Here is a 144,179-nt window from a genome sequence, read left to right as displayed (position 1 = left end):
AGCATCAGCCCCCTTTCTTTCCATCCAACCCAATTCCATCCAGTATCCTTCCCCCTTATGTTTCCCCCCTTTCTCTGCACACCAATTCCATCAGCATCAGCCCCCTTTCTTTCCCTCCAACCCAATTCCATCCAGTATCCTTCCCCCTTATGTCTCTTTCCCCTTTCCCTGCAATTCCATCAACATCTGTCCCTTTCTCTCCCTCCACAACGCTTCCATACCACCCTGACCCCATTTCTCACCCTTCACCATGCTTCCATATCACCCTGACCCCATTTCTCACCCTTCACCACGCTTCCATACCACCCTGACCCCCTTTCTCACCCTCCATACCCTTCCATACTACCCTGACCCCTTTTTCTCCTTCCACCACCCTGCTATGCTCCTTTCCACTGGTCTACTGGTCGATCGCGATTGACCTTTTGGGCACCCCTGGCCTAAATAGTCTAGTCAGTTATATTAACTGACAGGGATAGTTCTTGCAAATAGATACACTGATGCAGTAAGCTACTACGCATGCTCAGAAACCTTTGTAAAGGTCAATCTGAGCTATCTGACAAGGGCCACTTGGAATTCTATGAGCAACAGAGATGTTATAACCGTGGCCAGCACTAAAAACAATGCTAAAAGGGAGGGGGGGGGGTAAGTATCCATGATCACACAAAAGAAAAGGACCTTCTTTTCTTTTATGTGAACCAAGGCTTTGCCAAAAAAAGTTTTATTGCTTTTTAATTCCCATATAAATACATGATAAAATATCAAATTGCTCAGCATATAATAGAGCTCTACAAAAACCACTTTCCTGAGAAATATTGAATTTTGGAGGCTACTTCCTTTTTCTTAAGGACACGACCAGAAAAATAGTTAAGCTAAATGTCATGGTCAGTTCTGATTCTCTCCTGCTTTTTGTTGCCTTATTTTAAAAAATATATAGAACTTATAAATGGAACACTGGATCAAACATCTTTTTTTGGTAAGAACATAAGAATAGCTTTATTGGGTCAGACCAATGGTCCACCAAGCCCAGTAGCCCCTTATCATAGTAGCCAATCCAGGTCCCTAGTACCTGGCCAAAACCCAATGAAAGCAACATTCCAAAGCTGAGATAGTGATGTCATAATTTTATTTATTTAGTCATTTATTTAGCCCGTCCTCCCAAAGGAGCCCAGAAGGGGTTACAGGAGTACATTCATAGTATGGGTAGGACAAATTTTAGTGAAACGTAGACTTTGCACATTCACAGCATTTACAGACTTTACAGCATTTGCAGTATAGACATAACATGCAGACTTATATGGTGGTTTGGATTGCAGTATTTTCAGTGTAGATATACTAGGAAGTAGAATAGCTTTTCTTTGCAGGTGGATGCATCTTTGTTGTCAGAGAAAGTGGTAATAATTCAAGTTATATTTGCGGTGGCATACAAGTTTTAGGGAGATTCCGTTTGGTATATTAGGTGTTGTCTTTGGGATTCCATCTGTCCGGGGTGTAGACGTGGGTCTTCACGGAGCTAGGTTTGTAAAGAGGAAGGTTTTCATGGCTTTTCTGAAGTTCCAAAGACTGTTTAGTGATCTAATGGAAAGGGGAATGATGCGCCACATTCTGGGTATGTAATGGGAATATGAGCGTCTTCGGGCTGTCTCAGACGTGAATGAGTGGCCTGATGGCAGGGACCAGCCATTTTTCAGTTTGGGATCTCAGTGATCGGTTGGGGGACATAATTTTGAAGTTTTAATGCTATATAGTTTGGTGTCATTTTGTGGAAAGTCTTGAAAGCTAGCACTAAGGCTTTAAAGGCACATCATTTTTGGACAGGCAGCCAGTGCATAGATGTCAGTGCAGGGATGACATGGTCGCTGAAGCCCAAATTTTTTAGGAGTCGGATTGCGGAATTTTGCACACCTTATAGACAGAAGAGTGTTTCTGCTGGTAAGATCACTAGTAGAGTGTTGCAGTAATCTAAGCGGGATAGTACAAACGCATATAGTAGCTGGGCAAAATTGTTTTCTGAAAAGTAGGCACGGATGCATTTTAGTTGGCGGAGGTAATAGATGGATGAAGATATTAAATTTGATACATGGTCTGAGAGTTACAGGTTTGATTCGAGAGTCACTCCTAGGCTGCGGACTTTGTCTTTGGCTGTAAAGGTGTCGTTTCCCCAGGAAAGAGATAGGCGGGGGTATGCGCAGGAGTCTTTATGCATCCAGAGAAGTTCTGTTTTTGACACGTTGATCTGTAGATTATTTGTAGTCATCCAGTTTTTTATTTCTGTTAGGCAGCAGTGAAGTTTTTCCATTTGTATATCTCGGTGTTGACCTAGGAGAAGGTAGAGCTGTATGTTGTCCGCGAACAAGTGTATTTTGATTTGGTGTTTTTCTGCGATGTCTAGTACTGGTTTGACATATACGTTAAAGAGGAGTGGGGATAGTATTGCACCCTGAGACACTCCGTAATCAAGAGGTTTTGGCTCCGATAAGGAGGGTTCAAATAATACTTTCTGAGTCCTTTCGTTTAAGAAGGAGGAGAACCATGCCAGTGCGACATCATGGATTATGATAGAGTGTAGTCTGGATAGGAGGAGTGAGTGATCGATGGTATCGAAGGCGGTGCTCAAGTCTAATAGGACCAGTGGAGCATCTTTCCCTTCATCAAGGATTTTCCAGCAGTCATCTACGATGTCTAGAAGCACCGTTTCTGTGCTGTGGTGTTTCCTGAATCCTGATTGGAAGTTTGAGAGGGTGGTGTTTGTTTCCATGAAGTCTCGTAGTTGTATGAGTACAATCTTTTCTAGTATTTTTGAGATAAATGGGAGGTTTGAGACTGGCCTAGAACTGCTTGGATTGTCTGGGTCCATGGTGGGTTTTTTTAAGGAGTGGTCTTACTACAGCAGATTTCCAGCTCTGTGGTATTATGCCAGTTTGTAGGGACTCGTTAATTAGAGGTAGGATGGAGTTCAGAAAGGATTCACTGGTAGCTAGAAGTGTGGTGGATGGGCATGGGTCCAGGATTAATGTTGTGGGGTGTAGGGAGACTATTGTACTTTTTAGGTCGTCAATGGAAACTGGTATGAAACTGTCTAGAGAGTCTATCTTGTGTAGGTTGTTATTTTGTATTGTTTTTGGGATGCTTGGCAGAGCTTTGGCCTCTAAGTCTAAGGATTCTTGTATGTTTGATATCTTATCATGGAAGAAATTCATTGTCTAAGTTTGATTGTTGGATGTAGTATGGTCATGGGAGAATGTGAAAAGGTGTTTCAACAGTGAGAAGATGGCCTTTGATCTGTTGGGGATTTGAGATATTAGGTTTATGAAAAATGCCTTTTTGTGTTTCGAGTGTTGCTAGTTTATAATCTTTGTTTTCCAGGTGGATTTGTCCTCGGTGTTGTGTGTTTTGTTCTTTCCGCTTTCCTGACTTTCCTCATTCCCCAATGTCTCAGAGCCAACCTCATTATTAATGTTACAATGGTTTGTTTGTCCTATACTTGGCACAAGTAAGAGCATAAGAACAGCCATACTGGGTCAGAACAATAATAATAATAACTTTATTCTTCTATACCACCATAGTTAGATGACTTCTAGGTGGTTCACATCGAAGAGGGCTGGACAATCAGTGAATTACAGAATGCAAAAAGTGAGGGTACATCATATTACATAAGAAATAGACATAAGGAAAATATGAAACTCAAGTATGCAATATGAATCTCAAGTATGCAACCCAAGGTAGAAAGCTGGACAGTCAGCGAATGACAGAATGCAAAAAGTGAGGGTACAACATATTACACAAGAAATAGACAGACGGAAAATATAAATTTATAAATTTAGTGTGGCTTCTGTTTAGGAGATGAATCTGTCAAACAGTACGGTTTTGATTACTCTCCGAAATGCGCCGTAGGTCAGCCTGGCTCCATTGATGTAGTTAACCAGCCATGACTGCTGTTTGCTTGCTTGAAACATGAAAGATCTGTCCAAAAAGGATTTGTATTTGCAGTCGATGATCTTTGGTTATGCAAATATGTTACACTTTCTGGTTGACCGTGTGGGGTTGTGTAGTATAAAATGTGGTAGATAGGAAGGCGCTAGTCCCCAGGCCTGCTTGAAACAAATACAGGCAAACTTAAACATTATTTGCGCCTCCATTGGCAACCAGTGTAACTTTCTGTAGTAGGAGCTAATGTGGTCGTTTTTCCTCAATCCGAATATCAAGCAAACTGCCGTGTTCTGTACTATTCTTAATTTTTGTACTATTCTTTGGGATAACTAGATAAACAATATTGCAATAGTCCAGTATTGATAGGACTAGAGACTGCACCAGTAATCTAAAGGATGTAAAGTCAAAGTATTTTTTAATGGTCCTTAATTTCCACAATGCACAAAAGCATTTCTTCACCACTCTATTCGTGTGGTCAACCATAGTTAGATGTGTGTCTAGTGTGATTCCCAGTATTTTTATAGTTTTAGAAATTGGGTATTCGTGGCTATTTAGATGTAGTGATATTCTGGTGATTTTGTACTTTGGGCTTGCCAAGAAGACTTTCGTCTTTTCTGTATTTAGTTTCAGTTTGTAGTTGATTGTCCATTGTTCAATTTCAGTCATTATATGAGAGATGTGATCTAGAATTTCATTTGTTATGCTATTTAAGGGGATTAAGATAGAAATATCGTTTGCATATATGTAATAATTTAAATTTAACTTTTGTAATTTATGTCCTAAGGATGAGATGTAAATGTTGAATAGTGTAGGTGATAGAGGGGAGCCTTGGGGTACCCCTGAGGGGCTTTTCCATGGGCTAGAGTAGTTCCCATCGCTGGCCACTTGGTATGATCTTTTTGTTAGGAAGTTCTGGAACCAGTTCTTAACTTTTCCCGAAAGCCCCATTGCATCTAGGCATAGTAGCATTATTTTGTGGTCTACTAGATCAAACGTGCCATCTAAGATCTAGTTGAAGAATCAGAGTACTTGTGCCTCTGCTAAAAAGACCATAAAGGTAATTAAGGATAGAAGCTATAACTGTCTCAGTGCTGTAACCTTTTCTAAATCCTGAGTGATGTTCACTAAGAATGTTAAATTTGTCTAAATAGTTCACTAGTTCTAAGTTTACCAATCCTTCCTGTAGCTTATTGAATAGGGGATGCTTGCTATGGGCCTGTAATTGGATATCAGGGCTATTGAATTTTTCTGATCTTTGGGGATAGGTGTGATCAGTATGTGTCCCATTACCTCATTCAGTATCCCTCTAGTAAAAGTAGTTGTTAACCAAGTAAATAGCTCCTTTTTAAAGTCAGATGGTTCAACTTTCATGATCTTGGAGGGACATTCTTCCAGTAAGCAGTTTGACTTGGTATATTTGTTGAACAATATTAGAAATTGATGCCAGTTTGGAAACTCGAAGTGATCCCAGTGCATGTCTGCTCTGGACTCCTGTTCGTGGGGTCCAAAATGGAATTCTGTGTTGGTTTTAGATGAAAGTATAGTTGCTCTTAGGTCAGTAATTTTATTTTTAAAGAAATTGGCTAGGGTTTGGGCAGATGGAATGCACTTGTCCTTTTTCAGGACCCAAGTAGTATCTGTTACCGTTTTTACTAGTTTAAACAGCTCTTTACTATTTATTTTTGAAATGCCTATTTTCTGCGCGTAGTGTTTTGAGCGTTTTCTTTGATCAAAGTTTTGTATTTTTTCATTTTTAGTTTCGTTTGTCTTGTCTTTTTCTTGTTTGTTTTTTTCCAGATTTTCTACAATTTTCTTAGTTCCTGTTTGAAAACTAGTAGTTCCGAATCAAACCACTCAGTTAGCACTCTTTCTTTTTGTAAGTTTGGTATAGTGCTAATTGGTCCAACACTTCCTTACTGAACTTTCCCTATCTTGTTGGGAAGTCCTGTATTTCCTCAGTTTTGGGATATAATTCGTAATGAGCCGAGAATTCGGTTGGGTTTACAATACCATGGCTGGTAATTGTTTTTGTGTTTTTGCTTCTGTATTTTGGTTGGGATGGCTTCTTTTGCCAGTGTAGGTTGAAATTGCCTATATAATGGTCTGACCACATGCATTTTTCCCAGGCCCCTATACAGTATTTAATCTTTGGGTTGGGGGGTTTCCTTTTGTGAAAAAGTAACTATGTCTAGTTGATGCCCCTTTTCATGTGTTACTTCTGAGTGTCTGGCATTGTGAAACCGAGCGATGTTAAGAAGGTCTCGATTTTCAATCCCTTCTGGTTTTCCCATTTGCTCTAAGTGTATATTTATGTCACCCAATGTATGATCCTTTTAGGGTGTTTGTAGTAAGAAATTCGAAGAATTCTTCTCTGGCGTTTGTCCATTTTTTGGGAGGGATATAAAATAATGTCACAAACAATGACTCTTCTAATTGGGCATTAGTGATCTTACAAGTTAGTATTTCCAGATTTTCCGTAGTTTTAAAATCTATCTTGTTGTAGTCAAAAGATTTTGTTAAAATAATCGCTAGGCCACCCCCTTTTTTCCAGCTTCTTGATAGTGGAAGTATTTTGCATCCCTGTGGTAGGATTTCTTTCATGATAATGTCCGTGTCAGAGACCATTCATTTTTCTGTCAGAAACAGGAAGTCAGGATTTGTTTGCTCTATCCAATCGTATATTTGTGCTTTATTTCTCACGGAACGGGTATTTAGATAGAATCCCTTAAGATTTTCATAATTGGTTGGGGTGGGAAGTTTCAGTAATTTCTAACTTTTTTAGGTTTCTCCTTACCAATAATATAATATTTACTATCCGTAAAAAATGCTTTTAATTTCTCTATATCATTATTCACATAATTATTTAAAGAAAAACACCATCTACTAAATTTTACATTGTTTTTTACCACAATGTTATTTTCCTTTCGGGCCTTCTTTTTCAGGGGAGTGGTGGATACATGTTGTATTTCCCCATCCGAACTGTCTTCAAGTTGTTCCAGGCATTCCAGATCAATAGGAGTTAGATCGGGTGTGGAAATCAACCGGAATTCCTTATCTAACTCAGGATCTTCCATCTAAATTAATAGAGAAACCACAATTTGTGGTTGATCGCGATAGACTTGCGTTGCCTTTGCATTTTTCCTGCTTCCCTAATGCCGCAGGGATAGAGAAAGAAAGAAAGAAAGGTGGGGAGGGAGAGAGGGAGAGAGAAAGAAAGACAGAAAGAAAGGGGGCAGGGAGAGAGAGAGAAAGAAAGAAAGCGGAGGGGCCCCTCCCCCTTAACCTATTTGTGTGTTGGGATGGCATCCACAACATGGGTGGATGCGACGCGATGACAACATGTATGTGCGTATTATGTCATCACATTGCATCTACACATTCGCGGATGCTGTATCAATGTCTGAAGCTGTTTGTTGAAATTTTAAAAAACTTGTTTTGTATATGTTGTAGACCCCTGAGGCAGGCTAAAAGCTGAAACAATGGCAGTATTGGGTCTTTCATTGAATAAAGAAGGGTCGTCTATTGAATAAAGAATTACTGGTCCCAGTTCTGTTAGTCTGTGCACTCCTTGCGCCGAGTGTTATTGACTGTTTACCATATTTTTCACTCCATAAGACGCACCTGACCATAAGACAAACCCTAGATTTAGAGGAAGAAAACAAGAAAAAAAACATTCTGAACCAAATTGTGCATCCAGGCTCTGCACCCAAGCCCACACTCCTTGCTAGGCTCTACACCCTGTCCCACCACCTTTCCCTGTAGAAAAGTTGACTTCTTTGTTTGCAATCACTCCAACTTGGGCTCCACATGGATCACAGATGGACTTAAAAAAACAGATTCTATGTGTCTGTTTCAATTCTCTTTGAACCTTTCAGTTATCTTAGAAAACCTATCTCATCCTCTGACGCATTAAAAGATGCCACAGTGGCTTTAATTTATAAAAAAATAAAAATAAAATAAATAAATTAAAAAGTCAAGCTCTCCCCTTGATATAGCGCACTCAAGCCATCATAAAAGCGAAGTTCAGGGGAGGAGGGCTTGGCTTCCCTCTTTATTGGCTCTTTTATAAAGCTTGCAGCTGTTTTAATTTCTAGTCACCTCATTCTTTAGGTTCATGTGCATTGCCTGTCATTTCGTTTGACTCATGCACCACCAAGGGATTGAGGGGTACAGATAGGAGTAGAGGTAGGTAATAGGGATAGGATTAGAGGATTAGAGGCAGTTACAAATTAGTCAGGGACACTGTTCAGGCAATTAGGCCTGATGGGCCGCCGCGAGAGCGGACCGCTAGGCAGGATGGACCTCTGGTCTGACTCAGCGGAGGCAACTTCTTATGTTCTTATGTTCTTACCAGAAAACTTCCCCTCCAGGTAATCAAAGTTAAACAGAATGACAACAAACAAAAACCGTGGCAGCACTTCCCAAAGATGATAGACGAGCAGGGAAGGCATGAGGGAGAAAAGAGAACAGAATGCACTTTATCCTCATCAGATATCAGAGCTGTGACCCTGCCCGCGGACCAGGGCAGTGGGGGAGGAGAGGGGACGTGCCCAGTTCCGCTGCCCTTGACGGAGAAGAGAGAAAGGGGAACTTCAGCGCAGGGATGCAAGAAGCGGTTTCAGAGCGCCCCTGCTCTCCTCACACACCGCGGATGGGAGAAAGAAAAATGTTGACTCTGCCGGCACCTCGCTTAGGAAGGAAATGAGTCACTCCACTTCCGACTGCCAGTGCTCCACACCTCCACTCTGGCCTGGCAACTCCTGGACCACGACGGGGTGGGTAAATCGTGAAAAAGTGCATCTTATGGAGTGAAAAATACGGTAACTTATTTATAAATGATCTGGAAATTGGGACGAGTGAGGTGTTTAAATTTCCAGACGACACTAAACTGTTCAAAGTTGTTAAAACACGTGCAGACTGTGAATAACTGCAGTAAGATCTTAGGAAATTGGAAGACTGGGCGTCCAAATATCAGATGGAATTTATTGTGGACAAATGCAAAGTGGTGCACTTTGGGAAGAATAATCCAAATCATAGTTAACAGATGCTAGAGTCCACCTTGGGGAGGGTTCAGGGCTCTAGAAGAAGATTTGGGCGTTATCGTAGATAATTCACTGTAACCTTCCGCCCGATGTGTGGTGGCAGCTAAAAAAGTAAACAAGATGCTAAGAATTATCAAAAAAAGGGATGATAAACAAGACTAAGAATGTTATAATGTCTCTGTATCACTCAATGGTGCAACCTCACCTTGAGTATTACGTTCAGTTCTGATCTCCTTATCTCAAACCCAAGGAGTAGCAACATTCCATGCTACCAATCCAGGGCAAGCAGTGGCTTCCTCCATGTCTTTCTCAATAACAGACCATGGACTTTTCTTCCAGGAACTTGTTCAAACCTTTCTTAGAACCAGCTACGCTATCTGCTCTTACCACATCCTCTGGCAACGCGTTCCAGAGCTTAACTATTCTCTGCGTGAAAAAAAATTTTCCTCCAATTGGTTTTAAAAGTATTTCCCTGTAACTTCATCGAGTGTCCCCTAGTCTTTGTAATTTTTGACAGAGTGAAAATTCGATCTACTTATACCCGTTCTACTCCACTCAAGATAGTTAAGGGAGGCTCTTTCTAAGACTCTCAGACAAGGAACGCCTCCAGGTAGGTAGGCAGCAAGGGTTCACAGCAACCCAATGTTTACTTTGTGGGGGCATCTGTATTTTAAGGGTCTGAACTGAACCAAATGACTACAGGCTGTTACAGTACCGGCAGAAAACCCCATGCTGCTTATAAAAAGCACTGTCGCTGGTTAATTTTTTTAACTGTTAAATTTGTAATGATATATCACCACTTTAGTTAACGTTGTGAACCACACTAACAACTTATATAAATACGCTGTCACACAAATATATGCACACTTTCATAGGTATTCTAGAGAAAAACAGGGGTCTCAAGTGCTCACAGCTAGAAGCCTGAGATATACTTCAAAGCTAATGACTGATACAGTGAGCTATCATCGGTCCCGTTTATGTTCTCTTTACCAATGATTAGTGGATATTTGTTCCTATTTTATTATATTTACATTCTTTTTTATTTTTTATCCTTTTCAATATATATTAATCAGTTCTTTTGCCATTCTATTCCAAAATTACTTAGCTTTTCTCTCCCTCTCATAGCTAAGTAATTTTGGAATAGAATGGCAAAAGAACTGATTAATATATATTGAAAAGGATAAAAAATAAAAAAGAATGTAAATATAATAAAATAGGAACAAATATCCACTAATCATTGGTAAAGAGAACATAAACGGGACCGATGATAGCTCACTGTATCAGTCATTAGCTTTGAAGTATATCTCAGGCTTCTAGCTGTGAGCACTTGAGACCCCTGTTTTTCTCTAGAATACCTATGAAAGTGTGCATATATTTGTGTGATAGCGTATTTATATAAGTTGTAAATTTGTAATGATGACATTAATATCCTTATTAATAGTCCACATTCATGCCAGCCAGGGCCAGTCATTTTCTGACTCAGAATCACATTTTCCTTTTGTTGCTATGCATCAGAAGATACACATTTAATCATTCTGATGAATGCAAATCTCTAATCAGAGGCCTACAATTTTGTGCTGCTGTTGTTATTAAGGACACAGCAGCGCATGCTTAGCAAAAATGCTAGCTCTTGAACAGCTTTTTGTTTCTACTAGAATAGAGGGGCATTTTCAATAGGATGTCTAAGTTTGACTTTGGATATTTTGAAAAAAAACGTTCAAAAATTGGGTGTCCATTTTTCAACCCGCAAGATGTCTATTAGAGAATGACACGGGGAAAAAATCTGTCCCCGTCACCGCCCCGTCACCGGCCCACCATCCTCTGCACCGCCCCATCACCGCCGTTTCCTTCATCGCCCCGTCACCGTCACCGCCATCCCTTTCACCGCCCCGTCACCGCCACTGCCATCCCATTCACCGCCCCGTCACCGTCCCCGCTGCATCCATTTTCCGTTTTCATCCCCTTGGCCCAGAATCCTTTTCCCTTTCACTCCCTCCTTACAGTTTGAGCCGGGAACACGGGTGATCGCACGGTCCTCGCAGCCCCCACCCACCTGCCCAATCGATCGTAGTAATTAGCCAGCTCTCTCCCTTCTCCTCACCTTAGTTTGCAGGCTTTCTTTTTCAGCGACCTGCACGCTTTCCCAAAGAGCCGCACACGCGCGGCTGCTCAGTGTTCAATCTTCTGCTCTGCTGCAACTTCCTGTTTCCGGTTGCGTCAGAGCAGAAGATCGAAACTGAGCAGCGGCGGGTGCGCGGCTCTCTGATAGCGTGCGGGTCGCCGAAAAAGAAAATCTACAAACCAAGGTGAGGAGAAGGGAGAGAGCTGGCTAAACAATAGAATCGATTGGGCAGGCGGGTGTGAGCTGCGGGGACCGCGCGATCCTTCATGCCTCACTGCGGGGACAAGACCCATTCACCGCCCCGCGGGCGGTGAATGGCCTTGTCCCCGTCGCCGCAGCGACTGCTAGTTTTCTTCCCCGTTTTCGGCGGGTGACCCGCGGCTAAAATGCGGTGGCCGCGGGTAAACCGCCACCGTGTCATTCTCTAATGTCTATCTTTATTTTGAAAATGGCCCAGCTAGATGTTTTGTCCAGCTAGGCATCTAATTTTTTTGTCATTATAAAAAATAAAAATTAAAATTAAAAATGTCAAAAACAATCATATGCATGTAGAAGGGGGGCCAGCATTTTTAAGGGACTGGCCACATAGACATGCTAACAGAGCAGTAGGGCATCCTAGGAGACACTGCTTTGAAATTCACATTAATGGTTCCAGGTACACATTATTTATTTATTTGGTTAGTTTTATATCCCATCCTCCCTAATGAGCTCAAAAAGGGTTACAAGGTTGACATACATAATGCATAGACAAACAGATTATGAATTTACATGTGTACAGTAACATTTGATATACGACGAGTCAAGTTTAGCATACAATTTGGTCATTTTAAGTTAACATGCAGTTATTTCCATCTTCAGTTAACAAACAGAGTGGATCTAGTTCAGCGTACATTAGAATGCATATGGTTGGAAGGGAGTGACTGGATTTATGGGAAGAGGTAAGTTTTTTTGTTGCTTTCCTGAAGTTCAGAAGCCCTTTGATTCCAATATCTTGGTAGGAAGTGGGAATAAGAATGGTGTCTGGCGCTCTGGAGTTGGAGGGTGTGAGCAGGAGGTTTTGAGAGACTTGTTTCCTCCTGGGAGTTGAGTGGTCTGTTTGGGACATATGGAGGAAGTTTGGTTGAAATGTAGCTGGGTGCCATATTATATGTTGTTACTAGGCCCTTGAAGATATAATGTTTGGTAATGGGTAGCCAATGGGCTGAAGATAGTGCTTCTGAAATAGGGTTGTGGGCATGGAGATTTTTTAGGAGTCTAATTGCTGTGTTTTGTACTTGTTGTAGGCACTGGAGATTGTTTGCTGTCAGTTCGTTGAATAGTATGCTACAGTAGTCCATGCAAGACAGGACATTATATGGTCAGCCCTCCAAAACTCCCCCAAACCTACTGTACCCACCTGTCTACCACTCCAATAGCCCTTATGCCTGTAGGTATCATCTATATCAAGGGTAGGCAATTCTGATCCTCGAGAGCCACAGGCAGGTCAGGTTTTCAGGATATCCACAATGAATATGTATGAGATGGATTTGCATGAACTGCCTCCTTGAGATACAAATCTATCTCATGCATATTTATTGTGGATATCCTGAAAACTTGACCTGCCTGTGGCTCTCGAGGATCGGAATTGCCTACCCCGACCTATATGAAAGTACAGTTGGGTTTTGGTGGGTTCACACTTTTCACCACTAGTTTACTAGTTAAACTGGCATTTGGGCCTGGGTCCTCTTCTATGCAGTCCACTGCACTGCCAACCAAGCTACTCCAGAGACCTGCTTGCAGCTCTACTAGGACTGGCCATAATATTTGCAACTGTCCTAGAGACAGATATGTACTGTTTCATGCAGATATCTGGAGGGTGTGAGGGGGGTCAGTGACCACTGGGATATTTTCATCCCTCCAGTGGTCATCTGGTCAGTTTGGTTCCTTTTTGGCCTTTATTCATTTTAAAAACAGGTCTAGCCCAAAATGTCCAAACTATGTCCGGACGTTTTGTAAAATGTTTCATTATCGCTGTATAACGTTCACGGGCTAAGCCCACTCTCACTCTACCCAAAACAAACCTCTAATGTGCTCCCGTAAGATGTAGATGCATTAGAGACAAAACAACCAGAAATATGTTTAGAAAGTCAGTTTTGAGAATTCCCATTTGGACACTGTGACTAGTAAGACGTCCAAGTGTCAGTGTATGACATCTTTTGGATGTCTGTCTTTTCTTAAAATGAGCCCCATACTGTACAAGGGATGGCAACATAGCTTTCTAGTTTTGCAATACTCCAGAAGGTCATTATTAGTAAATAAGATGTATGTGGTATGCATAAATGCATCTTCTGGTTCTGAACCACAATGATATTTTACTTTATTTGTTTATTCAATTTTCTATCTCCCCTCAGCCGTCTCTTTTCTAAGCTGAAGAGCCTTAACCTTTTTAGTCTTTCCTCATACGAGAGGAGTTCCATCCCCATTATCATCTTGGTCGCTTTTCGTGGAACCTTTTTAAAGCACACTAAATATTAGCTCCTGCTAAACAATCGCTAACAGCTAACGCATACATGTTATTCTATGGATGCATTAGCAGTTATCTTTCTTGAGATAAGGAGACCAGAATTGAACGCAATACTCCAGATGAGGTTGTACCATCGAGTGATACAGAGGTATTATAACATTATTAGCCTTGTTAGCCATCCCTTTTTTTTTAAATAATTCCTAGCATCCTGCTTGCTTTATAGGCCGCCGCCACATATTAAGTGGAAGATTTCATTGTATTGTCTATGATGACACCCAGATCCTTTTCTTGGGCGCTAACCCCCAAGGTGGACCCTAGCATCCGGTAACTGTGATTCGGGTTATTCTTCCCAATGTGCTTCACTTTGCATTTGTCCACATTAAATTTCATCTGCCACTTGGACGCCCGGTCTTCCAATTTCCTAAGGTCCGCCTGCAATTTTTCACAATCCGCATGCGTTTTAACAACTTTGCACAGTTTAGTGTCATCTGAAAATTTAATCACCTCACTCGTCGTTCCAATTTCCAGATCATTTATAAATAAGTTAAATAGCACTGGTCCCAGTACAGACTCCTGCGGCACTACTCTGTTTACTCTCCTCCATTGAGAAAAATGACTATTTAACCCTACCCTGTTTTCTATCCGATAACCAATTCCTAATCCACAACTGAACTTTGCCACCTATCCCATGACTCTTTAATTTTCTCAGGAGCCTCTCGTGAGGAACTTTGTGAACAGCTTTCTGAAAATCTAGATACACTACATCAACCGGCATCTTTATCCACATGTTTATTCACACTTTCAAAGAAGTCAAGCAAATTTGTGAGGCAAGATCTCCCTCGGCTGAACCTATGCAGCCTCCGTCTCATTAAATCATGTTTGTCTACATGTTCCACAATTTTATTTTTTATAATTGTTTCCATCATTTTGCCTGGCACTGAAGTAACTAATATGACATCGATTACTTACCTTGATACTGTGGTCACTAAAACATCTCTGGTAGATTGACAACCACTGTGTTCAGGAAGCTTACTGGCCATAATACATACTTACATTATTCCAGCTGTCATCCATCTCAGCTTAAACAATCTTTGCCAGTAAGCCAATTTTTGAGGATCCGCCGTATATGTTCCACCACGGCAGAATTCAAAGTTCAAGCGAAATTGATGACTCAACGGTTTAAAGCCCGGGGGTACCCTGATTGGACAATAAGACGGGCTTACCTTAGAGCACAGTATGCTAATCCTGAACTTATCCTTAAACCAGTTCAGAGATTTTCCTCTGATCGTCAAGTTTGTGTAATCTCGTATTCTGAACAAGCACAGCAGGTGGCCAAGATCATCAGAAAGCATTGGCATGTATTGGGGTTTCACACTGTTTTTCAGGATCCTCCCTGCATGGCATTTTCCCGCCCCAAGAACTTGAAAAATTTATTAACATCTTAAACTATTTGGAATGAGATCATTTCAGGTAACCATCAGGCATGTGGACACTGTAATATGTGCCGCATCACATTATCCATTTCTTGTTGGCAGCATCCCCAGACCCACCGTGAGTACCAACTTAGAAGTCACACTACGTGTGAATCTTAGTGGGTCATTTATACGTAAGAGCAGGAAAATCAAGATCCGGTTAGCTGAGCACAAGAGCAGAATCAACACGGCTGTGAGGTCTGCCCCTCTTGTCCCCCATTGTTTAGAGAAGGGCCATGATTTTTATGAACTTACTTGGTTTGTTCTGGAACAACTGCCGTGGACCTTTAAGGGTGACAAGATGGCTCACATTCAACTTAGAAAACAATTCTGGATTTTTCATTTGCATGCCGTACATCCCCATGGTCTCAATGGTTGTATTGAGTGGAACACGATTGTTTAGCATGTGGCTCCTCCTTCTCCTGTGCTGTTTGGTTCATCTGATCGTGACGTTGCTTTTGCTTGGCTTTTTAGTGCATCTGCGCAGCCCTCCGCGAGCTCCATCTTCCCCCCAGCCGGCTCGAAGTTATGATATCGCTTTTTCTCATCTATGGGTTCCTGATGAAGGGACATTAATCTCCCGAAACCGGGCTTGGTTGAACCCGGCATTGTGTTCACAGCAAGCATCATCAAGACTGTTTCAAGATAAGTCGGCTGTGGCTTTTTGTTATTCTTTTGGGGTGAGTTGGCTGGGGAGGGTTCTCAGAGTGTTTTTTGCTATTTTTTCACATCTGTGTATTATTAGATATTTACTGTGGTTTATCACTTATTTTGATTTATTCACACGTAAGGCAACCGATGATGGTGTGCAGGCAGAGGTGTTGTACCTTTGCTTTCTAGTGTGAAGCGCTGGAGATATTCTCCTTTCGCTGACCTTTCACACAGAGGTTTCCTTTATCACCAACATTTATTATTGATTATTTTGGTAATGTTATTGAGGTGGTTTATTGCATTCTTCACTCTCAGAATCCTTAGACTGTTTGTTGCCTTATTATTGGGTCTTTTGAAGTATCTGTGGCAATTTTTTGGGGGAGTTTAGTAGTGTTTGACACTGAAGTGAGGCTTACCGGTCTGTAATTTCCCAGATCTCCCCTGGAGCACTTTTTAAAAATCGGCTTAACATTGGCCATCCTCCAATCTTCAGGTACTATAGGCGATTTTATCGACAGGTTACAGATCACTTTACTTTACAGATCATTTTTGAATAAATGGGTGAACAGTTTACTTTGTAGTACCTATTATCCTATCTGAAAATAATCAGTAAAAGAGAGTCACTTTCTGTGAACTAAGCTTTTTTTAAGTGGCTTAAGGATACTTGTATTACAAGCTAATGGGAAATTAAAATCAGGTAAAATAACAGATAATACTGTAGTTCTCCCTAACTAGAATTTCCTATTCTATTGCTTTGATCCCTAAAAAGGGGCACTCCACAGAAATTTTTTTCACTTTTTCTAGCTGGCTCCTTTTTCCAGTCTTGCTCTTTTTTGCGCATCAACTGAAGCATCCCCTCTGACAGTGCCTTTACAGTCTGCTTCACAGCAGATATCGGAGAGGTTTTTCATAAAACTCAATTATCTATGCCTCCACTTAGGGACAGCAATACCAGAACTGCATAGGCTTTGCCCTGGTCATACAGACCTAACTTCCTTCTGTTTCAGTTATAGCTGCCAAGTTCAGCCAGACAAAATACAACTGGTTTTTCTTGTTTTAGGCTGTATCTGTTGGTATCATCTTTAGCAAGTATATCACTATGATATGTCCGCACCTCGAATACTGTGTGCAGTTCTGGTCACTGTATCTCAAAAAAGATATAGCAGAATTAGAAAATGTACAGAGAAGGACAAAGAAAATGATAAAGAGGATGAGACAGTTTCTCTATGAGGAAAGGCTAAAGCTGCTTGGAAGGGGCCTTAGGCGTCTGAGCCAATCAGGGCCTTATGCCCCTTCCCATGCATCCCAAGATGCACTGGGAAGGGGAAAGACCACCATTTTGGAGCGGTGGGCCTACATGTTGGAGGGAATGGGCATCCCTCCTGCTGCCATCTTAATATACAGGTACAGGATAGTTCAGGGGATGGTGGTAGTTCCGGGGGGCATCCGGTGGCAGGAGGGAAAGGGCATACCTCCTGTCAATTTTTTGTAAAGTGGGGGAGGGGAGGGGTCGGTTTAGGGGGTCTTAGCTTGGCTATGTCAATTCAGCAGGGGGGGGGATTGTGGCAGCAGGAGGGAGTGAGCATCCCTCCTGCCGATTTTTATTGAAGTATTGGGGGGGCTGGTAGTGGGGAGTGTGGTTCAGCTTGATGCGGGGTTCATGACAGAAGGAGGGAGTGGGCATCCCTCCTGCCTCTAATTTTGTTCCAGGGGTCATCGAGGAAGCAGGCTCAACTATTTTGTTATGGGCCAGATGTGAGTATGTATGTGTTACATACTCACATCTGTGCCCAGAGGAAAAAGATGAAAAGCAGGCAGACTTGTCAGTAACACAGATCTATCTGTAATTTTTTTCAGTCGGTATTTGCGGTCCGCTTATGACACTGCAAATGTTAGGCCATTGATTGAATGGCTCGTTTTAATACTAATCACCTAATTTTAATAGTCATGAGGTCATTTGCATACTAGAGTCAGATTTTTGTATGACTGCACGGAAAACCACGCGGTGAGCCGTTTTCAACATCGAGTTGGCAAATTCCGACAGTCACTAAACCAGTCAAACTGGTTTAGCGACCATTGGTACCCGATCAGAGCGTTTAGTGCATCTAGCCCTTGGTAAGGTGAACTAACAGATTTAGCATGTGCTAATATATTAGTGTGCATTAAAGGGCTGATTCTATAAACGGTTTCTAGCGGCACCTGACTTGCAAGCACCACTCTGTGTGGTTGTCAATCAACTGCTAGGCATCCTGTATATAGAATCTTGCATTGCAGTGCCTAAGCGGGCTTAGGCATAGCTAGGCATCCTAGAGGTAGGTACCGGTATATTAGACCAGGTTTTTACCTGGCCTAATTTCCCTATCTCAGATGCCTTAAGTCAGGGGTAGGCAATTCTGGTCCTCGAGAGCAGGAGCAGGTAAGGTTTTCAGGATATCCATAATAAATATGCACGAGATAGATTTACATCTCAAGGAGGCAGTACATACAAATCCATCTCATACATATTCATTGTGGATATCCTGAAAACCTGGCCTGGCTTCGGCTCTCGAGGACCGGAATTGCCTACCCCTGCCTTAAGTCAACCACGACTCATCAAGGCTACTTTTCACGTAGGCTTCGTTAAGGTTTCTGTGGGCACCTTGACTTAGGCACCCTGCAGATATCCATGCGCAACCTAAATTGATAATTAAAATAATGATTTTTAATAAGATTTTAATGGCGTGCTAAAAGGGGGGGGTTGCAAAATGGGGGGGGGGGGGGTTGGTTCCATGATTAGAGCACCTAGTGGCCTCACCTAGGTGCCCTTTATACAATAGGACTGTAAGTGCCATGCAGCTATAGGTATAGAATGGGCTATGCGGCATTTAGCATATTCTATTCATACCATGTGCTAAAACTGTTAGCACATCTTAGTAAAAGGATCCTTTAATGATCTCTTTATCACAGCTAATAAAGAATTTACCACTTAGCTCCGTCTTTACAATTTGCTTACTCTGAATTTCCACTGCTGCCTGGCTAGGCTATTTTAACATGATCTGTGTGTTGCACTCACAACTTAATAAAGCCTTTAATAAAGCTTTCCATGGGATTCAATGTTGTCTTGCAAATAAAGATGATTTCTTACCAGTATAAATAAAGACAGGCGCAGCCTGGATCTTCCTCTAAATTGTAAATACAATTCATCCCTGTACTGTATATTATGTCTTTATGAGCTAGAACTCCAACAGATGTATAAGAAATTCAGTTTGTGTATTTGTGTAATTGCATGCTGTCACCAGGCCGGGCCACGCCCAAGCGGGTATGGTCGAGAGAGCCCAGAGCACATGTCAGCTGACCAAGCGGTTAATCAGTTCCCAATTGGAGTGGTGGATCAAGTAATAAAAACACCTGGATTGATTCCAACTTAAAGTACTTTATTCCATTTGGAACTTCAATTTTCAAAAAAAACTCAAAATAACATTCATGGTTCAAAAGAAAACTTGGCTTTCAAAGATAGTCTAAAATGGCTTCCATCGGCCCATATCCCTCCTAGTCCACTCAAACTTTTGACACCAGGGACCCCCCTTACTCTTCCCAGTGCTATATTCAGCTGGTTTAATAAAAAATGCTTTCATACAGTTTCTTATTCAAAACTCATAACAAAATTATTACTGGCAGCGTCAGACTGGATCTTGCCTCTGAGCTCTTCTGACTGTAGAGTTCAGGGCAGAAGGGACCTCCTCCCACAGTGACCGTTGGTTGTGGTCCCTCCCCCCACGATCCACAATCCAGTCTAAAAGAAAACCAAAAAGGAAAAATATCCCTAAAAGACTACTGCCAGGGCTGTGCAGTGCAAACTGCCACAGCCTAGAAAAACTCAGGTTCTTTCAAAAGAAGCTTACAACAACCTTCACAAGGCCTTAAACTTTACAGTAAACTCTCCCCAAACTTGAGTCTATTGGGACAGCCAGCCCCTTTACGTCCCCAACAAATTAGCAAACCATTTTAATTTCTAAGTTTGTTATTTGGCAAAGTCCCAGCATTTCCTCAATTTAAACACACTCAGTTTCCTTGTCCCACAGGTCAGTTTCAGTATTTCCCTCATTAAAGTCCATGACTTCTTCTTCAGGGTCTAAATACTCTTCATTCTCAGATGCTTCACTCACAAAATCTTCTAACATTTCAGAATCAATATGGTTAGATCTGACCTGTTTATTATGTTGAGGTATGCTGCTTCGGGTCTTAGGAACTGGTCTTCTTTCACTACCATGTTTCCTCTCCGGTGTGGGTTGGTTCAGTGGCTGCCTCCTCTCTGAGCACTGCTGCTGGCCCTTATAAGCCTCAGGATAATGAGCTGCAGGTGTTGCTTGTTCCTGGCTAAAGTGGATACTAGAATGTTCTTGGTGTTGCTTTGAATTGGGTCCCCCATGAATGTTGTGAGTTGCCTTGTAAACATTTCCCCCTAGGAACACTATTCTCAGCACTATTAATTCCACCTGCATATTAATTCAGGTGAAAACAAATGGGTATTTTCCTGCTCATGACTAACCCTTCCCTGACTGGTTCTAGTTCTGGGTTGAAGAGTTGGTAGGGTTCTTCCACTTTGGGACCGTACTTTCCTTTGCCTAGCCCAGGCAAAGGCATTTTCTTACCACCCTTCTCCGTCATAGGGCCTACCCTGTGACAGTGCACAGAGAGATCATTTAAAGTGGCCCATCTAAAGTCAACTTCATACTAGGACTAAGATAATTTATCATTGGTATCCACTGTAACCACTTAGCAGTTAGTTTTTCACAAAATCTTTTTCCAAAATTAATCATTATTATTTGATAGTGACTAAAATAGAGGAACAATCTTTGATATATTTGATCTTCCTAGAAGACATTTATCACTTTGGTGTATTTTAGGAACATAAGAATTGCTATACTGGGACAGACCAAAGCCCAGTATCTTGTTTTCAACAGTAGCCAACCCAGGTCCCAAGTGCCAGGCAGAAACCCAAAGAGTAGCAACATTCCAGAGCTGAGATTGTGATGTCATAAAGCCATATTTCACCAATGCCTAAGAGTCAAACTAATCAGTGATGTCACAATGGCTTGATACTTGGCTCACATAAGAATTGCCATATTGGGGTAGACTAAAGGTCCATCAAGCCCAGAATCCTGTTTCCAACAGTAGCCAACCCAGGTCCCAAGTAGTAAAACTGGATCCCAACTGGATCCCAAGTAGTAAAACAGTTGTTTACCAAGTAAATTCAAAGATCAATTCATAAAATTATCTTAGATGAAGTATCAGTTATACTGTTCATTAATTACTTAAGATGAATTAATAGTGTATGATAATTATAAGTTATTGTGATTTTATACTTGATTTTATTAATATTTAACAGAGCATGAAGTGTTAATTTGGGATAAATTAGGGTGCTTGAGGGGAGATGGTGATTTCTTAGTCTAAGGGGTCCTTTTATCAAGCTGCGGTAAGGGTTTAACATGCATAATACCGGATGTTAAACCACCTGCTGCGCTAGCTGCTAATGCCTGTATTGAGCAGGCATTAGATTTATAGCCGGCTACAGGGGTTAGCGTGTGATGAAATGTCCGACGCGCTAACCCCACTAGCGTGGCTTGATAAAAGGAGCCCTAAATGTTTGCATACAGGTTTTTGTGTGATTTACTAGGATGGGGTAGGGGTGGGAATGGGGGGATTTATAATTTAGGGTCCTGGATGTGTGTGGAAAGTCTACTTTTAAATTTGGTCAAACGGATACTAATGATTCATTCTTTTAGATTTTGTAATCAAATAAAATGGCTTTAAAGTTATATTCCTTAAATGTCAATGGACTTACATCTTCCCATCAAAAGGAAAAAGATTCTTAATTTTTTGAAAAAAACAGCAAGCAGACATTTATTTCATTCAAGAGACTCATCTAACAGCAATCAAGGCGGCTAAATTAGAAGGGGGGATGGATAAAGCATTGTTTTATTGCACCAGTAATAAAGAAAAAAGCAGGTTTGGCAATCTTGATTAATAAGAAGATCTCTGCTAAATTTGATAACTTTCGGGCTGATCCAATGGATAGATGGCTCTATGTCAATATGACTTCAGGAAAAGATACCCTGATGCTTCTTAATATTTATGCACCTAACACTAATCAGGCAGATTTCTTAAAAAAAAACCTCCAATAAATAATTCTGTCACTTGCTACGAATAATTTAATTGTAGCTTGAGACTTTGGTGCTGTCATGGATCCCATAATAGATAAACAATTGAGTAGACAATTAAAATAATTAGGTCCGGATAATCTTATACATACATGTGGATTAAAGGATATACAGCAGATTTTTTTATTTTAATGCTCATGTATTTTCATTTTGTTCCCAAGTTCATAAATTATTTTCAAGAACTGATTATTTTTTTGTTTCGGATCATTTAATCCAACAGGTTACAAAGACCAGCATAGATCTGATTCTTTTGTCATATCATGCTGGAATTTGGATAGAATATCAGTTCACTGAAGAAGATTCTAATAGTCCTGTTTCGAGGTTTAATAATGCACTGCTTGCAGATTCGAACTTTCTTGAGGAAATTCAACTAAAAATGAATGAATATTTTCAATTCAACACTTCAGAGGAAATCTCTTTGGAAACTATATGGGATGCTTTCAAAGCTACAGTGCGAGGGCAGATTATTTCATAATCGGCACATATTAGGAAATTACTTAAATTAGAATTTTCCAATTTGGAACAAACTATTTTGACTTTAGAGTCACAATTGGCTTTGAAATGTGAATAAGATACTTTGAATGCCCTGTTGAAAGCTAAACATAAATATAATGAGATTTCCTCACAATTGGCTAGGAAAAATTTGTTTTGTCAGTAAGCTGTGTATTATGGAAATTCAAATAAAGCAGGAAGCTTATTGGCTAATTATCTTAAAGCAAAATAAAGAATAAAAATTGGGGCTATTAAAGATGAAAAAGTTAAAGTTTATACCCATATTGGAGATGTGTTAAAACAATTTTTGGATTATTATAAAGCTTTGTATTCTTCCGAGCTATATTCCAATACAGAAGATGAAGGAATATATTTAAATTTGATTATTGGGCCAAAAATTTCAGAGCATTTTAAATAAAAACTTGAGGCACCTATATCGGTTGTTGAACTTTGGTCAGCATTGAAGTCTCTCAGAACTGGGACCACTCCAGGTAGTGATGGATTCACAGTGGAGTTTTTTAAGTCTTTTCAAACAATACTATTACCTCATCTTTTTAAATTATATCAATCGCAACTGAAGAAGGGTCATATATCAGGTACTATGGCGGAATCTTTAACAATTGTTTTGCCGAAGCCAAACAGAGATCCCATGTTGGTTTCAAATTACAGGCCTATTTCTTTAATTAATGTGGATGGTAAAATTCTGGCTAAACTATTGGCTCTGAGGTTAGCCAAGACTATCACTTATATGATTGGAATGCACTAAATGGGTTTTGTTGCTCAAAGACATTCTGCAAATTACACCAGATTGGCACTTCACTTGCTTAATTTAGCAAAAACAATAGATGATCTGGCTTTCTCTGTTTCCTTAGATGCAGAGAAGGCCTTTAATCATGTAGAATGTACTTATGTACCAAGCAATGGAGTGGTTTGGAATAGGTTCCGGATTTATTAAAATGATTCAAACCTTGTAAAGTTCCCCCTCAGCCAGATTATATATTAATAATACATTTTTGGAGCATTTTTGACTGAATAGAAGAGTTAGACAAGGATATCCCCTATCTCCTTTGCTTTTTCATATTGTTTTGGAACCCTTGTTGTTGGCTATTCGGCAAGCAAAGGAGATACAGGGAATTCCATATGTAGGTTGAGATTATAAAATCTCAGTTTATGCAGATGATATTTTGCTTCATTTGAAAAATCCTGAATCAACCATCCCTCATTTACTGGAATTGATTGATCGATTTGGAAAATTTTCTGGATATAAGATAAATTGGAATAAATCAGAGGCTCTTCCATTGAACGTGCATTGTGTAAAAGGTCTAATTGATCCATTCCCATTCCTTTGGAAGGAAGAGGGAATAAAATATTTAGGTGTAATGATACAAAAAACATTGGAAGACACAATGACAGTAAATGAAAAATCTTTATTGTAGAAGGTTAAAGAAATGTGTGAGCATTGGAATCCATTACTTCTTTCTTGGTGGGGGAGAGTCCAAACCATCAAAATGATGATTTTGCCTGCAGTTTGTTACCAAATGAGTATGTTACCAGTTTATTTTCACAGTTCCTTTTATAAAAAATTAAATGGGATTCTTACAAAATTTCTTTGGCTGGGTAAAACTGCTAGAATAGCCTTAGTATCTTTGCAAAAATCACAATTGGTGGGAGGGGTAAATTTTCCAAATTTTTACAGATATCATCAATCATTTATTTTGCATCAGGGTATGTATTGGATCCTTCCTGAACTCATGGTTGATACTAGAAAGTCATCTTATGACCCCCATTACGTCTGAGCCATATTTTGAGTATCAAGCTTCCTAGAATATACAAGGATAATGTTATTCTTCCTTCCACCTGGAATACATTAAAATATATAAACACCTTAACAACCATTCCAATACAACAATCTATGTGTCAATCCCTATGGTTAAACTCCAAGATACAAATTGGCGAGTCTAAAATCCTCTGGAAACATTGGTTGCAGGCAGGCATATGTACTCTAGATCAGTGGTTCCCAACCCTGTCCTGGTGGACCCCCAGGCCAATTGGGTTTTCAGGCTAGCCCTAATGAATATGCATGAGAGAGATTTGCATATAATGGAAGTGACAGGCATGCAAATCTGCTCCATGCATATTCATTAGGGCTATCCTGAAAACCTGATTGGCCTGGAGGTCCTCTAGGACAGGTTTGGAAACCACTGCTCTAGATGATGTGATATCAAATGGGAAAATAGTAAATTTATTGCAATTGCAACAATCAATTGGCATATCAAAGTCTCAAGGTTATAAATGGTTGCAGTTGAAACAGGCCATTCAGAAAAGGATCCCTGATTGACGTATCTTAAAAAAATCAGTATAGCTTGCTGGGCTTATGTTTCCAGATAGATTTGCAAGGGCATCAGGCAGCCAAGTGGTACAAATTATCTGAATATTTTAATAAAAAACCAAAAACAAGCTTAAAAGATATTTGGAGTATTGAAACAAAGCAGCATATTGCTGCTACACAATGGCCACGGATTTGGACTTAGAGAATGAGATGTACAGCGTCAGCATCTATGAGACAAACTTGGTTCTTTTTGTTATATAGAATTTTTTGGACCCCAGTTCGTTTACAAAAGTTCAAAGTCTAATAGATGCTGGCATTGTCATCTTGAGGTAGGAACACTGGATCATTGTTGTTTTACTGCCCCTTGATACTGTAGAAAGATTTACGGTCCACTAATCAGTTACATAAACAAATACGTGCCTGTTAGTTTCTAGGGAAGACCATAATATCTCATCCAGGTTCAACTTTCTTGCCTATTTACACGACCAGACCAAGGCTAATGAGAAATACTTTTATTATGAAAATAGAAAAATATAATTCACAAGCCAGCAACAATATCTAAATATTGTTCACAAAATATCCGGTTACATATATGAACCTCAGTACATAATTATCACAACACTTGCTAGATAACTAAGTAAAACTAAATCTTACACACACTAAACAATTCCTTATAATAATAATCCCTGATTAGCAGCAATCTATTACAGTTATCATCAAAAGTAGTTTTACAAGCCTTATCCTATATCACAATCGGATGCATTTATCTAACCCCAGCTGATAAGATAATAAGTTCCTTATCTCACCATCCAATTAGGCCTTGGCACAAAATCAGGTGAAATGGAAGACGTCTCTTCTCAGCTTAGCAGATATAGAAATCCTTCTATTACAGGAACAAAAGTTCTTCAGATACTGGTGCAGCTATAATTTAGGTTGTCAGCAAGGTTTCTTTGATGTGATGGAATTCAGATCTGTTTAAGGTCCGATTCACTCTCTCAGACAGAGGTAACTGTTCAGGACTTAATTATTATAAAAGAGGTACGTGGAGAATACCTGTGATGAGATGCGAGTTCACCCACAACTTAACACAGACTAATTATAATTAGCACCTTTTCACTTGGATCTCGTCAGATGACTTCCCCGGACCAATCCAGAAACAGAACTTAGATGAATAGCCTTTCTGTGTAAAGTCTCATATAGGCTAGGAGATACAGGCGCCTTTCGATAGATAGGAGTATAACTTCCCCAAGATTCACACAGTCTGAGCATGAAGGCATAGATGGATGTCCTTGACTAGAATACCATTCTGGTATATACCCAGAATGCATCAGGCAGAAACAGCAAAGATGTGTTTTTCTTTCTCTTCTTGCTAGGTTCATGCTGGAATGATTTCTTGCAGACAATGGTTCAGGCTTGATGATGTCAGAGAGGCCTAACCTTCAGGTGCAAATAAGGAAACACCCCTACAATACTCAATTTCTGGAAATCAATATGGGGCAAAATTAATAGGATATTGGAGGCTTCTGTTCCACTGTCTTATACTATTTTATTTGGGACTTTATTGATACCTAAGAGTCCAATTGATGGGGAAAAAAACAGACTTATTATATGACAAGGGTGGCCATGCAGTTAATAACAAGGAATTGGAAGAACTGGGACAGACTGAACTTTACTTTTTGGTGGGGAAACTCTTTGTCAATATTATAGATATGAAAGAATGAATGCTGAGAAATTGGGACAGAATAAACAATTTAAAGACACATGGGGTCCATTAGAGGGATTTGTTAAAACAGATTAATCGAATAAACTTTTAATTCCTACTTGATTTCTACACACATCCAGAGAGGGGGGGGGAATGTACTTTGTATTAATATTTGTTTGGCTATAAGTGCTGTTTAATGTATTAACTGATTGTATACAAGAAGCAACAAACCGCTATGTAAAATCAGTAAGTAAACGGCGAAGGAACAATAAGCCACAGTGGTTTACTGCAGAGATCTCAGACCTGATCAAGGAGAAGAAAAAAGCATTCATCTCTTACAAACAATCAGGGAAGTAGGACTCTCGAGCAGACTACCTGGCCAAATCAAAAGCCGTCAAAACAGCAGTCAGGGAGGCTAAATTCCTCATGGAGGAGTCTCTAGCAAAGAACATCCAGAAGGGAGATAAATCCTTCTTCAGGTATATCAGTGATAGAAGAAAAAACTCAGGCGGGATTGTACGTCTTAGGAAACCAGACGGAGACTATGTGGAAAAGGATTCGGAAAAAGCCCAACTATTAAATGAATACTTCTGCTCAGTCTTCACCCGAGAAGCGCCAGGGCTCGGCCCTCAGCTACAGACAAGGGTTGGCTCAGTTGACCCGTTTAGTAACTTTGAGTTTACGCCCAGCAGTGTCTACGGTGAGCTGTCAAAGCTCAAGGTTAACAAAGCAATGGGGCCGGACAACCTGCACCCCAGGGTGCTTAGGGAGCTGAGTGATGTCTTGGCGGAGCCACTGTCCACGCTCTTCAACCTCTCCCTTAGTACAGGCAGTGTCCCGTTGGACTGGAGGACGGCTAACGTCATTCCACTCCACAAGAAAGGCTCAAAGATGGAGACAGCAAACTACAGACCAGTGAGTCTAACATCGATAGTGAGCAAACTAATGGAAACTCTAATCAAACACCAATTAGATAAGATCCTGGATGAGGAGAATCTACGGGATCCCCGACAACATGGATTTACTAAGGGGAGATCCTGCCAATCCAACCTGATCAGCTTCTTTGACTGGGTAACGGAGAAGCTGGATATTGGGGAGTCCCTGAACATCGTGTACCTGGACTTTAGCAAAGCATTCGATAGCGTACCACACCGCAGGTTACTGAGCAAGATGAGTTCTATAGGATTAGGTAACACATTGATGAAATGGGTTGGGAGCTGGCTTGGAGGTAGGCTCCAAAGGGTGGTGGTGAACGGCACCCCCTCCGAAATGACGGAGGTGATTAGTGGAGTACCGCAGGGCTCAGTCTTGGGCCCAATCCTATTCAACATCTTTATAAGAGACTTGGCAGAAGGGCTTCGATGTAAAATAACATTATTCGCCGATGACGCCAAACTGAGTAATGTAGTGGGCAAATGCACAACAGACGAAGATTCAGTGCCCGACAACATGATGCACGACCTACTCCTACTGGAGCGATGGTCTAGGACATGGCAACTCAACTTCAATGCCAAAAAAATGCAAAGTTATGCACCTGGGCAGCCAGAATCCATGCAAGTCTTATACCCTTAATGGCGAGATCCTAGCAAAAACGGTAGCAGAACGAGACTTGGGGGTAATCGTCAGTGAGGACATGAAGTCTGCCAATCAAGTGGAGCAGGCTTCATCCAAGGCAAGACAAATCATGGGCTGCATACGAAGGGGTTTCGTCAGTCGTAAGGCCATTGTATAGATCCATGGTGAGGCCCCACCTGGAATACTGTGTGCAATTCTGGAGGCTGCATTATCGCAAGGATGTGCTGAGACTGGAGTCGGTGCAAAGAATGGCCACCCGGATGGTCTCGGGACTCAAGGATCTACCATACGAAAAACGGCTTGACAAATTACAGCTATACTCGCTCGAGGAGTGCAGAGAGAGGGGGGACATGATCGAGACGTTCAAGTATCTTACGGGCCGCATCGAGGCGGAGGAAGATATCTTCTTTTTCAAGGGTCCCACGACAACAAGAGGGCATCCGTTGAAAATCAGGGGCGGGAAACTACGAGGTGACACCAGGAAATTCTTTTTCACTGAAAGAGTGGTTGATCGCTGGAATAGTCTTCCACTACAGGTGATTGAGGCCAGCAGCGTGCCTGATTTTAAGGCCAAATGGGATCGGCACATGGGATCTATTCACAGGGCAAAGGTAGGGGAGGGACATTAAGGTGGGCAGACTAGATGGGCCATGGGCCCTTATCTGCCGTCTATTTCTATGTTTCTATGTTTCTATATTGTTGGTACTTTGTATTTGATTTAAAAATGAATAAAGAATTACAACAAAAAAAAAAGAAAAAAGGATCCTTTCTTCCCTAATATAATCTGGTAGAGAGTTCCATATTTGTGGAACTGTGACCTGAAAAAATAGTATCACGTCTTGGATACATTATTCTCAAAGTCGGAATATGTATAGAGCTAGAGAGATGTATGCAAACATAAACTAATCTGCTATATTCACTGTATAGAATGGGATTTGGGAGCAAAGAACACATTGATGTTTTATTGACTTTGTAAAGAAAAGCTTTTAACTGCTTTTGGTACCTTGGTTTCAATATCATAACATAAGCACAGCCATACTGGGTCAGACCAAGGGTCCATCTAGCCCATATCCTGTTTCAACAGTGGCCAATCCAGGTCACAAGTACCTGGCAGAAACCCAAAGAATAGCAACATTCCATGCTACTGATCTCAGGGCAAGCACTGGTTTCCCCATGTCTGTCTCAATAGACTATGGACTTTTCTTCCAGGAACATGTCCAAACCTTTTATAAACTCATCTATGTTAACTGCTGTTACCACATCCTCTGGCAACAAGTTCCAGAGTGTATTCTTTGAATGGGGAAAAAAAAACCCCAACAACCCTACTTCCTTCTTTTTGTTCTAAAAGCATTTCCCTGTAGCTTCTTTGAGTACCCCCTAGTTTTTGCTATTTTTATGGAGTAAAAAATAAATTCACTTGTACCCGTTCTACAGCACTCAGGATTTTGAAGACTTCAATCATATCTTCCCTCATTCATCTATTTTCTAAGCCGAAGAACATTAATCTCTTTAGTCTTTCATCATACAAGAGGAGTCCATTCCCTTTATCCTTTTGGTTACTCTTCTTTGAACCTTTCTAATTCTGCTATATATATATATATATATATATATATATATATATATATATATATATATATATATATATATAATTTTTAGATATGGCAACCAGAGTTGAATGCAGTACTGAAGGTGAGGTTGCACCATGGAGTGATACAGAGGCATTATTACATTCATAGTCTTATTTACCATCCCTTTTCTAACAGAAACATAGAAACATGATGCAGATAAAGGCCAAATGACCCATCCAGTCTGCCCATCCACAGCATCTAAGGTGTGGTTGCATCATGGCATTATAACAATTTCTTTGTTCTCCATTCCTTTCCTAATATCTCCTAAAATTTTGCTTACTTTTGAAGCATCCACTGCACACTGAGTAGAGATTTTCCACATGTTAGGGCCGCCAGTGCTGTTTAGCACCTTCAACATCGGGACAGGCAGTCCCACAGCAGTCCGACCCAGCCAGCTGAGAGGGTCCTTGCTTAGGATCCTTAATTACCGGACCAGCTGCGGTACGCAGCCCGCGGTCGCGAGCTGAAGGGGCGTGGCTAAAGGGGCTTGCCCCTTTGGAGCCCAAGAGGAGCAGGGAGTAGGGTTATCGATCTCCTTCAATATGGGCAAGAGGAAGGCCAAAGCAATTCAATCTGCTGTGATGACGGGTCTGATGGATCGTCATCTTATGGTTCCCATTTGCCACATGTTGAAGAGCAGGTAACTTTAGAAACTCAGGCTGCCTCTTTAACCTCTGGGGAACCCTCACCACCTCCTCAACCATCATATTCCCTAGGGTCAGAAGAATCCCCCCCCTTTAAGGAGGGAGTAACGTCTTCCCCACAGTTATCTTCACTATCTGGATTAGAGGTTTCAGGACAGTCCTTGGGGCAAGCTAAAGAACTAATCCCAGTACAGGTGGTTACTGGGCAAGGCTTGGATGCTCTCCCTAAGGATAAAGTGATCACCCTAAATGATGTTTGGCTAAGCATCAATAGAATAGAGTCATCATTACAAAGAACCGTTTTGAATTTATGTCAATTCTCATCTGAAAATTAAAGAGCAAGATGTTAAATTTGGAGAAACAGCTGTGAAGTTTGAAAAATTGGATCAGGCAGTAACTACTTTACAAGCTAGTGCTGTTTCTAATATTAAGGATAATATGATGACACACGTTAAATTAGAAAAAATGGAAAATTCTATCAGGGTTAAAAATCTTCATATATTAAACTTTCCAATTACACATTATTTGTCTCCGATGGAACTCTTGAGAAAGTATTTGAAGGAAATTTTACATTATAATAAAATGGAAGCTTTTGAGGTTGATAACCTCTATTACATCTCAAGAGATTCTAAGAGAATGGCAGATAAAGGTGAAATGGATAAAATGGTGTCACCTGATAGTTTGAACATATAACAGTTTCTAGAATCATCCAAAAACATAATAGATAAGCGAGCAACTCTTCTCGTGGCCTTTAAGACAGAGCTGGAAAAACAAGCTATTTTAAAATTATATTTTTTGAAAAAACAAGAGATGTTTTGTGGCCAACGTGTGATAATTTTCCCAGATGTCTCTAGACAAACCCAGTTTAAAAGGAAGCAATTCCTCCAGCTAAAGCCTAAGGTTTTGGCAGTTGGAGCTACTTTCTTTTTGAAATCTCCGAAGAGGGAGGAGGAACAGCGTACCTGAAGCTTCACTGCTCAGGGCGGAGAAAGGCAGCGTCGGTGCCGAGCACCGAAGAAGGCAGCAAGGAGGAGACCAGGCTTGGGGAAGCGGCGAGAGTTCGCTCCGCCCCCCCCACCGCGTCAGAGGCAGCGCCGGACTCCACCTTAAGGGGGAGGGGCCAACGGCGCCCAGCCGTTCGGCGCCCGGCGAAGGCGCGCGGCAAAGGCGCTCGCCTTAGCGACAGCGCCTTTGCGAAGAGCCTCAAGAAGGGCCAAGTTACTACACCCAGGAGCACCAGGGAAAGACTGAAAGGTACGGAAGAAGCAGGCGCAGAAGGAACGAACATACACAAGCAACAGTAAGGTAAGGTAGAGCAAAGGCAGCACACATAAGAAGGCAGTAAGCAGCACACACAAGAAGAAGGCAAGAAGCAGGCGCAGAAAGAGGCAGGCACACAAGGAGCAAACACACAAACAAAGTATAGTAAGTATAGTAAGGTAGAGCGAAGGCAGCACACATAAGAAGAAGGCGCAGTAGGAAGCAGGCACACAAGGAACACGTAATCTTAAGTGTTATATTAAAGTAGGAACGACAATGGAAGCAGAGGGAAACCAGAAGATGAGCTTTCCAGTGTTCTGCACTGACTGTCATATGTATGATTACCTCCCCTCGGGGAGACAGTCGTATATATGCGGTCGGTGTCAGGAGCTGGAAAGCTTGAAGAAGGAAGTCAAGCGACTAGAGGACAAGATACAGGAGCTAGAAGGATCTTACACCAAGGAAGACCCATTCAGGACAGCTGAAGACTTCATGAGCGAGAGACACATCGAGAAGGAAGTCAGGGAACTCGAGGAATTCATTGAGGAAGCATACAAGAGGAGGGTGGAAGAGAACGAACTACAGAAGAAAGAAGAAGTTACACCAACATCGAAGGGAGAACAAGAAGAAGAAGATCTCAAAGAAGACACCCATAGAGGAAACACACACGAGGGAGAGAAATTGGCCAGTCGATGCCCGGAGGAAGAAAGAGCGGAGCACACCGAGGACACTGACCTGAGACCCAAGCGAACATTGAAGAAGGGAAAGTCAGCGATCCTAGTGGGGGATTCGATCCTGAGGCATGGGGACAGCCACATAGCAGGAGGGAGAGAGGATCGACTGGTGACCTGCCTCCCGGGAGCGAGAACCAAGGACATCGTGGACAAAATTGGAAAGATCCTGGATGGAGCTGAGACGGAAGAGACCACAGTAATGATCCACATAGGGACGAATGATGTCAGCAGGAGGGACTACAGAAGAAGCACGCTGATAGAACAGTTCAAGATCTTGGGAAGGAAGCTGAAGACGAGGACCCAGAAGATAGCGTTCTCAGAGATCCTACCGGTACCGAGGGCAGATGTGAAAAGGCAAGAGGAACTACAATCAATAAATGCGTGGATGAGGAGATGGTGTGAGGAAGAAGGATTCCACTTCGTGAGGAACTGGACGATGTTCTGGGGCAAGAGCAAGCTCTACAGGAGAGACGGATTGCATTTGAGCGTGGCGGGAACTAGACTTCTAGCAAACAACGTCAAAAGAGGAATAGAACAGGCTTTAAACTAAGAAGAAGGGGAAAGCCGACAGTCGACCAAGCGTCGATGATTCGGAAGAAGGTATCCAATGAAGATACTGAGGGAAAAAAAGGCTTGGAAGAAACAAGGGACAATTTACAGGAGTCGACTAACCAAGAAGAGGAAGGTAGAAAGATTGTAGCCAAAAAGAAGACTCTAAAGACCGAAGCACAGGGAAAGGAAATGAAGGCAACAAAATTCCAGGAGCTAAATTGCATATATACTAATGCAAGGAGCCTAAGAAACAAAATGGGGGAATTAGAAGCCATGGCCATTGCAGAAGACATAGACATCATTGGAATCTCTGAAACATGGTGGAATGAGGAAAGCAAATGGGATACAGCACTGCCGGGGTACAAGCTCTATCGCCAGGACAGGTCAGGACAGAAAGGCGGTGGAATAGCACTATACATAAAAGAAAGCATACAATCGACAAGAATGGACATAGCAGAGACGGCCAACAAGCTAGAATCACTATGGGTTAAAATACCGGGAAGGAAAGGGCCTGAAATAAAGATAGGCCTATACTATCGTCCTCCCGGACAAACCGGAGAGATCGATGAAGAAATGGAAGCTGAGATAAACGAGAATGCAAAAGCGGTAATACGGTTATTATGGGAGACTTCAACTACCCTGGGATAGACTGGAGTCTTGGAAGCTCAAGCTGCACTAGGGAGACAGAATTTCTGGAGGCTGTACAAGATTGCTTCTTGGAGCAGCTTGTTAGAGAACCAACGAGAGGAATTGCCACTCTGGACCTAATCCTAAATGGACTGAGGGGACCTGCAAAGGAGGTGGAAGTAGTGGGACCGTTGGGAAACAGCGATCATAATATGGTCAAGTTCAAGGTGGAAATAGGAATACTGAAAGGAAAGAGAACCATAGCGACAACCTTTAACTTCAGGAAAGGAAACTACGAAGCAATGAGGGGAATGGTAAAGAAGAAACTTAGGAACACTTCCAAAAAATGGCAGACGGTGGAACATGCCTGGTCCTTTTTCAAGGACACGGTGAACGAGGCACAAAATCTGTATATCCCCAGATTCAGAAAAGGGTGCAACAAGAGTCGAACAAAAGACCCGGCGTGGATAACTAAAATAGTGAAGGAAGCGATAGGCAATAAGAAAAATTCATTCAGAAAATGGAAAAAGGACAAATCTGAGGGAAACTTGAAAGAGCACAGGAAGTATCAAAAAGAATGTCACCGTGTGGTTCGAAAAGCCAAAAGAGAGTATGAAGAGAGACTAGCCAGGGAAGCACGAAATTTCAAGCCATTCTTTAGATATGTTAAAGGCAAACAGCCGGCTAGGGAGGAGGTGGGACCGCTGGACGACGGAGACCGGAAGGGAGCGGTGAAGGAAGAGAAAGAGGTCGCGGAAAGACTTAATATGTTCTTTTCGTCTGTATTTACAAGCGAAGACACAACCAACATACCGGAACCCGAACAAATCTTCAATGGAAATCCAGCACAAAAGTTAACATCCATGGAAGTGAGCCTCGATGATGTGTACAGGCAGATAGAAAAACTAAAAACCGACAAATCCACAGGTCCGGATGGAATCCATCCAAGGGTTCTGAAGGAACTAAAGGAGGAAATAGCGGAGCTACTATAGCAAATTTGCAACCTATCTCTGAAAACAGGTGTGATCCCAGAGGATTGGAAGATAGCCTACGTTACGCCCATCTTTAAAAAGGGATCAAGAGGTGACCCGGGGAACTATAGACCGGTGAGTCTGACCTCGGTTCCGGGGAAAATGGCGGAAGCACTGATAAAAGAAAACATCGATGAACATTTTGAAAAAAACGAACTTCTGATATCCAGCCAACATGGTTTCTGCAGGGGAAGATCGTGCCTGACTAACTTATTGCACTTCTTTGAGGGAATTAACAAACAGATGGACAGAGGAGACCCCATAGACATCATATACCTAGATTTCCAGAAAGCCTTTGACAAGGTGCCTCATGAACGTCTACTCCGGAAACTGAAGAACCATGGGGTGGACGGAGACGTGCATAGATGGATCAGAAACTGGTTAGAGGGAAGGAAACAGAGGGTAGGAGTGAAGGGCCATTACTCGGACTGGAGGAAGGTCACGAGTGGTGTTCCGCAGGGCTCGGTGCTCGGGCCACTGCTTTTTAATATATTCATAAATGATCTAGAAACAGGAACGAAGTGTGAGATAATAAAATTTGCGGACTACACCAAACTATTTAATGCAGCTCGGACGAAGGAGGAATGCGAAGAATTGCAAAGGGACTTGGACAAACTAGGGGATTGGGCTGAGAGATGGCAGATGAAGTTCAATGTTGAGAAGTGCAAAGTATTGCATGTGGGAAACAGAAACCCGAGGCACAATTATACGATGGGAGGGATGTTATTGACTGAGAGTACCCAAGAAAGGGACTTGGGGGTGATGGTGGACATGACAATGAAGCCGACGGCACAGTGTGCAGCGGCTGCTAAGAGAGCGAATAGAATGCTAGGTATAATCAAGAAGGGTATTACAACCAGAACGAAAGAAGTTATCCTGCCGCTGTACCGGGCAATGGTGCGTCCGCAACTTGAGTACTGCGTCCAGTATTGGTCGCCGTACCTTAAGAAGGATATGGCGTTACTCGAGAGAGTTCAGAGGAGAGCGACACGACTGATTAAGGGGATGGAAAATCTTTCATACGCTGAGAGATTGGAGAACCTGGGTCTCTTTTCCCTGGAGAAGAGGAGACTTAGAGGGGATATGATAGAGACTTACAAGATTATGAAAGGCATAGAGAGAGTAGAGAGGGACAGATTCTTCAAACTTTCAGAAAATAAAAAAACAAGAGGGCATTCGGAAAAGTTGAAAGGGGACAGATTCAAAACGAATGCTAGGAAGTTCTTCTTTACCCAACGTGTGGTCGACACCTGGAACGCGCTTCCAGAGGACGTTATAGGGCAGAGAACAGTTTCGGGGTTTAAGAAAGGATTGGACAATTTCCTGCTGGAAAAGGAGATAGAAGGGTATAGATAGAGGTTTACTACACAGGTCCTGGACCTGTTGGGCCGCCGCGTGAGCGGACTGCTGGGCGCGATGGACCTCAGGTCTGACCCAGCAGAGGCATTGCTTATGTTCTTATGTTCTTAAATGCCTTATATCATATGGAAGTGATAAATATGTGTTTTATGATCCAGTCCAGTTAGAAGATTTCATTAAAGAGAAACCTTTGCTGAAAGTTTAATTTGATTTTTTTTTTTTTTATTATTGGAGGATGATGTATCTATATAATAAAACCGTAGGCGGCGCATGCGCAGTCTTATCGGCGTGCTTCCGTGATCCGTATGTCCGTGGCCGCCAAGACTGCAGCATGCCCCGCGCTTACTACGGCCCCACGCGCAGCTCAGTTCGGCACGGCGGTTTCCCCAGATAGGGGAAGCCGAAAAACTCAATCCCGCCTCATGGTCCTGCTGCCGCTCACGAATTCCCCCCCCCAATCCTCCTGCAACAGCCGCTACCGCTCCTGTTCAAAGCGGCCTGCTGAGGTTCGCGGCCGCTGTAACGAACCTCGCAGGCCGCTCTCCACATGGTAGCACGTTCCCTCTGACGCAATCGCGTCAGAGGGAACATGCTACCGAGTTGGAGAGTGGCCTGCGAGGTTCGTTACAGCGGCCGCGAACCTCAGCAGGCCGCTTTGAACAGGAGCGGTTGCGGGAGGGGGGGGGGAGGTTTAACAGGAGGAGTCGCCGAAAAAAACCTTCAGCCGCAGCAGGCCAGCACACGGGAAGGGGAGGGGCCGAACGGAGCAGGGCAGCTCAAGGTAAGAAGGGAATGGGGGGTGGGGGAAAATGTTTCTACTACTCAGCAGGGACCTGGAGGGGAAGGGAAAACCGCCGCTGCTTCTGCAAAGGAAAGTGGTGGTAGGGGAGAGAAGGGAATGGGGGGTGGGTGGGGGAAAATGCTGCTACTACTTCTCAGAGATCTGGAGGGGAAGGGAAATATCACAGCTGCTTCTGCAAAATAAAGTGGGGGGGGGGGAGAGAAGGGAATGGGGGGGGGGGGAAAATGCTGCTACTGCTTCAGCAAGGACCTGGAGGGAAAGAGAAATACCGCTGCTGCTTCTGCAAAGGAAAGTGGAGGGGGGAGAGAAGGGAATGGGGGGGTGGGTGGGGGAAATGCTGCTACTACTTCACAGGGATCTGGAGGGGAAGGGAAATAGCACTGCTGCTTCTGCAAAGGAAAGTGGGGGGGGGGGAGACACAGAAAGAAATACAGACAGACAAAGGAGGCTAGGGAGAGAGACAGACAGAAATAAAGACAGACAGGGGACCAGAGAGACACAGAAATAAAGACAGACAGGCAAAGGGTGCCAGGGAGAGAGAGAAAAAAATTACAGGAGGGAGAAAGACAGAAAGAAAGGAAGAAAGAAACAGGAGCAGGGAGAGAGACATAAAGAAAGAAAGACAGACAGCCATATATTCTAGCACCCGTTAATGTAACGGGCTTAAACACTAGTAAATATATAAATGCCATTTGCCTGTCCTTTGAAGGTAGATAGATTTGCTTTTTGGTGCTTCTTCTTACAATACTGGCGACCACAATAATGTGGATTAGGACAAGGTTGATTAGTTGCCTTATATATGTTTTAATTTATTCTGTATGGAGTTTTTTTTTGTGGTCATTCATGAATATTTGTTACTAATGTATTGTAACGAATAATCAATAAAGAAAAAAAAGAAAGAGATTTTCCACGTTATCAACAATGACAACCAGACCAATAAGCGGTGGTCAAAATATACAAAAGTGCTGGCCTTCTCTGGTAGAATTTGACTAGGATATTCAAATCTGGGCCTAAGCTGGGCACTAAAACTTAAGGAATCTTTAACTGAGTGGTATACAACAAATGTCAATAATCCACTCACATGAAAAAGTCTATATTCAATAAACTGCTAACCATTCTTATTGGACCTGTTATTTAGTCATATTTTTAAACATACTATTTATGCAGGAAATGGCCTCAGAATTAGGGAGTACTACGCTTATAGTCTCATCGACATTTACTGCCATCGTAGAAGTAATCAGTATACATACTCCATCCTTCAATCACTGGCCAAAAACCTGCTTAGTGCATGTTTACTAATCATATTTTGCTTATAATCTTTTTATCCTTTTTTTAAATATAAGTTGTGACTAATTCACTCCACAGTGAACATCTGAATAAAGACCACTTCAAAGTTTGAAAAAAGCTAACAAGAGTTTACTTATCTTTAGTCTTTTTAGTTTTTTTGTTCTGTTTTCACTCATAAATTTCATATACTCTGTGCTGTCTCAGACTACCAGGACCAGAACCAGAGCTTTTCTACGCTCTCGGAGCTGGAGCTAGAGCCAGAGCTGACGCGGCTGGCGTTTCGCGGACCGTTAGTTTGTCCGCTGCTTCAGGGCCAATTTCAGGGCACAGTGGTATTGCCTCTTAGTATTCTGTCAGAAATTTTCAAACACTAAGCAGGTTTTTGGCCAGTGATTGAAGGATGGGGTATGTATACTGATTAATTCTACGCTGACAGTGAATGTCGATGAGACTATAAGCGTAGTACTCCCTAATTCTGAGGCCTTTTCCTGCATAAATAGTATGTTTAAAAATATGACTAAATAACAGGTCCAATAAGAATGGTTAGAAGTTTATTGAATAGAGACCTAATCTGGGCACTGACATTGAATATTGTAGCGGGGCCGGTTCCTATGACTCCGTTAGGCCCTTATCCCCGCTCACGATAGCTCTCCTTCCGCGTGCTTCCCGTAAAGAAGGAAGTCCTGCTGGTCCAAATTCACTCTCAGGTATGAAACACAAAATCAAAAAGAGTCAGTTTACCTTTCAAATACCAATCACTTTATTGGGATCTGATGCACAGGGTTGACTTTCAATAAGTCTCAGCTCCCAAACAAAACATAAGTCCAGGAAACAAAAATAGAGCTGCTAGTAAAACAAAGTCAGAACTCAGCTCTCACCTTCATCAGGTAATTATATAACAGTATCATAAACACCCTCTGCAATCCTATTGACTTGAGAAGAAAAGGGTCAAGTCCAAAGTACTACTGCTTTAAAGTCAGTCAAGTAAGCAGAGCCAATGTTAACAAGCACTACTATGCTGTATCCAAGCCTTAGAAGTAGGCAGGCTTGGTCCCAACCAGTTCAATCGCAGCTGGTGGGGGGAGGGAGTAAGTGAATCCACAATTAAACTTTCTGTTAGTACAGAATGCCACAAATGGCCCCACAAACCCAACCAGTATGGAAAGTGGATTCTCCCCATAGATTACTTCCCTCCTGCACACTATAACAGTCACAGTCCATGCAACCTTAGAACCTTTAGTTCAGCAAACAAAATGGTTTTTTTTTTTCTTCTTTTTTCTTCTTTAAATAAACGAGCCAGCACAAGTCCCTTTCAGTTCCCAGCAGAACACCTTTCCTAAACCATATACCAGCAAAGAGATACTGTTCTATTTTACACTACCCAGCCCTGCCACTTAATTCTCTTCCATGAAGATATCTTCAGGCAGTCCGGTAGGCTCTAAACAGTCCATGGGTTCTGGCACTGCTGACTGGCTGGCCACAGGGTCTGTGTCTGCTTCAATCATTTCTACGTCCTGGAACTCAGGAGAACAATCAGGAGAGACCTCTCTCTGGGCTGGCTTAGAGTAGACTGCCTTTCTCCTTCTCAGAGCAGCCTCTAAATTCTCAAGGCGAACACGCCCTGCTCTCTGAGGGGGAGGGGCAGCCTGCACAGTTTTCCTAGCTTTCTTGGGGCTTTTAATTATTCCATTCAGCTGAGAACTCACAGAGGGAGGAGAATTCCTCCTGGGCTGTTCTAAGCTGTTCTCCTCACCTTCCTCTATTCCCTGGAGATCAGTTTCATCAGGAAACAAGGGCAACATAGATTTCTCTCTAGCTTTGGTCACAATCCTATCCCCGTGGTTAGCTTTCTGTATGGCTAACCCAGGTTTAGCAAAAACCTGTTCTGGCACAAGCTGTACCTTCGGGATAGGACTGTGACATACCCTCACCTTTACAGTCTGGTCATCCTGAGCACGTGAAACTGCCTCTGTATTTTCCTGCATCCTAGACAGGCTGTCCACATTCACGCTTAATCGCCCTGGTCGATGCAGTACCTTGAACCGAAATGTCTGAAGAGCCAAATACCAACGGGTGAGGCGGGAGTTATTATTCCTCATTGTATTTAGCCACTTCAGCGCTGCGTGATCAGTTATGAGCGTAAATTCCCGCTCCTGTAAATAATGTTCCAGAGTCTGCATCGACCATTTAGCGGCCAGACACTCAAGCTCAACCGTGGCGTAACTCCTTTCATTGGGATGTAACTTACGGCTCAAATATAACACTGGGTGTTCCACCCCCTGTACCTCCTGACTTAAAATCGCCCCCAGCCCTGTGCCAGAGGCATCAGTTTGCAGTATTAGGGGTTTGGATAAATCAATGGCCCGCAGCACCGGATTTGTGCACAAGGCTTCCTTGAGGTCTTCCAGGGCCTCTTGACCTGCCTTTTCCCACACTAGTGTTTCCGGATTGTCCTTCCTCAGCATATCTGTGAGTGCTGATGCTCGTGTGGCGAAGTGGGGTATAAACCGCCTATAGTACCCGATCAGACCCAAGAACCCCCGGAGTTGCTTCTTCGTGCTGGGGCGTGGGTAGCTTCTCACACACTCTACCTTGTCAATAAGGGGCTTGACCTGTCCTCTCCCCACCACATATCCTAGATATTTAACTTGTCTCTGACCCAGGTAACATTTTTTTGGGTTGATTGTAAACCCTGCTTCCCTTAAAGACTTCAATATCGCCCTAACGTGCCCTAAGTGCTGTGCCCAACTCTGGGAATGAATTACAATGTCATCCAGGTAGGCATCCGCATAGGAATGGTGTCCCCTTAACACCTCCGTAATACCCCTTTGGCAAGATGGCAGCTGCGCCATGAAGACCGAATGGCATACACCGGAACTGGTACAAGCCGAAGGGGGTACTAAAGGCGGTCTTGGGTTTGGCACTGGGCGACAGGGGAATCTGCCAATAGCCCTTCGTAAGGTCGATAGTGGAGAGATACTGGGCCTGTCCTAGTTGATCTAAGAGATCATCAACCCGGGGCATGGGAAAAGCATTAAACTGCGATATTTCATTGAGTTGCCTGAAGTCAATGCAAAACCTGGGGGTGCCATCCGCCTTGGGCACTATAACGATGGGACTTGACCAAGGGCTTTGGGATGGCTCAATCACTCCCAGAGTCAACATTTCCTCCACCAAACTCTGCACCAACTCTTTCTTCTTTTCCGATAACCTATAAGGTTTAACCCTCACTATTTTCCCTGGGGTAGTGATTATCTCATGGGTAACCACCTCTGTATGACCTGGGATTGGGGAGAACACATCCTGGAAATCCTGCACCACGGTTTCCAGCTGTCTAGCCTGCTCCTCAGATAAGTCGGTCCCAATATTCACCCCTTCTGTTTGTGTCCAATCCGCTATCTGAGGTCCTAGGTCCTCATCTTGCTTTTGCTCGGCCATTAAGGCCAACACCTCTCTTTCCCGCCAGGGCTTGAGTAGGTTAACATGATAGGTTTGAACCCTATTTTTCTCATCCCTGACTCTATAGTCAACTTTATTAAGTTTTTCCACAATAGTGGCCGGACCCTTCCATTCCGCAAGAAATTTGTGGGGATCTGAGGGTATCAAGATTACCACTCTATCCCCCACCTTTAATTGGCGGGCCTTGGCCTTCTTGTCATAGTAAAGCTTCTGCCTCTCCTTCCCCCATTCCAGGTTGGCTTTACCTATCCGCGCCACTTGTGTAAGCCTCTTTTTTAACTGTGACAGGTAGGATACCAGATTGGGTTCTTCCTCTTCCTGCGACCCCCACTGATCCTTAACAATATCCAATACCCCTCGGGGCGTCCTGCCATAAAGCATCTCAAAGGGGCTGACGCCAAGGGAGTCTTGTACCTTTTCCCTGGCTGCGAACAGCACCAACGGGATAAACAGGTCCCAATCTCTCCTATCTTGCCCTGTCACCTTCTTCAACATGTGCTTGAGCGTTTGATTGAAACGCTCAACCAACCCATTGGCCTGGGGATGGTAGGCTGAAGTTTTTATATGCCGAATTCCGAACCCCTGCCAGAACTTTTCCATCTCCTTTGACAAAAAATTGCTCCCTTGGTCTGTCAATACCTCCCGAGGGAATCCTACTGTGCAAAACAGCCCCACTAATTCCTTCATAATTGCGGCGGAGGATGACTTCCTCAAGGTGAAAAACCAAGGATGCCTGGTGGCTACATCTATGACGACAAGTATAAAATTATGTCCCCGCGGGGTTCTCTCCAGTGGTCCTACCATATCCATGGCCAATCGTGCTAGGGGCTCCTCGACCCTGGGGACCGAAACTAACGGGGCCCGTGCAGGCTTCTTAAGGGATAGTTTCTGACACACAGGGCAGGTTCGGCAAAAATTCCTTACATCCTGCGATATTCCTGGCCAAAAAAATCTCCTTAACACCTGAATTTCCATAGCCTCTGCCCCTTTGTGTCCCGCTAGGGGATGGTCGTGAGCGGTTTGTAAGATTATTTTACGAAACCCCTGCGGGACCACCAGTTGTTCCTGTCTAACCTTAGAGGTCTGTCCCGTACATTGTCTGTATAATAACCCCTGTCTTACCCGGTACCTAACCGTACCCGGGGAAGGTACAGAGACTTGCCTCCACACTTCCTGAAGTGAGGCGTCAGCTTTTTGCTCAGCGGGGAAGGTAGGAAACACCTCTCTCACCCCTGGAGGTAACCAGGGTATTGCTTTTGAGCTGGCTACTTGCCTTAAAGCCTGACTCCTCTGGTGTTTTTGTTTTCGTTTCTGGGCTTGTGTCTGCCTGGCCTGCCTTTGGGGGTATGTCTGCACCACCTCCCCCCTGAAGGGAAAAATATGATATAATTCTTCTTCCGCTTCTGACATAACAGGACCCTGGGAACGAGTTCCCACCAAGCCCTGTTTAACCCTTAAATATTCTCCTAGGCCCTCCCAATCTCGGCCTAATATAAGGGCGTAAGGAGCGTTGGGCACCACTGCCAAATCAACCCTGTATACTTTATCCCTATATAACATAGTTGTTGATCGGAGCGGGTATCGGATGCTATCCCCATGCACACATCTAATAATCACCGTCTTCCCCCCTGACCTGATTTCCTCCCTCGGGAACAGAGAGTTACACTGGTCTGTGGCCACCATAGACTGGTCTGCACCAGTATCTATCAGGGCCCATACCTGCTTCCCTGCTATTGAGACTGGCACCTGATACTCTCTAGGACTGTATCTATCAGGGCCTCGGGTGATTATTAAATCTCTCTTTTTTTTACAGAAACGCTGCGTATGGCCACTTCCCCTTTGACCCGTTGCGACCCTGGGTTCCCAACACCTTGGGTGGCGTTCTGGTCAGACGTCTTTTCTTGACTATCAAGCAACAAAAAAGGGCTTAATCCTACCGCAGACAGGCCCTCCAGGTTCGGTGTCAACTTAATGCGTGGTTCTGCCACAGGTTGCTGCAACAGCTGCCCCAAGACTCCAGCCTGGGTGTCTTATCACCTTCATTAGTTCCTCCTGTTGTTGTCGTTCCCATTCTTGCTGGCAACTCCACAATTCCTGATTTGCCTTCAGAACGGCTTGCAGGTTTTCGCTCTGCTTTCTGCGGTGAGAAAAGCCATCAACTGTTGCTGATCCATCTTGATCTGCTACCTGCAAGAAAACAAAGAGAAAGACCAACCCAAGTGCGGTACAAAACAAACAGGTCGGCCAATCCTCCCTCACCAACCCCTTAGCTCAGGTACCTTACCAGAGCGATTGGTGAGTCTGAGCCTTTGGTTTGCAGGCCTCCTTGGCCCCCAGTCGCTGGTCTGCGTATCTGTCCTCTTATCTCCGAGTCTATTCGTCCTTCGATATAGATTCAGCAAGGTAAGGCAGGATTCTCCCGGTCTCGTGTCCCCTCTGCTCTCACTGGCGGGCGACTCCAGGAACCAGCTACTCCACGACTGGAACCACCACAACAAACTAAAATAATAAACTAACAAAACAAAAAAAATCCAAAAAGGTCAGATTTTTTTTTTTTTTCCAAGTTCCCGAGTGTCCAGCAGGAGGCGCTCTATCCCACTCCTGATACTATTTGTAGCGGGGCCGGTTCCTATGACTCCGTTAGGCCCTTATCCCCGCTCACGATAGCGCTCCTTCCGCGTGCTTCCCGTAAAGAAGGAAGTCCTGCTGGTCCAAATTCACTCTCAGGTATGAAACACAAAATCAAAAAGAGTCAGTTTACCTTTCAAATACCAATCACTTTATTGGGATCTGATGCACAGGGTTGACTTTCAATAAGTCTCAGCTCCCAAACAAAACATAAGTCCAGGAAACAAAAATAGAGCTGCTAGTAAAACAAAGTCAGAACTCAGCTCTCACCTTCATCAGGTAATTATATAACAGTATCATAAACACCCTCTGCAATCCTATTGACTTGAGAAGAAAAGGGTCAAGTCCAAAGTACTACTGCTTTAAAGTCAGTCAAGTAAGCAGAGCCAATGTTAACAAGCACTACTGTGCTGTATCCAAGCCTTAGAAGTAGGCAGGCTTGGTCCCAACCAGTTCAATCGCAGCTGGTGGGGGGAGGGAGTAAGTGAATCCACAATTAAACTTTCTGTTAGTACAGAATGCCACAAATGGCCCCACAAACCCAACCAGTATGGAAAGTGGATTCTCCCCATAGATTACTTCCCTCCTGCACACTATAACAGTCACAGTCCATGCAACCTTAGAACCTTTAGTTCAGCAAACAAAATGGTTTTTTTTTTCTTCTTTTTTCTTCTTTAAATAAACGAGCCAGCACAAGTCCCTTTCAGTTCCTAGCAGAACACCTTTCCTAAACCATATTCCAGCAAAGAGATACTGTTCTATTTTACACTACCCAGCCCTGCCACTTAACTCTCTTCCATGAAGATATCTTCAGGCAGTCCGGTAGGCTCTAAACAGTCCATGGGTTCTGGCACTGCTGACTGGCTGGCCACAGGGTCTGTGTCTGCTTCAATCATTTCTACGTCCTGGAACTCAGGAGAACAATCAGGAGAGACCTCTCTCTGGGCTGGCTTAGAGTAGACTGCCTTTCTCCTTCTCAGAGCAGCCTCTAAATTCTCAAGGCGAACACGCCCTGCTCTCTGAGGGGGAGGGGCAGCCTGCACAGTTTTCCTAGCTTTCTTGGGGCTTTTAATTATTCCCTTCAGCTGAGAACTCACAGAGGGAGGAGAATTCCTCCTGGGCTGTTCTAAGCTGTTCTCCTCACCTTCCTCTATTCCCTGGAGATCAGTTTCATCAGGAAACAAGGGCAACATAGATTTCTCTCTAGCTTTGGTCACAATCCTATCCCCGTGGTTAGCTTTCTGTATGGCTAACCCAGGTTTAGCAAAAACCTGTTCTGGCACAAGCTGTACCTTCGGGATAGGACTGTGACAATATGTAGGTCATTAGCAACCCTCTGGGTTGTCTATCCTATAACAGAGCTTGGTATCACCCACAAAAAGACAAACTTTGCCAGATAACCCTTCCATAATATCACTTACCAAGATATTACATGGAGCCAGCCCAAGAACAGATCCCTGCGACACTCCACAAACAACATTCTTTATCCTCTGAGCAAATTCCATTTACCACTACCATTTGTCTCTTGCCACTTAACCAGCTTTTAATCCAGTTCGTCACTTTAGGGTCCATACTGCATGTAAAAACTATACTGTAGCTTTCAAAGGGCACTTCAGAAACTATAGTATATCCTTTAAAATAACACTAGCTAAAAGCCAATATCCGTCTGTCAAAAAACACATTTTTTCAAAAATGATATGACAAAGGTTGTTTGCAGCTGTAACATTACAGGGTTTTACAGGAAGAAAATACAGGAATATTTGTTCCAGAAATGTGAGTGTAATTGCTCAGGTGGAAAAAAAAAATTACAAAATGGCACAAAAGCAAAATTAGAAACACTTAGCAATCAGAGAAATGTCAGAAGAAACATGGCTGCCGTACATTTCTTAGATTGAAGTAAGTAGCTAAAAATTGCCCTTCTTTTGAAGTTGAAGGCGGATAAAGGTTTGTATTTTATCCTCTAAAATGAAATTGTTCGAGTAGAAATAGTGCACAACTGGAGTTGGTACAAAAACATATGCAAGAGCATTAGCACAAAAAGACGCCAAAGAGTTAAGAGAAACCATAAAGTTCAGCACATTATTGTAGTTTTTGCTTTAGGGAGTGTTTCAGTCTGACTTCATTCTCATAGCTGATGCCTTGACTTGCAAATTGTACCAGAGGTTAATTCACCGTTTAATATGATACTCAGTTGTTGCGGGGCTTTGCATTTGTTAAAGGACATAGGTGGACTACCGTATTTTCACGCATATAACGCGCGCGTTATACACGATTTTACAAACCGTGCATAACCTTGCGCGTTATACGCGTGAGCACGTTTTACAATGTTTTTTTTACATAGTTCCCCCCCAACGTCCGATTCACCCCGCAGACGTTAAGTGAACTGTTTTGTTCTTTTTCTGGCTCCCTGTGCACAGTGGTGGCTTTGGTCCCGTTTTGAAAAGTTACATTTTGAACCGCGTGGAGTTTTTTGCCTATGATACAGAGCAAGACTGGCTTAAGAACTCATTGGGTTGCCGTCCGTATATTGTTGATAAGTTGAGGCTTTTTCTCCACCTATTATAAATGCACTTTCAAAGGGTATCTCCACCACTAGGCTAATAACAATTTTTGCTGATTGCAGTTGTATTTAGATTTAAACATCTCTGTCATATCTCCCCTCTCCCGCCTTTCCTCCAAAGTATACATATTGAGATCTTTAAGCCTGTCCCCATACGCCTTATCACGAAGACCATACACCATTTTAGTAGCCTTCCTCTGGACCGACTCAATTCTTTTTATATCTTTTTGAAGGTGCGGCCTCCAGAATTGTACACAATATTCTAGTCACTATGAATGTACCCAGAGCTCAGCTTTTTTCTTCCAGGCTCCTAATCTCTGGAATGAATTGCCACCATACATTAGTTCAGAATCATCCTTTAAGAACTTTAAAAATTTTTCTATACCGCTTAAGAACTAAATGGTTCACATGAGTTAAAACAAACATAATAATTATGACAAACTAAAACTATCTTTTCTTTTCCAAGGAACTGTTAAGTCATAAGAATGCAGTGACAAACAATTGGTTTTTTAGCCTATGATTGAAACCGATCAATACATTGTCGCAACTGACCCATCAGACGGCTATGTGGCTGCTTGTGTTTATGTTTATTAAGTAAAGCTTAATATCCTGCAATATGCAAAAGGTCAAATGGCTTACGATTAACATCAATGGTCAAAATAAGGAAAAGGAACGCCATGGATAAAAGGACAGGGCTAAGCTAATCATTCAAGAAAACATTTAGTTCTCAAAGTTGAGTCAGGTGTGCTACTCCCACTCACAGCAACCTCCCCTCCCATCCCCACCCCATAATTAGAATTCTCTATTTTTTCATTCAGAGAATAGTTAAGCTCTGGAATGCGTTGCCAGAGGTTGTGATAAAAGCAGATAGCTTAGCTGGTTTTAAGAAAGGTTTGGACAAATTCCTGGAGGAAAAGTCCATAGTCTGTTATTGAGAAAGACATGGGGGAAGCCACTGCTTGCCCTGGATCGGTAGCATGGAATGTTGCTACTCTTTGGGTTTAGGCCAGGTACTAGTGACCAGGATTGGCCACCGTGAGAACAGGCAACTGTGATTGGTGGACTATTGGTCTGACCCAGTAAAGCTATTCTTATGTTCTTCTGATAGGGGTGGGATATTGAAAGCAAACGGGGGAAAAAAATGAGCTTTTAACAATGACTTAAATTTTGGAAATGAAAGCTCAGAATGAAGATATGGAGAAAGATTGTTCCATAATAAAGGAGACAAGATAAGATAAGCTGAACTACAAGTTGACAAGTACTGTGCAGCCTTGGGGGGAAGGAAGAACTAACATGTGAGTGTCCAGAGAACGCAAGGAACATACCAGGTATTCGGAATTGTGACAGAAGATAGATAAGATGGTAAAAAACACAAAAACTAGGTAAACCAACCTCAAGCAGAGCAGAACAAGAAAAGGAAACCAAGTGAGGAGTGAGACTGCACAAATCAGCCTTGGAATCAACACGTTTATTCATGTAAACTCAATTAAAAACAACACATATATAAATGCATAAATATAACGTGTTGGTGAATGACCAGGAAACCTCGATCCAAGATGGCCGCGAGCTGGTGAGAGCGAGTAAGACGCCGCCAGAGACTCGAACAAATAATATTTTCCTTTTGCCTTACCGATGCCGATGAGGAGAGGGAAAGGCGCCTCTGGTGCCTTGAGGCGCCCCGAGACTCCTCTCCAGAAGACTATGGAGGATTTCTTACGACGTCTTAATCAAGAGACTGCTGCATCGGGGAGTCGCCCGCTGGAACCGCCGGGAAGGAGTGAGGCCGTGGCGAGTTTCCTTGGGCTAGAGTCGACTCTGAGCCCCGACGCCAGGACCCCGCCCCCTCAACCGCAGTGTGCTAGCTCTCCACGGGAAAGTAGCCAGTCCGAAGAGGCAGACTCCGTTTCCCGGGAGGCTGAAATGGGCGAAGCACTGGAGGAGAATGAGACTGCGGTGGGAACAACGAAGGGGCTTGAATTGAAACAAGATATCCAGCGAGAGAAGACTGACATTTCTGAGGAACTTGGGACAATACAAGCAAGTACATTTACTGTTCCTAAACCCATGAATGTTACCCTAGACTCTATATGGGACTTGATAATTACTCTGGGACAAACATTGTCACCACAAATTAAAATATTAGAAGAGAAATTCTTAGAACAAAGAAATGAAATAAATGGACTTAAACAGGAAAATATATTGATGAAAAATAATGCGGGAAAAATAGACAAAAAGATAATGTAATGTAATGTAATTTATTTCTTATATACAAGTGAAATAAATCAGGTGCAAATGACATTGATTAAAGACAACCTTAATCTCAGGAGAAAGGTAGAAATGATGGAAAATAACATGCGGTTGAATAATCTTAGATTTTTGAACTTCCCAAAGATTCCTTCTTTATCAGCAAAAGAAGTTTTAAAAAAGTACTTTTGTGAAGTTCTCAATGTTCCAAATGATGCCTTTCCTCCTTTCTCTAAAATATATTATTTGCCAACACCAAAAAATTTGGAAGAACAACATCCATTAGAACAACAAGCCCAGGGCGAACAGATGGATCTAACATCATTATTGGAATCTTCAATGAAGGAGGTAGCTATTCCAGCTACCCTATTAGCTACGGTGGTTTTATCACCGGACAAAAATTGGATATTACAGCTTTATTTTAAAAATAGACATAAAGAATTTCTTGGACATAAAGTTCAAATATTTCCGGACGTGACAAGGGAATCTCAGAAACGAAGGAAGGAATTTTTTCTTCTTAAGCCTGGGGTCACTGCAATGGGGGCATTATTTCTGCTACGATATCCTTGCAAATGTATTGTAAAGTATAAATCTTGAAATTATATTTTCTTTGAACCTTCTCAGTTGACAGGATTTCTCTCTAGGAGGCGCCTTGAAGGGGAAGAAGAAAAACTCAATGCATACATTTACTCTTGCTCCACTCTCATCTGACCGCCTAATTTGTAACTTAAATTTTTTTTTCCTTTTTTCTTTCTCGCTCAGGAAGCATCTTGGATCTCCAATTTTGGGACTTTAAATTTGATCGAGTAAATAGTAATTTAGTTATATTAAATGTTCTTTTGTGCTTTTTTTTATATATATCGACCTAATCATATTCTGTACAAGAAGTTTATTCTTGATAATATGTTTAAAAGTTTAGTTTAGTTTAGTTTTATTAAATTTGATAAATCGCTTATTTCATACTAAGCGAGTAACAATTTAAAAAATATGTTATACACAACCTTAAGAGGGGGGTAAGAAGCCTCTAACAGACAGTACAGACGAACTGTGGAACACAGGGAAGGAGCAAAGGTGGGTAAAAGTTACAAATCGCAGTTTCTCAAGAGAGAGGAAAATGAAAAACTAGTAGGGGGAGAAAACGTTAGGATTGGGGTTAAAAAAAAAAATAATAAATATAACGTGTTCAGTTTTTGAGTTTACATGAATAAATGTGTTGATTCCAAGGTTGGTGTGTACAGTCCCACTCCCCACTTGGTTTCATTATCTTGTTCTGTTTTGGGTCACTAACGACAAAGGATATTATATTTATGCATTTATATATGTGTTCAGTTTTTAATTGAGTTTAAGGTTGATGTATCCAAATGTAACCCTTGAAGGTCAAAAAGAGAATTCTATATTGGCATCTATAATATATAGGTAAACAATATAAGTTAATCAGAAGAGGGGTAACATGGTCTTAATATCTTGCCTTTGCTAATAGCCTAGCGCAATAATTCTGTAAAGTCTGAGCACTCTACCTTTGCAATCTGTGTAGTCTTACTATACCTGTGTGACTGCTATATCCAGTGCTGGTTTTAGACATGCTGGGGCCCAGGGTAAAAATTAAGGAGGAGCCTCTTATCCCCTTTCCTTCCCGGTCCCTCCCACCGATCTCTCCAATGCCATTACTACCACACACAAAACAACTTTTAATGACTTCTCCACAAACAAAACATAGACAGACCTTTACCAAATACAGAACAAGGGATCACAAATAGAAATAGAAACTGAACTGGGGACCCCAAGAAATTAAACTCAGCAAGTACAACAACACTGGATAAATAAAAACTAGATATGCATTTCTTTTTGTACTGATCCCAGCCCAAATCCCCCACCAAAAATAAATAAATAATAAATTAGCCACTTCCTACAGGGAACAGAAGATTGGAGGGTGGCCAATGTTATGCCAGTTTTTAAAAAGGGGTCCAGGAGAGATCCACAGAATTACAGTAAGCCTGACCTCAGTGCTGGGCAAAATAGTAGAAACAATTATAAAAAATAAAATAGTGGAACATGTAGACAAACATGATTTAATGAGACAGAGTCAGCCTGTGCTTAGCTGACAGAGGTCTTACCTCTCCAATTTGTTTGAAGGTGTGAATAAACATGTGGATAATGGCGAGCTGGTTGATGTAGGGCATCTAGATTTTCAGAAAGCTTTTGACAAAGTTCCTCATGAGAGGCTCCTGAGAAAATTAAAGAGTCATGGGATAGGAGGCAATGTTCAGTCGTGGATTAAGAATTGATTATTGGACAGGAAACAGAGGGTAGGGTTAAACGGTCATTTTTTTTCAATGGAATTAGAACTATATGTATATTCCCCAAGTTGTTATAAATCAGATTTTCTCAAATTGTTTCTTTTTCTTCCGGGCCTCAGTGATACCACAGCAGCATACGTTCACTCATCACTGGCCCACACTTCATGTTTAGACTTTCCTAATCATTAAATATGTTTGTTTAAGTTATTTCAAACTTTTAAATTTAGATGATTAACTTATCGTATAAGATGTTTCTCATGGTTCGACCCAGGGAGGTTAGATCCAACATTTTAGCCTTAAGCTTTCTTAAGGACCCTCCCCTGCAATCAAAATTATATATAAGTCTTTATTTCCCATCTACATGATGAGTGGACACATAAAGTTCACCGTTATGAGCTATTGTTGAGCGGTTGAGTGGTGTCGCTGGGGCCCGGAACAAAAATACACAATTTGAGAAAATTTGATTTATAACAACTTGGGGAATATACATATGATTATAATCAGATTAACTCCAAGTATATTGTGTTGGGGCCAGGGGTAAGCCTAGCGCTGGCAACCCAGCTTCCGCCCCAGGCGCAAGTATTAACACTTTTTTGGAGGACCACTCTGGAATAAGCACAGCAGAGAAAAAGAACCCCCCCCCCTATCTTTCCACCAATAATTTCCAGTTCCAAGTTTTATTACCTAGTTCAATTTGCCCTGGCTCTAATACAGCCCCACTGGCTGATGATGCTTGGAAAAAGATTTATCACAAAGTTCTCCTTTACAGCCACTTTTTGCATCAGTCAGAAAAGGAAAAAAAAAAATAAAATATATATATATATATATATATATTTCCCTTACTCACAGTTTGGCTGCCATGCTTTGCACAGTTCTGGGCAGCATTCTGGTTTCAAGAACTTATATTCAAAAGCCCCTGTGGACCTGCTGGCCCTGGGCTTTAGCTCCACACCTTCTAGGCTTGGCACAATCAATAGAGCCCACTGTGTTTCTTCAGGAAGTTCTCCCCACCCGATTTACCTGAATGATAAATACCACCACTGACCCTTCTTATTTCTGGGCAGTGGGCTGAGATCCATCCACCCTTGTTTTAATGGTCTAAGATCACCCTCCCAAAAGTTCCCACTCTCAGCGATGGGAAATGTCAGGTCAGTGAATCCACTACGGGATTTATTTCTCCTTCTAAGGTTAGTTAGCGTTACCCATCCCCCCAATCACTATGCTTTGCTTGCATATAGGGATTCTGGTTTAATTTCTGTTGCTAACCAATCATCACATTCACACATCAAACAACTCATTCATTATACAGTGACTCATAAGGACAGAAATGTTTCTTTAAATTACTTTAGACCATTGTTGTAGAACAAATTTTCATTTCCTTCCCCCACACAGTACCTTATTGACTCATGCTGCATTCAGCCATATTGTCTAGGCTTCTGGGCTGCCGTCCATTTCATCCCCCTCAGAGACATATCCCTCTACTTTCATAAGAGACTCCTCACTCTCTGAAACTGGGTACAAGCTATCCTTTGGAACAGCATTTGGCCAGCCCTGCTCATGGAGCTATTCCCTTCCAATTAGCCTCTGCTTGGAAAGCAAAGGGCTCCTTTTACGAAGGTGCGCTAGTGGTTTTAGCGTGCACTACAATGCCATGCGCGCTAACCCCATGCTACACAGAAAATACTAATTCCAGCTCTATGGAGGCAATAGCGTGTAGCTCGTGTGGCAATGTAGTGCATGCTTAGCGTGCTCTAAAACCGCTAGTACACCTTCGTAAAAGGAGCCCAAAGTTTTGTCAGCATGGCAGTGCTGTGGGACAGGCAGTTTCTTAGCAGAAGGCAGTAAGATAGAGCTTCTAGTTTTCAGTTCCCTGTACTGTGTGGAACGTCCTTCCCTCCAAGTTCCTGATTGCCTGTATGTGTTCTCAGCTGGCCTTGATTTATTCTGCTGTGAAACTTTCACTTGGGCTCTGAGCACTTTCTGCCTGTCAGCTCCACCCCTTTTATTAACCCTTGCTATGTCAGATTGCCTGACCAGAGGTTTAACTAGAGAATTAACAGATAGTTTATAAAAGAAATTATAGGAGCTTGGAACAGGCATTCTGTTCTTCTCTGCCATCCCTTCTCTGTTCTGCCCTGCCTGTCTGATCTTAGCACTGGGAACAGAGTTAATGGGCAGTTTCCTTGTCTTAGGAATAGGCACATTTGCTTTAGTGGCAGGGTTTAAAGCAGATTTTGAACCAGTGACGGGAGCTTCCCTGTCACAATATTTAGTATATATGGTTATTATCACCATTTGAGTAAGAACCACATTATGGAATAGCATAGAGCCAAATGTCTACGCAAATTGTAATTGGCGCTAATTAATGTTAAAGATCTCAATCTGTATACTTTGGAGGAAAGGCAGGACAGGGGAGATATGATAGAGCCGTTTAAATACCTATGCAATATAAATGCGCATGAGTTGAGTCTCTTTCATTGGAAAGGAAACTGGAATGAGAGGGCTTAGGATGAATTTAAGAGGTGATAGGCTTCGGAGTAATCTAAGGAAATATTTTCCTTTTACAGAAAGGGTGGTAGATGCATGGAACAGTCTCCCGGAAGAGGTGGTAGAGACAGAGAGGCCCTGATTCTACAAAGTGCGTCCCGATTTTAGGCAGCTGTAGGCGTCCTACAGCTGTCTAATCAGCCAATCGGGATGCACGTTTTTTAAAAAAATGCTCCCCAGGCAGGCCGCCTATATTGAAGGTGCCTCCGGGAGCCTAGGGAGGCCCGCAAGACGCCTAAGCTCACCTAAAGGCCTTAGGCGGGCCTTAGGCGAACCTAGGCGGCCCTACGCGTCTCCCTAGTAGAGGAAGAGATGTTTACAATGTAGGCCAACAAAATGCTGGTCTACATTTTAAGTAGACGCGGCCGCTATACTTATTACGGCAAGGGATCTCTCTGCCGCTATGTATAGCGGGCCGCGGCCGCCTGTCCGATTGCCGGCAGGAGGGTGCCCAAACCCTCCTGCCAGAAGATGCCCCCCCCGACACTACCGAACGCCCCCCCAGACACTACCGATCACTGGCAGGAGGGTGCCCAAACCCTCCTGCCAGAAGATGCCCCCCCCGAACTACCGATCGCTGGCAGGAGGGTGCCCAATCCCTCCTGCCCGAAGACGCACCCCCTCCACACCCTCCCCCCCACGCTAACAGCCTCCAAACCTCCACCCCACCAAACTAACCTTTTCTTTTGGCCAGATGGGTCTTGCCCGTCCAGCCAGCAGGCCCGCCTCGTCGAAATGAGGCGGGCCCGCCCCTTCCTGGCCAATCCCGCCGAAGCCTAAGGCCTGATTGGCCCAGGCTCTAGAAGCCTGGACCAATCAGGCCTAAGGCATAGCGGGTCCGCCCATCCCCACTTAATCTAAGGCCTGATTGGCTTAGGCTCTAGGCGCGGGGGGGGGAGGGTGCAGAGGGGGTGCATCTTCGGGCAGGAGGGATTGGGCACCCTCCTGCCAGCGATTGGTAGTGTCGGGGGGGGGAGCATCTTCTGGCAGGAGGGTTTGGGCACCCTTCTGCCAGCGATCGGTAGTGTCGGGGGGGCATCTTCTGGCAGGAGGGTTTGGGCACCATCCTGCCAGCGATCGGTAGTGTCGGGGAGGGGGGGCATCTTCTGGCAGGAGGGTTTGGGCATGAGGGTTTGGGCAGGAGGGTTTGTGGAATGAGGCATTATAACATCACAGTCTCAGCTCTGGAATGTTGCTCTCATTGGGGTTCTGGAATCTTGCTAGTCTTTGAGATGCTGGAATGCTGCTACTCCTTGGGTTTTGGCCACCGTGAGAACGGGCTACTGGGCTATTCTTTTTTTTTTTGTAAATCTTTATTAATGTTAAAATATAAATAGTGCAATACAATGGATGTAAACATAAACAAATCAAGAAACACACTTTAAATATGCAAATAATTCAAAAAACTCATTCCCGCCCCTTAACTAATAAAAGTAGATAGAAACATAGAAACATAGAAAAAAGCGGCAGAAAAGGGCTATAGCCCACCAAGTCTGCCCATTCCAAGTATCCCTCCCCCCTGAGTTTACTCCCTTAACGATCCCACATGAGTATCCCATTTTCTCTTAAAATCCGTCACGCTGCTGGCCTCTATCACCTGGAGTGGGAGTCTGTTCCAATGATCCACCACTCATTTATAATTTCCATACAATAAATAAAATAGGAATAACAAACAATAATACATTTCCCATCACCCTCCCTTCCACCCTGGATGTGTAAGGCTATTCTTATGTTAAATCAGTATGGCTTAAAGGACATTTGACAACTATAGTGGCAGGAAGTGGAGTGTTTAATCTGATATAAATTACCTCTAAATCAGACTAGGCTGCAATATTGCTGATCTGTCCTAACTGTGTCTGTAGATATTGACAAAAATAATCTCTGCTTGATACACTTGACTTCCTTATAGCAAAGGATGCTTTATCATCGTCATTATCATTAGAAGTACTGCTATCTAATTCATCACTAGCATTTTAATCTTTTCTTTGCTATCATTATCGTGATGGTCAATTACAGAGAAAGTCTTCATAAAGTTGGATTCATCATATGTTGTTGAATCAATTTTTCATCTGATAGCAAACTCTGTATTAATGTCATCAAGAAAGGATGTAGGGGGTGCTAGAGGGCGCGATAAGTGATGGAAGCATAACTGTAGAGCTCCAGTAATTTCAGGCAAAAATCAATAAAATCATTGGGTTATTGCTTCTAGGCAATAACATAATCGTTGGTACGTGCTTCTAAATACCTTTCGCTTCAAATGGCTAGCTCCAAAGTGGGTAAGCGCCACAAGCCGGAACCTCAATCGCCACAAAAATTGGCTGAAGACAAGACGGAGCAGGAATCCATACAGACCCTCATTGCGGAGATTAGGGCAATGAGGGAAACTATCAACGAAACGAAAGATGATACCTCCGAAATACGGAATGAGCTGGCCTCTTTAAAACTAGAACTAACACAGCTGAATGGTCGGGTGGAAGTGATGGAAAATAAACAGGCAGTGACACAGGCCGCCATTGATTCACTGCAAAAACAAACCAAGCGAGTGACTCAACTCGAAAAAGACCCTGAAGATGCAAATTTAAGATTGCGACGTAATAACCTGAGAATACTTGGGATTCCGGAAGGTCGGGAAGGAACAGATGCTATGAAATACCTGGAAAAGTTAATCCCAGATCTAAATATTCAGTTTTCGAGAAAGTTTGAACTGGATCTCGCACAGGGTGCCGTCTTTCAGGCCTACTAATGCGAGATATCCCAGGGCCATGATCGTGAGTTTCCTTCGTTACACCCAACTAACTGAAGTTATGCGACAGGTGAAAGCCAAGGCTCCAATCAAAATGGATACCCATACAATATTATTTGTTCCGGATCTAAGTAAAAATACGACACTACAAAGGAAACACCTGCTTGCCTTTTGCCCCAAGCTTTGAGAACTGAAGGCGCAATTTGGGATGTTATATCCTGCCACCATGCGGATCACCCTCAACAATCAAACAAAAAACTTCACAGATCCTAAGCAGCTTTCGGAATACCTAGAAGAACTGCAACCTATGAGTATTGATCGGAACAACGTTCACATAAAGGGTGCTCAGTGTGGTGATGCCGAAGTGAAATTCTCAGCTTATGAGGATGACGTGCTTATATATACAACTCCTGACTCATTGCCTGCATTGATGTCTACTATAGAGGACGATTCCTCCATTTCGGGATATAAACTTAATAATACTAAAACTGAACTTATGCCCTTGAATCCATGGGTTCACCAAATTGAACTCAAACAATATAACTTTCAATGGGCTAGTACTAAACTTAAATATTTAGGTGTTAACTTTGGTAATACTATTGACTCATCTATAGAACATTGTTCGAATCACATTATGAAGTTAATCAAAGACCAGGTTGATCGATAGACTCCATTAAGACTGTCATGGTGGGGACGGCTTAAATCAATTAAGATGGTTCTTTCTCCTAAGATTACTTATACATTCAGTATGTTACCTGTATTATTACATTTATCAATCTATAAAAAAAATTGACACAGCCTTAACGCAGTACCTTTGGAATAACAGTACACCCAGGATTGCACTTAAAAAACTGAAATGTGTAAAAAAAAGATGGGGGTGTTAACTTTACTGACTATTTTGATTATCACTGCGCCTTTATTATGAGACATGGTTCTCGTTGGCTTCTTTCGGAACAGATACTATGAAATACCTGGAAAAGTTAATCCCAGATCTAAATATTCAGTTTTCGAGAAAGTTTGAACTGGATCTCGCACAGGGTGCCGTCTTTCAGGCCTACTAATGCGAGATATCCCAGGGCCATGATCGTGAGTTTCCTTCGTTACACCCAACTAACTGAAGTTATGCGACAGGTGAAAGCCAAGGCTCCAATCAAAATGGATACCCATACGATATTATTTGTTCCGGATCTAAGTAAAAATACGACACTACAAAGGAAACACCTGCTTGCCTTTTGCCCCAAGCTTTGAGAACTGAAGGCGCAATTTGGGATGTTATATCCTGCCACCATGCGGATCACCCTCAACAATCAAACAAAAAACTTCACAGATCCTAAGCAGCTTTCGGAATACCTAGAAGAACTGCAACCTATGAGTATTGATCGGAACAACGTTCACATAAAGGGTACTCAGTGTGGTGATGCCGATGTGAAATTCTCAGCTTATGAGGATGACGTGCTTATATATACAACTCCTGACTCATTGCCTGCATTGATGTCTACTATAGAGGACGATTCCTCCATTTCGGGATATAAACTTAATAATACTAAAACTGAACTTATGCCCTTGAATCCATGGGTTCACCAAATTGAACTCAAACAATATAACTTTCAATGGGCTAGTACTAAACTTAAATATTTAGGTGTTAACTTTGGTAATACTATTGACTCATCTATAGAACATTGTTCGAATCACATTATGAAGTTAATCAAAGACCAGGTTGATCGATAGACTCCATTAAGACTGTCATAGTGGGGACGGCTTAAATCAATTAAGATGGTTCTTTCTCCTAAGATTACTTATACATTCAGTATGTTACCTGTATTATTACATTTATCAATCTATAAAAAAAATTGACACAGCCTTAACGCAGTACCTTTGGAATAACAGTACACCCAGGATTGCACTTAAAAAACTGAAATGTGTAAAAAAAAGATGGGGGTGTTAACTTTACTGACTATTTTGATTATCACTGCGCCTTTATTATGAGACATGGTTCTCGTTGGCTTCTTTCGGAGCCTTCCTTTCCGTCCAGCAACATTTGGATACAAAATCGTTATTATCCTTATTCTTTGCAATCTCTACCATTTATGAACCCTCCTATTAATAGTCCTGACAAGGATCATATTTTGCTATCTATGAAAATGGTACTCAAACAATTGGAAAATTCACTTGTGCATCACCGGTTGAACACGTTTCATTCTCCAATATGGAAAAAAATGAGAGGATAAAAATTCAAAATCAAATGGTTGATTGGAAACACTGGCAAAAAGCTGGTATCTGGCAAATAAAACAGCTGCATGATGGTGATGGATGGATTGCTTTCAACAGTTTATGTAACAGCAAGGGCCTGTCATCAACAATACATTATCAATGGTTGCAACTTAAACATTTCATACACGACTTGATCCTTTCCAAATTGATAACCAATAAAACACCAGTATTCTTACTCTATGCCATGCCATCACTTTCAAACGGAAAGAAGCGTCACAATGGTATAAGATTCTGAGGGGGGAAAAAAATCAATTAGACCACAAGAGACAGAATCGAGATGGAACGTGAACTACAAAAAAATTTGGTGGAAGATGAATGGCAACTGCTATGGGTTTGCACATCCTCAGTGTGCAAAGCTGCATCCTTTCTTCCAACATCTTTTTTCCTACTCCATAGAGCATATTGGAGTCCTAGTTGACTAGTTAAACTTAATTCCAACCAGAGTGACAGTTGTTGGTCTTGTGACTCATTGCATGGCACCCTGCGACACATGCTTTTGATTCCCTTTGCTACAGATATTCTGGAAAAAGGTGTGGAACGATATATGTTTTTTATTGAAAATATCTGTTCCGTTATCTTACTCCATCATTATTACAGGAAGTTCGGCATCCTCTATACTACTTTCAAAAGATTCGGTTCATAGACAACCCCGCGAAAGACAAAGGCGCGCATCGACAACTGAGCGCAAGACGGAGGCGCGCGCCAAAGAAAATTACAGTTTTTAGGGGCTCCGATGGGGGTTTTTGTTGGGTAGCCCCCCAGTTTACTTAATAGAGATCGCGCCGGCGTTGTGGGGGGCTTGGGGGGTTGTAACCCTCCACATTTTACTGTAAACTTAACTTTTTCCCTAAAAACAGGGAAAAAGTGAAGTTTTCAGTAAAATGTGGGGGGTTACAACCCCCACACCCCCCACAATGCCCCCACAACGCGGTGCGATCTCTATTAAGGAAAGTGGGGGGGGGGGTTTACGTCGGAGCCGTAAAAACAGTAATTTTCTGCGGCGCGCACCTCCGCACTGCGCTCAATTGTCTGCGCGCGCTTTTGTCCCAGCGCGCTTTTGACCTGACACCAAAGATTCTGATAATTTATTACACTTATTGACAATCATAGGGATTAAATTAATCCTTTCAAACTGGAAAAACTTAGAAGCAGTGGACTACAGTACATGGTGGAATATGGTATGCCTGACGGTTAACTTGAGCGCATTGCTGCGGAACGGTCTCACTCCCTAACTAAGTTTGATAAATTGTGGGCACCGCTGTTCCTATTTGCTAAATCACCTTACTCTGATTACAGCTGAGCATTTCTAATTCTGGGTTTCTCCTATGCAAATTATTTGTTACTATTCAATTTCTGTTAGGACAAGAGTAATCTTGTCAACCAATAAATGATCCTTAAGAGGTAGCGATAACACGAGGTTAACAATAATCAGATGTTACCAGTAGTCTTTCTTGATAATACACTCAGGTCTTCATAATTCAATTGTTTTTATTTCTTCCTATACTTACTTTCTTTTCCTTTAAGTATCATTACTGTTGTGATTATTTCCTTTATCTCCTCTAATATTGAGGCATTGTGATGAACAATCTTTGTACCTTCATTTATATTGCTACATTGATGCCTAGGTGATTTCATGTTCTGTTTTTGAAACTTAATAAAAAAAATTTTCATGAACTTAAAAAAAAAAAAAAAAATCAAGAAAGGATGCAAGAATATCAAATATGTGCAAACTCCTATTAAAGCCAGACAGAGTCTTCCTCATTCGTGACTATCAATCCACTGGACAATCACCCCAATGTAAAAATTTCCATGAGATGACCTGCAGTCTGTTGTGATACAGAACTGTAACCAGCTTCAGCTTAAGAAAATAAGAATAGCCTTACTGGGTCAGACCAATGGTCCATCAACCCCAATAGCCCCTTCTCACGGTGGCCAATCGAGGTCACTAGTAGCTGGCTAAAACCCAAAGAGTAGCATCTCAAAAAATAGCAAGATTCTGGAACCCCGATAAGAGCAACATTCCAGAGCTGAGATTGTGATGTCATAATGCCTCATTCCACAGTGCCTCAGAGCCAACCCCATCAGTGATGTTACAAAGGCTTAATTGTCCTATACTTGGCTCACGTAAGAACATAAGAATAGCCTTACTGGATCAGACCGATGGTCCATCAAGCCCAGTAGCCCGTTTTCACGGTGGCCAATCCAGGTCCCTAGTACCTGATCAAAACCCAAAGAGTAGCAGTATTCTAGAATCTCAGAGTAGCCACATTCCAGCATCTCAAAGAATAACAAGATTCCGGAACCCCAATGAGAGCAACATTCCAGAGCTGAGATTGTGATGTCATAATGCCTCATTCCACAGTGCCTCAGAGCCAACCTCATCAGTGATGTTACAAAGACTTAATTGTCCTATACTTGGCTCACGTAAGAACATAAGAATAGCCTTACTGGATCAGACCGATGGTCCATCAAGCCCAGTAGCCCGTTTTCACGGTGGCCAATCCAGGTCCCTAGTACCTGGTCAAAATCCAAAGAGTAGCAACATTCCAGCATCTCAAAGAATAGCAAGATTCCGGAACCCCAATGAGAGCAACATTCCAGAGCTGAGATTGTGATGTCATAATGCCTCATTCCACAGTGCCTCAGAGCCAACCTCATCAGTGATGTTACAAAGGCTTAATTGTCCTATACTTGGCTCACGTAAGAACATAAGAATAGCCTTACTGGATCAGACCGATGGTCCATCAAGCCCAGTAGCCCGTTCTCACGGTGGCCAATCCAGGTCCCTAGTACCTGGCCAAAACTCAAGGAGTAGCAACATTCCATTATCTCAGAGTACGCAAGATTCCGGAACCCCAAAGAGTGCCACATTCCAGAGCTGAGATTGTGATGTCATAATGCCTCATTCCACAGTGCCTCAGAGCCAACCTCATCAGTGATGTTACAAAGGCTTAATTGTCCTATACTTGGCTCACGTAAGAACATAAGAATAGCCTTACTGGATCAGACCGATGGTCCATCAAGCCCAGTAGCCCGTTTTCACGGTGGCTAATCCAGGTCCCTAGTACCTGGCCAAAACTCAAGGAGTAGCAACATTCCATTATCTCAGAGTACGCAAGATTCCGGAACCCCAAAGAGTGCCACATTCCAGAGCTGAGATTGTGATGTCATAATGCCTCATTCCACAGTGCCTCAGAACCAACCTCATTAGTGATGTTATAATGGCTTGATTGTCCTATACTTGGCTCATGTAAGAACATAATAATAGCCTTACTGGGTCAGATCAATGGTCCATAGCCTGTTCTCACGGTGGCTAATCCAGGTCACTGGCTAAAACCCAAAGTTTAGCATCATAGTTGACTGGCGGCCAGTAACCAGTTCAATATACAGAGGAAAATCCACTGATCTCATAGCCTTCTGTGAACAGCATAATTTAAGATGAGGTGATCCACTGTTGTTTTCATGATGAAGTCTTCATTAGCAAAATCCTGTTCCAGCTTTTGGTGAATAATTTGATTTATTAAGGAATCGCTATTTACTGTACATCTTGCTTCTGCTTTTACTTTTTATTTTTCACTAAAAGCATCAGGTGTAACTAAGTAAAAATTAGTGAAATTATTACTTTGACAAAAGTAAAAGTAGAAAATGTTTCCTGTACTTCTTTATTAAGTAAAAGTTACAAAACTTTTACTTAAGTAAGTACAGGCCAAACTAAAAATGATCAAAATGAACATTTCTGGAAACAACATTTCATGAAAATTTTCTGGTTGCCCATTCCTACTACTATATTAGAACTTTGGGTATGAAACAGTTCATTGTTAATGGTGAATTCATGGATATTAGGTAGAATTATTGTTATATATTTCAAAGATTTATAAGTTTTAAACACATTAGATTTGATTGGGCCAATATTCAGTCAACAGTGAATACTATTTTTTTTTTTGTCTTCCACTGGCACTAAAACCAGAAATTTAATGCCAAGTATTACACTAAGCCGGTATCATCACTGGACACTCTTGTAGCTCATCTGTTCCGAAGCTAATTTATGTGTTTATTTCCTCTTGACCTATGAAAGGAACAGGTCACCCATCTTAAGAACATAACAACATAAGAATAGCCTTACTGGGTCAGACCATTGGCCCATCAAGCCCAGTAGCCCGTTCTCACGGTGGCCAATCCAGGTCCCTAGTACCTGTCCAAACCCCAAGGAGTAGCAACATTCCAGCATCTCAAAGAATACCAAGATTCCGGAACACCAATGAGAGCAACATTCCAGAGCTGAGATTGTGATTTCATAATGCCTCATTCCACAGTGCCTCATCAGTCATGTTACAATGGCTTAATTGTCCTTTACTTAAAGAAAAGCAATATTCCATGCTACCGATCCAGGGCAATCAGAGGCTTCCCCCATGTCTTAATAACAGACTTTGGACTTTTCCTCCAGGAATTTTGTCCAAAGCATACAAATTACATTTTTATTTCACTTTTCAAATTTTGAGAAGCTGAGTTAGTGAAGGCTCTAGTTCCTGCTCTCATGTTTATTCATAAACCAGTAAGACAGTATGGTACTACCCATAGTCAACTATTTGTTGACATTATCAAGCTTCATGGTACGTTTGTGAAGACATAAACCTAAATTCACAAAATGTCTTTGGGCATGAAGTAATTCCCTATAAATTCAGAATCCATTATGTCTTATTTCTTAAGTACTGAAAATAAGAAAAATGAGAGCACATATCCTCAAAGTTTGATTTATAGAGGGAAATAAAATGAAACGTCCAAATATTATAATTTGAGAAATTACACTTAACAAGTCCAAGCCTGGATTTGTGTCTACCTTGGGACTGCATTCATTTATTCAAAAATGCATGCTTCGGGTGAAGAAATCTTCAATGAACAAAAGAAGTGAATACAGAGCTGAAAGATACAGTTTCCTTCAGTGAAATTTTTAATGTACCCATAACCCCATTTAGCTGTAGTGTTTGGTATTTTCAGGAAACAATAAGGTTTAGTGATTGGTCAGCAGTTCTTTTGGGAGTATAGAAGCATATATATGAGAAATAATATGGATAATATATGAAAATGATGTTTCCATTAAAATATGATTAGTGAAAATTTAAATTGTAACTATTTGTCCAGGGTGTAACTTTTAAGCAATCTGCATTAGGAGACAGACTGCACCACACAAGTGAATCACCAAATTTACCCCCCCCCCCCTTTATCAAGCTGTGCTACAGATTTTTAGCGTGGGCCGGCGAGGTAAGTGTCCCGACGCTCATAGGAATTCTTTGAGCATCATAGCATTGACTGCACCAGCCTGGGTTAAAAACCTCTAGTGCAGCTTGATAAAAGGGGTTGTTATTTATGCATGCTGCTTGCTAATGAGCAGTTTTCAAGGTGAAAGTATTTTCATTTGTTAAATATACATTATTAAACACATCTGGCCCAGGAAATGAATCTTGTTTATAAATAGCATTGGACAAAAATATAGATGAACCAGAAAAAAAGAACCCCCCCCCCAAAAAAAAATAAAAAAACCCAACCCAGAATTAATGCTGAACAGTCTACTGTTATGAAGTTTCAAGTTTCAAGTTTATTAGGATTTTATATACCGCCTATCAAGGTTATCTAAGCGGTTTTTTACAATCAGGTACTCAAGCATTTTTCCTATCTGTCCCTGTGGGCTCACAATCTATCTAACGTACCTGGGGCTATGGAGGATTAAGTGACTTGCCCAGGGTCACAAGGAGCAGCGCGGGGTTTGAACCCACAACCCCAGGGTGCTGAGGCTGTAGATCCAACCACTGCGCCACACACTCCTACATTATATACTGCCTATCTAGGGTTACAGATTTTCCATCTGGAAAATCCGGACCCCCCCTAGACCCGCCCCCCAGGCCCGCCCAGTTCCACCCATCCCCCGCCCTGGTCCCGCCCCAGCCTTGCCTCTAATCCCAGCCCTGCCCCCCCTGCTGCCTGCTCTCATTGTGCAGGACATCCGCGCATGCCGTATCTGCGCATGCAAAGTGCCGGGTTTTAAAAAGCCGTCTGGGGGAATCAGACATCCGGTAACCCTATGCTTATCAAACCCCGCCTCCTTTACTAACGCATAGCGCAGGTTTTAGTACCGGAGTGGAGGTATCTGCCGGCACTAAAACCCATGCTACGTGTTAGTAAAGGAGGGGGAAAGTTATCTAAGTGTTTTACAATCAGGAAATCAAGCATTTTCCCTGTCTGTCCTGGTGGGCTCATACTCTATCTAATGTACCTGGGGCAATGGGGGGATTAAGTGACTTGCCCAGGGTCACAAGGAGCAGTGTGGGATTTGAACCTACAAGCTCAGGGTGCTGAGGCTGTTGCTGTAACCACTAGGCCACTCCTTCTTCCTTCCTTTCAAATAAAAACAATGTGAGAAGTCACAGCAGCCATTTTATTGATGCTGCCTCAAGGGAAATTAGTGAGAGGGCCTTGCTTCTGCCTCCATTGCCTCCACTGAACCACTAGGGAGCTAAGGTATGCCTGGGGGGAGCCTATAATGACTAGGGGATAGAAGGTCTTCCTGGAGGGGGTGGTGTCTTCCTTGAGAGGGAGAGTATTTTCCCTGTTGTGGGCTGAGGGAGGGGGGGAAGGATGGAGGAGACTGCTTGGGGAGAGGGGATTTCATAGGCAAAATGGCAAACATTTAGCCAAGACCTGCATACATGTCTTATGCAGGCCCCGTCTAAATTTCAGCAGGGCCCTGTATAAGCTCTGGTGGCTAGCCCTAAGAATGATTAGATCACTATCAGCTTTTCTTGATGAATCTGCGCTAAATATTTTAATACATTCACTGGTAATATCAAAAATTGATTACTGCAATGCTCTATATAAAGGAGCTTCTTTAAAAGAAATACGTAGAATCCAGATCATCCAAAATATCGCAATAAAAATAATTATGAAAAAGAAAAAGTTTGATCACGTGCCACCACTTTTAAAGGGGAAGCACTGGCTGCCAGTAATTCATAGAATCTCCTATAAGATAGCCTTACTTACTCATAAAATACTCATAAATAAAGCCCCGACATTTCTAGAAAGATATTTAATACCTTACTCCCCATTTAAATCTTTAAGATCAGAGGATAAAGCCCTATTAATAGTGCCTTCTTTAAAAGTGATCTACTCCCGGAGAGACATGATTTTTTCTGTTTCGGCCCCCCAAATCTGGAACTTACTTCCAATTAACCTAAGAGAGGAAAAAATTATTGAATAAATTTAAAAGTCTTCTAAAGAGCTGGCTTTTTAAAGATGCTTTTCAATAAACTGGTACTATTATACTTTAGGGTAGGACGTGGAGGTTCACTGAAATATGTGGGTACTTGTTTCCCATCCTTTGTGTATTAAACCTATGCCCGATTTTTTTCCAGTTTTATTTTTTTGATCTTGTATTTTATACTGCCCTTTCCCCTAATGTATTAATGTCTAATGTATTAATGACTAATAGTATTCTATGTGATGTATGTGGATTTTATTATTGTATCAGATTTGTTATTTATTGTAAATCGCATTGAAATAAGATTTTGCGATCAAATCAAAGAATCTATTAAACTTGAAACTTGAAATGCTGGTGAATTTATTTAAAATACTAAACCTACCCACACCCAGGGCTGAAGATGATATCACAATTCAGGAATTTTATGTAAATGTAATAGGGCCCCTTTTATCAAACCGTGGTAGAGCTTTTTACCGCGCGCCAATACTCATTCAATTCCTACGAGTGCTGGAGCATTTACCTCACTGGTCCACATAAAAATCTCTACCGCAGTTTGATAAAAGGAGTCCATTGGATTTTGTAGCACATGTAATGTAATGTAATGTAATTTATTTCTTATATACCGCTACATCCGTTAGGTTCTAAGCGGTTTGAAGAAAATATACATTAAGATTATAAATGAGAAGTAAGAAGGTACTTAAAAATTCCCTTACTGTCCCGAAGGCTCACAATCTAACTAAAGTACCTGGAAATTAATAAAGAAGAGAAAATAAAGATGGTTGAAAAAAGAAAAATTCTATGTGAACTTATAGGATGGAAATTAAACTGACAGTGAAGAACTGTATGAAAAATACATATGGAATTCAGTTAGAGAGGGTAGGTTACAATCTATTGATGGTATTTGTTTAATTGGAAGGTGTTAAGGTGGGTAATTTGGGGGAAGGTTATCTGAAGGTAGGTGAATCTTCTGGAGGTAAAAGAGGAGGGGTTAAGATATTTGGATGAATTTTTTGAAAAGCAGGGTTTTGATTTCTTTTCTGAATGTTTTGAGGTTGTCTGATATTGTCATAAGATTGGAGATGGAATGGTTGATTTTTGCTGCTTGTGTTGCCAGAAGGTTGTCAAACATTTTCTTGCGATGTGTGCCTTTGAGTGGGGGGAAGGCGAAAGGGTTCGAGGTTCTTCTGTGTCTTGAGGTGGAGATTTGGTTTAAGCGGTTGTTTAGATAGGAGGGGGAAGAGCCGTGTAATGCTTTGAATATCAGGCAGTAGAATTTGAATTGGATTCGTGCTTGTATGGGTAGCCAGTGAGAGTCTAAGAAGGCAGTTGTTATGTGATCATATTTTTTGAGTGAGTAGATCAATCTGAGGGCGGTGTTTTGTATGGTCTGGAGTTGTTTTATCATAGTGGCTGGACAAGGAAGATATAGGGAATTGCAATAATCCAGCAGACCTAAGACTAGGGATTGGACGATTAGTCTAAATTGTGCTTGGTCAAAGAATTTTCTGATTTTACGGAGATTTCTCATGGTTAGAAAAGCTTTCTGGGTTGTTTTGTTGATCTGGGGCTGCATTGTGCAACATCTGTCTATCATGCCGAAAGGAGCACACATAACAAGCAGAATGTGTTCCTATGTGTGCACCCTGAGGGCCAAATTCTTTATATAGCACCAAAAAATTAAGCGCTGATCAGCACTGTGCTTAGTGTGATTCTTTAAAAAGCTCCCACTATATATAGAATCGTGTTTACTGGCTGTATGCAGCATAATATGTGGGCGCATCTATTTAGGCCAATGTGCAATTACACTCTGGAATGCATTGCCGGAGAATGTGGTGAAATCAGTTAGCTTAGCGGGATTTAAAAAAAAAAAAGTTTGGATAATTTCCTAAAAGAGAAGTCAATAGGCCATTAACTGATTAACCGTTCCCCTTAACTGTATCCATGACATCCAGTGTTCCCTCTAAGCTGCGCTGGCGTGCGCTGGCGCACAAAATATTACATCGCAGCGCACAAGTTTCACGTCACAGCGCACGGCGTACGGCAGATGGCAGGGCGGCGAGAGGAGAATCGGGCGAGTTGGCTCATAACTTGCTGGCGCCCGATATTTTTAGCGCACAGCGAAAAAAAGTTTGCTCACAACACCCGCCCGCTTAGAGGGAGCACTGATGACATCTTGTTTGTCTGTCTTGCCTGTTTAGATTGCAAGCTCTTTCGAGCAGGGACTGTTTTCTTACTCTTTGTGACTCTGTGCAGTGCTGCGTGCGTCTGGTAGCGCTATAGAAATAATTAATAGTAGTAGTAATAGCAGTAATTATTGAGCTGGCTTGGGGAAATCCACTGCTTATTCCCAGGATAAGCAGCGTAAAATCTATTTTTCTACTTGTGATCTAGCTAGGTACTTGGGGCCTGGGTTGGAAATAGGATACTGGGCTTGACAGACCTTTGGTTTGTTCCAGTATGGCAATGCTTATGTTTTTATGTTCTTAAGTGAGTCAGGTATAGGATAATCAAGCCACTGTGACATCAATGATGAGTTTGGCTCTTAGGCATTGATGGAATGAGGCATTATGACATCACAATCTTGGTTCTGGAATGTTGCTATTCTTTGTGTTTCTGCCCCCCCAGGCCTCTGGTCAGGCCCCAACAGAGGGCACTGGTGGAGCTATACGTGGCCCCCGTCGTGTTTCCCTAGAACTAGAGTAACCCTTAGGAGTGAACTCTGGCCTGGGCACCTGCCTAGGGCCACCCGGTAGGCTGGTTATATTAGCCCAAAATCTCCACCACACAAAAGAAGTAGTGAAAAGAAAAAGTTGTCTTTATTTAGTCCTTTCCCAGGGCTTAAATCAAAATAGTCAGGTTGGCAATTGTAAATCACAAAGGCAATCCATCCCACAGTTTTCATGAAAATCAAAAGAAAACTTTACAGAGAAACATGCAATGCCAAACAGAAAAATGATACACCCTAAACTGCACCACTGAGTTGTAGCTGTTTGCAATGGCTTGCGCTGCAGGTGGTCTCGCAGGTTTAATCAGGACCTGTAATGGCTTTATGCTGGTAAGTACTTCAAAGAAAGGAAGGTTGTTCCCTTTTCTCCTGGTTGAAGTGGTAAGTGAGGTCTGGCTTGTACAAATGGGGAAAAAGTTTACATATTACCATTTATAAAAAAAAAACAAAACTCAAAATAAATGCCAATCCTCTTGGTCTGACTTCTAGGGCTCTGGAACCTTCTCCCCAGAGACACCTTCCCAATAGTCCACACCGGGCTGATGTTATTGCCAACCTAAGCGGGGGAGGGAGGGACGCCTGCAGCCAAAAGCAATGCAATGAAAGAAAACAGAAAAACCAAAACTCCCCCAAATCCAGCTCCTTGCTTCCCTCTCCAGGAGCTTCTGCTTCCCAGCCCAGTTTAGACAAACTGGCAAAGAGAAAAAACCCCATACAGTTCAAAGGTTTAAGCTTTTCAGGGATCCACCTCCATAAAGTCAAGGAAAATCTTGGCCTCCTCTGGCCCACAGGTGGTGTCCATTGCCTCCCAACCTGGTTGTTCCCTGGGAGTTTGAGGTAAAGCCAGTGGTTCCTCAAACATTTCCACTTCCTGGCCCACCCATGGCTCAGCACAGCACTGCTTTGCTCTCTTGGTCCCAGCTTTCACCAGCTCCTTCCACTGCTGCTCCTGTAGCTGTTTCACCTGCTCCTCTCTCTGCTGTTCCAAGCCCTGCATTTTATGCTTGGGATAGCCACGCCCACTGCACCTGGAGCAGGGGAGGAGATCTGGCTCTCTAAGCTATAGACCTTGGCTCCCTCCATACTGCTTTTTAAGGGACTGTCTTAAAATAACAAGCTTCTCTTTAAAAGCAGTAAACCTTGTGGGCTCAGAAATAAACCTTTCCTGAGGTGTACTTTGTGTGTGGCTAGGTAACCAGTCCCTGACTTATTTAGCTTTACTGCCTGGGAGTAGCCAGCTAACTCCTGACTATGGCTACTGACCTGGTCAGCTCTTCTGGTAAGGGAATGTAAGTTCCTAATGCTGCATTCTCTTGGCAGTAAGCCAGCACTGGTGCTGGGTCCTGGGTTGACCATTGTTGGAAACCAGATGCTGAGCTTGAAAGACCTTCAGTCTGTCCCAGTTTGGCAATTCTTATGAAAACCAGACCTAAATGCCTATACCTAAGTTGTGCGCAGTTCGGATATATTCTATAAAACAGTGCGTCTAACTTTTAGGAATGTCCACGATCCGCCAATACTCTTCCCCGGCCATGCCCCCTTCAGATTTGTGCACTATAAATGATCAGCGCCACTTTATAGAATGCACCTACCAAGCTGTGCGTGTAACTTCTAATTCAAGCCAATTAGCATCAGTTATTAGTGCCGATTGCCATTTATTGGCATTGATTCTCTTTTTAAACAAGTTGTGCTGATTCTGGGGGGAGGCAGATGCAGAATTTCTGAGCTCTGTAAAGGTAATTTTCTTCTTTCATGAATTGTATTTCATCCTTCTCTAATGTAATTATTAGTATTTATTTACAATATAAACTACCTAGATAGCTCATCTATAGGGCGGTATATCAAATAAAGAGAAACTTGAAACATAATCTATAACCCACCTATTGATTGGCATTCGTAGGAAAGCCAAAATAAAAGAACAGAAATAATATGCATGTAATAACATGACTTATAACACTGATAAAAACGACCACATACAGAGCCACAGCAGAACCAAAGGCCATACAAATCTGCCAGATTTGACCTGTGATTATAAACCAAATGAATGTGTGAAAATTATGGCTTTAAGTTGCTCTCTGACAAAGATTAAATGCTTTGCAGCCCTTCAGCATTCCTTAAGAAAGACAAATCCTGAGTATTTTTCAGGGATGGATGTAATAGCCCAATATCATGATCTGGTGCAGGGGTCTCCAAAGTCCCTCCTTGAGGGCCAAATCCAGTCGGGTTTTCAGGATTTCCCCAATGAATATGCATTGAAAGCAGTGCATGCACATAGATCTCTTGTATATTCATTGGGAAAATCCTGAAAATCCGACTGGATTGCGGCCCTCAAGGAGGGACTTTGGGGACCCCTGATCTAGTATATTAGAATACATTATGATTGAACTGTGAAGAGGAAAGGAGGAAAGGATGATTTGTTACAGTGATAAGAAGAATTAAAATGTCCAGGTTCCTGTAGACAATAAGATGCTGGTTGATGGCTGGTCACATCAGTCCCATTTTATGGTTTCCTTTCCCTTCTGTGATGAGGGTGTGAGGAAGGGGGAGGAAATATCAGGGAAGGAGGCAAGAGAAGGCCTGAAGGTGGTAAAGGGAAAGGAACAGAAAGTAAGATACTTATATTATATAACATAACATACATAACATAACATTGTGCTTATTGACTGCGTAATCCCCTCCCCCTCATACACTGAAAATACCTCTATTATAGAGCAGGAGGCAGGAGATTCTTCTGGGACTCACTGAGAGCTGTGTGTGAGTAGAGCGAGCTCAAGTGGGTAGAGTTGGAGGTAGGGTGGCAGAGGAAATATAAGGGTTGTGTAGAGAGTCAACAAGGCTTATGGTCATCCTGATCACCTGCCGGAGCCCAAGTACGAGGGAGACTCCTGGGAGTATTAATAGCCTACTGAGGCAAAGATCCGAGCGGAATTACCAGAGAGCAATACTGTGGTGGCTTGGAAGAGGGTGAGACCTGGTTCACCAGGAGATTAAGGGGATTTTATGTGTGAAGACTATTGCCAGGAGAGGACAGAAGAGACTGGATGGATGCCAGTCTCAGTGGGAAATGAGAATGCAGGTGACCCTGCATACAGCAGAGCCCCTAAGAAAGGGTTACCAGATTTTCTGTCTGGAAAATCCAGACCCCCTAGACCAGGGGACTCAAAGTCCCTCCTAGAGGGCCGCAATGCAGTCGGGTTTTCAGGATTTTCCCAATGAATATGCATGAGATCTATGTGCATGCACTGCTTTCAATGCATATTCATTGGGGAAATCCTGAAAAGCCAACTAGATTGCAGCCCTCAAGGAGGGACTTTGAGATCCCTGGCCTAGACCAGACATGGGCAACTCTGGTCATTGAGGGCCGCAATCCAGTCGGGTTTTCAGGATTTCCCCAATGAATATGCATGAGATCTGTGTGCATGCACTGCTTTCAATGCATATTCATTGGGGAAATCCTGAAAACCTGACTGGATTGCGGCCCTCAAGGAGGGACTTTGAGATCCCTGCCTTAGACCTACCCCGGCTCACCCCGTCATTCCCCAGTTCCACCCTGTCATGCCCCCAAGCCTGCCCCAAGGCCAGCCTCCAGTCCCACCCAAGCCCCGCCCCCACTATCTTCTCTCATCGTGTAGGGCATCTGCGCATGCGAGGATGTGATGCAATGACATCACGCACACATGGACGCGACATCATTACGTCGTATCCACGCATGTGCGGAAGCCCTCCTACGCCAAGGAAAGCTTTTCAAAACCCGGACAAATGTGCTGGGTTTTGAAAAGCCGTTCGGACCCCCGGACATGTCCTCAAAAGGAAGTCATGTCCGGGGAAATCCGGACGTCTAGTAACCCTACCCTAAGAGGTGTCTCAGCTTTGTGGGGAAGAAAAGGTGGCCTGGGCTGAGGAACAAGGGTAGGAACCCAGAGTGGATCAGTGCAGGTGTAAAATGGATTTTCTGTGAAGAGATTGGGAGCATGAAGAGGGACTTGTTGGATATGACTTTTGTACTGGAACCGTGACTAAAGATTTGATCCAAAACTCTTTGTAAATAGTTTTGAAGTTTGGAAGTGCAACTCAGATTTTCAAGTGACATTCAAGTTGTACAACTTTCAGCAGTTTCTGCATGATTTTTTTTTTTTTTCCTACAGTTAAGTATATGACAGTTAAGTATATGACTGAAACCCAAGGAAAATTATCCTTCGGCCTACCAGAGTAAGTCTGGTCCCGGCCTGCACCCAGCTCAAAAGCCTTAAATTTGTTTTGGAGATCCTAGTCACGGGTACATGACACAAAGAGTTAGCTGGTGTTCAAAATGTTGAGAGAGACCATGGTTACACTTAGGGCTCCTTTTACAAAGGTGCGTTAGGGCCTTAACGCGCAGAATAGCGTGCGCTAAAATGCCGCGCGCTAGCCGCTACCGCCTCCTCTTGAGCAGGCAGTGGTTTTTCGGGTAGTGCATGCTAATACCATGCGCTAATCCGGTACGTGCACTAAAAACGCTAGCGCACCTTTGTAAAAGGAGCCCCTAGTTACTGGGGTATGTAGAATTTGGAAAAAAAGCTATGGTGAGGAGCATTAGGGAATCATGGGAAGGGGAAGAATGAAGGTAAGAGAAAGAGGGTTGTTTTTCTTGTTTTTGCATTTTTTTCCAAGTTGTGTTTAGGGAGGGGTAATAATCTATTGGATTTGGCACCCCCAAATCATTTTAAATACTATGGGGGCTCATAATCGAAAGAGTAAAACCGTCCAAAAACCGGCCTAAGTCGGCACTTGGACGATCATAAACGAAAGACGTCCACGTGCCGATAATCAAACCGGGTTTTGGACGTATTTCTAAATGACCTAGGCCTTCATAGTGCTGCTGAACGGCCATAGCTAAACGGGGTGTGTCAGGAGGAGTGTCGAGGGCGGGATTTGGGTGGGACTTGGGCAGGCTTAGACTTAGTCGTACTGCATGTATAACCGACACTTATACACCACAGGATTGATGGAACTCGGATGTTGTGACTTAGACCATTTAAAACATGGTCTAAGCCACAAAAACCCACCTAAAGTCACCAGATAAGCACTGCAAACACATAATACAGACTCCCACACACTACCCCAGTGATCACCGACCCCCCCAACCCCATAAAAATCGTAATCACACCTTTAAAATTCAGCCTCCAGAACATCACCTGGCAGCCTGGCATAGGAAAGCCTAGTCCAGTGATGGCTAACCTTTTTGAGCCCGAGTGTCCAAACTGCCGCACAAAACCAAAGAATTTCCTCAAAGTGCCAGCACGTCAATTAAACCTTAATAACAAGATTTTAGTATCTAAAAACTCTTTATAAAGTTGCCTGAACTATGTAACATCATTTTTAAAGGTTGGAATCTTTGTATTGTCAGAGAATCAATTTGATTCACAATCCTTTGGTTTTCATTTCAATTTATTGGCAATTTATAATGTTTTAATGATTTCATTCAATTTAATGAATTTAGGAAGAATTTGATTCAGTTACACAATATATTTTAAATGTATTATTCACATAACATGTCAAATGTATCCTGAGTAAAAAAAAAGATAAACTTCTTAAAACTGTTAACTGTGTCAAGACTTGGTGTGCATTCCCAAAGAGTCTATACATGTTTTTTTGTAAAATTTACAATCAAATTAGAAAATAGTTAAATCATTACATTTCTAATAATATGATGTAAAGAAAACAAAAGAGCTTTCAATTAAACCAACCGTTTTTATTGGAAATTCCAGATTGGAATACAACAGGGCCATGTAAAGTCCCTTTTTTAAATAACATCTTTAAATAATATTTAAATAACTTAGAAAGTGTCTTAACTGCAAATTGAAAACACTGCTTCATGTAAACATATGTATTGGGCATGCTCTGAAAAAAATTAATGTGATTTTTGTTGTTGCATGCATGCTGATAACTTGTCAATCCTTGGCTCATAGTGCGTTAATTTCAGAGCAACACATGCAGCACTCATGTCATCTGTTAATCTGTTTCTAGCATCAGATTTTATATGATTCAAAGCCGAAAACAGCTGCTCACAAGCATAGGATGACCCAAACAAAGTAAGAAGAGCAATCCCAAGTGCTTTCATGGACTTAAAATTGTCTGGCAGAGAATTCCACGCTTTTAGGATTTCATTTTCAGAACTGCTAGCAGTGATTTCACACTCAATACGTTCAAGAGCCGCACGCAGGTCATTGAATTTACTTTTCCAGATAGAGCTTTCTTGAAATTCCAGTAGCTCCATTTCCAAATTTTGAATATCCAACCACTGTAAGCAGGAAAGATCAAGATCTTCAAATGTGGACTTTTCTGGGGAAGTTATAAATGAAAGGGTTGTCTCCATCTTACGGAACTGAGAAAATCTTTTACTAAAATTCTCCTTTGCTTCGGCTACAATGGTGGAATATGCTTTGTGGATTTCCTGGTGTTTTTTATGACTGTCCACAAATGTTGTAGAATTATCCAAATGTATTTTTAGGTTGGGAAAATATTTTAGTTGTCCACTCTCAAGGTCTTTTTCAAAAACATGCAATTTTCTCTCAAAAGCTTTGATGTCACTAAACATGCTTTCTGCTGTTTTTCCCATGCCTTGTAATTTTTTGTTTAGTACATTAAAGTGGTTAGTAAAATCTGTAAAGAACATGAGGTTGGTAAGCCAGGCCATGTTGGTGAGTTGAGGATAGTCTTCCCCCTTTTCGTTCATAAATAGCCTAACTTCTTCCAAGCAGGCCACAAATCTCTCCAACACTCGTCCTCTGCTCATTATTGTACATCAGTAAAGTGTTATATTGTGCCTGAACCTCATCAAGAAGGGCTTGAAATTGTCAAAAATTAAGAGCACACGCCATGATGAAGTTCACCATTTTTGTTACATCTTTGAGGACATCGTCAAGTTTTTTGCTGCTTTCTTTGGCGCAGAGAGCCTCTTGATGTATTATGCAGTGAAATTGAATCAGTGGATGTTTTGCTTCCTTAGCAAAGAAATGAATGAATCCTGATGTTGTCCCCACCATGCTAGGTGCTCCATCGCTAGTAAGTGAAACCACTTTTTCTGGACTTATGTCTAGTGATGAAAAAGCCTCCATCACAGCATTGTGGATATCTATCCTTGTGTTCTTCCAGGCAAAGACAGCAGTTTTACCAGCTCTTCTCTCATGATGTCACCAGTAGCATAACGCAAAATGAGCGCTAGTCTTGCATGGTTAGAAATATCTGTACTTTCATCCAAGCACATGGAGTAGAAGGGTGCTTTTTATAAGTCGCAAGTAAGCTGTTGACTAACATCAGCAGCCATTCGCAGAACCCTATCTTTTGCAGTATTTCTGATTAGCGGCATCTCAGAGATGCGCTGCACAATTTTATCCTTGTTTTGGAAATCATGGAAGAGTGAATTACTCCCAGCCAAAATTGCCTTTTTGATAAAATCTCCATCAGAGAGGGGCTTACCATGTTTTGCCATGCACAGTGAAATTTGAAAGTTGGCAACTGTAAGATGATTAGTTTTTGAAAGATAGTTGCTAAAACTAAGAGACTGGGAGTGATATTTCTTTAATTTTCCTACAAGGAACTCTTTTCTTTGAGCTAAACCAAGTTCAGCAACACTGTTATGGTTGGTCTCAAAGTGACATTTGACACTTGGGCCCTGATTCTCTAAAAGTGCGTCCCGATTTTAGGCAGCTGTAGACGTCCTACAGCTGTCTAATCAGCCAATCGGGATGCACGTTTTTTTTAAAAAAATGCTCCCCAGGCAGGCCTGAAGGCGCCTCCGGGAGCCTAGGGAGACCCGCAAGATGCCTAAGCTCGTCTAAGGGCCTTAGGCGGGCCTTAGGCTGAACCTAGGCGGCCCTACGCGTCTCCCTAGTAGATGAGAAGCTTAAAAATGTAGGCCAGCAAAATGCTGGTCTACATTGTAAGTAGACGCGGCCGCTATACTTATCGCGGCAAGGGATCTCTCTGCCGCTATAAGTATAGCGGGCCGTGGCCCCTGACCGATCACTGGCAGGAGGGTGCCCAAACCCTCCTGCCCGAAGACGCACCCCCCTTCCCGACACTACCGACCACCCCCCCCGACATTACCGATCCCCCCCCGACAATATCGGTCGCTGGCAGGAGGGTGCCCAATCCCTCCTGCCCGAAGATGCACCCCCCCCCCCGGCGCTAACAACCCCCACTCCACCAAACCTGTTCTTACAGATGGGTCTTGCACGTCGAGCAAGCAGGCACGCCTCGTCGAAATGAGGCGGGCCCGCCCCTTCCCGGCCCATCCCGCTGAAGCCTAAGGCCTGATTGGCCCAGGCTCTAGAAGCCTGGACCAATCAGGCCTTAGGCATAGCGGGTCCGCCCATCCCCACTTAATCTAAGGCCTGATTGGCCAATCAGACCTTAGACTTAGTAGGGATGGGCGGACCAGCTATTCCTAAGGCCTGATTGGTCCAGGCTTCTAGAGCCTGGGCCAATCAGGCCTTAGGCTTCGGCGGGATGGGCCGGGAAGGGGCGGGCCCGCATCATTTCGACGAGGCGTGCCTGCTTCCTCGACGTGCAAGACCCATCTGTAAGAACAGGTTTGGTGGAGTGGGGGTTGTTAGCGCCGGGGGGGGTGCGTCTTCGGGCAGGAGGGATTGGGCACCCTCCTGCCAGCGACCGATATTGTCGGGGGGGGGAGATCGGTAATGTCGGGGGGGGGGGGGCGGTCGGTAGTGTCGGGGGTGGGGCGGTCAGTAGTGTCGGGAAGGTGCGTCTTCGGGCAGGAGAGATTGGGCACCCTCCTGCCATCGATCGATATTGTCGGGGGGGGGGGGAGATCGGTAATGTCGGGGGGGGGCGGTCGGTAGTGTCGGGGGGGGGGGCGGTCAGTAGTGTCGTGGGGGTGCGTCTTCGGGCAGGAGGGTTTGGGCACCCTCCTGCCAGCGATCGGTCAGGGGGCCACGGCCCGCTATACTTATAGCGGCAGAGAGATCCCTTGCCGCGATAAGTGTAGCGGGCCGTGTCTAATCTAACCCGATTCTCTAACCTGCGTCTGTAACATGGATGCCGGTTACAGAATCGGGGTTTAGTTTAGGTCGATTCTGAATAGGACGCCTCTCCCGGGCGTCCTATACAGAATCAGGGCCTAGATGTCTTGCAGGCCTCGCCTTCAATATAGGCGGCCTGCCTGGGGAGCATTTTTTTTTTTAAAACGTGCTTCCCGATTGGCTGATTAGACAGCTGTAGGACGCCTACAGCTGCCTAAAATCGGGACGCACTTTTAGAGAATCAGGGCCTTGATGTGCGAGACACAACACTTTCATTACACATAATACACAATGCTTTCCCACTGCGTTCAATCACTCCATATGTCTCTGTCCAGGCCTCTTGGAATGGTCTTCCACTATCTGTTTTTGCTTTTTTTGCTGTACTCATTTTCTTTGTTCAAGACTTCAAGTCTACAAAAAGATAAAATTTGTATAATAAAAAAAAATCTAATGAAGTGCTGTATACAAATCCGTCCCCATAAAAAAATATGTGATTGGGGAATTTTACTAATTGTAGACATCCGTTTTGGTCAAAAAATATACTGTCTGGGTGAAAACCGGACTTGTGCAACCTGAGTGTATGGGAAAAGGACTTTTATTTTTCATTATTGGAGCCTTTGTTATTTTATTATGATGTTTACAAAAGCACTGTGAAGGGCCACATATACACTTTACTGTTTTTTGCTATATTGAGTTTTCCATAAGGTACAGCACAGAGGATTAGTGTGTTGGTTGTTCACAGAGAGCCCAGCCCTCCTCTCAGCTTACTGAACTTCTCTATGCAATCATCATAAGCAGCTTTTTTATTTCCTCGAATTTAGCATGTCCCCCATGGAAGATACAGAGGTTTTTACAGAGGAGCACATTATTAGACACATTAACATCCCCCCATATCCTCACCTCTCTAGCATTGGAGCACTAGGAACTGTTCCTGATTACAGATGTCACATGTGGAGTCACACTACAGCCTCACTGAGTTCCTATGACAGACTCAGTGTGAAGCTTCTCTTCCTCCCCCCACTTCCCCCTCACACACTGCCTGGCTCATAGGATACTAAGGGGAAGACAGGCAGGCTAAACATCCACTCACAGGACTGCAGCCAGCACAGGAGGATGGGCCGCGGCCCACCGGGACAATGCCCGGTCCTCCCAATGGCCAGTCCGGCCCTGTTGCCAGGTGAGCTGCAAAGCAGACACTGGCACACTCGCCTCCCGCCGCGCCGCATATCTTAATTGCGGACTAGAGAGTTGCATGGGGACAGAAATCCCACCCGTCCCCACCCATCCCCGCCAAAGTCTCACCCGTCCCCACCTGTCCCTGTGAGGAATCCCACCCGTCCCCGTGAGGAATCCCTCCGTCCCCACCCGTCCCCACGAGGAATGTCCTCCGTCCCCGCCCGTCCCCGTGAGGAATCCCCTACGTCCCCGCCCATCCCTATAAACTTCAGAAATAGTTATTTCATTTAATTATGCTACTGAATTAAAGGCTCTGGTAGAAACCCATTTACAAATAAGCAAAAAGACTTTATTAATTTGGAAATATTAATTGGGAAGAATACACACTTTGTAAACGGGTTTCTACCAGAGCCTCTTTTGTTTATACATTTTTATCAACACAACTAATATACTACTTTATCCTGAAGCAAAAAAAAAGAAAAAAAGAAATAGAATTATTTTCCTACCTTTGTTGCCTGGTTTCAACTTTCCTCATGTTCTCATTCAGTTCCTTCCATCCACTGTCTCTCTTCCTTCTGCGTCTTCCATTTGCTCTGTTACTGTGCCTCTCCCTTTCTCCCCCCTTCCAAATTGGTCTGGCACCTTCTTCCCTCCGCTCCCCCCATAGTCTGGCATCTCTGTTTTCTTCCCTGCCAGCGTCTTCTCCCCACTCTCTCTTCCCCATTTCCTTTCAGCATCCTTCTCCCCCCCATCTTCCCCATGTCATGTCAGCGTCCTTCTCCCCCTCTGTCTTCTCCATGGCCTTTCAGCGTCCTTCTCCACCCCCCCCCCCGGTCTTCCCCATGGCCTTTCAGCATCCTTCTCCACTCCCCCATCTCTCTTACCCATTTCCTTTCAGCATCCTTCTCCCCCCATCTTCCCCATGTCATGTCAGCGTCCTTCTCCCCCCTCTGTCTTCTCCATGGCCTTTCAGCGTCCTTCTCCACCCCCCCCCCCGGTCTTCCCCATGGCCTTTCAGCGTCCTTCTCCACTCCCCCATCTTCCCCATGTCCTTTCAGCGTCCTTCTCCCCCCCCGTCTTCCCCATGTCTTGTCAGCGTCCTTCTCCCCCTTCTGTCTTCCACAAATGCTTTCAGTGTCCTTCCCCCCCATCTTCCCCATGTCCTTTCAGCGTCCTTCTCCACCCCTTTGTCTTCCCTATGTGCTTTCAGCGTCCTTCCCCCCCCGTCTTCCCCATGTCTTGTCAGCGTCCTTCTCCCCCTTCTGTCTTCCACAAATGCTTTCAGTGTCCTTCCCCCCCATCTTCCCCATGTCCTTTCAGCGTCCTTCTCCACCCCTTTGTCTTCCCCATGTGCTTTCAGTGTCCTTCCCCCCCCGTCTTCTTCCCCCCGTCTTCTTCCCCCCCCGTCTTCCCCATGGCCTTTCAGCGTCCTTCTCCACCCCTTTGACTTCCCCAGTGCTTTCAGCGTCCTTCTCCCCCCTCCTTCTCTCCCGCCCCGGGTGCAGCACAGCCGGCCAGGTCCCCTTACTTTTGTGGCGCTTCCCCGACCGACAGACCGACAACAGCCCCGGTCTGACAAACCTCCCTGCCCTTAACCGCGAATCTAAATTTCCTTCTTACAGCTGCTGTAAGAAGGTAATTTAGATTCGTGGTTAAGGGCAGGGAGGTTTGTCGGACCAGGGCTGTTGTCGGTCGGTCAGGTTAGCGCCACAAAAGTAAGGGGACCTGGCCGGCTGTGCTGCACACGGGGCGGGGCAGACCGCCCCCTCCCTTGGTAGCCACTCGAGCCGCGAGGCTACTCCTCCTTACCTACCCTGCCTGCAGCACAGAGCCGAACGGAAGTCCTCCCGACGTCAGCGCTGACGTTGGAGTGAGGGAGGGCTTTGTTTAAGCCCTCCCTCCCCTTCGACGTCAGCGCTGACGTCGGGAAGACTTCCGTTCGGCTCTGTGCTGCAAGCAGAGCAGGTAGGGAGAAAAGCCGCGCGACTTAGTACATCCAGCCCCGTAGGAACCCCGCGACCCTCGGAGGCGTCCCCACGGGATCCCGTGACCCATGCAGCTCTCTATTGCTGACCTTCCCGCGTGCCAGCTGCAAGGCCTTCGCGTGCCACAGCTGGCACGCGTGCCATAGGTTCGCCATCGCTGGCCTAGTCATTCTGCACAAAGGCAGCTTAAGTCATCTTGGGGGTGGGTTAGGGACCCATGGAGAGGAAGCCCCATGCCCATAAGCCCCTGTAATCACTGCATTGATACTGAAACATGTGCACTCCCCTATACACCCCCAAAACCCTTTAGTACTGGCATATAAGTGGCTCCTGCAGCCATAAGGGCTATTGGGGTAGTAGATAAGTGGGTCTAGGGGACTCTGGAGGTGGTTTGGGGGCTCACTGTGACCTATAAGGGAGCTGTAGTGAGATGATGACATGGTACCCTTTTTGTGAAGTTCACAGCAGTGCCCTTTAAGGTATCCCACTATTTAGGTGCCATGTCTGGGTGTTCAGTCCATTACTTTGCAGAACCCTCCCACATCCAACAGGGCTTGTTCTAGGCATTTTTGACTTGGACGAAAAGTTGGACAAAAATATGGTATAAAGATGGATGATTTAGCGACTTGGATGATCAGATCGACAGGATATATACTTAGGCGATTTTCGAAAGGGAAAAAAATTTGGATGTATTTTTCGAAAATGTGTCCTAAGCTGTTTTTTTTACTTTGGACGACTTGCGACTTAGACAAAAATGGACTTAGACGTTCCTTTCTATTACTATTCTCTTAGCACCTGTAGGTGCATGTTACCCTCCCACCCACTGTTAAGTTATGTTATTATTTATTTAACAATTTATATACCGCATAAAACTATGCGGTTTACACATTAGCTACATACATATTATCCTGATCGCCCTTTAGTCTCTAAACGTATGATACAAACAAAGGACAAATGTAAATTTCTCATCCCCCCAGGCAACAATAATACAAACATTATCAAATCATAATGTCAATATAATTTCATCAAATAAAATATTGAGTTGTCTGTTATATCAGTGTTTCTCAACTTGGTTTCTATAGTACCCTCTTGCCAGTCAGGTTTTCAGGATATCCACAATGAATAAGCATTAACTTCATTTGCATGCACTGCCTCCATTATATACAAATTTCTTTCATGCATATTCATTTGGATATCCTGAAAACCTGACTGGCAAGAGGGTAATCCAGGACCGAGTTGAGAAACACTGTGTTATATGATGCACTGTGAATTTCAGCGTAAATGTTGCATTGGGTTACCTAAGTCAGTTTCTATGTTTTAGGGGGAAGAAGGAGGTAAATGAGTGAGTGGCTGGAGGGGATATCACACAGATGGCGAAGCAGTTGGTCACTGTGGCAGTACTGCGTAGACTTGTTTATAGTGCCAGGAGGTGATGTGGAGTCTTGATAGTGACAGCATGGGGTTCTGGTCAGCTAATGGAATCTGTCGGAGGGGAAGCAGCACTCAGCTGGACAAGCACATTTTGGTAAGTGATAAGATGCATGGCTCATTTCACTTGCTGGTTGTAATGGCTTGGGTACAAAAAGGAAGATGCAGCCTGTCACCACACTTTTTAATGTTAATATTTTGCGGGTGATGAGGAAAACAAGGGAGGGAGAACAAGCATTGCAATTAAGAGGGTTATTCTTTTCCTGTCAGTTCCAAAGTGCTTGATCAAATTTTAAAACAGCCTATACTGCCAATCAAGTGGAGAAAGCTTCATCCAGGGCTGTATCTGTAGAAGTTTCGTCAGCCGTAAGCCCGAGGTCATAATGCCGTTGTACAGATCCATGGTGAGACCCCATCAGGAATACTGTGTACAATTCTGGAGGCCGCATTATCAAAAAGATGTGCGGAGAGTTGAGTCGGTTCAGCGAATGGCCACCAGGATGGTCTCAAGGATCTCCCGTATGAGGAACGACTGGGTAAGTTGCAGCTGTACTCACTCGAGGAACGCAGAGAGAGGGGAGACGTGATCGAGATGTTCAAATATGTCACGGGCTGTATCGAGGTGGAAGAGGATCTCTTTTTCCTTAAAGGACCCATGGCAATAAGAGGGCATCCGTTGAAAATCAGGGGTGGGAAATTTCATGGCGACACCAGAAAATATTTCTTCACCGAAAGGGTGGTTGATCGCTGGAATAATCTTCCACAACAGGTAATTGAGGCCAGCAGCGTGCCAGATTTTAAGAAAAGATGGGATTGGCATGTGGGTTCTCTTCATGGAGGTAGTTAGGGGGTGGGCCATTAGTGTGGGCAGACTAGATGTGCCGTGGCCCTTTTCTGCCGTCATTTTCTATGTTTCTATGTATACAGTAACACAGTTTGCTTCCTTTTCCCCCCCTTGATTTTACACCAGTTCTCCAAGAGAGGCAAAAAAAATACGGTATTTTCCCTTTAAAAATTGTCTAGGCAAAATCAACCATAGGGATTTTTAAAACCAGGCATGCTTTTGAAAAGGCAAAATTATACAGATTTAATGCATCAAACGACCTAACCCTGCGCCAATCTTGTCACTATTTCTGCTAAGTTTACTTAACAAACTTTGATTTCTCACTTCACCAATTACCCTAAAGTAAGTTACAATAATAATCAATACTCATTTTTTCATAATAAACCAGAAACCATCCAAAGTAAATCAATATGCATTCATCCATGATAGCCCAAAGACCAATCCATCCAATTATGCCCTCTTAAATCAACATTTATTTGAAACTTTTTGACAAAACCATGTTTTAAGCACTTCTTAAATAAAGCAGAGTACTCAACAGTTCATACAAACATAGAAACATGAAAGCAGATAAAGACCAACTGGCCCATCCAGTCTGCCTATCCTCAGATCCAATAACTCCATAGGATATCCCACATGCCTGTCCCATGCTTTCTTGGAACTCAGACACAGTCTTTGTCTCCACTACCTCTACTGGGAGACAAATCCATGCGTCTACCACCCTTTCTGAAATAGAGTATTTCCTTAGATTACTCCTGAGCCTATCATCCTATGCCTTGTCATTCCAGAGCTTCCTTTCAAATGAAAGAGATTTGCCTCATGCACATTTATGCTATGTAGGCATTTAAACATCTCTATCATATCTCCCCTCTTCCTATCTTTCCTCCAAAGTATACATATTGAGATCTTTAAGTCTATCCCTATACATCTTATGATGAAGACCACTGACCATTTTAGTAGCCTTCCTCCAGATTGACTCCATCCTGATTATATCATTAATTGTACATACCGTATTTTTCAGACCATATGACGCACTTTTTCCACCCCCAAAAAGGGGGTGGAAAAGGGGGTGCGTTTTATGCAGCAAATACACCCCTTCCCCAGTACCTTTTTTAAGTGGTGGTCAGTGGCGTACCTAGGGTATGTGGCACCCGGGGCCCATCATTTTTTGACACCCCCCCATGTAAAAAAATATTTTTTGCAATGATCATGAAACGGAATAAATGGTCAGAATAGAAACAGGCAGTGAAATTTTCTTATATTCCAAACATAACATAACATAAATTATGTCTGAATTGTCATGACATCAGAAGTACATATGGAGTAGTTGCAGGTGATGCTTGGGACAGTTCTGATTGTGTTAGTTCGGTTTTATGTGTTTTTTGAATAGAAGGGTTTTTATTTCTTTTTGAAGGTTTTGCAGTCTGTGGTTGATATCAATTGGTTGTAGAGTTGGGGGTCGAGTGTTGCAGCTCGAATGGCTAGGAGGTTGTCGAACAGTTTTTTTCTTTTGACGTTTTTGGTTGGAGGGTGTGTGAATGGTGCACAAGTTCTCCTATGTCTGTTTGAAGTGGATTGAATTATTTAGCTGAAGAAATTAGTTACCCCCCATTCCACACACATTAATTCTCTTCCATTTTTGTTCCCATTATAAAAAACACTGATAAGTTCCCAGAAAAAAAATACATTAAAATAAGAAGTGAAAACAAAGGCCCCTACAGATGAGAACATAACATAAGAATAGCCTAACTGGGTCAGACCAATGGTCCATCATGCCCAGTAGCCCATTCTCATGGTACCCAATCCAGGACACTAATACCTGGTCAAAACCCAAAGAGTAGCAACATTACATGCTACCGATCCAGGGCAAGCAGACACTTCCCCCATGTCTTAATAACAGATTATGGACTTTTCCTCAGGAATTTGTCCAAATCTTTCTTAAAACCAGCTACACTATCTGCTTTTACCATAACTTCTGGCCACTTCATTTTTAAGTTTAGATCTTTCCTTTCAAACAGAGACCTTGCTAGATGTCAAATACAGCACAAGGTAACTTCACATGGACTTAGCTGTGCAGGAAATGTGAATCTCCTCATACACCCACCATATAGTGCAAAAATGTGCAAAGGTCTGTTTTTTTCTTTCGATCACTACATAGCCTAATGCCACACAAGCAGCGCTGTTACAAACATATTCTGTAGGTCAATGCTAAGGATAACAAAGTTTCCTTCCTTGGACCAGAAGGAGATACTGATAAACCACTGGAAGTGATCCCAAAACAACACCCAAAGACCCACTCAGTGTGTGAACCAGTTGAGTGGAGTGGACTAACTGGGGGGTGGAAATGGGCCCGGAGTTTGCTCAGCAGAATTTCCCAGACCACCTCTTCCTCTCAACACATTGACACGCTGCCACCATCACCACTAGGAACACCTTACTGGGTAGGCCAGCTATGCTATAAACTTTATAAAACACATTATTATATTTTCTTATAAAGCACATATTTTAACTGAACTCTTTGACATCCTCAGCCTTTCCATTCACAAAAATAGAAGGAAGAAAAGTTCCCATTTCCTGCTGTCTCATGCGGCCTATACAATATTTTTTTTCTGCAGACCCTTCAAAAGTCTGACCAAATCCTCGTTTCATTTGCATTATAAAGTACTGAGGATGCCATCTCTCCCCAATCCCAGGTCCTAAAGTCTAAGACAGTAGCGCAAACTAATGCTGCCAGATTCAGGAAAAAAAAATTTCGATTCGATTCAGCCTATTGAATTGGTTTTTCAATTCGATTTTCCTGCCCAGTTGGGTGATTTTTTTCAAAACTCCTGGTGGGTTTTATAGCTTTTTCACCCCCTTTGGCTTCTCCTAACCACACTGGCGCTGTGGTGTAAATAAAATAAAGAAACAAAAAGGACTTTTCCTCTCTCTGTTAAATCCTAGCTCACGTTTGCAGTCCAACACCAGCTCTGGCAGGATACACATTTCAAATCTGACATATTATAATCACAAAACATAAAATAAAATTAATTTTTCTACCTTTTGTTGTCTGGTTATATTTCAAATCTTGTTGGTCCAAGACTCTGGTTTTCTTCTGATAACTTGCTTGCCAGGGTCTCCTTCTTTCTTCTTTCTGCATGCTAACCATCCATCTGCCAACTCTGTCCTCCCTTTCCATTTCCCTTCCCTCCCCAGGAAGTCTGGTATCTTTCCTTTTTTTCATCTCCCTCCACAGATCCACCTTTTCATAACTACCCTTTCATCCGGCATCTCTCCCTCCTTCCCCACCACCCCAGAGTCTACCATCTCTCCCTTTCTTTTCCCAATTACCCTCCAATCCAGTATCTTTATCCCTCCTGCACACCATCCCTTGTGTCCAATTTCTCTCCCTTTCTGTTCCTTCCCTCCCTAAATCCCATGGTCCATCATCTCTCTCCCTCTCCTCTATTTTCAGACCCATTATTTCTTCCCCCCCCAAAGTTTGGCATATGCACGTCTCTTTGAACACCCCCTTCCCTCCGTGTACTTCTAAACCAGGGTCCCCCCAAAGGCCTGTCCCCCCCCTTAAAGGTCTGCCTGTCCCCACCTTGAAGGCCTGTCCCCCCCCCCTTGTAGGCCTGTCCCCCCCTTGAAGGCCTGTCCCCCCCCCTTGAAGGCCTGCCTGCCTGTCCCCCCCTTGAAGGCCTGTCCCCCCCTTGAAGGCCTGCCTGCCTGTCCCTCTCTTGAAGGCCTGTCCCCCCCCTTGAAGGCCTGTCCCACCCTCTTGTAGCCTGTCCCCCCCCTTGTAGGCCTGTCCCCTCCTTGAAGGCCTGCCTGCCTGTCCCCACTTGAAGGCTTGTCCCCCCCTTGAAGGCCTGCACCCCCTTGAAGGTCTGCACTCCCCCAAAGGCCTGCACCCCCCTGAAGGCCTGCACCCCCTGAAGGCCTGTCCCCCCTTGAAGGCCTGCACCCCTTGAAGGTCTGCACCCCCCGAAGGCCTGCACACCCCCCGAAGGCCTGTCCCCCCCTTGAAGGCCTGCACCCCCTTGAAGGTCTGCACCCCCTTGAAGGTCTGCACCCCCCCGAAGGCCTGTTCCCCCTTGAAGGCCTGTCCAACCCCCTTGTAGGCCTGTCCCCCCCTTGTAGGCCTGTCCCCCCCTTGAAGGCCTGCCTGCCTTTCCCCCCCTTGAAGGCCTGCCCCCCTTGAAGGCCTGCACCCCCTTGAAGGTCTGCACCCCCCCGAAGGCTTTCACCCCCCCCCGAAGGCCTGTCCCCCCCCCTTGAAGGCCTGTCCCACCCCCTTGTAGGCCTGTCCCCCCCTTGAAGGCCTGCCTGCCCCCCCCTTGAAGGCCTGTCCCTCCCCCTTCAAGGCCTGCACCCCTTGAAGGTCTGCACACCCCCCCGAAGGCCTGTCTCCCCCCCTTGAAGGCCTGCCTCCCCCCCTTGAAGGCCTGCCTGTCCCCCCCTTGAAGGCCTTTCCCCCCTTGAAGGCCTGCCTGCCTGTCACCCCCCCCTCCCCCTTGAAAGCCTGCCTGCCTGCCCGCCCGCCCTTACCCTGAAGGCCTGATGCCCTGACCCACCCCGAAGGACCGCTCGCCCCCCTGGCTTCCCCGCACCACCAATGAAGCAGCCGCAGCAGGATTCGCGACGTCAGCGATCCCTGTGCTGCTTAGGCGCTGCTTCCTGCGCAGCGGTCCCGCCCCTCCTCTGACATCAGAGGAGGGGCGGGACCGCGACACAGGAAGCAGCGCCCAAGCAGCTCAGGGATCGCTGATGTCGCGATCCTGCTGTGGGCTGCTTCACAGGTGGTGCAGGAAGGTCAGTGGGGCAAGCGGTCCTTCGGGGGTGGGGGGGACTGAACGGCAAGGCCGGGAGCACCCCCTCAGGGCTGGCACCTGGGGCGGACCGCCCCTCCCGCCCCCCCTTGGTACGCCACTGGTGGTGGTAGTCCAGCACGGTCTCCTGCTGGACGGCTGCCTTTTTCTTTGCAGAGCGACGCACAATGCAGGAGCCTGTCTTGGAGTATGCGCTCGCCTCTGAAGACGGAGCCTGGCATAGTATTGTACTTATGGTAGGTACGTACCATGAAGGAAGCCGCTACCACTGCCTTAAGACCCAAAACCAAGGCCTCAAATTGATTTTTGAGGATCAGATCCAGCCTGCAGTCCTGAGCATCCTTTAGGACAATTCTACCTTCGTAACCCATGCCACCAAGAAATCCACCTTAAGTGGCACAAACAGTTGCTGAAAATCAGGAGCCATGGGATATAGCTTTGCCATCGCTGTAGCTCCTCACAAGGCTCCCCTCCCCCCTCCCCCCCCCCCCCCCCCCCCCCCGGAGTTTCCCAGTGCTCCATCAGCATCATAGTGATCTCAGGATGCGAAGGAAAAAAATGTGGACTGACTCTTGGAGCTGTTCAACAGCGAGCATTGCGTAGAAGCAGTTTGCAGAACCTGTAAATCTAGTTCCCACAGAGAGACTGCAACAACATCATTTAAGTCGGCTGGCTTGAAAAGCCTACAAAACATCTGATCCTCTCCCTAGTCCAGGGCTGCTACAGCCTCTTGGCTGGACTCACCCCCCACGAGAACCTGTGTCAAGGTTATCTAAGCAATTTTATAACCAGATACTCAAGCATTTTCCCTATCTGTCCCGGTGGGCTCACAATCTATCTAACATACCCTATAGAGGAAGCACTTCTGGAGAGTAGAGACATTGATTCAGATCCCCAATCATCCCAGTCCTTCTCTGACTGGACCTCGAGCTCCAGAAGACCCTTTACCTGTGAAGGAGCCAAGTTTTCCTCCTTTGTACTAACCGGCACAGCTTCAGCTGGACATGGGGACTGCTTGTACTTCAAATAGGCATTGTGCATGAGAGCCACAAAATCAGAGTCAAAAACCTGGCCTGAATCCCTGAAGGACCTTTTTAGGACTCTCTCAAGTATCCTCCCTGTAGTTGTGGTGTCCGCAGATTTTCGCTTTGCTGGCGGCGCCGGATCACAAGTAGAGAGCTCTAGTAGAGATTTATGCCCCACTTTTCAAGCTTTCTGTGGCTCTGAGCCTCTGGAGGGTCCAATGGGATAAGCCCACAAATCCCACCCCCCTTCTCATTTTCCACAGCACGTAGTGCGTGGGTGCTCCTCATGCGTCCATCCAGCACAAAATTGGCATGATATAGTGGTTAAACAACTTGTGGAGTTCAACCTGACTGATTTTAGACCCAGTGGCCTCCAGGGAGCCGCGCTGAACGGCCCGTTCTGCTCCTGATGCTAATTGAGTTCCTATGAGCGTCGGGAGCAGCGTGGGCCATTCAGCGCAGCTCCCTGCACTAGAAACTGCTATCACAGTTTCGTAAAAGAGGGGGAAAGTGTTTTGAGTCAGGAAGAGGCTCTTAAAATAAAATTGGGAAATTTAAGATGGCTACCATGGAAGCGAATTTGGCACCAAAAGCAGCCCAGGGGATCTACAATAACTGCCCAAAAATTCCAGGTGTTAAGGCAGATGCCCTGCAGCAAGAATGGCCTACCAAGTTATAGATCTCAGAACATCAAGTCTGCAGCTGTTCTCAGGTTGAGCTGTCCCAGTATAGCACCCAAAGCCTCGAATAAACATCAGATAGAACCGAAAAATAAGAAATTTAAACAGAGCAGATGAAGAGACTTTCTTAACTCACTTGCAAAAGGGGCAAAAAAAAAACCTGAGAAGAGAGGGCAGTTACAGGTGATGCAGGGAGGTGGAGTTGAAAATAAAAATGATTCCTTCTGCAGTCCTCACAGCTGAAGATGCAGTACCAACAGGTTCAGGACTCGTGTTTTTTGCACAGGAACCTCCTTTTTCTATACCTCTCACCACATACTGACTATCTTCCCAGTCCACCAAATTCTTCCCTCCCTCATCCTCTCTTCCCCTCCTCCTACCATCCAATGAGAACTTCCTTAACCTCCAATCACTATCCCCTTACCTCTTTTTACATCTCACCACCAACATTCTCCTTTACCTTGCTATATAGCCTGTTGGTCTGCCCTCAGTCCTAACCCCCTTTCCAACCTCACTCCATCTTTTACAAATAACCTCCTCCCTTCAGTGGCCTCATCTTGGCCAATGCTAACAGCCACCCAGTTTAACCTGGGTGACTCTCTTAAGTGGATAGGAAAAACACTTGCACAATCACATTCTGAAATCTGAAAGATAGGTGTGGGCTATGAAGGCAAATAAATATCCACTAATACTGATTGTGGAGTTTCTCTCTTCCTGAAGGCCACCATTTTCAAGGACATGATAGATGACCTCTAACACTAAATATATAACTAAATATATATTTGAATGGCTTGAAGACCAAAATCATACTGTACATTTCATGTAACCATCTCATTGTCATCAGTACAATGAATGGAGCTGTTTTGTTGACATGTTCGATAACAATAAAAATTGTATTTATTATATCAAAACAATTGATACTAGACCCCTTGACTAAGAATAAATGTCAAAGGCCTTTTCAATTCAGGAAAATATAATTAATCATGAATGGACACCAATTTCAGTACAGATAAACTTTCATTTTTGTGTGCTCCAGTATTAAAATTCATGAATATAATCTTTTGAAACACCATTTTTAGATTAAAAATTATATGAACATGTTGAAAAAATGTTCTTTATTACATAGTCCAGATGCAGACTATAACAAATGTAATCCAATATACAATACTATGAATCAGGTCTGAGCCAAGGATATATTCTCCTCAGGCATCTGCAATCTGCTCACATCAACTTTTCATCGCAGTCCATAGTTATAACATTTTTGTCATATCAAACAAACCATATCAGAGCAATTGTCCACAGTAGTACATTGGCCAATGATTTATGTGGCCAAGCAGCAAGAAACCAATGCATATAGATAGCCTCCTTTTCCAACCCCAGGAAAAAGCTTTATATATCCAAACAAGGGACCAAAGATGAAATATACAGAGATATCACTTAGATGTGGAGATTTCCATTTTAAGTGATCTCATATATATGGTTCATATATATCAATACATAGTAGTGAACATATTTTGTATGGTTTTTGGTTTATAAAGACACTATCCATCCTCATATATACCATTATAAAATGGAACCTATATACCCAGCAGTAGCACCCAAAGTTCTTGCAATGTAACATACCCAGATGCAGCTCCCTGGAATTGCTATGGGCATACCCCCCACATTCTGTATTGGTTGCCCAAACATGGGCACCAGAATCTGTGCACAGATCTAAGATTTGCAAGCAAATTCATTGTTTTGATTGGCGATAACAATCAATTAGTACCGTTAAGCATTAGAACAATTAGAACAACTCATTGGCTACTGATGAGCAAGTGAATCCATTTCGAGAGAGCCTGCATGGTTCACAAAGCGATCTACGGAGAAAACTCGGAGGGACTAACATCTGATAGCAAAGTCCCACATTCCTTCTTTAACTCACGTGGGACACAATACTTCAAACTACCCTTCCCATCACCTCAAAAAATATGGTGGGTGAAGATGTTTGAGGCTACCTTTGAATACCAAGCTCCCTACATCTGGAACAAACTACCACTACAACTAAGACAACCCACCACATACCTTGACTTCAGGAAAAAACTAAATTCATACCTTTTCTCCCTATAATCACGCCTTACCTTCACCCCTTCACCCCAACAACCACCTTTACTCTAAAAATGTAACTTCCAAAATTTGATCTAATTCTTATTGTGAACTGCATAGATTCCTTGCAGAGAATTGAGGTACATAAGACACTGTATTGTATTGTAATTAGGAGTTGCACATAGATTTCCCCTGCATAAGCTTCTCATAACAACTATGCCCAACTGTTCTCACGTGCATCTGAAAAGAGGGATCAGGAGTGTTCTAAGACGTTAGGCGTGAAGTAACAAAATAATGGCCATCTACATCTAACTTTGGGCATGGGATTTACAGCAGATTCTATGAGATATAAATCTTATGCCCACAGTTAGGCATGACTTGCATGCCGAGCCCCTGTTCTACAAAGGTTGAGTGCCCTTTATAGATAAGGGTCAGTGTTTAACTTTCATTGCTATATATACCTTCGCCAACTGAGGATCAAACCCTATATCTCAAAACCAGACTTGGCTCAGCTGCTCTACACCTATGTTCTCTCTAGGATGAATTACTTAATGGAGTATTTAATGGAGTAGCCAAAAAGGAACTCAAACACCTCCGAGTCCAAAACACAGTGATCCTCCTCCTATACAACTTCGACTACCACGACCCCATCTCCCCAGCCCTCCACACAGAACACTGGCTACCGATCAACAAACGCTGCACATTCAAGGCCCTTGTAATTGCGCATAAAAGATTTCACGCCACCACCCCAGCCTATATATGATCCAAGCTACACGTGTACATCCCTACCCGCCCCCTCCGCTCCAAAACAGAGAAATGACTGTGCGTCTCCCCAGGAAGGTCTCTCCTGATGGAGACCGCCCACAAATGCTCCTACAGTCACTTTATCCCACAACTTTGGAACCAACTCCTCCCCCCCACAAATCAGATCACAGAACTCACTGATGACCTTCCGAAGAGCCGTGAAGACCTTACTCTTCAATTAAAGGTCCAGCCACAAACAATTCCCTCTGAACTCTACTGCCAACAGGTTGTGGACATCTGGAATGCGCTTCCAGAGGGCGTGATAGGACAGAGTACGGTATTAGGGTTCAAGAAGGGATTGGACAAATTTCTGAAGGAAAAGGGGAAGACTACTACACATGTCCTGGACCTGTTGGGCCTCTGTGCGAGTGGACTGCTGGGCACGATGGACCTCTGGTCTGACCCAGCAGAGGCACTTCTTATGTTCTTATTAGTTGCTGACTACTCAGGTCAAACATACTGTAATACCTCCCCAGGAATCTCCAATGAATGTTCCTACCCCAGACTTGTCCTTAAGTTACTGTATTGTCAAATGTATTGTCTAATGTAGCCTTCTGTGAATGTTCTCTTGCAACCTGTTGTGAGCTCCCGGGAGGTTGGGATAAAAATCCAATTAAATAAATATGGAATTCCCCCACCATACATACATAAAGGGCTCCTTTTACAAAGGTGCACTAGGGCCTTAACACGCGCAATAGCGCACGTTAAATTCCTTTTTAGGAGGCGGTAGATTTTCGGCTACCATGCGCTATTGCGCGCGTTAAGGCCCTAGTGCACCTTTGTAAAAGGAGCCCAAAGTATTTGGGTTTTCAAGATATTTGTAATGAATACACATTAATGGGTCCTTTAATCAAGGCGCGCTACGGGGGTTAGCGCATCGGACATTTCGTCACGCGCTAACCCCCGCAGCAGCCTAAAATCCTAACACCTCGTCAATGGAGGCGTTAGGTACTAGCGCAGCAGGCGGTTTAACGCACGGTATTCCGTGCATTAAACCGCTACTGCGCCTTTGTAAAAGGACCCCTAAATTTTTATACAGTTGTAGTACATGCAGACCTATTCCATGCATATTCCTTATGGATTTCCTGAAAGCCAGACTGATATATACCAAGAACCCTACTCCATATGAAAAAATGTAGTTAATTAAAACCTCTTCTATAAGTTAAAAAAAGAACAACTATTGATTGAAAGGACACACTTTCCCAACAACCAGATCCAGCTACAAACTGCTTTTTTATTCATATTCTTTATTCATATTTTTATATTTTATATTATATATTATATTTTATATATTATATATTATATATTATTATATATTATATATATTATATATTATATATATTATTATATTATATTTTATATTATATATTTTATATTTTATATCTTTATTCATATTCTTTATTCATATTTTTATTCATATTCTTATTTGTTTTTTTTTGTTTTTAATAATGCTGTCCATGCATGGCATATACAAACTAGATGACTGTTGCCAGTTTAAATGTAAGATTCATTTTTCCATTTCACTCTTGAGAGGATTAGAGAGCTAAATAATTAATGTGCGGCTTTGCCAATCAATATTCCTGACCTTATTTCGCTCATCCATCCACCACCTACGACTGTGTACATTTTATCAAGAGGGAAAATAGAAACTGAATAAAGTTAAGGAATACTCACCTATTCCAAATGCCATAAATATTTTCTTAAAAAAGGGCAAAGATCACCTTTATGCGCATCTTCCACAAAACTGTTCAAGTGTCATTTGCCAGGAGGAAGGTCACTGAAAATCAGTGAGGCAAGTCATGTTTATAGCAGCACTTCTGCAAGTTAAGCTATAGTCTGAAGGACAAAACTGTACTTTGGTCCTGCAGGAGGTACAGAAAGAATCAGCGACTTAGCATTCTCCTTTGCCAAGTGCAAAGCGAGCAAGAATTCAAACTGTTAACCTGGTCCAAAAGCTGTCAGCTACCTGTTACGAGACAACTACGGATGTGCATTTGTTGGTGTTCATTCAGGGGCCCTTTTTCTAAGCTGTGTTCAACGGGAACACCCGCTTAATGTAGAAAAAGTGGCCTAATGCGGGATGTGCTAACGTGATCTTTGGTTTTTCCATTTCCATATGCACACCTTAAGGGCAAGGTTCTAGAGATGGCGTCTGAAGAATCAACGTTGAAAAAAATAGTGCTATTTGTGCAATGATCACTATTGATTGTCAAGTTACTTTTTCTGGGGTTAAAGGTTTTGTATCTGCCAAGATAATGTGTGTTATGATCACTATGCAAGTGGCCCCCATTACTGTTCAAGTTTCATTTAAAATTTCTTATACCGCCCAATCAAGCCTTCTAGGCGGTGTACAAAAACTCCAAAACCATGCGCCAAATAAGTCGTAATGCGATTTTAAGTTGGATCTCTTAATTGGGCTTTTTATTAAGTCAAAGAAAGAGAGTATCATTGGGTAGAGAGTACTATTGGGTGAGAAGGGGTGGGTGTGGAGAGGGATGGTAAAGGTTCAAACTCATATAGATAAGTGGGGGTTTATTGATATTGGAATTGTCTTTTATTATGTATATTAATAATTGAAGCATTATTGATGTCCTTTGATGCTGTATTTATTTGCAAGTTTTGCATCCTAAGGGCTGTAATGCGATTTTAAGTTGGATTTCTTAATTGGGATTTTTATTGAGTCAAATAAAGAGAGTATTATTGGGTAGAGAGTACTTTTGGGTGGGAAGGGGTGGGTGTGGAGAGGGATGGTAAAGGTTCAAACTCATATAGATAAGTGGGGGTTCATTGAGATTGGAATTTGTCTTTTATTATATTTATTAATAATCGAAGCATTATTGATGTCCTTTGATGCTGTATTTATTGTATTTGATGATATTTGCATCAATAAAAACTGTTTGAATTTAAACAGAAACAGACCAGGGGAAATGACAATTTTTAAAGACATCGACGAAAGGGAACAAAAGGAAAGAAGGGTTAGAGCTACAATTGACAGAGAGAAAGAGAATGCACAAGGGCAAGAATAACAAAGGGAGGGGGAACTGAAGGTAAAATCTTTCTTGAATTTAAGTTGTCCTTAAAAGGATAGTTTAAGTTACAAAAGCATCAAGGAAGAGAAATGTCTTTAACTTTACCTGAAAATTGGCAAGAGTTGTTTTTTTTCACGTAAGTAATTTGGGATAGTGTTCCAAAGAGAGGGGGCACTAATGGAGAAAATTGTAGTCCTCATTGTGTTGATATGTTTCAATGAGGGGATGGTAAGAAGGTTGTGAGCTGTAGATCTTAAAGTCCTAGTTTGGTTATACGGGATAAGTAAGTTATTAATCAATTCTGGCTGGTTATTTACTCTGGTTTTAAAAGTTAGTAAGAATCTTATAGGTGATCCTATGCTCTATTGGTAACCAATGAGCTTTATGTAAAAGAGGAGTAACATGGTCGTATTTTTTTTTGCATTAAATATAATTTTTACTGCAGTATTTTGTACTATTTGGAGTCTTCTTATTTCCTTTTTTGTTATGCCTTTGAGGAGGGCATTGCAGTAATCTATGCATGAAATAATGAGGGAGTGGATGAAATGGTTCAGGGACGCGGGCTCTAACAATTTTGCTAAAGCTTTAATCATGCGCAGTCGATAGAAGCAGCGTCGGACCACAGTACATAACAGAAAATGAAGACAGATAAAGACCATTTTGCCTATCTAGTCTGCCTAACCTTGTATTCTACTTTCCCTTCTTCTCCCTTAGAGATCCAATGTTTTCTTGAATTCAGATGCATTTTTAATCTCCACTACCTCTACCAGGAGGCTGTTCCATGCATTCACTACCCTTTGAGCCAGTTAGAGAGATGGGCAGAGACATGGCAGATGAAGTTTAATGTGGAAAAATGCAAGGTAATGCATTGGGGCAGAAAGAACAAGGAGCACGAGTACAGCATGTCTGGTGCAACTCTGGGTAAGAGTGAACATGAAAAAGACCTGGGGGGTACTGATAGATAGGACCCTGAAACGGTCAGCACAATGCGCGGCGGCGGTAAAGAAAGCAAATAGAATGTTGGGCATGATAAAGAAGGGAATCACGAGTAGATCGGAGAGGGTCATAATGCCGCTTTATAGAGCAATGGTCAGACCACACTTGGAATACTGTGTCCAACACTGGTCTCCCTACCTAAAGAAGGATATAAAACTGCTCGAGAGGGTGCAGAGGCGAGCAACGAAGCTGGTACAAGGTATGGAGAACTTGAACTACAAAGAACGACTTAGAAAACTGAGACTGTTCTCCCTTGAGAAGAGGAGACTGCGAGGGGATCTGATTGAGACTTTTAAAATAATAAAAGGAATCGACAAGATAGAGCAGGATAAAAAGTTATTTACGATGTCAAATGTGACCAGGACAAGAGGTCATGGACTGAAGCTGAGGGAGACAAGCCCAGGACAAACGCCAGGAAGTTCTGCTTCACACAGCGAGTGGTGGACACCTGGAAAGCTCTCCCGGTGGAGGTTGCTGCGGAACCCACCGTTCTAGGATTTAAGGGCAAGTTGGATGCACATCTCCTCAAAAGGCGCATAGAGGGATAAGGGAGACTAAGTTTTCGCCAGGTTACACCTGGCTGGGCCTCCGCGGGAGCGGATCACCGGACTTGATGGACCCAGGGTCTGATCCGGAGATGGCAGTTCTTATGTTCTTATGTTTCCATGAAAAAGTATTTTCTGAGGTTACTTCTGAATCTGTCCCCTTTCGCCTTCATCCTATGCCCCTCATTCCAGAGTTTTCTTTCATACACATTTATGCCATGTAGGTATTCAAAGAGAGCAAGTTATAGCCCCTGAGACCAACTGTTGAATTACAATCCCAAAGTTAGTGATGGTAATTCTGTGCCATGTATTTTGTGTTATTCCAAAATCTCCCAAAAGTTGAGTAGAACTATAAAAAAATATTTGGCCCATGTTACAAGTGAAATCAGGGTTGCAGAAGATGGATTGCCTTTTCAAGAAACCGTAATTTGGGTGACAACTTATGCAAATCTGATGTGTGGTCTAGCACTGAGGGAGGGCAGGTGGGTCATTTTTGCTGTGGGAAATGTATAATGTGCAGTCATGCAGGAAGGCACTATGGTGCGTATTCCTAGGAGAAAACCTATCACTTTAAGAATTTTGACAACGTGCGACACTGTAGGTGTGATTTATGCCATGATCTGTCCTTGTGACTTGTGTTACATCGGTCACGCAGCGAGAAGTTTTAAAATCAGACTGTCAGAACATCGGAGTAACATTTCTTATTAAAAAAAAAAAAGGTCGATGTTCTTACATGTCATTGTGTAGAGAAATCCCATCGATTTGAGCAATTTAAGCGTCAGGTGATAGAGTATATTCCTATGACTCAGTGCAGAGGCAATATTAAAATGCTGTTATATCAACACAAACAACGTTGGATATTTTTATGTGCTACTATCTGGCCTCGCGGCTTGAATCAACTGGTTGAAATGTGTGCTTTTTACTAAGCAGCTGGAGCCGGTGAAGTAAGTAGCACCATTCCAGCATCTCAAAGAATAGCAAGATTCCGGAACCCCAATGAGAGCAGCATTCCAGAGCTGAGATTGTGATGTCATAATGCCTCATTCCACAGTGCCTCAGAGCCAACCTCATCAGTAATGTTATAGTGGCTTTATTGCCCTATACTTAGCTCATGTAAGAACATAAGAATAGCCTTACTGGGTCAAACCAATGGTCCATCAAGCCCAGTAGCCCGTTCTCACAGTGGCCAATCCAGGTCCCTAGTACCTGTCCAAAACTCAAGGAGTAGCAACATTCCATACTACCAATCCAGGGCAAGCAGTGGCTTCCCCCCATGTCTTTCTCAATAACAGACTATGGACTTTTCCTCCAGGAAATTGTCCAAACCTTTCTTAAAAACCAGCTATGCTATCTGCTTTTACCACAACCTCTGGCAACACGTTCCAGAACTTAACTATTCTGTGTAAAAATTATTTCCTCCAATTGGTTTTAAAAGTATTTCCCTGTAACTTCGAATATCCCCTAGTGTTCCGGGCTGTGGGAAAAATCTCTATCACAGCTTAGTAAAAGTGTGTTTGTGTGTATTGGGGAAGAGGGGGTTAAATGTTATTTAATAGTAATATGACTATATAAGTACATATAATTTCTTGTTGAAATTCAAAGCGGCTGTTGAGAAAATAGCAAAAACTCTAAGGGGTTACTCTTTTTTTTTTTTTTTTGCCTCACCCTGTATATGTATCTATGGTTTGTCTGAGCGGTTACCATAAAGCATAGTTTTAAAATTGAAATTTCATAGATTGACATCTTGTTACTTATACCATTTTACCGAATAATAATATTTAAAAGTGTGAAGTGGCCTCATTTTCCTGTCAGCAGAACAGAAGAGAAAATATTATCTCTGAAAGTCATCAATCAATATGTCGATAAGTGATGAAATGTGCATATATTACAGATACTTTTTTTTGGTTTAATATACTGCCTTTGTCAGCAGCTGTCTGGATGAATCTCATTTGAATTGGTTTTCTTTCAGGGGATTTTGAGGGGATGCAATGTTTCTTTCAGTGCCATGGTTTTAGCCTGCTTGAGCTATATCCAAGCCATCTCTCGATTATCTCCTATTTTTTTCTTCCATTTTTCAACTTTAAGGTTATTCTATAGAATATAGAATGAACAGATAGGTGCTCAAACAGCAAGGGTACATGGGCACATTGTCACCCCTAGGCATCCAACTTCCTCAGTTAACGCTCTAGGCTGTGGCAAAACTTCATCCCAGCATGTCCTCCATAACAGGAGGATCCCTTCAGGACTTAATAAGGTGCTAGGCCACTGCCTAGAAGTGCATGCACAGGTAAGTAAGGGTAATTTCCTCTTAATAAGCAAGCAGTCAGTCATAATGTCCAAAATGAACAAAGGTTTATTTAGGCCACCGGCCAAATTAGGTTTTAAAAAAATGCATCATGCTCATGGCACACAGCACGGAGGAGAAACAAAACAACTTTCAGAAGTACAAAATGAAAACAATTCAGTTTCTGAAAGCTGGTCAGTCTGAAGTACAGTCCCCGGTCTCAGGTCTGACAAAACTGGCTCAGTTAAATAATATAAAAATAAATCCTTATCACAAAACAAATGCATTCCTGGTTCTCCTGTCTCAGGGTAATGCTGCAGCTGAGCTGGAATAAGGTTGGTATGATAAGGATAGTCTTTGCCAGTAATTAGCATTTATAAACAGTAAGCAGCAATCTGAGCACAAGGCTTCAGCCACAGTTCTTTCGTTGGATGGAATCAAACATTTCATTCACAAACTTCAGCAGTATTACTGCACCTAAGATTCCTGAACAGTTACATTACATTACATGAGTATTTATGGATCGCTGATATGCCCCAGGAGGAGTTCAATGCGATTTACAATTTAGAAGAGCCTGGTCATGTCCAGGATTTACATTATTTCATTAGGGTTCATGACACAGATTGACAGATTAGGTTCTGTTAGGATACACAGAAATCCATACTGTAGCTGTTGAGTCCCATTTCCCGCAACTTGCAGAAGGATATATCTTTAAGAACTTGAGAACTCCTCCCCTTCTGCAGTGGAGCACAGTTCCCAAGCCCCCCTCAGATGGTACCAAAGCAATTGAACTCCACTGAAACATAAGAGAAGGAGAGGCACGGGGAACTTCCTCAGCAAAATATGAATTCTTCTCTGAAACTTAGAAAATAGCACAATGATTAATAAACATTTAACAAGTAAACAGGGAACAACAAACACTTTCACGAGTAACTCAGACTCACCCTGCAAGGGGTAACAAGCAGAAGCTATGGCACACCCCCAAGAGGAGAGAGAAAGGGAAGCCCCCAACACCTGAAACACATCTGTTCTTTCTCTTAGGTATTATAACAGAGGGTTCAAGAGGAACTCTGTCAATGTCCGAGGCAAAAATCAGGCGAATCCAAACAAATCTGCACAAGGAGGGTAGTATGGACTCCTATGTATCCTAACAGAACCGAGAATACGAGGTAAGAACCTAATCTGTCATTCTGTTGCAGATACACAGGAGTCCATACTGTAGCTGACATCCCAAAGCAGAGCCATACGTCTAGGGAGTGATAGATGAGCCTGCCCGCAGTACCAAGGACCCAAAAATGGCATCCTCACGAGTCGTCACATCTACTCGGTAGAACTTAGTAAAAATGTGAAGAGTAGCCCAAGTAGCAGCTCAGCAGATTAGCACGCGCTAATCGGTGAGCTCACCTTAGAATAAGAGGGCCTAAATTTCTCTTTTTGGTGGGAAACACTTTGTTTGTATTACAGGTATGAAAGAATGAATGCAGAACAAGTGGGAAATAATAAAAGGTTTAGAGAAATATAGGGCCTATTAGAGACATTTGTTAAACAAAAGACTTACTAATTGATTAACCCCCTAATTCCTAGATGATTTTTACACATATCCAGAGAGGGAGGGGGGGGGGGGGTAAGGTACTTTGTTTTAATATTTGTTCGACTATAAGTGCTGTTTTATGTTTCATCTGAATGCATATTGCTTGCACTTTGTATCAGTTCTGAAAATTAATAAAGATTTAAATTAATAAAAATAAGAAATTCTATCAATTACTCATGCATACTCATTTCAATACATTTTTTTGCAATGAAAGGCACATTTGAAATACAGTAGGTCAATAACTGTCTGTTAGATTAGCATCTAAAGAGGAATTTGTCGACAGCATTCTTGGGAGCGGAGAAGTAGCCCCTAATGGTTGATGCAGCAGACTACAATCCTGGGGGACTGGGTTTAATTCCTACTGCAGCTCTGTATAACCCTGGACAAGCCACCTAACCTTCCATCACCACAGATTCCAATGAACTAGATTCTGAGCTCACTAGGAACAGAGAACATATCTGCATAGAATGGTCAGTAGTACAGCTACTCTTTTCAAAATATTAGGCACAATCCCTTCTGATAAGGATTTAGTCACTGTTTGGTCTGATATTAAATTCCACTGTTTTTACCACTTTCACAATAGATGGATAAGAACATACGAATTGCCATACTGGGACAGATTAAAAGTCCATCAAACCAAGTACTCTGTTTCCAACAGTGGCCAACCCAGGTCCCAAGTACCTAGCTAGATCCCAAGTAGCAAAACAGATTCTATGCTGGTTATCCTAGGAATAAGCAGTGGATTTCCCCAAGACATCTCAGTAATGGCCTATGGACTTCTCTTTTGGTAAATTATCCAAACCTTTTTTTAAACCCCGCTAAGCTAACTGATTTCACCACATTCTCCAGCAACAAATTCCAGAGTTTAATTGCACGTTGTGTGAAGAAATATTTTCTCTGGTTTGTTTTAAATCTCCACAGGTCCACTGAAATCATCCACATAAAATAATTCCATCCACATAAAAGTAAATCATCCACATAAGAGCCTTAAAGGACCTAGTCCGCTAGGGATACAGGACCCAACACGGTCCGTGTTTCGACATAAAGTCTTCTTCAGGAGTTCCTGGGGGTCCTATAAAGGTGAATACGTGGGAAACAATTATGTGGTGAGCCGGAAGTGAGACACTGCTTGCATTTGCAATAGAAAGGGGATGAAATTATTTTATGTGGATGATTTCAGTGGACCTTTGGAACTTTGACACTTTCAAATAAAGTCCATTTAGGAACATCGTCACTCTACTTTTCACTTCTCTATTACCCTCCAGGTACTTTAGTTAGATTGTGAGCCTTCGGGACAGTAAGGGAATTTTTCAAGTACCTTTCTTATTTCTAATCTTAATGTATATTTTCTGTAAACCGCTTAGAACCTAACGGATGTAGCGGTATATAAGAAATAAATTACATTACATTTACATTACATTACATTACATTACATTACTCCACAGAGTTTTTTTGGTTTTCTCTTGATTTTCTTCTTTGTGGATATTTTGGGGTCAATTCCTTTTGTTTTTTTGCTTGTTTTAAATCTATCACTTAGCCGCTTCATTGCTTGTCTCCCCTAGTCCTAGTCTTTTTGGAAAGAGTAAACAAGCGATTCACATCTATCCTTTCCACTCTACTCATTATTTTATCGACCTCTATCATATTGTCCCTGAGCTGTCTCTTCTCCAAGCTGAAGAGTTCTAGCCGCTTTAGCCTTTCCTCACAGGGAAGTTATCCCATCCCTTTTATCAATTTTGGTTGCCCTTCTCTGTACCTTTTCTAATTCCGCTATATCTTTTTTGAGATATGGTGACCAGAACTGCACATAGTATTCAAGGTGTGGCCTTACCATAGAGCGATACAAGTATTATAAGCAGCATTTGCTATTCTTTGTACTTCAGTAGGTTTTCTGTGACTATTTCATCAGGGCTAGACTTGTAGGGTTATCAGTATATTAGCAGCAGACAGATAGACCAAAATGTAAGCGTAAAAATGTTTCTTTACTTGACTTATGCATAAATCTGACCTCTGATCCTTCCATCCTCAGACAGTTTAAAGGGAATGGGGATTTGTATACTGCCATTTTGTACTTACACAACCACATTCAAAGTGGTTTACAAATATACAGTTTCTTATCTTGTACCTGGGACAATGAAGACTTGCCCTGGGTCACAGAGAGAGAGAGCAATTCTGGGATTGGATCCCACAGCCTCTGGGTTCAGTGGCAGCAGCTTTACCACTAAGTCACTCCACTCCACTTTAAGGATCAAAGAAGCTCAATACACCTTAGTACTAAAGATATTACAGCACTGCAAACAAAATCGGATTATGCTTGTAAATCAAACGGTTACCGGATGCTAGGGTCCATCTTGGGGATTAGCGCTCATGGAAAGGATCTGGGTGTCATCGTAAACAATATGATGAAATCTTTTGCCCAATGTGTGGCAGCGGCCAAAAAAGAAAACAGGATACTAGGAATTATTAAAAAAGGGATGGTTAACAAGACTAAGAATGTTATAATGCCCCTGTATCACTCCATGGTGTGACCTTATCTGGAGTATTGCGTTCAATTCTGGTCTCCTTATCTCAAGAAAGATATAGTGGCGCTAGAAAAGGTTCAAAGAAGAGCAACCAAGATAATAAAGGGGATGGAACTCCTCTCGTATGAGGAAAGACTAAAAAGGTTAGGGCTCTTCAGCTTGGAAAAGAGACGGCTGAGGGGAGATATGATTGAAGTCTACAAAATCATGAGTGGAGTAGAACGGGTACAAGTGGATCGATTTTTCACTCTGTCAAAAATGACTGAGACTAGGGGACACTCGAAGTTACAGGGAAATACTTTTAAAACCAATTGGTGGAAATTTTTTTTCACTCAGAGAATAGTTAAGCTCTGGAACACGTTGCAAGAGGATATGGTAAGAGCGGATAGCGCAGCTGGTTTTAAGGAACGTTTGGACAAGTTCCTGGAGGAAAAGTCCATAGTCTGTTATTGAGAAAGACTGCTTGCCCTGTATTGGTAGCTTGGAATGTTGCTACTTCTTGGGTTTTGGCCAGGTACTAGTGACCTGGATTGGCCACCATGAGAATGGGCTACTGGGCTTGATGGACCATTGGTCTGACCCAGTAAGGCTATTCTTATGTTCTTATGTCTATTCCGGTCCTTGAGTTCATTGTAGAGAATGACACTGGGACAATTTTTTTCCCCATCCCCACAGGAGCTCAATTTCCTTGTTCCATCCCCATGAGCTTTGTTGCTGCTGCTGCTGCCGCTGCCGCTGCCGCTGTCCCGGCCCCATTCCTATAAGCTCTGCCTTAACCGCATAAGCCTCGAACACTGATGATTTTAAAGTGTTTGAGGCTTGTGCAGATGAGGACAGAGCTTAGGCATTGGTGGAATGAGGCATTATGACATCACAATCTGAGCTCTTGAATGTTGCTACTTATGATTTTAAAGTGTTTGAGGCTTGTGCAGATGAGGACAGAGCTTAGGCATTGGTGGAATGAGGCATTATGACATCACAATCTGAGCTCTAGAATGCTGCTACTTAGGATTTTAAAGTGTCTGAGGCTTGTGCGGATGAGGACAGAGCTTAGGCATTGGTGGAATGAGGCATTATGACATCACAATCTGAGCTCTTGAATGTTGCTACTTATGATTTTAAAGTGTTTGAGGATTGTGCAGATGGGGATGGAGTTTGCAGGAATAGGTAGGGGCAGGAAAAGATCTTACAGGGATGGGAAAATGAGTGCCCACAGGAACGGGGAAAAATTTGTCCCCTGTCATTCTCTAGTCCAGGGGTAGGGAACTCCGGTCCTCGAGAGCCGTATTCCAGTATGGTTTTCCTCAATGAATATGCATTGAAAGCAGTGCATGCAAATAAATCTCATGCATATTCATTGGGGAAATCCTGAAAACCCGACTGGAATACGGCTCTCGAGGACCGGAGTTCCCTACCCCTGTTCCCTACCCCTGCTCTAATCCATATCAAGAAACAAAAACAAGATCTTCAGTGTGCTAGCATCCAAACTACGGAATGCATTACCCAATCATCTTAGTTTACCAAGCTCTTCCGCAGAATTTCATAGTTCCATTAAAGCTTATTTATTCCCTGATGCTTTCCTGGATTAATAACCATTATTACACTTAATCGGGGATGACCTGGTTCCAACACTCTGGTACTAATTCCCCATCAATCACCTTTTCTCCACTAGACTCCTCTTTCCAATCAAGAATGAAGTTAATTCATTCCCATTCCCAATCCCTATATCATGCTTATTTCTTATATTCCCTCTGTCCTACTATTAGATTGTAATAGCCGCTTACTTAACGTAACTTAACAATATGCGTGTATAGCTCAGCTACCTCTCAATTCTGTGCGGTTTACAGAGTAATGATACTGGACATTCACAGTGAACTACAATTGGGTTTTCAGGATTTCCCCAATGAATATGCATGAGATCTATTAGCATACAATGAAAGCAGTGCATGCAAATAGATCTCATGCATATTCATTGGGGAAATCCTGAAAACCCGACTGGATTGCGGCCCTCAAGGAGGGATTTTGACATCCCTGCCCTACAGGCTCAGACATCCTCTCTGGTACAGCAGACACTGGGCCAATATGGCACTGCAACCCCAGCAAAAGTGTCTGGTGTAAACCCTGCTTTAGCAGCAGAGGATGAAGTGTCTTTCACAACAGGGCCCAATATTTCATAATTGCCTTCAGATTCCAACCTGCCGATGCGTCCAGCAGCATTATTCGCACTACTGATGGTTTCTTAAGCAGCAGAAGTCGTGACCTTGGGCCCTGTGAGCAATGAGGTAGTGCTAGAACTATTGTCTGTCACAGAAGTGAGTGGAGGAACCGGAGCAGCTTCAGCCATAGGTAGCGGAACACTTTTTGTTTGGGGGGGTCCAAAAGCTCTGCCCTAGCCCAGCAGGATTCTGCGGCACGATGCCCCCCCCACCTACCTTTTACCGGTTGCTGTAATTTTAAATCTTCGGGCAGCCTAAGCACAGTGTCAATGAGCGGGCCTTCCATGGAAGGTCTTCATTTTACAGCAATGCCATAAAGCGGCTGCCCAAAGATTTAAAATTACAACGGCCGGGAGGAGATGGATGGGGGAGTAGAGCCATAGCTAACTCTTCTGACTGCCAATTTATGGGGAGGCCATGGGCCCTGTGGCCTCCCCCGTTCCAACGCCTGTGGCTTCAGCAACCCCCATGATGGTAGCTCTAAATCAGGGGTGTCAAATGTCAGTCCTCGAGGGCCGCAATCCAGTCGGGTTTTCAGGATTTCCCCAATGAATGTGCATGAGATCTATTTGCATGCACTGCTTTCATTGTATGCTAATAGATCTCATGCATATTCATTGGGGGAAATCCTGAAAACCCGACTGGATTGCAGCCCTCAAGGACCGACATTTGACACCCCTGCTCTAAATCATATCTGGAGGTAATTCCAAGAAATTGACTCCACAGCTGCTGAATGTACTTCTGAAGTAAAAAAAAAAATACTTTATCAGTTAAATTTCAATAATTAGCATAAATACATTGTGAATGCTGCGAAGGTGAAGTGTGCTACTCAGATTCACCAAATAACTGAAGATATTAAAGTTCTTTGGGATTTTAAAAGCGACAGCTGCTCAGGACAAGATGTTCCTGCACAGAAAAATTGAAAATTGTATTAGGAAATTAAACATCTGTGTTCTGAAATTCCTAAACCCCTCCCCCCCCCCCGGACTTCTGCCTGGACCACTGTTTAAAAAGCAATTGATTGAAACCCTTAAATTTACCCCTGAAGCTATACCTCCAAGGAACAGAATTTGCTCTGTGCCAAAATGCTACTAGAACTTCAGAACATAAATCAGGAGGGCAATTAAAGGGAGGTGGAATTGACTTAACCTGTCACCAATATTAGAGGCATCAATCTCAGAAGCTACTCAAAGAGCCACTTTTCAGGGAGGAAGATCTAGCTGGCTAGTACTAATATTAGCAGCGCTTGAATCATCTTAGCCTTTCCCCTTAAATTTTTAGTTAAATTTCCTGTGTGGATCGTTTTTTCTTTTCACGCCCCCTCACTTTATAGAGGTCTAAGTAGGATTCATATGTTACATAGAAACATAGAAACATAGAAGATGACGGCAGAAAAGGGCTACAGCCCATCAAGTCTGCCCACTCTGCTTACCCACCCCCTGTCTATGCCCTAATGACCCAATTTCCTTATCTTGACCCTCGTAGGGATCCCACATGGGTATCCCATTTATTCTTAAAGTCTGGCACGCTGTCTGCCTCGATCACCTGCACTGGAAGCTTGTTCCAATGATCAACCACTCTCTCTGTGAAGAAATACTTTCTGGTGTCGCCATGAAATTTTCCGCCCCTGAGTTTGAGCGGGTGCCCTCTTGTGGCCGAGGGTCCCTTGAGAAAGAAAATATCATCTTCCACTTCGACACGTCCCGTGAGGTACTTAAATGTTTCGATCATGTCTCCCCTCTTCCTACGTTCCTCAAGAGTGTAGAGCTGCAATTTGTTCAGTCTCTCTTCGTACGAGAGACCCTTGAGCCCCGAGATCATCCTGGTGGCCATCCGTTGAGCCGATTCAATTCTGCGCACATCTTTACTGTAATGTGGCCTCCAGAATTGCACACAGTACTCCAGATGAGGTCTCACCATGGCCCTGTACAACGGCATTATGACTTCAGGCTTTCGGCTGACAAAACTTCTATTGATACAACCCAATATCTGCCTTGCCTTAGATGAAGCCTTCTCCAGGCAGTTTTCATGTCTGCACTGATGATTACTCCTAAATCTCGTTCTGCTGAAGTCCTAGTTAAAGTTTCTCCGTTCAAGAAGTACATCCTGCATGGATTTCCGCTTCCGAGGTGCATGACCTTACATTTCTTAGCATTGAAGCCTAGCTGCCAGGTTGAGGACCAACTTTCCAATGTAAGCAGGTCCTGCGCCATATAATTCTGTAAACTGCATTCACTTACTATATTACATAGTTTGGCGTCATCGGCGAATAGTGTTATTTTACCTTGAAGCCCTTGAGTCAGATCCCCTATGAATATGTTGAAAAGGAGTGGACCCAGGACCGAGCCCTGCGGCACTCCACTGGTCACCTCCGATGTTTTAGAGATGGTACCATTAACCACCACCCTCTGAAGTCTGCCACTCAGCCAATCATTGACCCATGCAGTTAGTGTCTCTCCTAACCCCATCGATTCCATCTTGCTTTTGTGCCTTGTAATTCCATCCATGTTCTGCTTTTGTGCCTTGTAATTGCTTACTACATATGACTGTATACTTTTTCTTATGGGGGAGAGTATGGTGCAGTGGCTAAAGCTACAACCTCAGCATCCTGAAGCTGCGGATTTAAATCCTCACTGCTCCTTGTGACCCTGGGCAAGTTACTTAATTCCCCCATTGCCTCTGTTTAAGTTTCCTGTCTGTGTTACAAATCAATATTTGGCCAAGCCCCCACTTACCTGGTTTCCCACTTCAATCTGGCAAGTTATCTTAGGCCCACACGAAGACTACATCTGTTCTCCTATCCGACAATAAAAGCCTGCCACTACAAAAGATTCTTGGCAAACGGAACGATTGGCTTAGTAACGTTTTCGCGCTCTCATCATCCTACTTCAATTTTAGAAAACTGGTAAAAACGAGCTTGTTCAATCGATTTGTTAACTAAGAATCTTCTCAGCTCTGCTTACTCAACCAGTAACCCTAAGAACTATATAGCTTTCATATTCCTTCATTATGTAAGATTGTATTGCTGTCTGATTGTAATCTCTTCGCTGATTGTCCAGCGCTTCTTGCTGTAAACTGCGGTATATAAGAATAAAATTATTATTATTATTATTATATAGATTGTGAGCTCACTGGGATAGACAGAGAACATGCTTGAGTACCTGAATAAATTCATGTAAGCCATTCTGAGATCCCTTGGGAGAACAGTATAGACAATTAATTAAATAAATAGTTGTTATTTCTGGTTTACTTAAACAAGTGGATGCTTGTATAGTGTCTTGCAAACTATGAAAATCAAATTTTAAAAAAGAGATGCGTTAAACTTGTGCTGTTTTAGTACAGGACTCATTTTATGGGCTCATAGATGAAACCGCGCGCGGACAAACCCACCCAATCGCGCGCAGGACTTCAGCGCACTGGATTTCAACACTATTTTAAAGCGCTGTGAGGGTGTGTGTGGAGGGGAACCCCTCACTTTAGTTAGAAAGGTTGGCGGTCCCGTTGGGGGTGTGTGTGGGGGGACCTCCCCCCCATTACAGAGGAAACAACCTTTTTTTCCCTGTTTTTAGGGAAAAATTATTGTTTTCTCTGTAATGGGGGAGGGAGTGTTTCCCCCTACCCCACCCCAACTGGAGCGGCAACGGAAGCAGCAACATTTCTAAGTAAAGTGGGGGGATTCCCCTCATACCTCCCTCGGAGCGCTTTAAAATAGTGTTAAAATCCAGTGCGCTGAAGTCCTGTGCGCAATTGTCTGGGTGGGTTTGTCCGCGCGTGATTGTCTCGCGTGCTTTTCACTGGATACGATTTTATGCAATGAGATGTAGTCACTAAAAATTGTGGCTAGCAGCAAAATAACACATTTTCACATTATCCCATATAGATAACTCCCTTCCTTATCTTTCAGTCTATATCGCTGTTCTATCCTTTCAGAATTTTGGAATAATTTATGGGGAGAAGCTATGCAAACCTCAAGGCCTAAATCTGTCCTCTAAAAGGCCTCAAGGCCTGAATCTGTCCTCTAAAAGGTGGTGGTTAAACTAGTTATTCAGAACTGGAAAGATAAGAATTGGACTTACAAATGTAATTGAATTATGAGTTAATTGCCACAAGAAGTAGATGGTATGGGTTGGCTGGTTTGGCATAGGGTCATCAGATTTTCTGTTTGGAAAATACAGACCCCTAGATCCGCTCCCAGGCCCACCCAGTTCCAGCCAACCCTGCCCTGCTATGCCCCAGTCCTGCCCCCCAATCCCACCCAAGCCCCGCTGCCGGGCAGGGCATCTGCATGTGCGATGATGCCACATGCCCGATCCGGTCCAGGCAGGTCTGATGAATTCTTAAAAAACAAAAATACGCAGATGGGGGCGATCGGAGGAACGCTCCCATCTGCCTGCCCGGATCGCTGGTGTGCGATCCCCATGCATGCGCAGACCATCTGCTTTCCCTGCAGATGGTCTGCACATACGTTTTGGGTCCGTTTTTTTTTACTGTGTTTGGTTTTTTTTCGGGCCCTGACTCTCCTGCTCCTGTTATCCCCAGCGGCGGCAGCCTCTTCCCTTTGCCGACACTCAGCTGGTCATGCCCTGCTCTCTGTGCCTTCCCTGCAGTATGAGCCCGCGGGTTTAAAGCGGGGCTGCACTGCGGCGTGCAGCCCCGCTTTAAACCCGCAGGCTCGCACTGCAGGGAAGGCGGCAGAGATTCAGCGCTTGGAGCAGAAAAGAAGCAGGGCAGGAAAAAAACCTCCGGGGGCAGAGAGTGCAGGGCGGCAGTGGAAGATCGGGGCAGAGAGTGCAGGGCAGCAACGGAGCAGGAGAGTCGGCAGAGATGTGTGCGACTGGTCCCCAGCAGTCGCTTCTATTCTTGATCGTCCAGCCCAATCGACGTCCCGAATTTCTATGGTGAATCGCGTCCCTGCCTACTTTGCATGTGTTTCCCCTCATTTGCATGCATGAATTCAAAGCGGATCGCAGGAGAGATTAGCGAATAGTGCAGGAGGGAAATCTGGTCGCAAAGGGGTCGCAAACCGATCGGTACACGATCGGTTTGCTTTAGGAATCTAGCCCAAAGTGCCGGGTTTGGAACAGTCGTCCGGACTCCTGGACATATCCTCAAAAGGAGGACTTCTCCAGGGAAATCCGGACGTCTGACGACCATAGTTTGGCAACCTCAGTGACTCACCTCCAGTCCTTCAGGAAGAGGCCTTTGCGCCAAATTATGGAGGATGCAGCATGCCACAAAATTTACACTTTGCAAGAGCTACAGAACAGTTATTTCCTGTTCAGGGTTCATAGACAACAGCGCGAAAGACATAGGCGCGCGCTGATAACTGAGCGCAAGACGGAGGCGCGCGCCGAAGAAAATTACAGTTTTTAGGGGCTCCGACGGGGGGGTTTGTTGGGGAACCCCCCCCACTTTACTTAATAGACATCACGCCAGCGTTATGGGGGGTTTGGGGGGTTGTAACCCTCCACATTTTACTGTAAACTTAATTTTTTCCCTAAAAACAGGGAAAAAGTTAAGTTTTCAGTAAAATGTAGGGGGTTACACCCCCCACACCCCTCACAACGTCCCCACAACGCGGCGCAATGTCTATTAAGTAAAGTGTGGGGGGGGTTCCCCCCCACATGCCCGTCGGAGCCCTAAAAACAGTAATTTTGAGCGTCGCGCGCCTCCGCGCTGCGCTCAATTGCCTTTGTCCCGGCGCGCTTTTGACCTGACACCCCTGTTCAGTCTAGACACCAGAACATTTTCTCACAAGCCCAAAGATCCTTCCTAAAAGAGTCTGATTTGGCAGTGTGCCCTATTGCTCATTTGCATCTGTTACCTTGGCAAATCATTAGCCACCTCCTTTGAAGGTGGCCTCTATCGCTTGTGCGCATGAGTGAAAATAAGACAAACCAATAAGAACAGAGCTACATACGGTGGGCACTGCCAGATGTCTCATTGGGGGGGAATTCTATAAATGGCATGAAAAGAGTTGGCTCCAAAAAGTCAGCACTAAGCCCTATTCTTTAAAAGGCACTCTGGGCTGAGCATCCTATAGAGAATAGCGCTTAGAGTCAATTCCCAGCACTCAACTCATTGCATTTGGGTATAGAAATAGCATTGTTCTATTAAACACAGGGCAACTTTTCAGAGCACCCCTGCTGCTCCCCTGGCCACACCTCCTTTTGAGTTGAATGCTAGGGAATTTAGACACTAGCACGCTTATACACTTGCATGCAGGCAGATGCATGCATAAATCCCAATTATTGGCAATAATCGATTGTTAGAGTCAATTAGTTGCTAGTTAATGGCTCTTTAAACAATTTTTTTGCATACACATCCTGTGCATGTTGAGATGTGACATTCACAAATCTGCGTAGATTTATAGATTTGCGGTATATAAGAAATTTTTTAATAAATAAAAACATAAGTCTATGTATTGGCTATTTGTGATTAAGAGCATAAGAATAGCCTTACTGGGTCAGACCACAGGTCCAACAAGCCCAGTAGCCCGTTCTCAAGGTGGCCAATAGAGGTCACTAGTACCTGGCCAAAACCCAAGGAGCAGCAACATTCCATTCAGAAACCTAAAGAATAGCAAGATTCTGGAATCCCAAAGAGTAACAACATTCCGTCAAACAGTAACAACATTCCGTGCTACCGATCCAGGGCAAACAGTGGTTTCCCCCATGTCTTTCTCAATAACAGACTATGGACTTTTCCGCTAGGAAATTGTCCAAACCCTTCTTAAAACCAGCTATGCTCTCCGCACTTACCACAACCTCTGGCAATGCGTTCCAGAGCTTAACGTAATCTTGGGTGACGGGACTAAATCGCGTGAGACAACGGCGCACCGACAACTGAGCGCAGACAACTGAGCGCAAGGTTGACGGCGTGCCGAAGAAAAGCAATATTTTAAAGGGCTCCGACGGAGGGTGTGGGGGGGAACCCCCCCCCCCACTTTACTTAACAGACATTGCGCTGGTGCTGTGGGGGGTTTGGGGGGTTGTAACCCCCTACATTATACTTAAAACTGAACTTTTTCCCCTAAAAAACAGGCAAAAAGTTCGGTTTCAAGTATTATGAGGGGAGTTACAACTCCCCAAACCCCCCACAACGCCAGCACGATGTCTGTTAAGTAAAATAGGGGGGTTCCCCACCAACACCCCCCGTCGGAACCCTTTAAAATAATGCTTTTTTTCGGCACGCCGTCAACCTTGCGCTCAGTTGTCGGCGTGCCGTTGTCTCGCACAATTTTGTCTATGAACCGTAATCTTGTGCCTGAAACTTGCATAATGGATTTTGAATTTCCTACACAACCACTCTTTGAGCAGGAACTTCCCAATGTTAATATTCAAGGTTGTTGATATCTTTTTAGGCAGTACCTGTGCACCCCTTTAATACTATGCAAGAGGTTGTTCACAGTGAATTCAGCTTTGCTTGGGAATTAATGCATGGCTTTTATTTAACTCAACTCAATAGTTATACAGATTGATTAACAATTTTAATTTCGTTCTGATTACTACTACTTATCATTTCTGTAGCACTGCTGGACGTGCGCAGAGCTGTACATTAAACATGGAAGAGACAATAGATCTTACAGGTCTAATTAAAACAAACAGGGGTTAAGGAATTTCTCAGAGGGAATGATAAAACGTGTGGGGGGAGTTAGGAGTTAGAAGCAGCCTCAAAAAAGTGGGCTTTTAGCCTAGATTAGAATATTGCCTTTGAGCCAACCACCAACCCATGGCTGCATGCATAGTGAGGAATCCTCCCTGTGATGTTGCAAGGCAGAGTACAGGAGTGGTTTGCCATTACCTTCTCCTACACAATATGTGGCTCCACTAATTCGCTGTAGCCCAACATGGGGGCCCTGCAGCTTATAGCACCTGGTATTCCTAACCTGACCATACATCCCGTTTTGAACGGGATCATCCCGTTTTTAGGCAGCCTGGCTCGTTGTCCCCAAGCACAGCTTTGGGACGCCGAAATGTCCCATTTTCAGAAGGAGAGCAACCCACTATAACAATTTCATAAAAAGGCGCTGGGCTTGCGGATAACGGGATGCGACTTTACAAACGGCGGGCCCACAAGCCTTCCCCTCCTTCCCCGCCGACGTCAATTCTGAGGCTCAGATTGGCCCAAGTTGTTTAAGGCCCTTCCCGTTGGGGGCACATGCAAATTTAGCGAATCATCGCTGCTGTCCGCCGACTTCATTCGCAAGCGCAGTTTTTTGAAAATGACTGGCTTTTTTTAATTCACTATCAAAATGGCTGCGCTAGCAGATCACTGCTTTGTAACACAGGTTTTTTTTTTAGAATCCTGGCCTTAGTCTTTCCTAGCTGCTGTCAGGCCAGTACTGCTCCATGAAGAGTGATCTAAAAAACAAATTTGCACTGTAGCAGCATTTCTGATGTTAGCTCAGTTTAAACAGGCATTTCTCAATTCTGCCAAAGAAAAGATCCTTGCTTCCTTCTTTGGCGAGACATATTTTTCCATGGCACATCTTTCCAGCCCTTCTGCTGGGCTGGAGACCACCTTCTTTCACATAGTCTAATTCACCCTCCATCACTCATTCTCCCTCTCTCCCTCTGGCTAATGTTCAGGAAATCCCATATTATATAGGATTTGTTGTGTTGTACACAGTGGAGATGACTAAAAAAGATAACAGGGTATCAAGGTGTCAGGTCAAAAGCGCGCCGGGACAAAGGCGCGCGCAGACAACTGAGTGCAGCGCGGAGCTGCGCACCGAAGAAAATGACTGTTTTAAAGGGCTCTGACGGGGGGGGGGAACCCCCCCACTTTACTTTATACAGATCGCGCCGCGTTGTGGGGGCATTGTCGGGGGTTTGTGGGGTTGTAACCTCCCACATTTTACTGAAAACTTCACTTTTTCCCTAAAAAATAGGGAAACAGTTAAGTTTCCAATATAATGAAGGGGGTTACAACCCCCCAAACCCCCTACAACGCCGCCGCGATCTGTATTAAGTAAAGTGGGGTGGTGGGGTTTCCCAACAAAACCACCCGTCGGAGCCCCTAAAAACACTCTTTTTCTTCGGCGTGTGCTTCCGTCTTGTGCTCAGTTGTCGGCGCGCGCCTTTGTCTTCGGCGGTTTTGTCTATGAACCGGGTGTCAAAGACATTTGGGCACTTTATTGAAGAACTTTCAATGGACCTGCCCCCATCCCCACCCCCTCAAAGCCTCGGCTTCTTCCCCGACGAGTTCCAGACGCTTCTGGAGGGCCTCGAGAATGCGCAGATGCGTGTGACATCATCTGTGTATGCTCAGAGGCCCAACATAGAAATATAATGGCTTGTGGTATTGCGATATACAAAAATAAAGTTATTGTTATTATTATAAAGGCCAAATGGTCCATCAAGTCTGCCCATCTGCAGTAACCGTTATCTCTTTCTCTCTCCGAGAGATCCCACGTGCCTATCCCAGGCCCTCGTGAATTCAAACACAGTCTCTGTCTCCACCACCTCTTCCGGGAGACTGTTCCATGCATCTACCACCCTTTCTGTAAAAAAAGTATTTCCTTAGATTACTCCGGAGCCTATCACCTCTTAACTTCATCCTATGCCCTCTCATTGCCGAGATTCCTTTCAAATTAAAGAGACTCGACTAATGCGCATTTACATTACGTAGGTATTTGAACGTCTCTTATCATATCTCCCCTCTCCCTATTGGCTGAGGCTCTTAACATTTGCATCTCCTCTTCCTATAGGCTAAGGCTCTGTGCACCTGCATTGTGAGGTCATAGAGCTGCCCATCTGCAGTAACCATTATCTCTTTCTCTCTCTGAAAGATCCCACATGCCTATCTCAGGCCCTTTTGAATTCAGACACAGTCTCTGTCTCCACCACCTCTACCAAGAGACTGTTCCACACATCTATCACCCTTTCCTCAGATTACTCCGGAGCCTTTCACCTCTTAACTTCATCCTATGCCCTCTCATTCCAGAGCTTCCTTTCAAATGAAAGAGACTCGACTCATGCGCATTTACATATCTCCCCTCTCCTGCCTTTCCTCCAAAATATACAGATTGAGATCTTTAAGTCTGTCCCCATACGTCTTACGACGAAGACCACACACCATTTTAGTAGCCTTCCTCTGGCTCGACGCCTTCCTTTTTAATGTCTTTTTGACGGTGCGGCCTCTAGACTTGCACCCAATATTCTACAAGAGGTTTCACCGAAGTCATATACAGATGCGGCCAGAGCTTGTCAGGGCTTTCCAAAACCCAGACAAACTGCCGGGTTTTGGAAAGCACATCTCCAGGTTTCCCCAGACATCTGGTAATTTAATGTGGTGTCTTATATACTGCTAAATCTCCCAAAGGATTCAAAATGGTTTACTAAACAATTAAATTGATTTGAGTAATGGCCAAAAATCTAATCAGGTAAATTCTATCTACAGTAATTTTTTTTTTAAATTTAGGCCACTCAGCTATATGGCGAGCAACTGAGTATCTCTGCTATCCCTACTCTGTGTACATTCCCTACTTAGCTTCATTGATGCTGAAACACCCATGGAATTATTTAAATACTGTGGCCGGCATTTTAAACAAGTGCTGAAAACAGGCTTTTAATATTGACCCATGAATGATTAATTGCTTGGAGTACGGCTGCATTCATTCACATTTGCATACGACTGCTTCAGCCAAAGCGATATACCTAAATCATTTTGCTATTTTGAACTAGCTTTGGAGTTTTTCTTACGGTGGTCTTTTATAATGTTAATTTCCTCCACTTTGTTTCTTCCCTTTGTCCACGGAGGTGGGGGTGAGAGGGGGAGGGGGGGTCGCTTGCCAAACTGGAGCATATTTATTTGTCTGAGTAGAAAATCCGATGGGTTTTTTGTTTAAAGTGCACATGAATAATCTTATTAAAATGAAACAAGGAAAGTTCTAACAGCCAAACCGAGACCACGGGAATAGGCAGCCAGTAAAGCAGTTCTCCCTGGTGAAGTACCTGCAAACAAGTTTCTTCTTCAAACAAAGGGAATCACAGTCAAACGGAGAGGTCAGTCAGCGTGTCAAGCGTGAAAACTCAGCGCTAGAAGAGATGAAGCATTTTACCCTTGAGAAGAGCGAAAAACAAGCAGAAATTGAAGAGAAAGACACGTTGGAACCTTTCATCGCGAGCTTTTACATCGAATCCCTTGATACTACACACAACTTAAAAAAGAATAATAAATGGGACCCCCCCCCCCCCCAATATTTATCTGATGGATTTTACACTCTTTTGGCATTCAGAGGCAGATTGTAGATAGAACATGGCAGAATTATTCACATGTTCAAGCCAGGACATGGGGAATATTCACTCTGATTTCCAAACTATTTTACAAGAAACTCTGCCAAACGTAGAACCTCTTATAAAACAGCCCTGCGAGTCAAAGTTCCTCCATGTCCAGAGGAAGCCTGACATGTGGCAGTTTCCTTCCAGGTTAAGTACCCTCCCTCCAGCACAAGCTCCTCAAGCATAGGCCTCTCCAGCAGGACCCATGACCCCCGCCTTCTCACCCCTTGACTCAGTTCCTGTGTGAGCCAAAACCTGTTGCTTCTTTCTCTATAACATCACCAAAATCCAACCATTCCTCTCTGAGCCCACTATCAAAACCCTTACCCAAACTCTCATCCCTTCCAGCCTAGACTATTGCCATCTGCTTCTCACTGGCCTCCCACATAACCCTCTCTCTCCCCTTCAATCTGTTCATAATGCTGCAGCATGATTTATATTCCACCAGAGTTGCTATGCTCACATTACCCCGCTCCTCAAGTCACTTCACTGGCTCCCCAACCACTTCCACATACAGTTCAAACTCCTGTTATTGACCTGCAAATGTATTCACCTTTTAACTCCTCAGTATTTCTCCTCTCTTGTCTCTCCCTGCAATCCTCCCCAGGAACTCCGATCATCAGGCACATCTCTCTTATCTGTACTCTTCTCTTCTGCTGCCAACTTCAGACTGTTCCCTTTCTCTCTTGCTGCACCTTATACCTAGAACAAACGGTCTGAGTCAATTCGTCAAGCTCCATCCCTGGAAACATAGAAACATAGAAAGATGACGGCAGAAAAGGGCTATAGCCCATCAAGTCTGCCCACCCTACTGACCCACCCCCTTAGCCTATGTCCTAATAACCCAATTCCTTAACTCAGCTTTCGTAGGGATCCGACATAGGCATCCCATTTGTTCTTAAACTTTGGCACGCTGCTTGCCTCGATCACCTGCACTGGAAGATCTACAGTAAAAGCCCACCTGTTCAAGAATGCATTTAACTCATAACCCCCCCCCTTCATCCTAAATACCCTGAGAAACTTTCTAAGCCCCTACTTGTTCTATTGTCTGTTAATTTAGATTGTAAGCTCTACTGAGCAGGGACAGTCTCTTAAATATGTTGTTGTACAGCACTGCACTTGCCTATCAGCGCTATAGAAATGTTAAATAGCAGTAGTAGTAGTAGTCGAGGTGATATCGGTGCTATTTGGTAAGGTGGGAGAGAGCTGGAAATACAAGGGACCCCCAGACATCATTATCACAGCTGCCCCTACAACAAGCACATAGACAAGCCTCAGAGCAGGCCTACCCATAGGGCTGGATTAAAGGGTAGGCCCTGTAGGCACATGCCTAGGGCTAAAAAATATCAGGGGGGCCCAAGGGCCGGCGTTAGGGGGGTAGCAAACAGGGCAGGAGGCCCCCAACTGCCTAGTAAGGTCAGCTTCTCTCCTTCCCACTCCCTCGCTGACCTCTCACCCACAAGCAAACTGCACGCAGCGGCTTCCCTTCTTCGAAACAGAAAATTACACCATTCTTTTTTCGGAGACGGGAAGCCGGCGCACACAGTGTTAGAGCCCCCCCCCCCTTCCCCTTGTGTTCAGTTCGCTGTAACACCACGCATGCCGCTTTCCTTTCTCCTCTGAAACAAGAAAGACGTAACTTCCTGAGGTGGGGCAGGGGGGCCCAGTGGACTTGTGTGCCTAGGGGTCCTCGATGAATTAATCCTGCCCTGCCTATCCAGACCACTCTCTTCCCTCCCTCTCCACATCTCCTCGTCATCTAGACATATTTAGCTTCCCTACCTGTGGATGGCCCTTTTTTTAAATGGTATTTACACACGGCAGGAAATCATTGGCAGTGCAGAGGTCTGCCTTTCACTAGAGGAATATTTTTCTGCCTAGAAGTAAAAGATCGTATGGAGGAGAGGCACAGAGGGGCGTTTTTTGAAAGGACAGACAACTCAGAATAGGGTTGTCCAATTCAGAATGTCCTAAATGGATGCCCATTTCACGTGTATATTTAAAAGAGATGCAGCCTATTCAAAAATACGCAAGATGGGCATCCATGTGCTGGAAACATCCGGCATGAATATCCATTTTACGTACTGAAAGATCCAAGTTTTGAATGAGAAAAAAAACCAAGGGACATGGATGTCTGTATAGCAGAATTCTTCAAAAATGGACATGCAAACTACCATGCAGATGGTCAGCCTTGTGGTTAGCGTGGAGGACTTTAAACTAAGAGACCCAGGTTCAGATTCCCTTTCTCTCTCTCTCTCTATTTTAATTGTGAGCTTTCCAAAGACTAGGGGACACTTGATGAAGTTACAGGGAAATACTTTTAAAACCAACAGGGGGAAATTTTGTTTCACGCAGAGCCTAGTTAAGCTCTGGAACATGTTGCCAGAGATTATGGCAAGAGCAGATGGCGTAGCTGGTTTGGACAATTTCCTGGAGGAAAAGTCCATAGTCTGTTATTGAGAAAGACATGGGGGAAGCCACTCCTTGCCCTGCATTGGTAGCATGGAATGTTGTTACTCCTTGGGTTTTGGCCAGGTACTAGTGACCTGGATTGGCCATTGTGAGAACGGGCTATTCGGCTTGATGGACCATTGGTCTGACCCAGTAAGGCTATTGTTCTTATGACTGTGACTACAGGAGTATCTCACCTGTGAATGTTGGTTTGCACCATATTTTGCTATTTTGATTGTTTGAACCTTATGCCAACCTGGAACAATGGAATAAAGGGCTATTTTTGACTGTTTCTGAAACTTTGATTTTCTTTATTGCCCACCTTAACCACCTACCATACCTCGCTTTCCGCTCGGCCAAGGCCTGTGTGTCCAGGCAAGGCCTCTGGCTCGCCCAGACACAGGTTCCACAGTTGTTTCCTTTGTACCCACCTAATGGCACTGAATAACCAGATATTTCTGGGCCATCACAGCCGGCGTTTAAAAAAATGCTAACTGCTGAAGGGAATCTTGACACAATTGGGTGTTTTTTTCCCCCTGTGTGCATTAGAGAGCTCATCTTTTCCTCTTTGTCCATTTGAGTAAGTATGAAAATGAAGTTTGTGCATGCAGACAGAGCAGACATTTTTTTTTCCCCTTTGTACAACCGAAACTCACACATGTTCAGGACAGGTTTTCTGCCAAGTTCTAGACGATGGTGACCTCAGACATGTACCTTTGCTTATTGGAGAAGGACTAATGAGGATCACATTTAAGGAAATGAGGCAGAAAATGTCCTCAAAGGATTTAAACTGAGCAGGACTGAAATGCCTCATTATGTAGTCATTTGCATATAATTGTCCTATTTGATCTTTTGAATAATACATATTTATTTTTATTTTTTTCCTACCTGCCCAAAGTTTCTTTTCATTCTTCTTCCAGATTGCTAGCAGAGTAATTTTGTAACAGGCCTCCTGGATTAGAGATTCAAGCAGGTACTTGGATCAAGTTTATTTTAGAATAGGCAAAGATGGGTGCCTCTTTACAAAATTCTTCCAGAACATAAATAGAAATCACAGGTGTGATAAGTTGTATACAGTGTCAGTACTCACTTTAACTAAAACATACTCCCAAATACACCTATTCCAAAGTCACATACAAATATGTTGCATATTTGCATGTGTTTGTGGTGGGGAGAGAGCTATTTTAATAAGTGGCATTTTACACATATACAGTATTGACAGATATGAGGAAAAATGCCTTTACAAAATTAAGTTTTAAGTCTCAAGTTTATTTAAAGATTTACTATCCCATCTATCTAATAAATGTCTAGGCCAGTGTTCTTCAACCACCGGTCCATGGACCAGTGCCGGTCCACAGAAATTTCCTGCCGGTCCGCAGGGCCAGCACGTGCATTAGGCCCAAAACAGTGTTCTTCAACCGCCGGTCCATGGTGCGATCGATGCAGCTTTGTCTTCGAGCCAGCTCCCTCTTCCTAACTGATTCAGTGCACAAAGCCACGGGCAGTGGCTCCTAAGGGCATCTTGCGCCTGAACCGGAAGCCTTCTCTCTGACGTTGCGACGTCAGAGGGAAGGCTTCCAGATGAGGCAGAGGACATGCAAGGTGCAATTAGTGCTATTATGGGGGTAGGGTCTGGGGTGGAGATTGGGTAGAGATGGGCGGGGTCTGGCCCACGACTTAGCCCAGTGTTCTTCAACCGCCAGTCCACAGACCGATGCCGGTCCACAGAATAATTATTTTATTTCTGCCGGTCCATAGGTGTAAAAAGGTTGAAAAACACTGGTCTAGGCATCTTATAATCTAGCGCAGAAAGCAAGAAAGGAGTGGAGGAAAGGACAAAAACTGCAAAAGAGATGAGGAACGGGGGGAGGAGGGGGGAGAACTACAATGATGAGAGAAAAGGGAAGAGCGAAGCTGTGCGGTCCAGACCCACCTCGAGGAAAACCTGCCTACGAGTAGGCATTGATGAACAGGTAGATTTTTAAATTTGCCTTGAAAAGCTGAAGTGAAGAGTGGAGTCTGAGGTAATTTGGCAAAGCATTCCAGACCTCTGGACAAAGAGAATGGAACATCTGGTGGAATCGCATATGATTGTACGGAATGAAAGAACATTGAGTCTGATCTGTTGAAGTGAACGCAATGTTCTGGCTGGACAGTAAGGCGTTAGAAATTGGAAGAGAGAAATAGAAGTTCTCCAGTTGCTTGACATTATTTATTTAATTTATTTAGTGGCTCTTTTACTAAGACACAGCAAAATCTGGCTGTAGCACATTGTCATAATCAGGAGCTTAACTGTATTAAAAGGGATATGTCTAAAAGATAAAAATATATACTCTTATGATCACAGCTATAGTTCAAATAGAATTATTCTTCATTAACTTTGATTTTTAAACTCTTGTTGATTATTATATAAATTATTTGTGAAGTGCTCAGACCAAGAAACCCATAAAATAGTGATGTCACTACAATGAGGTTTTCAAGGGGACCATCATTGCCTTCACAAGTCCCCGGCCCTCCCTATACCTATCTGGTTGATGTGTCCAACAATTTATGTTGTTCTATTTTGGGGAGCTATCTACGATATTGCTTCTCATTGGTGACATTTAACTTAACAACTAAGTATGTGAAAAAGAAAATAAAAATAAAAAATAAAAGTGCTTATCTAAAATGTAGTGTTGCTCATTATTTCATTGTCTGATTGGAGTCCAATCAGACTCCAATCAGACAATTGGACTCCAATCAGACAATGAAATAATGAGCAACACTACATTTTAGATAAGCACTTTTATTTTTTATTTTTATTTTCTTTTTCACATACTTAGTTGTTAAGTTAAATGTCACCAATGAGAAGCAATATCGTAGATAGCTCCCCAAAATAGAACAACATAAATTGTTGGACACATCAACCAGATAGGTATAGGGAGGGCCGGGGACTTGTGAAGGCAATGATGGTCCCCTTGAAAACCTCATTGTAGTGACATCACTATTTTATGGGTTTCTTGGTCTGAGCACTTCACAAATAATTTATATAATAATCAACAAGAGTTTAAAAATCAAAGTTAATGAAGAATAATTCTATTTGAACTATAGCTGTGATCATAAGAGTATATAGTTATAAGTGTCACAGATTACTGAGTAAATTATCTCTCTATTTGGTAGTTGTAAAAGATAAAAAACCATCTTCAATTAATCCAAAACACAGCTATCAAGCTCATATCTGGATCCAATAAATATGACCATGTTACCCCACTACTACAAAAAGCCCACTGGTTACCTGTCACACACAGGATAACATATAAAATTGCTCTTTTGACTTTTAAAACTCTACAAACCAACGCTCCAGCATTTGTCGATAGACTCTTGATTCCATACGATCCCCCGAGAGCCCTTAGATCAACTTCACAGCACACCCTTAATGTTCCTTCTTTGAGATTAATTGGTTCTCGTCGTACCTTCATCTTTTCCGTGACTGCCCCAATGATCTGGAATTCTCTTCCTATATATTTAAGATCTGAATGTAATCTGCAGAACTTTAAAAGCAATTTAAAATGTTTCCTTTTTAAAGACGCCTTTAACTGAATATTCGAAACAAGTCCAGCATATTTTAACTCCCCCTCTCCCTATTGTGTTTCCCTTTCATGTACTTTTCCTATATAAAAATTGTAGTTCTCCCTTCATTCCCAATGTCTTTTTAAGTCTTGAGAAGTTATGTACGTCTAATCAATGAAAATTGTTTGTCTCCTTGAAATCCTATAAATTTTTTAATTTATTGTACAACGCTTTGTACCTTAGGATAAGCGTTTAATCAAATACTCAAATAAACATAGGGACAGGGAAATACCTGCTATACCTGAATGTAACTCACCATGAACTACCACTGGAAAAGCATGAACTAAATACTAAGGGCCAGATTCTGTAAAGAAACATAGAAATATAGAAACATAGAAGATGACGGCAGATAAGGGCCATAGCCCATCAGGTCTGCCCACTTTACTGACCCAACCCCAAGCCTACTATCCTAGGGATCCCACTCCCGGTGACAGGTTCCTTTGGCTTAACCCTCTAAGGGATCCCACATGGGCATCCCATTTGCTCTTAAATTCATGCACGCTGTTTGCCTCGATCACCTGCACCAGGAGCTCGTTCCAAGGATCAACCACTCTCTCGGTGAAGAAATATTTCCTGGTGTCGCCATGAAATTTCCCGCCCCTGAGGTTGAGCGGATGCCCTCTTGTGGCTGAGGGTCCTTTGAGAAAGAGAATCTCTTCTTCCATCTCGATACGGCCGGTGATATACTTAAACGTCCATCTCGATACGGCTGGTAATATACTTAAACGTCTCGATCACCACCAGTCCAATCGGGTTTTCAGGCTAGCCCTAATGCCACTTCCATTATATGCAAATCTCTCTCATGCATATTCATTAGGGCTGGCCTGAAAACACAATTAGCCTGGTGGTCCTCCAGGATAAGGTTGGAACCATTGGTTTAGACGTCCAGGAGCACAATGCTGAGCGCAATTCTATATTGCATAGATGCGTTATAAAGAATCGCGCTCAGCAATGCTGAGCGAATCTAAGTGCATCTTTCTTGTTAGACGTCCTTTGCAGAATCACATTCTAGGCATTTCATAGACATCCTAATAACATCTATAAAGTTATCGTGTGTTAGCATTATGACATCATTAGAACGGTGATTTTACGCTGGTTTTTACATTAAAATTGTATGCAGTAAAGTGCTGGCACCACTATTATATTTATCTCTTAATTATATATGTACCTATGTGGTATTTCAATTTGGCTCCTTTATAATATTTCTCTTCTGTTTGCCTAGGGTCACAAGGAGTAGTGGGGGATTTGAACTAAAGAAGTCAGGGGGTTAAGGCTTTAGCTTTAACCACTGCACCACACACTCAGCCATTAAACCACATGTCAATTCCAAAGCCAAGCTTATATCCTCTTGATTCACAAGTGGTCACTTCTCTAGGATAAATATCAAACATGTACCTTCAACACTTGTCCAATTCCTCTGCTGTTTTCTAAAAAAAAAAACTCTTTTGGCTTCTGTGTTCCTCAATCAAAGCACATGAAAAAAAAAACAAAAACCAAACAACAACAACAAAAAAATATAAATATATATATATATATATATTGCAAACTAAATCTTCTATTTTTTGGTGTAAAGAGGACTCCTTGCAAAAGCAGGCCTACTTTTGAGCGTGAGTTGGGTGCTAGATAGGCTTGAGTTAGGTGGATGCGACTTAGGTGTCACTTAGGCATGCTGGAGGCATCCACATATAGGTGAACAAACTTCTATTTTAGGGGGTATAGAGGACTCCAGTTTGATATTAAGGTCAAAACATGTTTAATAATGCATTACTTAAGCAAAGCACATGAATATCCTCTATAATAAAACACTTACCCGCGCATGCGCAGTTGAAATGGTGTGATCCCTGCCGCCATGATGTGTGCCTCTGTGCCGAATTTGATTTGAGGTGCGTGGTGCGGCTTGCGGCACGTGAGGCAGAAGAAGGAGAGTTTGACTGTTTCGTTCGGCGGTTTCCGCATGCGCAGTAGAGCGTGCGACAGTTTCCTCATCCGCAGGTCGATCTTTTTCAATTGAAGAAGTGATATTAGTGTGGTGTCTTTACACCTTTTTCAACAAGTATTTAATTAAGACACAATATTGGATACAATTTTGCAATGGCATACCTGGCTCAGCAGCCCTCCAGGGCATAGCATCCCCTCCTTTGGATAGAGCACCACCTCCTCCAGGCAGTGGAGGGGAGATGCATGGAACGTCATGTGGCCACAGTCCATATACACATGACCATTAGTTCTGCCTGCCCCTGCCTTAAAACAGGAAGTTGATGTCAGAGGGAGCGAGGACAGAGGAGCTGACAGCTATGCGTGTGACCACTCCACCACCATGCCCTTTGTCCGCTATACCAATTTTGATGACTCTGAGATAGGCGGGTCTCCACCGAAACAATGTACCATGACGGGTCCTTTTGGATGCGACTAGGGCACTACAATAAACTTTGGCTGTGAACACTGATCCGAGGAGGGAAGTCGCCTTTTCATTCCTACTCTCTATTTTGTCTACCGTAAGGAATATTTTTCCTACTTGTAGAAGGCTAAGCAGTTCCTCCAACCGCCAGATTGTATATGATACTACTCGTAAATTGATTTTCTCTGTCACGGCTCCATCGCTTTGGAACGCAATGCCCCAAAATCTCCGGAAAGAGTTTTCCCTGACAAGATTCAAATCTCAACTAATATCTTTTCTTTTCAAGGATGCATTCAATACGTGAGACTTGACTCTTCATCTGAGGAAGAGCAACCATTTTCTTACCCCTTGTGTTTTCCCCTTACCCCTCCCATTTTCTGTTTATCTATTTGTACTAAGGCCTTCTTTTACTAAGGTGCGCTAACCGATTAGCAAGCGCTGATTGATTTAGTACACGCTAAACACTAACGTGTGCATGTTAGTTTATGGACACGTTAGCGTTTAGCGCACGTTAATTCAATTAGCGTGTGCTAATCAGTTAGCACACCTTCGTAAAAGGGAGCGGGTAGGGGGTAAATGTAACATTGTATTCCCCTTCCCTCTCCTGAATGGGGTCATGTTAGCTACGTATTGTCAACAACCCCCTGTTTAATTTTTATGAAAAAAAAAGGTTTAAATATCAATTTCTTCTTTTTAAAAAAATATAATTTCTCCTATTGTAAACCATCCTGGCTGTCTTTGATGGACCTTGAACAAGACAAAAAATAGAACCCTAAATGGAGGAGGTACAACAACAAGCTAACAAATGAAAGAACCTCCCTCACCCCAAGAAGTCTACAAAGATTAAGGAAAAGAGATGAAGTCCAACTCCAAACTGAGCAAAGAATGAAAATAATTCTATAATTTAATTTAAGAGTATTAACCGGACAAACCCTCAGTCACACAGCAACCTCTGGAAACTCCAGGAAAAAGCTGTCGCGGATTTACACCCAGGAATGTGTTAACTGCGAAACATCCCCTGGCTTGCTCCGGATAATATTTGTGGTGCTTAACTAGTGCAAAATGTGCAATGTGTGAAAAAACTCAAATGAAAAAAACACACATTATCAAAATAAAGAAGGAATTCATCTCTTACCCCTAAGCTGGGGGCCAAACTGGAAAGTTAGTGTCCAAATCCAACCAAAGCTCAAAAATACACAGGCTGTAAGAACTTAGCTTCTCCGTGTGTAATGGAAATGGTGATCCATAAGCAGTAAATGAAGTAAATGTCCAACGGACTCCGTTTCGGGGGAGAACCCCCTTCCTCAGGAACCGCACTGCTCGATGACTCTCAAGTTCGTGAATGAAGCAGGAAAGAAATGGCCATCGAGCAGTGCGGTTCCTGAGGAAGGGGGTTCACCCCCGAAATGGAGTCCGTTGGACATTTACTTCATTTACTGTTCATGGATCACCATTTCCATTACACACGGAGAAGCTAAGTTCTTACAGCCTGTGTATTTTTGAGCTTTGGTTGGATTTGGACACTAACTTTCCAGTTTGGCCCCCAGCTTAGGGGTAAGAGATGAATTCCTTCTTTATTTTGATAATGTGTGTTTTTTTCATTTGAGTTTTTTCACACATTGCACATTTTGCACTAGTTAAGCACCACAAATATTATCCGGAGCAAGCCCGGGGATGTTTCGCAGTTAACACCTTCCTGGGTGTAAATCCGCGACAGCTTTTCCCTGGAGTTTCCAGAGGTTGCTGTGTGACTGAGGGCTTGTCCGGTTAATACTCTTAAATTAAATTATAGAATTATTTTCATTCTTTGCTCAGTTTGGAGTTGGACTTCATCTCTTTTCCTTAATCTTTGTAGACTTCTTGGGGTGAGGGAGTTTCTTTCAGTTGTCTTTGATGGATGGCATATCAAGAAACTAATAAACTCAGACCCCATTTACCTACCCCTCATTCAAAGGAACCCGACGCAAGAAAGATGTTTTGACAACCTACTAGCGACGCAGGCAGCGAAACTTGACCACTCCTTCTCCAACTTGCTGACAACAACGGGCGACTTCAAATCATTTCAAAAGGGAATTAAAACCCAGCTATTCAAAAAATGTATCCAGATATCTTAACTCTTCCCCTGTCCTCTCCCCTCCCTTGTAAATCCCCTTCAAAGTCTCACCCTCTCTTGTCATTTCTTCTCTCCAAAGTATCAACCATGTATACAACTCCCTAAATTGCAATTCTCCTGAAAATGTCCACTTAGCTTCGTTTGTAATCCGCCTAGAACTGCAAGGTACGAGCGGAATAGAAGTCACTAATGTAAACTTGCAACTTGATCAATATTGCATTATGAGCATCGGCAAATCAACAAAATCACCTCTTTTCCCTCCTATCTTTGTGACACTGTTTTTACTGAAGCTGAAGCACTCATTTGAATCCTAAAAGACCATTCTTATATGTATCATTCATTTCTGCGGTGCTTGGCTAATATAAGGACGATTTGTTTCTATAGCAGGTACCATCTTTATTAGAATAAATCTTTAAGACGCCTCCTTCAGGAAAACGCACAATGAAGAATTTGCTTAACCAGTTATAAGTCAAGCTGCTAAACTAGATAACCAAAATCTCCAGTTTACTGATAACGACGCCAGACTACAAGACGTTCAGAAAAGAAATAAAAACGACACTCTTCAAGAAATTCCTGAAACAGCCCTAACTTCAAACTTACCATCCTTCCTCCCTCCCTCTTCCCGCCACACAGAAACTACATAACCTACTCTTTACCTCTCTAGAAAGGACATATGTTCTTCCATTGTAACCCTCCGTTTTTTATCTCTTTTGTAATCCGCCTTGAACTGCAAGGTAATGGCGGAATAGAAATCTCTAATGTAATGTAATTACTTGTAGTCGGAACATTTTTTGTAGTGTCTGTGGTTTTTTTCTTAAGCAAAATCTGATAATACACATTCTATACACTCAACTGCCCCCTCCCCCCCTTCATGAAGCTGAACTGATGTTTTTGTCGCCAGAGCATCTGAGTTATTACCGCCGCGGCCAGGAATAAAACCCCTAACGTGGCTTCATAAAAGGGGGGGAGAGGTAAGTTATAATGAACATCGTAGGGGTAGAAAATTACTTTGTTTTTGAATGTACACTGCTTTGAGAGCCTTCAGACTTGCAGGCAGTATATAAGAAGTTATAAATAAATACATATGAGGTTAACATCAGCAAGTACGATGTGCTTATAATAATAATAATAACTTTATTTTTTCTATATCGCCATAATCTTGCGACTTCTAGGCTCTCATTAAAATGTTATTTTAAAAGCCTTATTCTTATTTTGGATATATCAAAAGTTGAGGAGTTTGTGGCACAGTGGTTCAAGCACAGTGAAGCTACAGCCTCATCATCTTAAGGTTGTAGGTTCAAACCCCTGCTGCTCCTTGTGATCCTGGGTAAGTCATCTAATCCCCTCATTGTCTCAAGTACATTAGAGAGATTGTGAGCCTACTAGAACAGATAGAGAAAAATGTTTAAGTACCTGAATAAGTTCATGTATACCAGTGGTCTCAAACTCATGGCATGGCGGCCCACCAGATACTATTTTGAGATTGGAGAAACTGGGCTTCTTCTCCCTTGAAAAGACAAGACTGAGAGGAGACATGATCGAAACATTCAAAATACTGAAGGGAATAGACAGCGGATAAAGACAGATTGTTCACCCTCTCTAAGGTAGGGAGAACGAGAGGGCACTTTCTAAAGTTGAAAGGGGATAGATTCCGTACAAATGCAAGGAAGTTCTTCGTCACCCTGAGTGGTAGAAAACAGTAACGCTCTTCCGGAGTCTGTTATAGAGGAAAACACCCTCCAGGGATTCAAGACAAAGTTGGACAAAGTTCCTGCTGAATCAGAACACAGGTAGGGCTATTCTCAGTTAGGGCGCTGGTCTTTGATCAGAGGGCTGCCGCGTGAGCGGACTGCTGGGCACGAAGGACCACTGGTCTGACCTAGCAGTGGCAATTCTTATGTTCTTATAATCACAAAAGTAAAATAAAACAGTTTCTTGATCGTATGTCTCTTTAGCTATAAATGGCAATATTATTATTGACTTAGCCAAAAGGAAAGATTTATAAACTATAAAGAGTTTTACCTTGTGCATAATTGTCATTTCTTTAATAAGACACTAGCTGATGCCCCGGCGTTGCACGGGTATTTAATTATAGCAATAACACTGTAAATGGATTCAAATAAAGATACTTTATAGTGGTGAATGAAATTATTTTTTTACAGCTTTATAAAAAGTACAATATTCAAATTATAATGTGAAATATTTGACAAAATGAATACAATACAACTAACACAAAACTTGATTATAAACAACATTTTTAGTTTCACCTCCAGGAGCAAGAACATATAAATTCTTGGGTGAAGAGACCCCCAGAACATATCACCCCAGGTAGTGAGGGATCTGCATACCAAGTTTCGTTCAAATCGGTCAAGCCGTTTTTGAATTACAGTGAGAAAGGCAGCTGTTTACATTTTTTCCATTGACATGAATGGGTGAAATCTGATTTTCTGTTTGTAGCTCCGCCCACGTGTGCAGGTGGGCCGCGAGACCCCCAGAACATATCACCCCAGGTAGTGAGGGATCTGCATACCAAGTTTCGTTCAAATCGGTCAAGCCGTTTTTGCGTGATCGCGGCACATACACACACACATACATACACACATACATACCTCCGATTTTATATATATAGATTAACTATTTTTTCTGAGGACCTCCAAGTACCGACAAATCCAAAATGTGGCCCTGCAAAGGGTTTGAATTTGAGACCAATGCTGTAAACCATTCTGAGCTCTTCTGGGAGAACAGTATAGAAAATTGAATAAATCCATATGGCATGGCCATCTAAATCTCAATTTTACAAAGGCAGGATATGGACATCTAACACTGCAGTACATCCACATGAGAAAGGGGAGTGATCTGGGAGTGTTTTGGAAAGAGGTCGACCAAATTTCAGTTTTGGATTTGGCAGCAAAGCCAGCTTTTAATAGGTGTGGCTTTCAGTCAAAATGCCAGTGCATTTTCAGCAGAAACTGAAACTCGCCCCCCCCCCATCACAGATTCACCGTACAGTTTGTTCTAATGAGCGTTTTAGCTGAAACTAGCTGGAGGGAGAGGTTTTCTTTATGCATAGAAGGTCCTGGTGTCTTAAATTGCTAATTTAAAAGGGTGTGGGTGTGGGTATGTGTTTGGGGGGATGGGGAGGGGTGTTATGTGAGGCGGCGGTAGATATAGGGTTTTCCTCCCTACCTGCCAAGAGCAGGCAGTGGGGGGTGGGGCTAGAGCAGGACTGGGGGGCAGGATTAGGGCATTACCTGGCAGGGATAGGCGGAACTGGGTGGGCCTGATTCTATATATAGCTTCTAAAATATCGGCGCCAATCAGAGCAGTGTTTAGCGCAATTCTATAAAAGGCACGAGCTATATATAAAATTGAGCTTAGTGGCAATATGCCTTAGTAATATTTAGGTGCACCCAATTAGGCCAAGAAAAACCAGGCCTACATACCTGCGCCTAAGTTCTGCACGGATCGGGCATATCCTGTAACAGTGAACTTAACTTTTAAGAATGCTCTTGATCCACCCGTGCCCCCTTTTCAGATTTGTGCACTAGAATCAACATGCGGCACTTTATAGAATATGCCGACCATGTTGTAACTTCTAATTAGTGCCAATTAGCATCAATTATGAAGTATTAATTAATCCCCTCAATGGCTGGTCCAGACAACGCTTACGAGCATCTTTGCTCATTTAGGTGAAGTGACCTGAACTACTTCAGGGGAAAACCCAGAATCCTCGGGCGACCTCAGCGCAGTGAGCCGGGCTTCGTTAAGCCCTGAGTTAAGGCTGGTTCCTCCCCAACCCGGAAGCACTCCAGTGCAGGAAATGTCTGGAGTCCGTCAGCCCCGAGAGGGAGAGCTCGACCCTAGCACAGGAGGGACATCTCTACTGAACTCTTTGGAAGAAGGTGGAGATGGGACTCATCAGAAGTCTCCCTGCAGCAGACAGGAGGAGGTGAGAGGTGCTTGGTTTTTGTTATGCCTGCTGACTCACTGCTTCAACTCTTAACCTTCACTGCTACTGTTTTATTAATTTTATTTAATTTTAATTCCATTCAATTTCAAGTTTGTTTTACTTACTTATTTTAATTAGAATTGCATTAGTATTTCTATTTCAGGCCCTCTCGTTATTGCAAAGGACCGCCGCCGCAAAGCGGCGGCACCGACAACTCCGCCCACTTTACCTCTCTGGCCCTCTTGTTATTGTAAAGGACCGCCGCCACTTTGCGGCGGCGCCGACGACTCCACCCACTTTACCTCTCTGGTAACGTCCCCTACAAATTCCTCTGCTTTGCGGCGCACGCCTTCGGTGCGCACCAAAGGAGCGCACCTAAGGAGCAGGTTCTGCTCCTTTATGCGCTCCTTCATGCAGTTCCTTCGTTTTCTACTAACTTTCCATTTTAACCCTTATCACACTACACCCTCGTTTACTTTCCCCTCCCTTCTTAGACCCTTTTGTCTCTTTCTTAATCTCTATATTTTTTTCTTTTTGATTCTTCACCGCTCAGAACTTGTCTCCCACGTTCTTTTATCTCCTACTTCAAGTACTATGTCATCCATCCCAACTATTTGGGGCCGCCGATATTCTAAACCTACAGTTTACAAAAATCAAGTCAAACTTCACTCAAGACAATACATTTCTATCCCAACTCATTCCTCTTCTAACTTCCGTCTCAATCAACTCCACCCCGCCCTTACATTCAAATCCGGACTAATAAACGTACGCTCTATAAAAAATAAACATCATTTAATTCATGATATTATTACGCAACATAATCTTCAAATTATACGTTTTACAGAAATATGGTTAACTCAGGGAGAGGACGCTTACATCACCCAGGCCTGTCCACCCAATTATAAAGCATTTTTCCAACCCCGCCCGAATAAAAAAGGAGGCGGATTAGCAATTATACATCATTCCTCAATTCCTCTTCAGGTAAACACTTCCAACCTTTTTTCTCACACTCCTATTGAATCTCTCCAATTTTCAATTAAATCTTCCTCTCCTCTTAACTTTCTCCTTATCTATCTACCCCCGCCAATAACTAAAACCTCTCTTTCATCTCTTATCTCCACTTTAACTGATTTCAACATCGCTTATCCTGAATCTATAATTCTGGGAGATTTTAATATCCATTTTAATACCCCTAATCACTTTAATACTTCTGAACTCTTAACTTTGATTGCCGATTTATCACTATCGCCTCTCATCCATACGCCTACTCATTCTGCAGGAAATACTCTAGATATGATTCTATGCCCAGCCACCCTGACTTATCTTTTCTATAATTTCGATTTCATCTCTGTACCATGGTCAGATCATACTCTGATTATTTGGCAATTTAATACTCCAACTCATTCAAATCTTATCCAACAAACAAATAATCCTCCTTTCACCCGTAATTTAAATAATATAACTCTCCCTGCTATTCAATCTTCCTTTGACCTAGACCTCAAAGATTTCTCTTCCCTTTCCATCACAGAACAATTCTCTAATTGGGAAACGGCTACGAAATCCCTATTAGACTCGCTAGCACCTAAATCTGTTAAACAAAATAAATCCACTCTTAATCATTCCTCAAAGAAACACCAACCCTGGTTTAACGAAAATTTGATTCTCCTCCGTCGACAGGTCCGTTCAGCCGAAAACAAATGGCGTAAAACACTCTATAATAGTCACCTCCTTTCTTATAAAGAAAAAGCGTTTCACTACAGAAAAACTATTCAACAGACAAAAAAAGACTATTATTCAAAACTTATCTCTACCACTAGTAACTCATCCACTCTCTTTAGTATTGCTCAGTCTCTCTCAAAATACTCTAAAAAATTGCAGGGGAATAGTGCCCTCCCCTTCTTTATGCGTTTGGCGGGTGTGACAGTGCTGGCTAAGGAGGGGAAGGATCCTCTCCAGTGTGCATCCTATAGACCGATATCCCTATTGGGGGTGGATACTAAGATCTTCACGCGCATTCTGGCGGACCGATTGATGAGTTGGATCCCTCGGCTGATCCATCCGGATCAGTCGGGATTTGTAGTTGGCAGACAGGTGGGTGATAACACGCGTAGGGTATATAACTTGTACGACCGGGCCAGGGGTGGGATAAGAGAGACAGTGTTTTTGTCTATCGACGCTGAGAAGGCGTTCGATAGAGTCTCTTGGCCTTTTTTGTTTCGGGTCTTGGAGTCTGTGGGCTTGGGCCCGAGAATGAGAGACTGGATCCGAGTCCTCTATAATGGGCCCCTGAGTTGTATTAAAGTAAATGGTAGTTATTCGGAGACTTTCTCCCTAGCAAGGGGTACACGTCAGGGGTGTCCCCTCTCCCCGATTCTCTTTGCTTTGACGGTGGAACCCCTGGCGCAGCGTGTGCGGATGAATCCGGATATTCAGGGGGTCATGGTGCCGGGAGGGGACTTTAAGTTGGCTCTGTTTGCGGACGATATCCTGTTTACGGTGGAAGACCCTGCCGAGTCTTTACCGGCTATATTGCAGGAGTTGGAAATTTATGGGAATGTGTCAGGATTTCGGGTCAATATCGGTAAATCGGAGCTTCTTAACATCAACCTACCTGCTGACCGGGTTTCCTATCTTAGAGATCGGTATCCGTTTCGGTGGGTCTCGCATTCATTGCGATACCTAGGGGTATATTTTGGACCGCCGGGAGTGGAGATGTATGATCTCAACTTCCCTCCGCTCTTTCGTCGCATCCGCCAGGATTTGCTTAAATGGAAGGACCTGTATTTCTCTTGGCTGGGCCGGGTGGCCATTGTGAAGATGATGATTCTGCCCCGTTTGTTGTTCTTATTTCAGGTGTTGCCTTTATGGGTGGAGAGGAAAACATTAGAGGGGGTGCAAAGGCATATTTCTAATTTTATTTGGGCGGGTAGACGGCCGAGGGTGAGTAGAAAGGTCTTGTGCATGGGGAGAGGGGACGGAGGGTTGGGAGTCCCGGATGTGGTGAAATATTATCAGGCTGCTCAGCTACGCGCCCTTTTAGAATGGCAGGCGCAGACACCGAAATTGTGGGTGGAAATTGAGCAAAGGTTAAGTGGGGGGGTGCCTCTGTTACATCGGCCGTGGGTACCCGGTAGGGCACGCCTGATGGGGGAGATATCCTCGGTAGCGGTATCCCTGAGGGTATGGAATCAAACCAGAGCTTGTTTACTGGGGCGTGGGCGTCATTCCTGGTTTACTCCGTTGAGATTCAACCCTGATTTCCCACCGGGGGGAGCGGGGGGAGTCTTCGCAGAGTGGGAGGCACGGGGCTTAGTCTGCATGGGTCAGCTGTGGGACCCGGTGTTGGGTGGGGTGAGATCCTTTGCGGACCTCAGGGGCAGGTATGGGCTTGGATTAAGGGATCTGTTCCCCTACATGCAGGTCCTTCACTATGTTAGGACATCGGGTATTTTGGGAGACTTGAGGGGTGGTAAGACGCCCTTTGAACTATTATTGGGCCCAGTGCTTAGGAAGGGAACTCTCTCTGCGATCTATCGGTGTCTCAATGGTCGGGGGGCCCCCCTTCCATACATGAAGGCCTGGGAGGGTGATTGTGGCTCTGTAATTTCCTGGGACACTTGGGGTGACATATGGGCGGAGATCTCCTCGGCGGGTATAGCGGCTTTGCTAATTGAGAACGGATATAAGGTTCTTTTCCGATGGTATTATACTCCTCAGACTGTGGCTCGGTGGCAGGAGGGTGCGAGTGTGCTTTGCTGGAGGGGCTGTGGGGAAGTAGGTACCTACTTTCACATGTGGTGGCAGTGCAGGAGGGTGTGTGGATTCTGGACTGATGTTTTTGCTCGGGTGTCCCGGATCCTGGATGTCCAGATTCCGGCTGATTGGCGACACGCCTTGTTGTTTTGGCATCAATTAGACCTGGCTCGGGGGGACTCTCTGTTCTGCAAACTTGCATTCACTGCTGCTAGATTGGCTGTTGCCTCTCGGTGGAATCAGGTACTTCCACCTACATGGGCCCTGGTGGAGCAACGTATGCTTAATTGGCAGAATCTGTATTACTTAACAGCTTTGAGGCATGGTAAATTACATGGCTATGCTCATGTGTGGCGCCAATTTCGAGCCTCGGTGGGGGTGTGTGGTAGGGGTGGTCGGGGACCTTGAGCTGCACTGGGGGTTGGGCCTGGGTGGGCGAGGTTTGGGGGGGCCCTTCTTTATATCTTTTTAATGTTTGGGTTGTGTCTGGAATTGTTTAGTTTTGACCTTATTGATAGCTGTGGGAATGATGTTTTGTCCCGGCGGGGGGGGGGGGGGGGGGGGGTGGGGGGTATAGGTTGTGGTGGGGTGGGTATTATAGCTTGTTCTTTTCAGTTTGTACGCTTTGCACATGACTACATTGCTGATTGTGTTTTCGTGTGTGCTTCTGGAGTGGGATGTTCTGCTCTTTGAATTTATGTTCTTGTATTTCATGTGCTTTTGCTATGTACTGTTTGGAGTGTTTTCTTAATAAAAGCTTTTCAATTAAAAAAAAAAAAAAAAAATACTCTAAAAAAAACCTCACCCCTCCTGTTTCAACTCTACCATCTGCCGATGAACTTTCTCAATTCTTTGACACCAAAGTCAATACTATTCGAACTCACCTCGGACCTTCACTTCCTGCATTTTCAGCCCCAACTAATAATGACTTAACTTTTCTACCTCTCAGTTCTTTCTCTAATTTCAAAGTACCTTCACTAGCTCAATTATTCACCATTTTACAATCTATAAATTCCCCCAATAACATTACCGAAAGTTTTCCCCCTCTACTTCTCAAAAAATTATTTTCCTCTTTTGGTCCTTACTTAAGGGAAATGATTTCCAAGTCTTTTTCTGATTGCTATGTTCCTACTGTATGGAAAACAGCTATGGTTTTCCCAAAACTTAAACAATACAACACTGATCCCTCTTTACCCAACAACTACCGTCCTATCGCCAATTTGCCTTTAATTTCTAAACTCACCGAAAAAATTATTCATTCTCAATTGTCAGAATTCTTTGATCAAACACATGCCCTACATCCTTATCAAACCGGCTTTCGAACTTCACATTCCACTGAATTATCATTACTCGGCCTTATCACAACTATACAATATTTTCATGATCATCTAAAATCTGTTATATTAATTTCCCTTGATTTATCTGCAGCATTTGATACCATTGACCATTCTTTACTTTTATCTAGACTAATAGATTGTAATATCACAGGTCACGCTCTCAACTGGTTTATATCCTACTTTCACGAACGTTACTCTAAAGTTCATGTAAAAAACCAAACTTCTTCTCCGGTAACCCAAACTTTTGGAGTGCCTCAGGGCTCTATTTTATCCCCGCTACTATTCAATATCTTTCTATCCCCTCTTCTTTCTCTTGCCCAATCATTAGGATTCTCAATTTTCGCTTATGCTGATGATATACAGCTGCTTTACCCAATCAATACTTCAAACCCTTCAGATATTAACGATCTAAATTCCAAATTAGATACTATAAGTGATTGGCTCTTTTCAAATAAACTTTCGCTCAACGTTGATAAATCTTGTGGTCTCCTTCTCCCCATTAAAAAATCCGAATCATTACTAGGAACAATTTACATCAAATCTGCACCATTATTTATGGACACTAAAATAAAATTACTAGGCGTTACTTTAGATAGAGAGCTTACTTTTCATGACCATATAAGTTCAGTTGTAAAAACTTGTTTCTTTAAATTACGCATCATCCGTTCACTCAAATGCTGACTCGATTAATATTCTAATTCATTCCTTAGTCATTTCCCACTTAGATTACTGTAACTCTCTTTTAAATGGACTACTCCAAAAAGAACTTCGACGTTTACAACTCATACAAAATACAGCAATTAAACTCATCTACAAAATAGGTAAATTCGAACACGTCACCCCACTTCTTAAAGAGGCTCATTGGCTCCCTGTCACCCACCGTATAATCTATAAAATTAAACTGCTCTCTTTCAAAATCAAACTCTCCCACTTACCCTTATTTCTTGATAAATTATTAATACCCCAAAGTTCTCCCCGTTCCTTAAGATCTACTGACCAAAAACTCCTCTTCATTCCATCCTTAAAAGAATCCTACTATACTAGGAAAACTAATTTCACTATAACTGCCCCCACATTATGGAATTCTCTCCCTCAATTTCTCCGCGATGAACTTCATTTACCAAAATTCAAGACTAATCTTAAAACCTTCCTATTTCAAGACGCCTTTGACAAATCTTAATCTCTAATTATATTTGTTTTTTTTTGTTTTTTTTTTATAAATTTCTTTTTAAGTGCAGTTTACCTGTAACTCTCAAAATTAACTTTTCTTCAGTGCATATCACTTCTACCATGTATCCCCATTCCTCATGTTCTATCCCTTCCCTCTATCTCATTTCCTCTAATAATATGTAACTTCTCCCTTCCTCCCCACTTATCCTCACTTTCAGGTCTGTCAGTATATGTTATATATGTTTACTCTAATTATTCAAATACACCAAACTACTATTTCTTTCTAACCTATTTTAAATTTTATTGTTAACCGGTCAGATATTTGTTTTATGATCGGGATATTAAAAACTAATAAACTTGGAAACTTGGAAACTTCGGGAGGGAATGTTATCAGCTTTGGGGAGATGAAGAAACCAGAGAAAATAGATATGGAGCCGTTGTGGCAGGCCATATCAGTCATGGACTCCAACCTTAAATTGAGTCTTTCTACTATTAAAGCAGACTATGAAACTGTCTTCTCCATGGTGGAACAACAGGAGGTTTCTTCTAACTAATTTGAGTGAAAAGTTGGAGGAACAAGGAAATAATTTGAGTGAAGTAAAGAAGGTGCAAATGGAATTGGTTAAAGAGAGATCTTATGTTTCTCGTAAGATGGAGAATTTTGAAAATCAACTGAGGAAAAATAACTTAAGATTTTTGAATTTTCCAAAGTGCCCTATTATATCACCAGTTGAGATGGCTAGAAAATATTTCCATGAAACTTTAGCCATTCCATCAGAAAATTTACCTCCAATTGTTAGAGCTTATTATTTGAATATAAAGACGCCACAAGGGGAATCCACTCCTAAAGAAATTCCGGTAGATAAAGCAGTGGACATGAATTTGTCTTCATTTCTGAAAAATCCCTTGAGGTTGTCACCCAAAGAACTACCATGCTGTTAATTCTAGCCTTGGAGAATGATAGGGAATTTATCCTTCGCTTGTATTTTCGTCATATAAATGATAAGATTTTAGGCTCTAATGTTCGAGTGTTTCCAGATTTGGCTCAGAAAACCCAGAGACGTAGGAAAGAGTCCTTGTCCTTGAGGCCAAGAACTCTTGCTTTGGAGGCTTCATTTCTTGTTAAATTTCCTGCAAAGTGTTATGTATCTTACCAAGATAAGAATTTTCTTTTCTTTGAGCCTAAACAACTTTTAGAATTTATTGAATCAAAAGAAAGGTTGGTAACCATGCCTAGTAATGCATGACCTACCATCTGGCTGTAATTCGGGAATCTAATGCCATGACCTTAATTTCTGGATCTGTAGCAATTTACAAATGCATTATTAAAAATTGAAAATCTTATAAATAAATAAAATAAAATGATGAGGTATTAATTGCCAATTGAATATAAAGACGCCACAAGGGGAATCCACTCCTAAAGAAATTCCGGTAGATAAAGCAGTGGACATGAATTTGTCTTCATTTCTGAAAAATCCCTTGAGGTTGTCACCCAAAGAACTACCATGCTGTTAATTCTAGCCTTGGAGAATGATAGGGAATTTATCCTTCGCTTGTATTTTCGTCATATAAATGATAAGATTTTAGGCTCTAATGTTCGAGTGTTTCCAGATTTGGCTCAGAAAACCCAGAGACGTAGGAAAGAGTCCTTGTCCTTGAGGCCAAGAACTCTTGCTTTGGAGGCTTCATTTCTTGTTAAATTTCCTGCAAAGTGTTATGTATCTTACCAAGATAAGAATTTTCTTTTCTTTGAGCCTAAACAACTTTTAGAATTAATTGAATCAAAAGAAAGGTTGGTAACCATGCCTAGTAATGTATGACCTACCATCTGGCTGTAATTCGGGAATCTAATGCCATGACCTTAATTTCTGGATCTGTAGCAATTTGCAAATGCATTATTAAAAATTGAAAATCTTATAAATAAATAAAATAAAATAAAATGATGAGGTATTAATTGCCAATTATCAGTGCTCACTGGTCTTGTAAATAATTAAGTTACATGCATAAATTGGCTGTGCACACCAATTTGTGCGTACAACTTATGGTGCTATATACAGAATTCGGAGGTTATTCTTTTATCAATCACAAAATGAAAGGCCATTTTGGCCAGATTATGTAAACGACACCTACCTCAGACGGCACCTACACAAACTGTGCCACCTGCATGTCAATGACATTTAGATGCCGTTTACAGAATCACAGATGCTGATGCTTAGACGCTGTTAATGTAGGCAAGGGTTTAAAGGCCTACATTGCCAGCACCTAAGTTTGATGGAGAATCACGTATAGTGGCAACTAAGGTCATCGTCGCACATAACCACACCTACTTTGACCCTAGGCGCCATGCGTAGACGCAATTTCGGCGCCTACTGTTTTAACAAGTTTTTAATTGGTTTATAACTGCAGTCAATACCGCACTGACTAAATCCAAATAAAGCAATTAGGCTAAGAGTTGGTAGTGTATCCACCACTGTCTAATGCCGTTGCTAGAATCCAGGCCTACCTTTATAAAATATTATCATTTACACGGATAAATGTACTCTTATGTTCATAAGTGGTGTCTGCGTGTTCACTGCTATTCTATAATGTAGGCGCACAACTTGCTTAGCATGCAACGGCAAGGGAGGCCTAACGAGGGCAGGCCTTGAGAGATGTATGGATGTATCTCCCATGTTTTAAATTATCCACTAGGTTCAATATAGGTCACCCAAAGAATAAATGATTAGAATTGTGCAGTAAGAGAATAGTAAGTTGACATCAACTGTTGAAGAAAAGAAAGAAACATTAACTGAAGAAAGCTCTAGCCCAGCTGCAAGAGATGGAAGGAAGGTTCTAGAAGTATGAGAGTTTGAAAGCCTATAAACCCTACAGGAAAACAATGCTATGTTTAGAGAAGCTGGGAGGAGTAAGTGCCCGTCCCCTATCCTAAGAGGGGGAAGAGATGAGTACCGTATTTTCGCGGATATAACGCGCACCCGTGTAAAACGCGCACACGGGTATAGCGCGCAGAAATCACGATGATATGTACAAAAACTTTTGTATACCGCGCTCACGGGTATACCGCGCATGATGCCCGACGCTCCTTTCGCCCGCCCTGACTTTCCGTGCGCTGTCCCGACTCTCCGTTCACCCCCCCTGACTTTCCGTGCACTGTCCCCCCTTGAAGTCCTGTCCCCCCTTGAAGGTCTGTCCCCATCCTGAAAGCCTGATGCCCCCCCCCCCGGCAGGACCACTCGCACCCTCACCCCGAAGGACCGCCGACTCCCCAACAATATCGGGCCAGGAGGGAGCCCAAACCCTCCTGGCCACGGCGACCCCCCTAACCCCACCCCGCACTACATTACGGGCAGGAGGGATCCCAGGCCCTCCTGCCCTCGACGCAAACCCCCTCCCCCCAACGACCGCCCCCCCCCAAGAACCTCCGCCCGTCCCCCAGCCGACCCGCGACCCCCCTGGCCGACCCCCACGACACCCCCACCCGCCTTCCCCGTACCTTTGTGTAGTTGGGTCAGAAGGGAGCCCAAACCCTCCTGGCCATGGCGACCCCCTAACCCCACCCCGCACTACATTACGGGCAGGAGGGATCCCAGGCCCTCCTGCCCTCGACGCAAACCCCCCTCCCCCCCCAACGACCGCCCCCCCCAAGAACCTCCGACCGCCCCCCCAGCCGACCCGCGACCCCCCTGGCCGACCCCCACGACCCTCCCACCCCCCTTCCCCGTACCTTTGGTAGTTGGCCGGACAGACGGGAGCCAAACCCGCCTGTCCGGCAGGCAGCCAACGAAGGAATGAGGCCGGATTGGCCCATCCGTCCTAAAGCTCCGCCTACTGGTGGGGCCTAAGGCGCGTGGGCCAATCAGAATAGGCCCTGGAGCCTTAGGTCCCACCTGGGGGCGCGGCCTGAGGCACATGGGCCCAACCCGACCATGTGTCTCAGGCCGCGCCCCCAGGTGGGACCTAAGGCTCCAGGGCCTATTCTGATTGGCCCACGCGCCTTAGGCCCCACCAGTAGGCGGAGCTTTAGGACGGATGGGCCAATCCGGCCTCATTCCTTCGTTGGCTGCCTGCCGGACAGGCGGGTTTGGCTCCCGTCTGTCCGGCCAACTACCAAAGGTACGGGGAAGGGGGGTGGGGGGGGTCGTGGGGGGCGGCCAGGGGGGTCGCGGGTCGGCTGGGGGGGCGGTCGGAGGTTCTTGGGGGGGGCGGTCGTTGGGGGGGAGGGGGGTTTGCGTCGAGGGCAGGAGGGCCTGGGATCCCTCCTGCCCGTAATGTAGTGCGGGGTGGGGTTAGGGGGTCGCCGTGGCCAGGAGGGTTTGGGCTCCCTTCTGGCCCGATATTGTCGGGAAGTCGGCGGTCCTTCGGGGTGGGGGTGCGAGTGGTCCTGCCGGGGGGGGGATGTATCGGACGTCGGGGAGTCGGCCGGGCAAGAGGGCTTGGGCTCCCTCTTGCTCCGATCGTGGATGCGGATCGTGGATCGTGGATGCGGGTGGTGGGAGCGCGTGCGAGCGGTCGTTCGGGGTGGGGGTGCGAGCGGTCCTGCTGGGGGGGTGAATCGGGCGTCGGGCGGGGTGGGAACTATGTTTAAAAACTTTTGTATACCGCGCTCAGGCATATAATGCGCGAGGGGTATGCGCGGTAGGTAAAAACGCGTATAACGCGCGCGTTATATCCGTGAAAATACGGTACATCTATGCACGGGGAATTCAGTAGGTATATAAGTTTGAAATCTTAAAACCCATATAAGAATTCCCTAGGGTAAAAGCAAGTAGAAGAAGAAATGGGGGAGACAAAGAAGGACCCCCCCAGCCTACCAGGAGGCACAAGCAAGGGAAAGGTACCTTAACACCATAGCCTTGGACTTTGACATTTGTAACTGAACTGGAATTAACAGCCAGGGGTAGAGGACAGGATCTTAGAGTCATGTTGAAGTTTGTCCTGAACAGGATATGGTGGCCTGTTGACCTGAGCCTCTGAATATTTTGCCCAGAAAGGAGTCATTCTGGTTTTGAGTGTAGATAAGGAAAAATGGCTAGAGAAAATCCCCTGAGAAAGTGCCAGTCTTTTCTGTAGAAAGTCAATTTTCCTAAGAGGTGGAGTCTTTAAGAGACTCATTTGCATAATTCCAGGAATTTAAATACAGCCTGTTCTTGTGTACTTTTGCCTGATGAAGCAGCAGTGAGCTCTGAGTAGGATAGATGTTAGCCAATCTCCAAGTAGAAGTTGAAGGGAGAGGACAGTCCAGTGGTGGAAAGGAATTTACCCTGTGTGCGAGAAACCATGACTCCTGATGCTGAAAGAGCTAAATGTTCAGTCTGTGTCTGATGCTCTTTTCTTAGCGGAAAAGGCCCAGTGGCTAAATCTGTTCCCCAAATCAAGGGAGTCGGGTCCCAAAATGTTAAGGACAAAGGGTTTCATCACACAGTTTATGTTAGTATTTTATATATCAGCATCTTCATGTTCAGATGCCATTATACTGTAGAATTTGTACTCAATGCATGGCGTCGAAACACTTATTTATTTTAAAAATGTATATTCTGCTTAAAAACATAAGTGGATCATAACAGCAACATATACAATGAAAATTTGACAGTAAAAAAAAATCTCCTAAACACTTCATACTTATCAGCAGCCAGTTATAAACAAATAAAGATGACAAAAAGACTTTAACAAATAAATGAGTCTCTACCATTTCTTAAATGATACCAAACTGCTACATAGTCTAAGGCAGTGGTCTCAAACTCAAACCCTTTGCAGGGCCACATTTTGGATTTGTAGGTACTTGGAGGGCCTCAGAAATAAATAGTTAATGTCTTATTAAAGAAATGACAATTTTGCACGAGGTAAAACTCTTTATAGTTTCTAAATCTTTCCTTTTGGCTAAGTCTTAATAATAATATTGTCATTTATAGCTAAAGAGACATATGATCAAGAAACTGTTTTATTTTACTTTTGTGATTATGATAAACATACCGAGGGCCTCAAAATAGTACCTGGTGGGCCATGAGTTTGAGACCACTGGTCTAAGGGCTCCTAGTAATGAATTCCACAAACGTTTACCAGCAACGGAGATTGCAGAAGATTGTGGTGAAATCAGTTAGCTTAGCAAGGTTTAACAAAGGTTTGGATAATTTCTTAAAAGAGAAGTCCATAGGCCATTATTGATATGGCTTGGGGAAATCCATTGCTAAATGGGATCGTCACGTGGGTTCTCTTCACAGAGAAAGGTAGGGGTGGGTCATTAAGGTGGGCAGACTAGATGGGCCGTGGCGTCTATTTCTATGTTTCTATGTTTCTATTCCTAGAATAAGCAGCATAAAATCTGTTTTACTACTTGGGATCTAGCTAGGTACTTGGGACCTGGGTTGGCCACTGTTGGAAACAGGATAATGGTCTTGATGGACTTTCGGT

Source organism: Geotrypetes seraphini, chromosome 3 (genome assembly GCF_902459505.1).
Source record: "Geotrypetes seraphini chromosome 3, aGeoSer1.1, whole genome shotgun sequence".
NCBI lineage: Eukaryota > Metazoa > Chordata > Amphibia > Gymnophiona > Dermophiidae > Geotrypetes > Geotrypetes seraphini.
The sequence above is the reverse complement of the archived record's forward strand: the minus strand, read 5'-3'. Positions refer to the sequence as shown.